Source organism: Zonotrichia leucophrys, chromosome Z, assembly GCF_028769735.1.
Source record: "Zonotrichia leucophrys gambelii isolate GWCS_2022_RI chromosome Z, RI_Zleu_2.0, whole genome shotgun sequence".
NCBI lineage: Eukaryota > Metazoa > Chordata > Aves > Passeriformes > Passerellidae > Zonotrichia > Zonotrichia leucophrys.
In genome coordinates this window covers 56,351,846-56,490,597 of record NC_088200.1, presented here as the reverse complement: position 1 = coordinate 56,490,597, position 138,752 = coordinate 56,351,846, and the positions used below count along the sequence as shown (strand labels likewise).

Sequence of the window (138,752 nt, the reverse complement as noted above, 5' to 3'; positions counted from 1 at the left end):
GAAAAAACTTCTTTTGTTACAGTAATTCACACCAGCATAACTTCCTTGCAGGAGCATCTTACCTTCAGTCCTGCTTTGGTTTCTGACTTTCCTGATTATTTTTGTTCAGGCAAATGCTGTAATTATTTTTTTATACAATCACACACTGCTAGTTATACACCATATTGTTCTACTCACTATCCCTTGTATCATTCATCTGCACCTTCCCCTTCAAAGACTCACTAATAAAAGGCCACTGGAAAAAGGACAGGAATTTCTGTAAGGAACTACAGAAGCAATCTTTCTGGTTTTGAAGGTCTAGGTTTTATTTTGGTAGCTTTCTTGTTCCCAAATGGAAGACACTGATGTAGATGGAATATGAGGCAACTGCTTCATATTTGTTCAAATGAAATGAAGACTAAGGTTTCTGATGTAACTTCAGTAACAGACTGAGTGACCTGGGCTAAAATAACTCTTTTGGATGTTTAGGTTTTTGTGGGTTTTTTTGCTTACCAGCTTTAATGCCATGTTAAAATTCCCTGACTATTCCACTGCTAAGCCTCACATTTATCTCAGCTCAGAAGAGATGTCCCAAAGTCAGAAGAAACAGATAAGGATGACATGGCAGCAGGACTTCGTTTCAGCAGCAGCAAGCCTGATTGAAATGCCATAAAATGTGTTTCTGAGAATCTTGTTTCTCTATCAATGTGTACCTTTTTAATGTATAAAAATTAATAAATAAAATTCCATCCATGAAAACTGATTATATTTAAAACTTTATGGTTTTCCTGCTTATGCAAGAGATGAACTGTTGGGAAAGATTCTTTACAGAAATAATCAAAATTCCAGTTCAAAAATTATATGCAGGTAGGCACCAAGTGTAAGGTTTGATAACAAAAGCTCAACCTATTGTTGCTTGAAATTGCTCAGATAGATCAGTCATAGCTTACAGTGGGAGCTCATTCTCAGAAAGATTGCATGAGGAGTAACTATGTTAAACATGAAGGAGGTATAAGAAAAAATGTAGGATAGTCAGCAGGAATGTTACACTTGAGAAAATCAGGATGAATTTGTCACTGCAACTCACTGCAAGTAAGATAGAAAGGCCTTAATATGATTGTAGCTTTTCTGGATTAAAAAAGTTTAAAAGAATACTTGGGTAATATTTTACTGACCTGTGGTTTTAAATACCCAGCATAATACTGGAGAGGTCAAGCAGGTCATTCAGTGAGTCCAGAAGGCTCGGCAGTGGTGGGAGCTGACCCCATTTTCATTTATTGCTGAGGCAAAAGTGGGATAAAATGCTACCAAGTTTTTAAGAATATTTGGTCTGAAAAAGGTATTCTTTTTATTTATGCAGCTTGAGAGGCCTATGGGTTTTTTTTTTTTTTAAATTGCTAAAGGTGGTAAGGTTTATCCATTTATATGTTGGCACAGTTCCTGTTGAAAAGCAGAGGAAAACAAGGTTGTGCCATCTGTTACTAGTCTGCATCCCAGTTCTGACAACCACACTGTACCTCCAGTGGGATGCTTGAGCTTCTGATTAAAATGCTCTCCTCAAGACTTCCCCTTACAGCTCTCATACAGTCTTCTTTCTTCTACAGCATCACCCAGAAAGTACCACAAATCATTCTGGCCAAAAATCTTGGGTGGGGAAGGTGGTAAGGAGGAATTTCCTCTTGTGTCATAAGGTCAAGGGAGGGCAGAACCATAAATTCAGGAATTGTTAAATGAAAAGTTCCTTTTTTCTATTACCATGTAGTAAAGATAGCACTTTAATTTTCATTCCAGTAATTGCTTTCAGCTTCTTGGGATTAAATTAATTAAACAGCAATGAATTAGCATTCTACTTTACATTTCTCTATATAACCCTTAATCAAAATATAACTAGAAAATAGCACACATAATAAGGTCTCTGTAGATCTAGATAGGGTTCATTAGGTTCAGCACAGCTGAAAATCTATTTTAGAAGAACATCTCAGAAGAAAGATTAAATACTTCTCAATGTTTGTACTTTTTATTGCAATTGCTCTTGTGATGTGGTCCAAAAGAATGAGTCATAAAACTAATCCTCACACAAAGCAAACACAAGAGGCTTGACCATTCTTAATTTAATATCTTTGATTTGCATGCAGAGAACCTCCATGTCTTCTCAGATCACAAATATACCAAAGGCACACTTAAAGCCAAGCTGGCCCTTCTGACCATTTTCTTTCCTAATTGGCTAGCCTAGGTTTGAGTGAAACTGCACCCTTTTGAAAGATTTAGGCTTAGTTCTGCCTCACACAATCCAGCAAAAATCAGCAGATTTGGGAAGTGAACAGCCAGTAGTACCTCTGTAGTTTTGTGCAGCACACATTTTTTGTTCATGTTACTTTTTGTATTTGTTGCAATACAAATGAAGTGTTGTGTTCTTCTGATGTACTTTTTTTTCTTATGCAGATTATCACCTGCTATATGTTGGGAGATTTTTATAATGTGCTCTAGCCACGTATTTCAAATAAGAGCCTGTTCATCTGATATTAAAGTAATGAAGTTAATAAAGCAGTATTTGAAACTTTTGGAAATAGAGATATTTCAATTTATCTCTATGTATGAATGCTACATTCTAATTTCACTAAATAACTGCTGTTATTGATTTGGGAACCCTTTCTTTATAGCTGAGTTTCCAGTTCAAGTTATTCTTTTCTGATAACAGGAAAATATGCCAATGATTCAAAAAAATTACTTCACTGTTTTTGTGGAGCAATAGTTTTGTCTCTAGCTTTGGAATAGACAAATTAACCAGATGTATCTTTTCTCTGTTTGCTGGCTTCAAACAAGGCATCTTTATCTTTTTGCTTTTCTTTAGGAAAATTTTATATAGGGCAAATTAGCTACCGTGTATAAATAAAATTAATTTACTGGTTATTGGAAAACTCGCTGAAATTTATGGATATGGTCTCTGGAGACTGAATGTACACTGTACCTGTTCCAGTCTGTAGTTAGGGATTTCTTCTGCAGTTGGTGCTTCTGACTTTCTTAAAACACCAAGTAATGACAAGGGAAAGAAAGATTTGGAGTCTATCCAATTCCTTGAAGAAAAGGTCTTTAACTTTGAAGCCAGAAAGGAAAGTGAAAGAAGTATTTCAGGCATGTGTTCTTACTGTCTGAAATACACTGTTGGTTTTTTGAGTGGTGTTGCTTTACTTGTTTGATTGTTTGATGATAAGCCATGATTAACAGATATCTCAATTGAACAAATAATTTATTTATTAAATTTAACATAAGATGTTTTATCAAAATGGTCTTTTTGTATGAGAACCAAAGCATCACTGTTTCACTTTGGAAGGGTGAAGTATTACGACAGTAAAATTGATACTAGCTGTAATTGAGACCGCTGTAAAATTGAGACTATAAGCCCATTTACTGAACTCTCTTTCAAAAGGTCATTATAGTCATTTTACTGTGTGGTCATTTCTGCAATCCCATGCCATTTAAACATTGTACCCCTACATTCCTAAAAGTAGAAGTTACTCTGACATTTCAGAATTACCAAGCTATGATTTCTTTGGCAATACCAATTTGAACAAATTTTAATGAAGGTTAATTATAGATTTTTATGCCAATGTGGTCATATGCAAAATAAACTAGATTATTTTCAGGCAATTATAGGGTCCAGGGTCCTGTGATGAAAAGCAAAACTTGTAATTAAATTTAAAAAAATGCAAAATTGCCCACAAAAGAATTACAGAAATTAATTTTGTGAAACTAAAAGAAAAATGTGCCTCATGTATAGGTCACAAGGACTGACTGCAGCACTCCTGTGCTAGATCAAGTTAACTCTACAGGACAGGTAAGGTGCAGATACAGATGTATGGTGACCTCACTTCAGCTCTGGTCTATCAAGGGAGCAGGAGATTGATCAGTTTTTGCAAGGGAAGAAGCTTTTAAAAACTTGCTTGAGACTAAGAATATAATCAGCTACTTGCATTTGATTAGACTTACCACTGGAGCCTTTATCTTTCTGTTAACAGGGGCAAGGTATCCATATTGCTTAGTTGTTTATTAAAATTTCCTGGTATTACAGCAGTCATAACATTCCAACATTGTGTCTTAGTTACCAATTAAATTATAAATTTGCTTGCCAGAATTGCTATTTTTGATATTCAAGCATTTTCATCCTCTCTAGTCCTTGAAGAGAAGCTAAATGATTTTGAATGCCCTCTCAGCATTTTAAGCATTCAGCCAGAAAAGTAAAATGAAAATCATGTCCTCCAAGTGTTTTTTACATTTTATTACAATTCAGAAGTGGCCAAAATAAACTTAATTAAAAATTTATGTAACCAATTTCAATTCATGGAAAATTCAAGTTTAAGAGAATGTCTATAAATGAATAAAAGATTCACAACATAGGAGTTCATAAATTTTCAATTATACAACTACAAAATTATAATGTTCAAAGCAAACAAATAACACTGCATAAGAGCTAGGTATATGTGGGTTACAATGACCAATGTTCAGAAATGGGTGTTTCTACTGCTTTGTTTAAATGTAACTGAAGCACCTTAACTAAAGCTGTCATTATGGAAGTTCTGGCTGAAATAATTACAGCAATTTGTGCTATTTCTGCTCTCCTCTCACAGGGAGCTCCTAAAGGTACCTCACCCACTTCATCCACTTCAGTACGAAGTTAATTGAGTAAGCAATAGCGGACTTCCCTGGCAGAACAGAAATGGCATCAATATCCACAACCATTTTAATGTCTGATCATGTCAAAGGCCTAAATTATTCACGTTACTCAATCAAAGCTGATTTAATTGTGAATATCTCCTAGACAGAGCTGTGTGCATTAAAACTTTAAGGAGACAGTAAGGAAAGTTAAAAATCAAATACAAGTACTTTTCACTATGTGGTTGCTCCCTTAAAAGTGGAAAGAGATAGTGTTTCTCTTCATTACTCAAGTATTTCAAAAAATGTCTAAGAGGTCCAGGTCTATCAGGTCTAGTGAAAATCAGCAAAGAGATTAGGAAGTTACTCAGGATGGAGAAGATGAACCTGTAGCCTTAGGTCTCAGGAAGCCATATTACAAAAAGACAAGAAGTTCTGTTGCCTTGAAGTTTACATTAAAAATCATATATTAGTTACAAATGAGAGAAAAATAGTGAAAAATTCTAGGGTCAAATTACAGCTCACTGGATTGTAAGTTGGTGATAAGGACAGGTACTGATCTGCTCATCGCCTCCAGTCCTTTCTTCTCTCAAAGAAAAGAGTAATTCCCATGCTACTTTAAATGTGAGGGTTGTATTTGTCTAAAAGACGTGCTATTTCAGGCCCAGAAGTATTCCAGAAATGGTGGGCTGCAAAAGGCAGTGTTAATAAGTTTGGGATCGCATGTTCTGTCTTGTTGTATGGTAGCCTCACTGAAACTTCTGATCACCAGTGAATTTTGACTTCAAGAACATTCATTTCATGGCTGACCTTGTTTTGGTTTTTAAATTTATACAGTAGCTCAATTACAATAGTTTCATTACAGTGGTCTAGAGCTTAAGAGAGCATTTAAGAAACATGGATTCCTTTTTAGTTAAGTTTTGTTGACTCCAAACTGTGACACGAAGCACCAAAGCCTTTCAGCTGTCTCACAAGTTGTTTCCACCTGAATTTCAAAGGTGCAGAGCCCAACATTTCTTTCAGCAAGAGCCAGTGTTTCTGTTGCACTTCATATAAGGCAGAGATTTGGAGCCTTACACACCCTGTAAACAGACTGGAAAGCCTAACTATGTCTAATGTTAAATTTGAATTCTGCTTCAGCAGGCTCACTACCACCTGGCTAATGAAATGCAACAGCTTACTACTAGGGTTACTGGTAGATATACATGGTGTAATTTAGGCTGGTCCTAACTTACTTAAGTTACTTAGAGCACTTTGTGACCCAATTTATCAGTTGGTTCTTGTATGTTGTACTGGGTGCATGAATGAGGGAAGAGCAAAAATTATATCAATTAGAGATTTATGATGAAGGTGACTTTCTTGAGGTTATAAGCCAGATAACTAAACTGTAACAGAGAGCATTAAAAATTATTCCATACAGCAAATACTAACATTACACAAACCTTATCATAGCTCCAAGGTATAGATCAATGCTTTTATGGACAATTTCAAGCAGTTCTTTTTCAGATTTACCTGGTGATTATGTTTTCCACACAGCCCGGTCAAATATCAGACATAGGTGATACTCCTTTAAAACAAAACAGAGACTTTCTGTCATCCTCAGCTACTGCCACTCTTCATCCTTCAGTTTCATCTAGACACAAGGATTTAATGCCTTAAAGATTGGAGACTCTGAATTCTACAAATATTTATGGCTTGGTTTTGGTTTTTTCCTTTTGTTTTGGTTTACAGAAACTGTTCTAATTGTGATTATCTTCCCCTTAGCTAATTGTGAGATTACGACATCCATTTGCCATTAACAAATAAGCTGACAATTCTTTGCAACACTAAATAATATTGTGTTAATAAACATCTAATTAGACAGCAGTTACCTCTGTTATCAAATTTTTTCTTTTGTTGTGAGAGATGCTTAACATGGAAATAACATCCATAGGACAGCTAGCTTAGTTGTCAGCCTCAGTGAAGGCTGGCAAGGTTTCAGTGTAGCACACAAATAGTAATGGGCTGAAATCAATTTTACATTTCCATTTCACACATTATTCCTTCTGTTAATCTTTAATCTGGCCTTTGAAGACTTCAAGGGACATTGGCTTTTTTGGTCTCCTGTCTTCCCATTTATCTTCTTTGCTGGTATCTGAGATCTCCATAACTTGCTGTAAAAAATATCATGTTTTTCTTATCTAGAGACAGGTTCAGGTATTTAAAGAGATACTTTGAGAATTACTGGAATAACAACATTCCCATCTATCTCAAAAATGTGATGTAGGTGTTGAAAAATTACTCTCAAAATGTGTATACAAAGGGATCAGAAGCTTGCATTCTTTCCCTCGGAAAAAAAAATTGTCAAAAATTTGATAACCAAAACTCATTTGTGCTTGGTTTATTCCCAATCTACCCTTTTATTGACTAACTGCAAACTATCAGGTGTCAAACACATGCACAACATCTGAAGCAAGAAGGCTTGTTGCTAATTGAAATATCTGGATACTACCTTGTGGATCATAATCACATGCAGTGGTTATGAGAAAGCAAAAAGATTTAAACACACCACTGCAGCAAAACATTGGCTAGATTGCTGCTGCATTTTACTTATTTAGGATATAGCAGCTACAGGATTCAGCAGCTTCAGAACAAGTATTTATAGAAACTAGTATTGCAAACTGCCTAGACAAATGTCGCTTTAATAGTCACATTCTGTTCATGTGAAAGTGTCAAAGTGTCAGTAAAATATCTCTTTCTACTTCTTTGACTTAGTTATCAAAAATTTCATGCACAAGGAAGTGCACTGGTTTTTGTCTGAGCATATAGGACTAATGGAAGTTGTTCTTGTCTTAAACTCTAAAACAGTTGAATTTTGAAGTCACACCCTGTACCAGAGGAGAATACTAGGAACAAATTAAGGTAATTGCAAGTGCACCTTAAAACAGATTAGTTACATCCAATATGACCATACTGCAAGCTGCAAGTTGAACAGCTACATCTAGGAAGTTCTCCCATGACTGTAATGTGCTGTGCAGCCAGGCTGGGATGCTGGACATGCAGGTGTGTGCAGAACAGCTAAAATGCAAGGATGATGCAAAGAACTACCTGGACCTGGGATGACAAATGAGTTGGAGAAAGAACATTACTGAGAACACAATCTTTGTTTCAGGACCATCCTGAAACATGTCTTTGGCTTCACTCATAAGGCTCCTAAAAAATTCCAGGAGCCTCATTCTATTATGAGAAAAGATTTCTGAAACTGGAGAGAGGCTGTGATGGTAATATATACTCTGAGACAGAATATGTGTTTCAGAATTTTGGTGTATTGCTTTTACAGTTGCTCTTATCTGGGTTAATACTCTTCAACAGAGACCAGCTTTGTCCAGAGATTTTGCAATCCAGCAGGCTGCATATGCTGCAGAACTATCAACTTGGAAGGGATCTTTTCCAGAGAATGCAACTCCACCATGGACTCCCAGCATCCGTCCCTATCAAGAATGAGCTTCTGGTCAGTCAGTCCAGCATCAGCCTGATGGACAAATAACTAAATTTATTCACGAGACAAACAGCTCATCCAATCCCATACTAGGTGTCCTAGGTTGACTATACGATGCTTTTATCCCCAATCGTCTCATTCTGTTTATGTTGAATAATAATAAGTTTTGCACTTTTAAGAGTGTTACAGAGAGTGAAGGGGGAGAGAGAAGAAGCAGCAGTTTGTTTTCAGACACTGCACTCACTCCTCCACATTCCTGCTCCTGACTGTGTTGTCTGCGGACAGACAGCGGGGCAGAGAGCTCTTCTTTTGCTTTTTAGTTAGTGTTAGCTAGCTGAGGCAAAGAAGTTCCCTGGACTGTTTTTTTTCCTTTTCTTTGGACCTCTTGAAACTGCTCTGGACTGAACACCCAGGGGAGCACCAGCAGCTGCACCTGTGGCCCACCGGGCCAGGCCTGGCCTGCGACAATTCCAGCACTGAGGGACTGATCAGAGACTGAGTGAGCTGCTGCTTGAACCCAGGGTTTTCTGTTTGTCATCTCTTTTAGAGTGGCAAGGGGTCTCATTGTTTGATACTGTTTTGTCTTATTGTTTAATAAACAGGTTTTTTCCACCTTTCTCCAAGGAGGTATTTTTTCCTCCCGGACCAGTTGGGGGGGGGCCGATTGGATCTGCTTTTCCCACCGGAGCTCCTTTGGGGGATTCTCCCCTAAATTTGCTCTGAACCTGGACACTAGGTTATTGAGATTTAGGATGAAGATGACTTCATCTCAATCTCAATAACAGCTTTCTTTTCTATTTGTCATGTATATGAGTCTGTTCACAATGTTCACATTCCCATGCAACTGCTTAATGAAAGAGTTCACTAGGTGGCTGGAGTACTCTTCAGAAATGTACTAAGTCATCTGTGCTGCAGTCACTTTTGAAAACTTTTAACAAGCTGCACAACTGTAAAAATGACAAAAAGAATGCTCCCTTCAAATCAGCAATGATGAAATGCTCTCTCTGGGTTATTGGTCAATGTCTACACTCAGCAACATTTTGATGAAGGCCAAGAGCTTAGAGAGACAAAAACAGATCACATACAATCTAGAAGGTGAACAAACTTCACCTAGATACGCATACTAAATGGGAAGCAGGGGCTTAATGAAACTGCAGCTCAATGTTTTCAGCACAAGAGTACTGAGAAATTCTAGCTTAGTTCACATTAATGGTTCTGTGGTGACACAAGTGATACTGCACTTCTTTCTTCTTTCTTCCTTCCTGTGCCCCTGATAATGGTCCCAAATTCTTACATAGATTTTGTCTGCCTCCTACAACTTTATGAATTGATCCAACTTACTCAACCAAGAGAAATATAATGCCTCTCTGTCAGATTAGTTAAGCTGACAACTGCATGCTGATAAATTAACTCCAGAGTGCTGAGAAATTCCATCCTGAAAGAGGATAAATGTCATTAATCCATTATTTTAAAAACTCCAAGTAAGCAACATGGGAGCAAAGCCAACATTTATTTCTCATTTAATGTGGTATCCCTTCATTATTTCAGTGTGATTAAAAGCACACCTCATAGTTTTAATCCTTTTGAACTCTTTACACAAACAGTTTTGTGTAATGTAACTTTTTACAATTTCATAGCAGTGGCTTTCTTATCTAATGCCAACACCTGGAAAGCAGAACATATGTTAAATTCTAGTGACTATTGATACTTATTATGTTAAGTATCCCTTGAAATTCATTCAGCTTTGTGAGTAATTTCAGTATAGATATCAGATTGATTGTTATTTCTGGTTTTGATTGTTATTGTGGAAGTGAAGAGACACTGCCAGACAGCCACTTTAGCACATAACTTAACAATTGGGTTTTCCTTATTTAAAATACTTTCTGGAAGCAAGGCAAAGATCCAGGAATGTGTACATGTGGCTCTCCAAGCAGATATAGCTTCAGTTTAGGTGACAACTGTCCAGTAGGAAAGCTCCAGTAGAAATAACTGAAGCTTCCTTAAAAATGCAAAGACTTTTTGGTTAATGTCATACATTTCAAGAGAGCACTTACAAGCATGTGGTGGAGTCCAAGTCTGCATAGGCTGTTGTTTATCAAAGTACCATACCTTGGGACCACCTTCTACAAACTTTTCGCTTGGAAGGACCTAGTGAGGAAAAACAAAAAGGACAATGAACACTCAGGGCCAAAATGAACACTCAGGGCCAAAAGCACCTTTCTGCAAGGTGAACCTCATAGTTATTTTCTGCAGCTAAATGTAAACAGATGAAAGGGAATGGGATGAAAAATGATGGATTGTTGTCAATGCTTAAACTCACTGTGGGAAAGTAAAAACACTACCAAAGGGTTAACTACAGGGTATGGCATGCATTGCCACAGAGAAGTAAAATAACAACACAAAAGCTACAAAATCCTTTGATTTTAGCAGCTGATGCTAATCAATCTGTTTTGCTATGTTAACATAACTTCAAAGTGTGAATTAGCAATAAATTTTGGAGAGCCATGCTAAAATGAACAACTGTAGATCATATGATAGGCTGTACCCTTTCCTCTCTTCTACATGGTTTTTATGCACATGCAAGTATAAACTGGCATTGCTCCATCCTTAGTACCCGTTTTCTTACAAACTAAAGTGGTCCCTCTATTTTCCTATTTTTCAAACATGCTTGAATAGATATATCCTATATCTAACAAATAAACATTAACAATCTAACAATTAAACATCACCAGGCCCAATATCAACCTCTGACGAACACCACTTGTCACCAGGCTGTTGACCACAACTATTTGAGTGCAACAATCCAATCAGCTCTTTAAATGCTTACTGATTAATCCATCTGTTAAACACATGTCTTCAGCTTAGAGACAAAGGTGTCTTGATGGAGAGTGTCAAATTTTTTGTACAAGTTTAAGTGGATGCCTGTTGGCTTGTTCTGTACAATCCTAACAAGAGGCAGGGTCATAATCCATGTGGTATTGCAACAACAGCAGCAATACATTAAGTGCACTTGGTGAACTTAATCCACATTAAATTACAGAAATTAGGAGTAGAACACTTTGCTGTTCTGGAAACAGCACATGCATGCTTTGCCTTTCCAGTCCTGCAGGTTTCACAGCCCAGAAAACAGAGAACTTACTGTCTTTGAAACAGCTGAAGTGCATCACTCTTACAGTAGGCTCAGTGACTAATACACTGAGTGCAGCAACACAGCTGTCAGCAGCTGGTAATTATTCAGAAAAAAACCCAAACCTGATTGTTGGTAATTTGTTAATGTTCCTTATCTCCAGGGGAAGACAAGGAAAATAGAAGTATTGTTTTGAAGAGACCTGCTCAGACAGTGATAGAGTAAACAAACATATCTACTATATCCAAACATACCTTATGAAACTCACATCACCTTGGAACACAAGAATGATCCCACCATTTTTGACAAACATAAATTCTAATATAGTAGCAGCCAGGGTAAATTATTTCTGCTGCTTCTCACCTTTACAACGTGAGTTGTAATATGCATACGGTACAAACCTGTGTTTTCCCATTTGGTCTGACCCATGTTCCATTCCATTCCAGAGCCCTTATGCTTGCAATCCATTTGTGTGCCCGGAGACTGCTAAAGACCTACATTACCTCAGTTTCGTCAGTGGCATAGCCTAACATCAAACTCTGCATTAAAAATTGGGGAACTGCATGGAAAAATGGGGAAATAAGCCACCCATTTCCATGTTCTCTTTCCATTCTGCACCTGTCTTCGTCTCATAGTATTTCAGAATCAGCCAAGCTTAGCAAGACACAGCAGTAATATCCAGAGTTAACACCTTTCACATTCAACCAGCTCAAAATTACATTTATGTGCAAAAATTACAGTCACAACAGGGGCTGGTTCCCCAGAATGGCTCTGCCTTACACATCTGTAAGATCCCACTGCAAAGACTTCATTAACATAAAGCTCATCAAGACTGCTCTGTCTTATCCCCACAAATAACATAGAAATTTTTGCCAGGCTAAAGGACCTGAAAGATCAGAAACTTACTGTCTGACCTTAATTGTAGCTCTATCCTGTTAAGGCCATTGAATATGGGAAAGCCACTTGCCTTGAAACTGGTGAAAGATGTGTTCACACTTCTGGTGATTAAGAGAGTGCACAGTGCTCAACTGCTGATCCTTGCAATTTGCACAGCAGTTTTTAAAGAAAAGCTCCATTGCAATTTTAACTCCTTGTGCTTGAACTAGATGTAAGTACCTGGAATTACCTGGTGCCCCTGCTCCAAATGTCATCATTAGTCTTGCCATGGGAGACAGCTTTCTTGATTTCTTTACACTGTTGTTCTAGGGTCACTAAAACTGTGCAAGTCTTATAGTCCAGTAAAGTTAGCTCATATATTCCTGAGAGTTCCCAAATTGCTAGAGAAGTTTTTAAGTAATATCTTGTTATCTTGGCTAAAACTTTTAAAATTCTATGCATGTAAGTTTCCTATGCTACATTTTTATTGCTAACAGAAGCAATCAGCACATTTATTTAACAGTTTCAGGGTGTGGGTAGGTTAGTGCTATTAAGCCAAACTTGAATTTTTAAAACTGATAGGATACATGTAATTCTACAAGATACCTGCCAAAGCTTGTTATGCTTATTATGCTATTGTTAGTTATGACATTGCTTATTTTGACTAGGGTTCAAATCCTTTGGTTACTAAACATGGGAGAGGAGTTTGGAAAATGTTACCAGAAACTGGTATTCAGTTTTTCTTGTACTATGTTGTAGAATTCAATTGAATTAGAGGAAAAAGTACACATCATACATGAAAAGGGAAGACTGAAGGGGAGTAGTGATGTAAGTAGTTCTGCTGCTGGAAGGAAACTCCTTCAGCATGCATATAAATAATAGATGAAGAATTCCTTTGGTGTGAACTTCCAATGTCACAGGCTTGTGCACCCCAAGCACAAGGAACGTCAGTGTTAAAGCTTTCATTGTACAAAGCTACAGATGTAACCACCTTCTGACACTTCGCCAAACATTAGCTCTTCTGCATCACAAAAGCAAGAGATCCCTGACACTTTCAAGAATAAGTCTTCTACAAACATGCCACCTTAAAATAGCTCCATCAATATCATCAGTGAGAAATACATATCAACAACAGTTGAGAGTCTTCTCCCAGGCCTAAACACACATTTCATTTTATTCTACAGAAGACCATAAAAACAATACTTTGGCCACATACAGAACAGACCCATGGATGAGCACATGTAGGATCCCATTGGGGAATCACAGAGAATCACAGAATATTCTGAGTTGGAAGTGACCCGCAAGGATCATTAAGTCCAATTCTTAAGTGAATGGCCCATCCATTAAAATACTAATTTTAATCCACAATTAGTATTATCAGCACCATGCTTCTCACTCACCTTTGGAAGAGTCATGATATGCTATCCTCTTAAGGGTCCTTCTTACAATTTGTTGATAATCTACTATAGCCTGGGATGTGATCCCTCCACAGAGCCAAATCATTCCAATTTTTGCCACACACTCTGGAGAAAATATGTCAGTAAAATCTCAGAATTTAATGTATGCTATTTTACAGAGAGATCCTGAAGATTATTCTGGGAACAAAGGATTAATCACAGGGAAAACTCAAAGTAAAGCCTCAGCACACTTATGGGTCTTTGTGCAATGACTCCTCTCTTTAGGTGATATGAACATTTAAAAGCTGCATGCATTCAGGGTCTGTCATAGCCAATTATCCTATCTTCACATTGGCCAGAAGCAGACATCTGTAAGAGCAGATCAAGTATGTAGGGCTTTTTCTCCAAATACAAGAATTTCAGCTCAGTGTTTTCCTGAAGCCAAAGGAACATAATTTATTAACAGATGGTGTTACCAGACTTTGATATATTTTTATTGCAGTAATTCACCCAGTTGTCCTTGGCAACCACAAAAACTTTTAGCTTTGTCAAGATCCTGGAGGAAGAAGCTATGCAACTTCATTAGAGATTTGTGCAGAATCATTTAATATTTTATTTTGTTGTTTGTTTCAGGAGTCCATCTGGTGTGCAAATCTTTCTGTTTTATGTAAAAATATATAGCAGACAATAACAAACAAAGATGGTACAACAATATGATCTACTAGGTCTATGTCATCATGTCACACCTGTTTCTCACATCTCTTACACAATTTTTTCCTTGACATTTTTGCAGCATTCCTCTGTTACCATCTTCAGCAGTTTTAGAAGCATAACTGCCTGAAGTACTGAAATACAAACTTCATCAAGTCTAACACATATGATAAACCCTCTCCTCACATCTTGCTTCTCACATCTGTGCACCAACATGAGATGTTTCAGATGAAAAATATTAGATCATTGTGCTCATGAAATGCAGCTAGTCCTCTGTGCTGTAACTATGGCCTTGGTGGCTTGTTCTAGAAATAAAATCACTGCATTTGGAAAGCTCTTTAGGTACATTCCCTTTCTATGTTTATTTTCTCTGGCAATCAGCTCATTCCAATTTGGCAACATGTTCATAGCTTCTATTGCAAGTGACAACACCCGTGCATAGTCCTCATGGAAAGTCACACAAAATAGCAAGCCACCTCGATCAGAATCACATTCAAATTATCTTATCCTCTGTAAACAAAGGGCTGTGCCCTAGCTACTCTGTGGAGACATGCGCTTTGGCATACATCCTTCCACACTTCACTTTTTCCCTGATTTTCTTAGATTCCTGAGTAACATCCACCCTGACAAATCTACTTGTCCGTGATATCACCTAGTGTACTTCTTACATTTCATAATTTTTAGTTTGCACTGGAGTACTATGTCTTTCCTTTATTCTGTTTATTTTTTGCAGTTTGTCCTCCTTTTCCTTCTCTTCTGAATCAGAGTGCCACAGCTGAGTTCTTTACTGGCTGTGAAAGTCTTGACTGGCAGTCAGCTATTGGAGGAATTCTGGAACAAAAAACATTATATCAACATTTATTACATGTTGTACTTCATTAATCTGTTTTTCTGTCTGTATTGTACTTACCACAGGCAACCTTGTCATCTGGATCAATTCTGAGATGAGCATCTAGAACAGCATCATTTATCTGATAAAATAACTCATCTAGAAGATAAGAATAAGACAGATATCACATTGCTTTCTTGTGATCAAAAAAAAAAAAGTTCTTAACAAAATGTAATTTCCTGTGATTTAGAGACTTCTGGTTTTTGGACATCAGCCAAGAAGCAATTTTATCAACTTACATCTTGAAAGGTAAGTCTTACCCTGTTGTCATTTCTTGCCTCAAGTCAGTTCTGACATTTTACTATCACCTGCACAGGCCAACAGCCTCCTTGGTGAGGGGACAATGAAAAATACCTGCAAAGGCATCTGAAATAATCAGGATAATTTCAAGAGAATTAAATACTCTTGCAGTAATTTTCGAAGAAGTATTTAAGCTAAGACCTTTCTTTCGCAGTTTTGCATTCTTCTCCACTTTTATTTTAAACTTTGTGTTGCATTTTTGGTGTGCATTACCTATTTTCATCTGCATCTTATAACTGTCAGATGTCTGCACTTCTGCAGGTGTTTATGCCTTCTGTACCTGCAGTGTGGACCTCTGAAATACCACGTGTCAGTTTTTGTGGATGACAAGAGGAATTGCTATCCCTACAAAAGGGTACATTATATTGAAGTCTGCTCCTGCAATTATGCAATGCTATCTAGCTCGTTCCGGTTCAGAAAAGCTTCTGCAAACTCTTTCTCAGGGTCAAGCATTGCCCCCTCATCATGTTTTAGTTACATTTCTGAAGTGCTGGTCTTTCTGTTTTGGGAAAAAAAACACTGGAGAAAAAAGGTTTAAGGTTTTACCCATACATCTTTAGCACCTATGACCTATTTTCCACATGAGACCTGAGTATATCAAATGCATTTGGTTTCTTAAAAGTTAATTAACAATTTAGGGGACAAATTTGGATTGTCTCATCAGGATGACTGAACAAGCAATCCATGTTATTACTTCAAAACTACAAGTTGAGAGAGGCAGCATATCTGCAAAACCAACATGAGGTATATGAATTAATTTTCACTCACCATTATTACAAAAAAGCCATCCAAAATATGTTCAGCCACACAGGCATACAGCTGGATCTGCAGCTGGATCTCTGTATTAGTGAGCCAGATGCCCACATAGTTGGTAACAGTCATATTATTACACATGCCAGTTGAAAATAGCATGTCTTGAGGGCCTACAGAGAAAATTAATGAAGAGGCATAACTGAGTATCCACTTTAAACTACTTATTTACTTTTACAGATAATCTGGCCCAGGAAGCACACAAACATCAGGATGAAATTATAAATCAAGAGTAGAGTTATTCTGCATTCCAAAAGATCTGTAATTCAATGCAGGGTTTAAGTATAAATAGAAGTTTAGTATGAGAACGGTAATTATCATTCATCACAATCTAAAAGCAAGGAAAAGGCAGAAATGCTAGCAGGTAGTTTTGATGAACCATTTTGCCATACATACCACCACACTCAAGTACAAAGTATAACCAGAAGCAAAGCCTGAGTGCTAAAAATAAGTGAGGTCCTTTTATTCACATAGGCTACAGTGGTCTCAATGTCCTCACGGGATTTCCTTATGGAAATGCACAGGTTGCTTCTTCACTGACATAATTTTCACAACATGAATCAGCAATTTCTGTACTTTTTACATTTTATTTCTAGCATTTTTCCCAAGAAAGTTAATGGTAAGCATGAAACTGCATTTCTTAAACATTTGCAAAGTCAGTCCAACCATTCAGATGCTTGGAAATGAGCAAAACAAAAACCCCACTATCTTGATAGCTGTAAATCCTGTATTCAGCTCTTTGTGCTGCATTATTTCCCCCTAGAGCATTATCTTCCTGGAATTTATTGCTACTCAAAGGTTAAGAATTCTGATCAGTTCCATAAGTTATATTTCACCTTCACTGATAAAAATGCTTCCCTGCTTGAAGACACAAGGACATAAGATGAAAGGCAGAAACAACATGTAGTCATAACTTCAGACCCAGAAGTCATTTGAGCAAGCAAGCATAAAATCAGGAATGCCACGTCATCTGGCCAGGTTGATACCCTGAGGTAAGCTGAGTTCTGAAGACTGAGAAGCTCATTCCCACCAAAGGGTGCAAGGCTCAAGCAGGAACAGCAAAACCTTTAACCACGGGTAAGTTTTATTGCCCATGTGCACCATTACAACATGCACTGCGCTGTTTTACAGCAAACGAGGGCTAGCTCAAGATATAGATATGGTGCCATGTGCTGCAGAGGTCTCAGAGCTGGGAGGCTGTTCATCAGGGGCAGGGCAGACCACCCAATAAAGCTGGTCTCACATGGTACCATTCCCCTCTAATGAGTAAGAATATGGATACGCAAGAAGAAGTCACCACAAACCTTTAGTGTTTGATACCTTGATACCACTCTCTGTTTATCACTAATTATCTTTTTTTTTTTTTTTATTTTGCATTTCTTCTACTATGGAAAAAGTAGGATGTTATGTTAGCTTTACTCTTAACATTAAAATGCTCAATTTGAAAGCACTACCTTTACTATAAATTTGAGTCATTACCATATGTTTTGGAGGCCCAAACTTCCTTCAGTGACTCAGTTACCACAACTTCTAGATAAATATTATTGCAAACAAAGCTGTATGACAGATAGCTGAATTTAGTGAGCAACAAGAGTTCAAGATCTGGAAAATACAATGGTTTTATACATCCTAAACTTGTTGTAAACTTGTGTTACCAAAAACATGACAAATAGACATACACAGTATTATAACAGTATCTGGAATGCAGTTCTGATGTGAATTAATGCTTAATATTCCAAACATTCCAGAGAATCAAAGATCACCTATAATATACTTGTGTATAAAATACTTTTTTATTGTGATTTTTTTATTACAGAATAAATAAAATGAACACAAGTACACATGGCAGCTCCTTTTCTACCTGTAGACTGACCCATGCTTTTCTTGAGCAAAAGTTTACAGCTACCTATGTCAGATTACATTGCATGCTAAACAAATAAGACCAATTCTAGTCAAGCAAACAAAGACACTAATCCAAAGTCTATTCAAAATAAATAATTTGTTTTTTCTTTTCGCCATTGGAGGAGATACCACTGAACTTTCATCAGACAGCATTCTTCTCTATGAGCATCAATAAAAGCAAAGATACAATCATCATTTTTACTTACCAGAGTGTCCTTCAGCAACAGTTTCTTAGGTAAAAAGAAATAGTTTTTCATTTATTTTTTTTTTGACATGTTTCAATATCTTTACCAGGCCTGCAAATGAGAAAGAATCAAAGCAACTGGACTACAAAAGAAACACAGGCAGAAGGTGAAGTGGAAAGGTTAATATCTTAATGCAAACTGCTGATGTCATTGCTCCTCCTGTTCATTCCCCAAAGGTTCAATAGGCAATACTGTTTGGTGGCTTTTTGTAAGGTGGCTTATTGTAAGGTGGCTTTTATGTGCGCTGCTACAGACACTTCTTTCCCAAGATTTTGGTGTGGGTAACCTCCGAAATTGTGCAGAAATGTATCATTATGAAAGAAATGTGAACATAGGTAATCCAAAGTTCAGTGCTCTTGCAGACTTCCCTGAGCCTCCATTCTAACTCCTTATTCTAAGTGCTAACTAAAGAGCATTTTAAGATATTAAAACAGAACACAAATTTTATTTGAATTTGTAGGAATAAATGATGTTTTCAACTAGGCATAATATCCATACTTTTTATTCAGCTGCAGCAGTGAGCTGTGCAGAAATCTATCTCTCTTTATCTGGGAACAAATGTTCAATACAGCTTCAGGTGTAAGAACTGGTCTCTTCTTCCACAATACTGTGGCTAAGTCAGGAGCTGTAGAGGAACAAAATAGCACTCTCTGCAGAAACAGGGATGAAGACGGTGGGTTCATTACAAGTTCATTACCTTGAATTCTGAAATTGAAAGCTATACCCTAGCTCAACCAATTTTTTATTTGTTAATGGTCAGGCTCTCACAATTCATTTTAAAGACTCATACTTTTTGTCTTGATGGACACACACTAGTAGGAAGCAGATAGACTCAAGTATCCAAACTAAAAAAAGAAGTGCAGTCTATTTGGAAGCACTTTTTCGCTTTGGCTTGTTTCAGAACATAGGGCAACAACACACTGGAACACCTGAACCCAGCAGTGTCGAAAAGCTGCCTAGGAATAACAACAGTTGTATCTGGTCTTAAAAAACCTTGTCCTTCTGAGCAGCCCTACACTGCTGCTGTACATCATGGTGAGCTCAGCTTCTCTAAATCATTTACCACTTCTGAAAATGATGCTCCAAAACCTAAGCATGTTAAACAGCAGCAAGAGTGGTAGTGAAACGCAGGTGCAACTTCGCTGACAACAGAAGGATTTACAACCGTCCATCATGAGTAAACTACATTCCTCACCAGGCCACCAGCAAACATCTCACAAGAGATGTGTGTTCATTCTGAAGTCTTCAATGCTAGGAAGAGGCATGACTTCACCTTAGGAGACTTCCCAGTAGTGAGGCACATGAGATAATAAAATCAGTAATGAAGGCAGAGCACTTAAATAAATGAGACAAAGCCAACCCTCAAAAAATAAAGCAAAATAATATCTCAGATGCAATGACTGGAGAAGGTACAGCCTGTGGCAATGCAAGTGATAGCTAGTGTGCTGCAACAGGCCAGTCACTAACAGGGAAAACCACTCCTCTGGAAAGTGATATGTGTAGAGGACTTAGTTGAAGGAAAAAGATCACCTTCACCTTTTTTGATTTAGTCTTGCCTTTTTTTTTCCTTTAAATCCTAGAAACAAAAGTTTTCAGCACATAACACCAAAAAATACCAGTTTTCCAGAAAACAACAGTTGCTTAAGTGTTTGTGGAGAAGTGCAATATAGAGGAAGACTTTAAACTGTGTTAATAACTATCAAAAATGCCCTGTGAAATCTACTAGCTATTTCATTGCCTTTCTTTAGTTTCAGAATTTATTATGATACAGTAGAAAATTTTACTAGCTATACAGAGATTTGTGTGCCTGGAAATATTTCAATTCTGTGTAATAAATACATGGCGAGCTCAAGTTACATCTTGACATAAAATACTTCATACAAAGCATGGGAAAACATTTAAATGAATGATTTCAGTCTCCTCCATCAGGAATTCGTGTTATGCTGCATTCTAAAATACTTGTGCTTTACATTGTTCCATGTGAAGAGGTGATGGAATGGCTCATCCTGAAGGATACCTCTATCCAAATGGATGACAAGAAGATGATCAGGACTATTTAGCAAGGATTCACTAAAGGAAAATCATGCTTGACCAGCCTGATTGCCTCCTACAATGGGACAACTACCTGGACAGAAGAGATCAGCGGATATTTCCTACCGTGACTTCAGCAAGGATTTCAATAATCTCTGATGGGCTCATCGGTAAGCTCAGGAAATGGAAGCTGGATGGATAGATGGATGGATGGATGGATCTGCAATTCCAATCTTGAATGTAAAAGGAAAAAAATACATACAAAGAAAAGTAAATTTTTCTGAGTGCTGCAGCAAGATTATAGAAATATAGCAAAAAAAAAAAAAACCCTCTGGCATTCCAGCTGGTCCTGGGAGATCAGAGGGCCTGAGTGCATCTGGGCTTCATTTCTGATTGTAAACAACCAGGCACTGTGGGTCTGGTCATGCTCAGTGAGATCCCAGGTGCAGAGATAGCGAGGGTTACACCAGAAACCCGGCCACACTAGCAGTGCCAGATTCACGAATAGTGTGGTTCATGAATTCAGTGCTGGAAGTTTGGTCGAGCTCAAAAAGAACTTTCACAAACACAGATGAACCAATAGTGTGGTTTATAGAAACAATGGTGTTCTGGTTCCAGCCCAAATCAGCAGGAGGGGGCATGGCCAGGAATCATGTTATTTGGTACCACTTTATGTCACTGCCTGCAGTGGGGAACAGGGACTTTCTCACTTCCAGGGGGAAGGGCATCTGTTTTTGGAGGAACAAAAGGTAGGGTGGTGTGGGGAACCTGTCACATATTGTTCATTCTCCCAGTTCATGGTGAGCATTTTTGCATGCAAATTATTCTCTTTTCTTTATACTTTTGTTTTTACTATTTTTGCTGTGAGTGTTCATTATCATACCTTATCTCATTGCTGTTTCCAGCAAATTAGTCTTGTCTCAACCCAATTTTCACCTTTTGTGCCTTTAATTCTCAACTCCATTCCCAGAGGGGTAAAAGGGAGGGGAAGCCAAGCAAACTGCATGTGGTTTGGAAGAGTCTGTAGGGGGAAACTGAGTTAGGGAGTACCATTTCTAGACCACAACAAACAGGTTGTAGATTCCTGTTAGATTGCTGGGGATAAAGGCAGTAGACTTGGAAAATACAAGTGCATAGGCTACGTACAAGTGTTCCAGGTGCTCCTGGATGCATGCTCTGATACAGCTAGAGGCAGATATCTCACTAAAGAGGTGTTCTTCTTGGGAAGAAGAGCCAGTTCATAGACTGGTCTGCATGGCAGAGGATTTCAAATGCCCATTTCCACTTTTGGGAGAACTGGGGGTGAGACTGCAGTCAAGTATCCTGTTGCTTTTGTCTTAAATGGTGGGGGAGGGCAAACACTTAATATATAAATCAAGGACATTAACAATTACAAAGAGAAAAACTGTGGGGTTTAAGCAAAATGGAACAGAACCAGTAGCATCACTCCTTATTCCACTGCTGATTGCAGTGATAATGGTCATCCAGCAACAAAAGTCATCCGGTCTCTGCCTTGTGACCTATCACTCCCATCAGGTGGCTATCACATCCACATAATCCCTTCACTGAATATCTCCCATCAGATCTCATGGTTTTAGGTCTCATTCCTACATTATTTGTGCCATGGCTGCAGTCACACCTTCAACTCAGGGCCTCCATCACACCTGTACGCAATCAATTTTTTGGGGTATCCCTATAGGGAAATTCCTTATCCCTCTCCTGAACACATTCCATTTCCATCCACCCAGATGTTATGTGTAGCTGATGGATCATTACACGTGATTTTACATAACTGCCTATTATTAAAGCAAAGCAGTCAATATTTAAAGAACCACAGGGGGAAACAGTCTACTAAAAATTTCCACAGCAATGAGTGACCATTTGAAAAGGGTGTCCATCACTGATACTCTCCATCCTTCTTCCAAGACACGTTGTATTTCATCTGTATTATGATGGACAGTGATCAGAGCCTTTTATCCATTTTCATGAGTCTGTTTTAACGGTTGTTGTAAATCATCATGTCATAACAACTGTAAGATGTGACAGGACCTGGATAATTAAGGACACAATTCTAACAAAAATACAAGCATGAATTCAAGTGATTAATTTTATTTCTGGCAATATTATTTACAAATACATGATCACAAAGGGTTCACACAGAAATACATTCTTTTCCCATATGTCCAAATATAGTGTCAGAAGTTATCATGGATATCCATCAGGACTTTGAGCCATTGGCCAAGCAGAAGGTAGTGGTCAATGTCTCAGAGTCCTGATGGACATTAGAGACAAGTGGTGTCCTCTGAGGTCCATACTGGGACCAGTGTTATCCAATATCTTCATCAGTGATACAGATGAAGAGATTGTGTGCACTCTCACCAAATTTTCAGATCATACCCAGGTGAGTGATGTGGTTGACACACCTGGAAGTCTTCCAGAGGGACCTGGACACACTGGAGAATTGGGCCCATAGGAATCTTGTGAGGTTTAACAATCCCAAGTGCAAGGTTCTCCACCTGGATCAGGACAATTATGGTGAATGAGAGGCTGGACATGGGCCAGCCATGGCACTCCCAGCCCAGAGAGCCAAATGTGTCCTGGGCTGCATCCAGAGCAGCGTGGGCAGCAGGGCAGGGAGGGGATTCTGCCCCTCTGCTCTGCTCTGGGGAGAGCCCACCTGGAACCTGCATCCAGCTCTGGGCTCCCAGCACAGGGAGGACATGGAGCTGTTGGAGTGAGTCCAGAGGAGGGCCACTAAGATGATGAGAGAGATGGAGCACCTCTCCTATGGGGAAAGGCTGAGAAAATTGGGATGGTTCAGCCTGGAAAAGAGAAAACGGGCTTCCAGCACCTGAAGAGAGACTACAAGAAAGATGGAGACTTTGGGCAAGACCATGTAGTGACAGGTCAGGAGTGAATGGCTCTAAGCCAAAGGAGGGGTAGGTTCAGGTTAGGTATTAGGAAGAAGTTCTTTACTATAAAGGTGGTAAGGCACTGGAACAGGTTGCCCAGAAGCTGTGGATGCCCCATGCCTGAAGTGTTCAAGGCCAGGTTGGATGTGGCTTTGAGCAATTGGTCTAGTGAAAGGCGTCCCTGCCTGTTCCCGGGGCTGGAACAGTCAATCTTTAATGTCCCTTCCAACCCCATCCATTGGGTGCAAATGCTTAGCACAAGACCATGCAGATGATGTCAGCTCTCCCGTCAATGATCACCTCTATAACCCCATTGCAGAGGGCCATTGCACTTGGCAGGCATGATTTGCCCTTAATGAAGCCACACTGGCTGTCACTAACCGCCTCCTTATTTTCCATATGCCTTAGTATAGTTTCCATGGGGATTTCACGAGGCACAGAGGTGAGACTGACTGACCTGTAGTTCCACAGGTCCTTATTTCACAAGATCACAGAATCACAAAATGGCTAAAGTTGGAAGGAATCTCGGCAGGTCATTTTGATCCAACCTCCCAGCTTAAGCAGGATTATTCTAGACCCCATGGCACAAGATTGCATCCAGATGGTTCTTGAGTATCTTCACAGAAGGAGATCCAATAATCTCTCTGGGCACACTGTTCCTCTTTGTGATCACCCACACAGTAAAGAAGCTCTTCCCATACTGAGGTGCAGCTTTTCTGCTTGCTGTATTGCTTGGCACCACACAGAAGAGCCTATGTCCATCGTCTCGGCACCAACCCTTTAGATATTTATAGACATTCCTGAGGCTCCCTTCTCAGTTGCCTCTTCTCAAGGCTGAACAGGCCCATCTCCTTCAGCTCTTCCTGGTGAGAGAGATGTTCCAGTCACCTCATCATCTTTGTTGCCCTCTGCTGTACGTGCTCCGGGAGCTCCATGTCTCTCTTGTACCGAGAGGCTCAGACTGGGACACAGCACTCCAGATGTGCCTCACCAGGCCTGAGGAAAGGGACAGGATTACCTCCCTCAATTGCTGAAATTCCCATTTTAAAAAGGGAATTTGTTTGAGGAATATAAATTGCTTCTCTGAGAGCGATGCTTTCCTTTGCCTCTTCTGTTGATGTTTCCTGACCAGTCCTGTGTAGAACACACTGTCAGCGTCACTGGATTCAGGATGTTGTTATGGAAAACGGAGAGGTGAACTGGAACGCCTTTTAAAGGCGGGGTTGCTGCTTCAGCCGCTGTGCGCCCGGCGGCGGCTCGGCCACTCAGGGACATGTACCGCATCGCTTCCGAGAGCAGCCTTCCTCCGCCCCGCAGGGGCGGCGGGCGGCTCCCGCCCCTCTGAGGGCGAGGGAAGCGCCGCCCCCGCCGCCGCCGAGCGCACGGGGCCATGTCGGCTCCGCGGGCTGCGGCGCGGGAGCGCGGCCCGGGCCCGGGGCCGGAGCCGGAGCCGGGCGGCAGCACGCAGACATCGCACCGGCTGCTGGCCTACAGCGACGCGCTGCTGTCCATCATCGCCACTGTGATGGTGAGCGCCCGGCGGCGGTAGGCGGGGAGGGAGGCAGGGAGGGGGAAGCCTGGGGCAGCCGCGGCCGGTCCCGGCTTTCCGGGTGGCGCCCGTGCCTGCCCGGCCCGCCCGGCTCCGCGCCCGCTGTCGCCATGTGTCGGGGCCGTCCCGGAGAGGTGTCGGCTGTGCCGGCCGCGGCGGGCCGGGCCATGGCCAGGGAGCGGCTGTGACTTCCAGAGCTTCTCCTGGCTACGCGATCCGCTGGCCCCTGAGGGTTGTGTGGTTTTAGGGAAGTGCTCAACAAGGAAAAGAACGTCATGTGCTAATAAACGTTTTGTTATTTCAGATTTTGCCGGTGGCTCACACAAAAATACATCCTGACCAGGTATCACGTGCCGTTTGTTGTTTCTTGTGTCCTCGCAAGTAGAAGTAACACCCTCGTTTAGCACGTAACATCCTCTCCATAGATTATAATTAATTACTTTTCTATGAGACCTGAATTGCCCATTTGGCCAAAACATCTTTCAAAAAGGATCTGGTCTTCTTGGTAATAAACCATCACTGAGAGAAACTTACATAGCACAATCTGAATGCTAGTTTTAAAGTCAGGTTCATAATAAATGTAATTTGAATAAACAAAGGTGGAGAAAGAAGACTACAGGAAAGAAATTAATTCTGAGAATACCCAGGAATTTTAGGAAACAATAATTTGAGAAATTTACCGGTTTTTTCTTTTGTTGCTATTTATTTTTCTACTCTTAAATAGACATAAATCTTAGTTTAAGAAGCTCAGATAAGATCTGTATTGCAGCAAATATACTGTATGAGTCTGTTTAAGCCACTGTAGTCGTATTTGGAAAATTTGCTGAGATTAGGCCCTCTCCTTACTGCTTTTTAACAATGGTCACATGAAACCTCTTCAATGCTTCTACTACAGAATTCAGTGCTGTGAAAGTAAAAGAGGCATATTGTGTCCAGTCCTCTGAAATGCCTTATTATAGTAATAGTGATGAGAGAATGCATAAATGAGTAACAAGGTGAATAGAGCATTGGGAAGCCCTTTTTTACAGATTGATGAGATGTGTTGATACATCAAATGCCATATTTCAGCCTATTTACAAGTTCCTAATAAACTCTTTTCTCTGCAATGTGCTAATGAGTTTGTTGAATGGGAACTGCATTTTTGGGAGGCACTTTTCAAAAATACATTATATTGTTGTACATCTCTTTTTCAGATGTTGGTAATAATTTTGTAACATAACATTTATATTTTGTTTCCTTGGGTGTCACTTTCTGTTTCAGAAATTAGGTGAAAGTGTTCAGCAACTTCTTCTAGCAAAAATTGCCGTTTACTTGATGACCTTTTTAATAGTCACAGTGGCATGGGCAGCTCATGTAAGGTAGGAACATGGTGTTTAAATCTAAAGTTAAAAGCTAGAAAGTGCAGGAAATAACCATGTCTCTGATGTATTTCTGTCTTGCTGCCAGACTTCTGAATTGTCTTTTGTTGAATAATATTAGAAAACCATTGTAAAGAAATGCTACTCTTAGCAGGGAAAAGCTACTCTTACCCCACTGCCATACTCATACAGAGTAAAACAAGCATTATATATCTTTTAGAGTTATTTTCCTTCTTACCTTGAAGGCTAGATGGAATTAGACTTCTAATTCTGCTGAAAAGAACGTGAATTTGTAACTTGCATGCTCCACAACAAAGGAACTGATATAGTGCAGCTGGCCTAAAACTCATCTCATCTGTGCTCAGCAGTAGTTGTTGCAAAGTCAGTTGTAATGTTGCAGCTTCTGTACTTCACAGAGCTGTGGACACTCCCACCTGCCGTGTCTTGGTGGTTAAAAAGAAATTAGCATGCAGGCGTCATGCTGGAACCACAGCAGTTTTTGTTTGGATTTTGAAATTTACAAATGTCGCTATGCAAGTAGATTGGCTGCATTCCAATAAAGGTGTGAAACTGTAATTCAGTATTTGAAGCTGAATCCCCACATCCATTCCTTTAGTCCAGTGCTTTTCTTTGCTTGTATAAGTAAATGCTGAGGTACAGTCTCAGGGTTTTGTGGAGGGTGATGGGTCCTGTTCATTCTAAGTGATAGTTTTGTGAATGAGGAGTCTCATTAACAAAATCTGGGGACATATGCAAGGAAAGCTTTTTCTTTGTGCGCTGTGTCTTCAGGAGAAATTATTCTAAACCTTAAAATTTTGAAAATATTCTGCCATTCAAATAGAAACCAGGTTCTTAATAATTGCTCCATTATTGAACTTCACTGTATCTCGCTTTTAAGATTTTTCCAACAAATGTTACTCTCACATTTGAGCCTCATGAGTTTTGGTGGTACCTGGAATACTTGTATTAATTCTGTAGAGAAGGAAATTGGGTTCCCCCATACTACCATAAATGTACAATTTATATGTAGTGTTGTAGAATATATTTTGTGAGTTGGCTTGTTCACTTTGCCTTGCCTTGACAGGTTGTTTCAGGTGATAGAACATATAGATGATGTCCTGGCTCTTCTAAATCTGGTGAGTGTTGTCATAGAAGCTGGATGGTTAACAAGCAGACACAGGTCACTTAAGTGTGTCTGTGAATATCCAAAAGTTTCTACATTAAATAGCATAACTTTGCCATATTTCCAGGAAAATACAAAGATCTTTAGTTTCACTGTGACTGATTGATAAATAACTTGCTTTTAACTTGCAAATGTTTTACTGTAAACCAAAGGAAGCTCTGCAGCAGGTTAGTCTGAAGTTCATCTGGGGGAACTGAGTATTTTGCAGTGTTGTTTCAAACTCTGTCCTCTGAAAGTATGCAATCACACAGTTATTCTAATTTTGTTAATAAAAGCACTGTTGGAGCTCCATGAGATAAAACTAGAGGAAATTATTTTAGAAGAACAGCCTAAGGCATCTAATTCTTACCTAATGTAGCTTTCAAAGCAATGTGTTTCTTTATGCTTTTGTTTGTTGGGTTGGGTTTTTGATTTTACTTTTTTAGATGCGAAATAGTTACGATTAGTTATTAACGTTCTTGACAAATCCGAAACAACTGTTTAGAGAGTGTGGTAAATTTAGCATTTAGAAAGAAGTCTCGTAAAAACCATAGCAAAACTTTTACCTGGGGTATTGGTAACACAGGAAACTGTAGTGTTTTCTACAACAAGCTTGTACAATTTGCCTAGAGAACATGGAAGATGTGTACAAAAGCAGCCATTTGCTGTCAAAACTTAGCAACTTCAGAAATATGGGTATTTTTCATTATGCAGCACAAGCATCTGATCTCCTTGTAAAATACAAAGCTAGCAATGCCCTCATTAAAGATGTGTCCAGAAAATACATACTGTTTCAAAATGCTTATTTTCTGTTTTAGGCTTGTATGATGATCATAACCTTCTTGCCATATACAGTAAGTAATTTTCTAAAATCTGAAATTTGTTTAATTACATTGTTTGTTTCTTCATTTATTTGGAAAGACTTTACCAAAGTATTCAGAAACGCAGGAAAGCGTTGTTATATATTCAGAAACGCAGGAAATCCATTGTCATCGTTAACTCTTGCTTCTTTAAAATTCATGAAGCTATTTTATAACCTTCAAATACTTCATGTTCTAGACCTGGCAGAAAATGGGTATTCTAGCAACAAAACTTACAGTTATGGGAAGTCATAGTATCATAGAATAGTTCAGGCTGAGAGGGGCCATTGAAGGTCCTATAGTCCAACCCCTGCAAAGATCAGGAACATCTTCAACAAGATGAAGTTTCTCAAAGCCCCATCCAACCTCACCTTGTACATCTCCAGGGATTGGGCAACTGTGCCAATGTTTTACCACCCTCATGGTAAAAAATTTCCATGATTTCTTTTAAAAAAGCAGCTGTATTGAAGAAGGTCCACGTTATCTGATAAGAATTTTGGTAAGATAAATAAAACTGTGTTTTAAACTCCACCTTATATGGCAGGACATTTTCCTTTTGTAATTTAGACCAAGTTTGTGGTATCACTTCTGATTTGCTCTGCAAGGTTGATTCTGGCAGCTGAGGGTTTATGTTTAAAATCTGCACAATTTTTGGTCATATGACCTTAAAAGAATATTTGCAAATGAATACTATATTAACCGAACAAAACAGTTGATTAAAATGCATCTTGACAGTTGTATGTGTAAGTAGGACAGGCACCTGTTTCCATGTGGGTATGTATGTCTTATATGTAGTCTGCAAAAAATGAGGCTGTGGTCACTAAGACAATGTTTATCAGCAAGAAAACGTACTTTTCATTTTGCCTTGAAGCTGGAATTTTTTTTAGAAAGCTGTCCATGTTACCTAACACTACACCCTGCTTTTCTTATTTTCCTTTTTTTAATTTTTTTTTCCTTTTTCATCCTCCTCTAAAGAAGCTGCAAAAATTAATACAACAGGGAGCCATGGAGGTAGACAAAATAAAGGATTCAAAAAGGTATCCTAATATCAAGAATTTTCACAGCTATGATGTCATGTCAACCAAAACCAGTTAAGCTTTATGCTCAGGTACAAGCCACTCTGGAGGCTCTTTATTATGGAGGCACAGTGCCAGAATGGCTAAGGTTTCGCACTGTCAATGTCAGAGCAGAACCATCTCTCCAGATGCCTTTGGTTGGGATGCCTGCATGTATTTGTGGCTAGAAATAACATTTAATGGAATTATGATGAAATGCAAATTATTATGTAGATTTATGAATATTTTCAATATTGAATGAAGAGTGCTTCTGTTTCTCTACTGTTATTCCTGCATTGCTTCTTAATTAAATATATGATCTTGTTGATTTTTTTCCAGTTTTCCTTAATGGCCTCCTTTCCAGGGGTACCTTTTGGCATCTTCCTGTTCAGTGTTTGTGCTGTTGTCATTGGCCTTATACAGGTATTGGAGCTCTCCATTAGCATTTTCACTTTTACGTAGACTTTCTTGTGTAGAACTGAAATTAAGCTTCTTAGTGAGTGGCATAAATTGCTAAATATGTTATTTGTATAGCATTCTTTTTCAAAGTTATGCCCATTATGATAATACAGTACCTGTATGTAAGACAAAAGTTCCCTGTCCTGTGAAGCTGTTTTTTGCAACTAAATCAGCTGATCTCAGTGTTCACAGAATTCCTTTCCCACTCTTTGCAAAAATGCCTTCGGGAAAGAACAGTTGAGTTTTCGATGCAGCAGTGGGTGACGGAACACAGGTTTTCAGTCTGAAGTCCAGCAGCATTCTTCCTCCTGGTGCAGAGCTTTGTTGCTTTCAGTTCCTCGTTACAGAGGTCTTCATTCCCCTTCATCAAGGATCAAAGGAGGAGACTAAAATCTTCACTTAAATCTTTGAGTGTGTTGTCAAATCTCAGAGTTTCTAGGACCAACTTTCCATATGGGAGTGAAGAATAAGCTTGGAAGTGTTTCAAAATGTGTTGATTTATAGTTCTATGTCTTACGTTTGAAATCCTTCATATATTTTTATGTAATAAGTTCAGTAATGCTCTTTTCCTTGCAGGCTGTGATAGTAGCATATGGATTCTATCACCCACACTTACTGAATCAACAGATACAGGAATCTGAAAATCAGAATTTCTATAAACGTCATATCTTAAAGATTATCCTGAGAGGACCAATTTTATGCTTTTTAGCAGCCATCTTTTCTTTTTTCTTTATTCCTTTGGTAAGTTGTCTCGGTTGACAGAAAACTTTGATGCAGCAGTTTGTATTAGCTGTCTTTAGGACTGTGTATGAAAAGAGTGATGTCTGTGTTAATTATGCACACTTTCTCCATTGCTAGTTCTAGTATAATAAAGCCTTGATCTTGGCCTTGTTATGGAGCGATGCAAGGGCCTGGGAGCCCCATCCTTCTGGGAGGCAGAGAGCCCAAATGCCCAGGCAGCTCGCAGCCGTGGCTTCCCTTAGGAATCCCGGTGATTGTCAGCTCTTTAGCAATTATCAGCTCTCTTAGGATCTCAGCTCTCTGCTTGCTGGCTAGGGTGCCCTTGGCTGAGGCTTGAAGCAGATGCGAGAGAGGAGAAGGAGAAGTCGTGGTGTTCCACAGCAATGGTTTATTGGGGAGTCTGGGAAGGGTCCAGTGACAGCTCTTCTTCTGTCTGATGGGCTAAAACAGCCCCTTTTTATAGCATAAAGGGGGATCCAAACATCTCCAATAGTGGGGGTTAGGGAAAAGTGACCCATGGGGTTACAGAGATAAGCTTTGGGGCGGAGGGTCAGAGACAGGAACTTATTTTGCTGTCTCATCATGACTCAGCGGTTCCTACTGTGAAGCCTCAGTCCTCCATGGAGCTTTCCCAACTTCTATGGAATCTGCTACATTCCAGGGTGTTGTTTTTTGCATTGAATATATTTTATCACATATATCAAGCTGTAACTTGATCCATGAGTTTGTATGGTGTAGAAAGAATATTCTGCTAAATTATTACTTGCTGTGCCTGATTTTTTGTTTGTTTTTAGCAGATCTTCCAAACTCTATGTTAGTATCTTGCGCATCAGAAGTAGTTGAGGAAATTTATGTGAAATGAACACCACATTGCACAAACTGAAGAAAAGTGAATGCAATTGCTGCACTAACTTAGAGTGTAAGAGCAAACAGAGAAGGGAGACCAGTTAGGCCACCTGCCTCTCAAGGACTGCTTTTACATAGCCTTTTTCTCTTCCATCTTTAGTTGATGTCAGTGAATTGCTCCTACTTATTAATACAGCTTTAACTCTTTTCTGGAACCCCTACTGAAATCTAGTTTTTGAATGCATGCTGAGCTTCCATTCCTCTTGTTCTTTAGAAAAGATGGATTTTGAGAAAGATTCCACAGGAATTGGCAGTATTTAAATAATCCCCAAGTTTGTGAGAAATCAGGTTGCTCTTGATGAAAGGGGCAGTTATAAGTCCAAATATGAAAAGGCCTAGTTTTGTCTGAAAATATGCTTTCCTCTTCTTCCTCACTCCGTTCAAAACTACCAAACCATAGTTTGGTTTTTGTTTTTAATATTAACAATGGTGAAATTACCCTCCAAGTTGCTCCTATGCTTAGACCTGTGCAAAACCTCTGAACCAATGTGTTTTTGTGACACAAACAGTAGAATCTTAAAGTATCATGAATTGGAAGAACCCATAAAGGATTATGTGGGATAATTCTTCAACTTCCAAAGTAGTTATTCCTGCACTTTTTGTCAGCAGAATTATTTCCCTCCTTGTTTTAGTTTGCTTCATTACTGGTACTAAATTAGCTAGGAAAAAGCAGTATTTGGTTCCACATACATTATTCAGGAAGTGAATGAGCATTTCAGCTGAGCCTTTTTCTTTTTGAAAGTCAAGATTTCTTTTTCTCAGTGTTATTAGTTCTAAGATTGAGAGTTATAGTTTCATACTAAATCTGGAAAGTAATTTATATTTTTGATAACTATATTTAAGCTGTTCATTTTCTTCTTCAACAGTCTTATGTACTTCTTGGACTTGTAATCATTTTTCCGCATCTCAGTCGATTAATTACATGGTGTAAAAACAAAATTCTTGGTAAGTAACAAAATTCCTAGACATATGTTCAGATTAGGTTGTCAACATGTTATGCAGACAGCGTAGAATGAAGTAATTTCAGTTCTGCTTTCATTTTCAGTCTGGGAACATAGTGATTTTAGGGTTTATTGATTCTTCTAAATGGTGAATACCCTAAACCCTTCTTCTAATAGTAGGGTTTATTGATTCTTCTAATAGCTTCTAAACAATGTCTCCCTTGCTCCCTAATTTCCCCTCATTCCCATGTGATGAGATTTGTGTAAGGCACAACACATTGTAAGATCATTTTTCCAGTGCAAAACCTTTCTTTTTTGTCCTGATAGTGCTAGTGCATGCGGACACACGTATGAATGACAGTGGCAGGCCATCTATCCCTTTTCCCTCCTCAAGAGGGAGCATGGAGATGGAAGAACATAAGGAAGAAAGCTCTGTGCCTTTACCACTTCCTTCCCCGCAATGCTGAATAGTCATACATTTTCAAACAGGCAAGAACTGCACCTGTAAATCAAACTTTCTCACAATAGTTAACTGTTCAGGGTATTACTAATTACTCATTAATCTAACTGCTATAATGTAAAGATGTGCCTTCACACGTCTCAAGTTAACCTAAACTCATGATTCCTTCCCTCATGTGCTTTCTGCCCTCCTTGTGTCAGGAGTAACAACTGCACAACCATGGCAACCTGAGCTGCCCTTAAACCCTGCTGAGAAAGAGGTTGGCATTGCTAAAATAAAAGGAGCAGGGGATATCATGCAACCTACTTAGCTGAAAGGTGCAGTGTCCCTCTGAGAGAGACCACAAAACCACTGAGGAGATAATGTCTTTGTTACTGACACTCCCAAGCTGGGGCAGAAGAATAACACCTTTGTACTTCTACTGTTGCTGTTCAGACTAGTACAAGTCTGTCTGTTTCCAGTGCAAGTGTGAGCATACTCTTCAGTCCCCATGTGGCAGCAATAACAGGCAGAAATGTTCTAAAAGGATGAAGCCAGACTCAGAGCCTAGAATAAACACATACAAATATTGTCCATGCTTATTGTGATGGGGCCAGTGTGGTTTGCAGTCAGGTCACATATCCACCTCACCCTATCAGATGGCTGAAATACTGCTTTACTGAATTTCTTGTGAATGCACCTGCTTTGCATTCCTGTGGAACCTTAACCTTTTATATATATACCTGAAGCAGTGTATTTTCGCTAGCTAGGCACTTCTGAGTTCCCTCTTTAGAGATGTGTTCAACATTTCCTATAAAAACTGCACCTTTTGACAAAAGGCTTGAATTATTTTAAGTGTGTTCAATATCCTTGTTCAGCCCCCATGGTTTTTTTCAAGACAGGTTTTTCCTACCATGTAGTCCAAGTTCTCCAAGCTGTTATAGTGGCCCTAGAGCCATTAGGCCTTCCTGAAGTACAGCATCTGATTTGTTCAATTACAGCTTTGAGTCATTATTAATGGCTTGCCATACAGTTTAAAGGAAAGAGCTTTTTTTTTTTTTTGTTCCTGAAGCACTTGCCTTGAAAGAAACATAAATTTCAGGGAGAGGCACATATGCCAAAAAAAGTAGAGTAACTGACATCCTTTTGTCAGTAGAGTGACTGACATCCTTTTATCTAAAGAAAAGTTTAGGCAGATAGGGAAAAGAGGTGGTCACAGTAGGTTGTTGAACGATCTTATTTTATACTTCTTTTCATGATTAAGCATCTGGATTTGTTTCCAGGTCAGAGAGGTGAAGAGGAGGAACCTCATAGCTTAGAAACCTTCACTTTTTACCTCAGTGAGCCTCTGAGTAAGGAACGAGTAGAAGCATTCAGTGATGGAGTCTATGCCATTGTAGCAACCCTGCTCATTTTGGATATATGGTAAGGCTTTGTGCTGGTTCTTACACTTTGTCTTGTAAAATATATAAACTTCTGTTCGTGTGTAACATTTGAGGAAATAAAATTAATCAAACATTGTGTTTAACTTCCAAAATCTGCAGTGGTTACTTTAAAGTATGATTTTCTGGAACGACACAGAGCACAAACCAAAGATACTTTTAACATCCACATTCCAGTAATGATGATTTGTGTGCATAATACATGTTGGGATGTAGAGTCTTGAAGAACAAAGCTTCCTTTTTTTGCTTAGTTATGTTTTCAGATGAAAGCTTTTTGTGAATAAAAGCTGTTTAGTCTCTGTATAGACTTTAATAACCCGAAGGAATGCCGACCTGCATTCAGATTTCCTTATATATATTATTTGAAACACTGTTTCTAAATTACTAGAGAAGAACGGGGTGGATTCCTGTTGTTCACTACTTTCTCAAAGTAAAGTAGCATAATTCAGTCTTCCTCCAGATGTGTTTTTATAACAGGAATATGCAAAGTAAATTAATTTTTCTCTCCACAGTGAAGACAATGTTCCTGACCCCAGAGAAGTTGAGGAGAAGTTCCATGGCAGTCTTCTTGAAGCTTTAAGTGAATATGGGCCAAACTACCTTGCTTACTTTGGCTCATTTGTTACAATTGGTCTCCTGTGGTTTGTCCATCACTCTCTTTTCCTTTATGTAACAAAAGCTACCCGGTTAATGGGACTGCTCAACATACTTTCATTGGCTTTCATTGGTGGGCTTCCGCTAGCTTACCAGCTGACCAGTGAATTTGCAGAAAAGTCTCATAATGAAATAGAAGCCATTCAGGTCAGCTGTGTGATCACTTTCTTTGCCAGCATATTTCAGTTTGCAATATGGACTACAGCCCTTCTCAATGAAGAGGAAACTTTGCATGCCTTTGCTAGATATGGTGGCAAGGAGCATGCCTTCATGTTTGCCAAGCTGGCTCTTTACCCTTGCGTAAGCTTGGGGGCCTTCTTTCTAACTTGCTTGTTAAGTGAATTTAGCACTGCAATTTTCCATCTTATGCAGATTGTAATCCCGTTTGCTTTTCTTGCCTTGCGCATTTTTGTTAGAATTTCTTTAACTGCCATAAAGTCTGTGATGTCTCTCTCCAGACGGAAGGTGGTATTGTTAGAAGAGGAGGAGGCATGTTTGTCTCCAAACGAAACACTGTCCTAAATTTCTGCACAGTGCATGTGAAGTTAAGAGATCAGCTTCAGCTCCTCTGACTCGCATTATATTCGTGTGTGGATTATATTGATGTAAACCAAAGCCTGTATTGACCACAACTGGGGCATATTTATGTTTAAGCTGGCCGTGCTCAAGACCCTGTCACCAAAATCTGCTATTGAAAATATTGGATAAAGAGGGGATGCAAAGAAAAACATGTTCCCCTTCTTTTAGTATTGCCCTATAGAAAAAAATGCTGCTTGACATGTAACTGCAGCAATGATCAATTAAGAAGTGCGCAGATACCCAGGAAAATGGCAGCCAAACACAGAAGTTGGTTGAGTTTCTATGTAAGAGAATATGAGGCATGGAAAACACAGAGACATCTGGATTTCTGGATGGTACATCAGAGGAGAACATGTGTGCATACAAGTTACTGATTTTTTTTTATTATTTTTTTCAATGTTAAAATTTTTAATGGTTTTTTTCAATGGTCTGTCCTGCGTAGTCACAAACAGGGGATAGCAGTTGGAAATCTAACTGTTTGAGTGGCTCTGTGTGAGTTTAGATGGGAGTTGCAATTGTGATAGCAGTCTTCCAAACCATCTGAACACAAGTTCTTTGGCCATATCTTTTCTTTTTTTAAAAGTGTGTAACAAATGAGGAATCATCTGGCTTTGCATCCAAGTTTCAACTAGCTTTGATATTTTCTGAGGGAAAAGAGCTCTGTGATTAGATGTAAGTTTTTTTCTGTTCTGCAGAAGCTTCTTGTCTGAAGTGTTTTAATTTCTCAGGCTTTTTGTGTCTGTTTTTTGTCTGGCAATGGAACATTCTTCTGTTACTCAGAAGGCATGGTGTCATATTCAAGGAGAGTATGAGACTGCAATGTGTGAGAGTTCCACATCAGGTAAAGGAGTTAAGCTTTCTCCTGAGTTGTGGACAAGGGGTCCCACAGATTTCTGAGTCTCAGGAAGACAGCAGAAGAAACTAACCCCTAGAAGTTCCTGTCCATGATAATGTTGAATTTTTTTTTTTTTTACACTTACATGGAGCTGGATAAGTATTGTGCTTTTCAAATCATCTAAACTCTGGCTGCCTTAGAAGCCATTACATTTCCTTCTGGCAGAGTGATTAATTTGTATCTTGAATTATCTTAGTGCCTGACAACTTTAATGCCATAATTAAAGGCATTTGGGGAATTTTGTTGTTCATCATGAAAAAAAAAAGTGGCAAAATATGCCTGAAGAAATTACAGGTAAAAAACAAATATCTCGTTTCAGTTGAGATCAGTCTTGAAAGCACTTGTGCTTTTGTTTTGAAGCACCTTGATGCCGAATATGTCATTGTGAATATTACATACTTCTCATGAAGAGTATGTTCAGCTATTCAAGGGGATTTATACCTAGTCGTGGTTAAATTACTTCCATTGTGTTGTGTATAGCAGTTTTTCTGATACTTAATATAAGCACTTTTGGTTCTGTATGGTTTTGTTTCTAATGTGCAGCAGACACATAGTAGTGAATATGTGTATTTGTAATAAATTGCAATCAGTGAAGAAACAAAACTTCAAGCCATTTATTTCTTCTCTGTAGGTGAACTTTAAGGCCAATGTCTGTAATTAAAATTAAGTTAGGTGGGTTTTTCCTACAAGGTCACCAAGGTCCCTTCCAACCTCAGCAGTTTTGTGACTTTTTTTAACAAAATACCAAAATGTTTTTAATGTGATGTAAAGAAATGTTGATTCTACTTTTCATGGTAGCTGAAGAGAATGAAACCCAAAAACTAGCCAAGGAGTTTCATTCAGTGTCTATAAGGATGCTTTGTATAAAGCCATGTATAAATATTACAAGGCACTGTACTCGCTCAATAATGCTTTTTTGTGTGTGTGTGTGTGTGTATGCATCATTTTGGTTGGTTTGGTTTTTCTGGGTTGGTTTGTTTCTGATTTTTTTGTTTACCCCACTTACAAATAAGTAATTTGTTCTGCAGTTCTGCAGAAAGAACAGTTTTATTTTTGCTTGCAGTCAAAATAGCATTATTCAACCCAAATTTGGTAATATGTCAGAACCTAAACCTAAGGACAAACATGATATGAGGCTTTATATAAAGAGAGGTCATTTAGCATCATTTCAGGTTCTTTAGAAACAAACTTCATCCATTTGAATTCTGTCATTCTCAAGTAGGAGATCATTCCCAAATATAACTGTAACTAGTTGTTCTTGATAGCATTGCTAATGACCACAGGGTTTTGTATCTCTGAAAATTAAACTGAAATGCAGTAATTACAATCCCAGAACCACAGAACCGATGTCATTGAAAGGGGCCTCTGAAGACCATCTAGTCCAACCCTCCAGTTTGAAGCAGGGTTGGCCAGATGGGTTGGTTGCAGAGGTCTTTGTCCAGTCGGACTGAGCATCTGCACAGAGACACCACAACCATTTAATGACAGAATCATTAAGGTTGTAAGAGACCTTAAGATCATCCAGTGCAGCTGTTCACCCAGCAGTGCCACTGTAACCCCGAGACCACTAGACCACATCACCTGCACCCGATCCTCATGCCTGTTGCACACCTCCAGGGATGGTGACTGCACCACCTCCCTGGCCAACCTACACCAATACCTGACTACCCTGACAATGATAAATATTTCGAGTATATGTTTTCAAAGTGCTCAACGGGTTAAAATGTACAATTACCCCTATGAGTTAAAAAAATAATTAAAAATTAAAAAAATAAAAGAATGGTTATCTTTTGTTCCATTTAAAAGGAATTTCCTGCCGTTCAGTCTGTGTGCATTTGTCATTGAAAAACATGGATGAGATCCCCTCGATCCTTCTCACAGGCCGCATCGCAGCAGCTCCCTCAGCCCCTCCTTGTAGGGGAGACGCTGCGGCCCCTCCGCCGCCGGAGCTCTTTGAGGGAGGGACCCGCGACGCTCGGGAAGCAGAGGGCGGCGCCGCATTTGGCTTCCCGGTCACGGCTGTTCCCACCCCTTCCTCCCGCCGCGCTCAGTTCCGGCCGCCGCCGCAGCCGCCGCCAGGATGATCCCGCCGGTGCAGGTGTCCCCGCTCATCAAGGTGAGAGCGCTGGGGGGATTGCCGGGGCTGTGCCGGGGGCGCGGGGAGGGCGGCCCGGGCCGGCGGGCCGGGGCGCGGGGCTGCGGGAGCCGGTCGTGCCTGTGGGCTGAGCGAAGGGCGCGTCCTTGTCTCTGTTCCCGCAGTTCACCCGGTACTCGGCGCTGCTCGTGGGGATGATCTACGGCAAGAAGCGATACGGTGAGTGCGGCGTCCCGGGCGGCCGCTGCCCGCTCCCCCGCGCCCGCCCCGCAAGGGCACCTTCAAATGTCCCGGCCGCCATTTCCCTCCCTCGGCCCGGCCGCGGCCCTGCCGGGCGGCCCTGCTGGTGTGAAGGCACAGATCCCTATGAAATGTGCTTTTCTGCCAGCAAAACTGGCTTCTGCTCCTTTTTGATCGAGCCCACAAGAGCGGAGCTTTCCGCCGGGGGTTCGGGAAGTTGTGTTTTAAAGGGCTTGTGTTGATGGCAGACTACCTGAAGCCGATTGCTGAAGAAGAGAGGAGAGTAGAGGCGGAGGAGAAAAAGAAACGTGAAGAACTGGAGCGAATTGCAAAAGAGCTTGCAGAAGGTAGTTCCTCGATTTAGTATATTCCTCCCACACTGTGTTGCAGGCGTTAGGCTGCAGGACTGGTGTTCCACCGCAGTGCTCTTAAGAGAAACTGGGGCCTGCAGCTAATCCCTGGAGGCGAGGGTTAGGGCCGTGTGAGAAGTAAATAGTACTGCTGTCTCATTATGCCTGCATTTTGAAAAGCTTGTCAGAGCAGAACGTAACACTTTTGCTAAATGGCTGAATCTCCACCAAAAAACAGACTGCGAAAAGATGCTCGTTATTCTGTGAGGAAAACTGAATCTATATATCAGCTGTGCTGGCTTGTCTCTTTTTCATCTGGATGTGCAAGCCCTTTGCTCCATGAAGTGTAGGAACCTCACAAATATGACTAAATATAAGGCATAGGCAATGGTACATAATTGCAACTTGAGACTTTTAAGTGGCATCACACGTGTATTGCTAGAGGTCAGCTTGCAGTGTTAGAGCTGCTTTTGTTGTATCTCATGCAGAGGGTGTGCTGGAGGGCATCATTTGCAGCTAATACTGCTGCTTTTGTTCTCATTCCCTTCCACCGGAGTATTCCAGCTGCAGTATTCCTGCTGCAGCATTGTTTCCCTTGTCCTTAGGATTATTTCTTCTGTTCCCTGTATGGGTCTAACAGAGGATTTCTTCCCGTCTCCCATACAGAGGAATGTACTCTCTAGCTTTGTTTCACCTAGGGTTTTTAGGTAGACTTAAAACTAAGAAGAATTTTAAGAAAATTGATTAACAACTCAGGCTGTTCTTCGTGCAGATACACGCTCTGTAACTCTTCCCGTACAAAAGAACATTTTCATTGTTCTAAACAAAATTATTGTTGAACAAAACACTATAATTAACTACACATACAGAAATTAAAATATGTTTTGTCTATGACTTACTGGAGAGAAAGCTTTTTGCCTTCTTAAATACATCATCTCTATTGGTCATGGACTAAAAGAAAAAACCGGATCTTTAAGATGTTCTCTAGTTAGATTAAACTTTCTGTATTTATGGAGGTGGAGGCTGTGCTGTAATGTTGCCAGGCCACTTAGTAAGGAAATGTTCATTATTATTATTGCTTTAGAATGTTTAATCTGTTTAAAAGTGGCACATAGGTGACAGGTCTGTTGTTCCCAACAATGGGTTTGATCTGGTTTTTTTTCAGAAAAAAAAAGTTGTTAAATTCTCTTTGTGTGCAATGCAGTTGCTCAAGATTGTTCCTTAAAATGGACATACCTGCAGTGGTAGCTTTTTCTGAGCTCATTTGACTTGTTAGTTCAGAAAACCGTCTTTCACTGCTGAGTAAACTTAAAAGTTTGCCATCATCCCAGAGCTGTTAATTACAATTCTGTTGAATAAACAGAAGTGAGAATCATAAATACTGGCCAGAAGGAAATTACATAAGGATAGGCTTTATGTTTGTTTTTTTTTAATGCTTTGCATGTTTTTGTTCTGCGAGGCTAAGAGCTTTAACCATCTTTGTGTTTTCTTCCCTTTTAGCAAGTGAAGATTCCATACTGAAGTAAACAACAGATTTCATCTGAATTTTGCACATGGAAGTACATGGCTAGGCTCTGAGCTGTCCAATGGTTTTTGAACTCTGTGTGATACTCTATCAATAAAATACTTACTACACTTCAGTTGGTATTTTTTGAGTGAATTGCCCAGAACAACAGTAAAAATAGGGATAGAATGTGACAGGAAGCAACTGTCACAATGTAGGTATTGTTGCAACTGAAATACTCCATTGTATTCCCCCGGCATTAGCCAGTTGCTACCCCCATTATCCACAGGTAATGATTGTGATCAGAAAATACATAAAATTTTATATATATGGGCAGGTGGGGGAGACTGGCAAGGCACTGACTGCCTGAATCTGTTACTTAAATGGTTTGACTGGGGAGTTTTGTAGAGTCATAGAATGTCAAGGGTTGGAAGGGACCTTCAGCATCATCTAGTCCCAGCCTCACTGCCATGGGCAGAGACACCTCTCACTACATCAAGTTGCTCAAGACCTTATCCAGCCTGGCTTTGAACAGTGCCAGCTGTGAGCACTCACAGCCCAGAAAGGCAATGGGAAAGAAAGGCAGCCCAGAAAGGCAAGCACCCACAGCTCCCTGAGCAACCTGTTCCAGTATCTTGCCACCCTCCCAGAAAATAATTTCTTCCCAATATTTGATATAAATTTCCCTTCTTTCAGTTTGTACCCATTACACCTTGTCCTTTCACTACAGTTGCTGATGAAGAGTCCCTCTCCATCTTCCCTGCAGGACCCTTCAGATACTGCAGGATTGCCAGTAGGTTCCCACACAGCCTTCTCTTTTCCAGGCTGAATAGCCCCAGCTCTCTCAGCTTGTCTGGGGGAGGTGCTCCAGCTCTCTTACCAATGTTGTGGCTTCCTCTGCACTTGATCCAACCGTTCCATGTTTATTGCTAGGGGCACCAGAGCTGTTCTCTGTACTCCAGGTGGGTCTCAGCAGAGCAGAGGGGCAGAATCCCCTCCCTGGCCCTGCTGCCCACACTGCTCTGGATGCAGCCCAGGATCCTTTTGCCTTCCTGGGCTGTGAGTGCTCATGGTGCTCCTCACCGCTTGGTTTTGGTGCCAAACATTCAGAGGGTGCCCTTGATCCCACTGTACATGCTGCTGACAAAAGTGTTGAAGAGTATTGGCCCCAGTACTGACCCCAGAGGGATATCACCTGCCACTGGTCTGCATGGACAATGAGCAGTGAATCACAATTCTGCATTTATGTCATCTTTTTTTCAGTTTTGTTATCACAGTGCTCAATTATTGCTCAATTCTTTCATGTGGCACTCAGGTTTGATTCTGGCTTGTCAAGCTATGTTGTGACCTGAGGAATTGGTGCTGAGTCATTAGTCAGATATTCTAAACAGTACAATTCCTCAAAACTAAGTTACAGACAAATTGTAATGTATCTCTTTCATAAGGAGTGACCTGCTACACATCTTAATTATGCAAGAGAGGTCTGCCACGCTTTCCACACGCTTTCCATGAACTGGCTGTGGGCAAGAAAGCTGTCCTTGTAATTCCTCTTAGATGGGGAAGAATTCTGAGGTGGGGTGGGAAAGATACTGTGTATCTCTTTACAGCCATTCCAGAGGGACTAAATTAGTTCTCTGCCACCCCATTCTGGCTAGACAATAGATGACTGTCTAGGTTCAAGCAGAAAAAAAAAAAAGGCCAAGAAAGGGAAAGAAGCAATGAAGATAAGTCTTTCCTTTCAAAGAGTTTGAGGGGGAAGACTTTTCATGTTTATTCTGTATTCTGGAAAACACTACATCCACATGTTCTGCTGGAACTACATTTGTGTGACTCCTGAGTACTCTGCTGCTTTGTGAAAGGGAATGGAATGGTTTCCTACTGAATCTAATGAATGTTTTTTCTATTCCTATAGTTTTGTAGAAGGAGTAGAGGAAGAGGTACAGAGAAAAAAGATCTTCCTCTTGCAAGTTTTATGATAGAGGATGGAAACAACTCAGCCTAGACTGAGTGAATCTAAAATCTTGGATCTAGTACTCTCTGAGCTTTCCTTGTACAGGATATGGATACGCTGGTGGGACAAAGCCCCTTTACAGAGCACCAAGACATGCAATCCATCTGCTTGAAAGGTGGAGCTGGGATCCATACCCTCCCTGTGGTGTTCAATACCATCTCTTTGTTTGAAGAACTGATTGAATGTTGGGTTGTCCCTGTTCCTCCTGCCTGGGAGAAGAGGAGCACTTCCCGGCTTAGTTCAAGTCAGGCTGTGGCCAGTTCAGAAAAGACAACAGCAGGCATTTCTCTCAGATATACAGGAGGTGGCTGAAGGCATTTTCCAATCTCCCTGTCAGTTTTTCCCTCCCTTTCCGCCAGAGCTGCGACCTTCACAGCTCTGACAGCCACAGAGGCCTTGTATGTGCCCCCACTTCTCTTTCATGGCTTATGTTGCCTTCTAATGGCACAACTGCTGTTTGGCCCTGCTCTGGCAGCTGCATAGTTCTGCCAGTTGTGTTTTATCAGAAAGAAGGTATACCCTCAGGCATATGTGTCAACACTCCCATGTTGTCCTGGGGGTGACTTTATAATGCTTGTATCCCCATTCATGTGTTTAGCCCAGAAATAAGTTTTGCACCTTTAAGATTGATTCTGAGAGTGAAGGGGGAGAGAAGAAGTGCGCAGTTTGTTACCAGAAACTGCACTTGCTCCCCCACGTCCTTCTCCTAGACTGTGCTGTCTGCAGCACAGACAGCGGGACAGAGCTCTCTTTTATTTTAGTTACTTTTAGCTAGCTGAGGCAGAGAAGTTCCCTGGCCTGTGGGTTTTTTCCCTTTTCTTTGGACCTGTTTAAACCTGCTCTGGACTGAACACCCAGGGGAGCACCGGCAGCTGCACCTGTGGCCCACCGGCCGGGCCTGGGCCGCGGCATTTCCAGCACCTGAAGGACTGATCAGAGACTGAGTGAGCTCAGCTGCAACCTGGGGAGGGACTTTCTGAGTTTGTCATCTCTTTTGGACCAGCAAGGGGTTTTATTGTTTAATATGGGATTTTTTTAAATAATTGTTTGTTTGTTTGTTTGTTTTTGTGCTGGTGAATACTTTGCCTGTTAAATAAACAGTTTTTTCCACTTTTCTCCAAGTAAATATTTTCCTGAACCAGCTGGGGGAGGGGCCACTTGAATCTGCTTTCTAGAGGAACCCCTTTAGAGGTTTGCTCCCAGATTTGCCCTGGAGGGAGAGTTTTGCATTGTTAGATACAGTTGTGCTTCACCAGAAGGAAGGAGATTGGCATGATAAAAAGTATTACCCTACCTCTGCAGGATCTGCTTCTGATGTGCCTTTTTTCCCTATCTGATGTGAAAACACTTTGTTTAAGACATCAATCCCAGGTTATCGTGGAAACTGGCTCAACCAGCCCACCCAAGAAAAGTTCAGTCCACCACACCTGAGAAAACAGTGGACATCTGTTTTCTGTGGAAAACAGAAAACAGTGGAAATCTGTTTCTTGGCCCTCACTCACTGCTCCCATGGCAAAGGTCCACCCCTAAGAAACAGCCTCCTCCACTGGCACCCTGCTCTTGAGTGTCCATGGACACCCCCTGCATGCATGCATGCATATTCCCATTTGGAAATATGTGGCAGCATGCCCACCCTGAGGCTGTGAGGACCAGCTGTGCTCCAAATGTATGCGGGCAGCCAGGGCACAGTCCCCCAGAGCTCACAGGGGGCGATGGGCTGGCACACCGTGCTCCTTGTGTGAGCAGCCCTGCTGGAGCACCCTGCAGGGCTCTGAGTGCCTCACGCTGGTTACGGGGAGCAGGAAGGTTAGCCTCCAGGTTTTATTTCCCAGAAAACATTTGAGAACATAAGGAGCTTTTCTCAGTATTTAAGTGTACGGTGTCTTGTGGTGATCATCAAAATCCCACTACTTACCACTGTGCATTACAATAACCTGTGGCATTTTTCCCGCTTAAAAAAGAAAAGAAAGAACAGAATTTATTTGATGACTTCTGTGGTATGATAAAACCTCCCACATGGTCTTCTGCTCTTGTGAGACCCCACCTGGAGTCTGAGACTATTTCCAGTGCCCTAAACATAAGCAATAAACATGGAACGGTTGGATCAAGTGCAGAGGAGGCCACAACATTGGTAAGAGGGCTGGAGCACCTCCCCCAGACAAGCTGAGAGAGCTGGGGCTATTCAGCCTGGAAAAGAGAAGGCTGTGTGGGAACCTACTGGCAATCCTGCAGTATCTGAAGGGTCCTGCAGGGAAGATGGAGAGGGACTCTTCATCAGCAACTGTAGTGAAAGGACAAGGTGTAATGGGTACAAACTGAAAGAAGGGAAGTTTACATCAAATGTCTTTACTGTGAGGGTGGTGAGACACTGGAACAGGTTGTCCAGGGGGCTGTGGGTGCCCCGACTCTGGCACTGTTCAAAGCCAGGCTGGATAAGGCCTTGAGAAATCTGGTCTAGTGAGAGTTGTTCCTGCCAATGGCAGTGAGGCTGGGACTAGATGATGCTGACATAGCCCTTGACATTCTATGATTCTTAATAAAATGAGACATACAACATGGAGTCACTACCTGTTGTGTTTTAACTTTTATGCAAGTGGACAAGTTTCTGTATTTTCCTGAAAGACACATTGCTTCTCACAGAATTGCTGCATAATGATTGAGGATTACATCTCGCTTACTACATTGAGACCAGTAAATGATCACCAGGTACCACCACAGCTCTAGTTTTCCTTTTACTTGCAGTATTTTTGTAATGCAAAACAATATACTGAAGGGTAAGAATCCTGAAGGTAACAGGAGTAATAGAAGAAGAAAATCCCCAGCAAAACTGATCTGCAAACAATTTTAAAAAAGAAAGAAGGGGGTGGGAGGAGGGAGCAGGACATGGGGTTGTGTCTATTACTACAAGAATGTAATCGAATGTTCTATTTTTGCATGAATAAACATGAAAAGTTACTTTCATCTGAAATAAGAGTTACAAGTCTGGCATGTTATCTAAAAACAAGACATCTCAGAGCAGGAGGAGGAAAGGTAGGACAGTTAGTTCTGATCCATTGTGTTAAGTAACAGCATTACGAGGCAAAACAGAACAAATTTATGAGGTCTCACAACTCAGGTTGCTTGGTTAATTGTAAGAGGAACTGTGATGGGTAATGATAACACTGTCTTCTTAAAATTATTCATGAAGGAATAAAGCTTCAGTTAGTATACAATGTGGGTCCTGCTCCTAGAGAAGGCAGCTACTGTGTGTTGCATGAATAGCTCCATGCTTTGGGATAGCAACCTATCCAGATTCTTGAAGTGAATGCAGATGTATTATCTGTCAGAGCGTTTCTTGGATTTAAGTGGAATCATAATCTTTTAGAGAGTTCAAAGGTTTACTGTGGTCAGTTTTCATGCTTTATCCTTACCCTCAGGCGTCCTTCTGATGTCCAGACAGATACAGACTTAGATATGATAACTTTATCTCTTTTTCATTTTTACCACTCTGAAGGTTATGGTTGCATTCACTGTCACTCTCAGGAGGTTGTACGGAGCAGGACTATCCCCATCAGCTTTGGGATAAGAAGTTTCTCAGTGCAGGAAAAATGCTGTTCCATAATCTTACAACCTGATTTATTGGGCCAAATGCTGTCTTGACTTGTCACATGCCATCTGACATCAGATACATTAAATGGAGGACAGGAGACAGGACAGAACTGGCTCCCTACCATCAGGAAGAGATGCAATTAAGGCAAACAAGATCTAGCCCTTCCCTGGTTGGTCACAAGCCTAATAAATTATCAGAATAGTCCAATCAGGAATGTATTTGTACACCATGATTTTTTTGTTGTTGTTGTTGTTGTTGTTGGTTGTTTTTTTTTGCTTTTGGGGGGTTTGGGGGCTTTTGGGTTTTCATTTTTGTTGTTGTTGCTGTTTAGTTTTGGTTTGTTGTTGTTGTTTTTATTGGGTGTTCTCCTTTTGTGTAGCATATATTTCAGTGAGAATAGGTCTAAAGTATGCTACAGGTTTTGGAAGCTGGAGCTGTTCCTCCATTACAGGTTATTTCACCTGTCATATAAAAAGAAACATAGAATTAGACACACATTCATAAATCTCCTTCTCAGTCATTTGCAGAAGATTTTAGAACTTTTCTCCAATGATCAACTTAGGTCATATACCTATAGCACCCTATATAGAGCTGTCTGCTGTGCAAAGTGATTGTACATACAAGGCTGCTTGGAAAGAGCATTGCAGATTTAGTGGAAATTTTCCTTGCTTGAATATCAATTACTTATTCAGTACATAATTCTTCAGAGATTTTCTAGATTGTAGTTAAAACACTTCCTTCTGCTATTTTAAGTTAACTACTGTGAATCAAACTGAGACAAAACATCTAGATAGCTCTAATAATTTCTAAATTGTGTCATTTGAGCAATGTCCACACCATAGGCTGCTAGAATTTTGGTCCAGTTTAGAACAAAAGAAGAGTTCAGACACAGTCTCTGTGGAGTGAAGGCACCCCGTTGTGGCAGGTATTTGATCAGACATTTGGAATAGGCCAGGAGAACCTTCTGCTTCTGCCCTTTTGAGAGTCAAACAAATCCTCAGGCTTTCAGAAAAACTTTCAACCAGTACCCACCACTGCTGGTGGTTTTCAGTACTGCCCAGGCTGGGCCCACAGAAGAAGAAAACCATGTTCAACCAAAATAAAATGCTACTGGGCACTGTCACTACTCTTTGCAACTAGGTAGTACCTAATCTGGGCTAGAAATGTGATGTGACAAACAATTATTTCTTAAATGTTCTTCTAGGAATATTTAGGACCTTTTTAACTTTTTTTAACTTTTCACAAAGCTTTTCTTATCTTCTGCTTTATAACCTGTGAGACAGCAGGTCAGCCAAAGGGCTGTGTACCTGCTATTTTCCAGGGACGGTACATGACATTTTGCTTTCCCCAGCTGCATGGGAATTCATGCTGAATGTGTTCTCAGTAGTTTCTCAGATAATAGTGTTTGGGATTTTAAACTGTTTGCCTTCTTGACAACCTGTCATCATGTCAAGTTTGAAGGCAAGATGCCTTCAGCCTTGCCAGTGGAGGCAATCTTACTCTGCTGTGTCAGCAAAACTTGCTGTAATCTGTGAGTGTTTCATAAGCATGTATTTGAGTTAGGAATGAAAGCTAATTACTTTTTCTGACCTCTCTTTGCAGCCATTCTCTCTTCCTCTTTTTTCTTCTCTTCCTCCAGTGCTTTAACTTTTGCATCATACTCATCAGCACGGGTCTTCCACTCATTTCTGTTGTTCAGCAGACCATCAAGCATAGGCTGAATTTCCTCATGGAAACGGGAAAACTCCTAATCAAAACACATCTTTCAGTGCAATGCAGTGCAGAGGGAATGCATGTCCATCATACCCCAAGATAGACCCTGACACTTTGCATCCAAAGCTGATGCTTTGCAGAAAGCATCAATGGCAGAAACAGGCAGCCCGTTGCAATGCCTCAGAAAAGGGCAGATTTTCACTTGTGTGCCCGTCCCTCTCCCCAAGACTGGTGCTGCAGCCCCAGGACTCAGTCAGCTGGGATTTGAACCCCTGTTGATAAGGGTGGGGTGTGTGAGGCTGCACTTTGCTTACCTTATAGACAAATGTACACACAAAGTCAATGAAACCCACTTGAAGCTTCGGAAGCTCAGCAGCTTTCCTTCGGTCCATCATCGGCTGTGGGAGGACACAAATTCATTGTGCTTTATGAGAACACTTAATTGAAAAACACAACTCTATTTTCTCCCCAAAACTGCCCTCTTGTGTCAGCCTGGCAGTTCTGTCATGCTGTCCTAAAGACCACTCATCACAGCCCTCCTCCTCAACTGCAGAGGAAGAAAGAGGGCTCATTTCCATAGTCATTTTAGCAGAAATTTTACACTGTAATTCAAATGTCCATGGATGGGGAGGAGAACAAGTTTTTCCCTTGTGGAAATTATATTTTTACAAGATCTTGTTGATTACTATATAATTTGTGATGCCACTGTGGGTAGAGGGGGTGCATGAAAGTCTACTTTAAAAATCCCCAAACCACACAGGTGGAGTACGCTTACAGGAATGACTCCTGCCTCTTTCAATGTAGAATTTATTCATTTAAAAAAATGTTAGAAATGCCCTTCCATTTATCAATAATTCTATGACTCTGTGAAGTCTGTGTTTGCAGTTTTTCTCTTTATTAGAAACTCTTCTTTCTTTTGAGACTTGTCTATTTAATTATTAATTTTTTCTGTAGGGGACCTACACAAAAATCTCCAGGGTGAATCACCCCTTGATGCTTCACAGCCACTGAACCCACCTAACTATCTGGACATCTGGACAAGAGGCACTTGTCACTGTCAGGGATGCTCTTCACTATCTCAAAACATACTTTTCTAAAGGATTTTGGCAAGCACTGTGGTTTCAGGCAGACACAGAGCACTCAGGGCAGCACTGCTTGTGCTGAGACTTGTTGTCTGAACTGAACTGCCTGGTTCTTACATGTTACTTACAATGGGCTGTTGCTGAAGGACGCTTATTTCCAAATCTCCTTGCTCCCAGAACTCAGCTGCTACCAGGAGAGCTACCTACATTGACACAGAGGGAAAAAGAAAAGTTAGCACCAACTTCATCCCCATAACTTGATGCACTTCATTTCTCCATTCTGAATCAAATCTCACTTCTTATCCTTCTGTTTCTTCTTGTCCAACCATAGCCTCATTCCTCTTCCTGGGAAGGGCAGGTGTGGCAGCAGGATTTCACCTGTCTAGTGACAGCTCAACAGTCATATTGCACTGCGTCTCATTAGGCCACTGCTCATCTATTGAGAAACATTTCCAATGTATTCCCTGTGAGAATTTGCCTACTGGTCACCTTGTGGGTATCTATTTTTCTTTTTTTCCTGTTGTCCTTTCTTCATGCTGAACAGGACGTAGGTTTTATTTCTTTTACCCTCCTTCAAAATCTAGTGTTTATTATTTAGCAATGGCTCAAGTACAGTTCAGGAATGAACTCCTAAAGGAAATCAAACAACTGAGCAAACTGCAGGTAGGTATTGCTATAATAAAGCCAATGCATGTGTTACATGTAGAAAATCTCACTGTGACCTAAAAATCTATGTAACTGACGGATTTGTTTTGTTTTTTGTTTTGTTGGGATTTTTTTTGTAAACGTGAATTTTGTACAGAATTCACAACTACAGTCTGAAAGATTGGTTAATACATCAAAACTACAGCTATTCCTTTTTTGGTAGAGGACTTTGATTTAACTTCTAGGCAGATTAGAAATTGCATTACTTTGAAGTGTAAGCTACAGAAATCCATCAGGACATCAAGCACCTTACCTTACTCTGGACTTCCCAAGGCTTTGTGATAGCTGACAAGTCACAGGCAGTCATCATCATGGCCCTAAAAACAGGAAAGAAATTAATTTATTCCCTATTTTTTCAGGCTCAGGACTCTCATACCCCAGTATGTGGGAACTCAGCACATCACTCCTGATGTCGAGAGTTGCCGAGGTAACCCTTGGAGAGCTTGGAAATCCTGGAATGTTGCCAGAAGCGCTTGGTGGTTGGATTTTGACCCTGCACAGGATGTGCCACCTATATGAGGACAAGAGGATCACGTGGGAATAAGTGGTGGAGGAATTGATTATTTACAGGGTGAAAACACAGGTTTTGGGATCTTGGTACAGGGGGTTCTTAGGAGACGAGATGGAGGAATTAGGGCGTGCCCTGTCCTTCTCCTCTTTTTCTTGTCATTCATCTTTGATGGTGATGCTGGCACTTTGGGATTGGTTCACATTAAATCTGCACTTGTTAATAGAGTAAAAGGTATTGGAAGGTAAAGGTAAATATCTTATGCATAGTTTTTAGTATAAAAATAGATGACCGCCCAGAGGGAGGTCAGTGTGCCCATGGCTGTCTTGCTGGGCAGACCTCTATCAGGCTGGCAGACAACTTTGTAGATAAGATTTAATAAGCAATGTTGAAGAGCCAAAAATCTGAAGACTGCTTTTGTCCTTTGGAGCGTGGGCTGCCTCAAGACCATCCTAAGCCTAACCAGGCAGAGACAACAGGCTGAGAATGGAGACCAGTACTGTATCAGGTAACCCATGGCCCCTTCCAAACTGATAGATGTGTTGCTGTAACAGCCTTGGTTCTGACTGGGACACTCATCAAAGGCTGCTCTCTTGATTAAAATGGAATTATGATGGAGAACTACTTGCTTCTGGAGCTAAAATGTTTGCTGCTTTAGTGATTGCTGGGCTGAACTCCTTGACTTTGGAGTAACACCTTTGGCTCCCCCACAGGTGTGTAGCAGTGCAGTCTGCAGTGAGGTGGTGAGAGCACTTCACCACCAGTGCAGGGCATCCTGCAAAGTTTCTGTCTGGTCACAGCAGCAGCATCATGCAACTCAGGCTAGTTGCCACTGGGAAGAACGGCTAATGGATTGGATACCCCTGTTTGTGGCCTACACAGTGATGTGGTAGGAGTGTATAGCCAGAAGGGATCCTGCATCTCCATGGGAGTATATGACCAACAGGACACTTACTTGGATGAAGAACCACTTTAAGCTTTTTTTCCCCTGTATTTTTCCCTGCTTCTCCAGAAGATCAAATCTGAGTAGCCAGTAATGTATCACTCGCTGACTTTGCAGCACAAAGCATATCCTGGAGCTCTTGCCTGGTGTCCACATCACTAACCTTTCCCCAGAGCTAGTTACTCACATGACAACCTCTTTCTTTGTTGTCTCCAGGGACAGATACTCAGTCCAGGCAGTCACGCTGTCGTACGTCTTAGACTCATCAACGATCTTTTGAAACATCGTTCGCTTTCTTCGGGGGGTAGGGAGGAAGGGTTAAAAAAAAAAAAAAAAAAAGAAAAGAAAAATCTATGAAAATCTATGAAACAAGGAAACAAATATGTCAAAAACAGGTGGCTGATCCTGGTATTGCTAACTCCACCAGAAGGGTTCCTATTAGTTGCTGTCCTGACTCTTATGTCCTAACAAAACCAAGCACCATCATCTGCTCCCTTAACTGTTGTAAATGCCTTTAGGATGAGTATAGTGGCGAGGTATGAGCAGGTCTTTGAAAATACAAGCTACTGCAAGTTATGTCAGCTGAGAAATGCTTACACCTTTGTTTGCAGTAAAAGAAATCTTTTTCCTTACATGTGAGGCGAACTGCAGAAGCCTAGAGCTACCTGGAGTATTTTTAAAGCTACCTGGCTTTATGTACTTAGTCAAGCATTGTTAACCTTATTTATATAATCTAAATGTATATAGGGAATTCTGAGTAATGGTTTATACACAATACACCTTTGTCTGGAGTGGCATGAGGTCAGGAGAAATCTGAGGTTTCAATATTAGCAGAGAAAAGAGTTAGGCCATACCACAAAGTGACTTGTGTGTGTGTCCTATCATCAGTAATCATGTGTCTTAGCTCAGCCAAGCCTCTGCTTGCAGCTCATGGACCAAGGAGGGCAAGGACCAGTTTGTTCCCAAGTGGTGAGGAAGAAGTGATACATACAGATGATGGTACCATACAGATATTGGATCTCCACAGTAAGTGTTCTGGGAATTCTAGCTTCCCTCAAATTCTTCTTTTTTGGACTGTTTAAATTTTGTGTAATTATACTGCAGTGCAAAACACAGAAGCAGTCTCTGGCCTTGACACTGTATTTTGAAAGCACATTTTGAAAGCTCCTTGCTAATTAGGAAGTTATATGTCATTGACTTTCAGCCTCATGTCCCAGAAAGCAAGCACTGCTCCAAGATTTTGGCTTTTTAGGCCCTTGTGTGTGGCATAGACTATGAGCTGGACATTCACCTACAATGAACTACTTGTTACTTGTGTCATTCTGCTGTCACAGAGAAGTCAGTAAGTCCTGGCCAGTCCATTTGTCATTTCTGAGTATTTTCAGATCTGAAATGCTAGGTAAGTAAACCAAACCAAATCCTGACATTTCTTCCTACAGGGGATCAAATTGCCCTGCCTTGTTGGCAATAGAGGGTTAAAAAGTAATGTATGTGATTTAATTGAGTAGAAGTTCAAAATTCTTTTGAATTATTTGAGTCTGAGGTGAGTATTAAAGGCAGCCTCCCAGAGCCAGTGCTTGTGAAGATAACTGCTGCACTGGTGGGGGCTTTCAGAGTAAAGCATCACATCTGGCCTTTGTAAAGTGCCAGCTGCTTTCTGCCTTTGACACAAGGTGTGTGTGACTGACTTACTTGAAGTAGAGTGCCAGGTCTGTGGCTATAATGGCAATTTCCATCAGGTGAATCACATGCTCATGCTGCCTGCGGTTGAGGTTCTGACATATATTCAGTGACTGAAAAGCAAAGGACAGGGCATTGAAAAATCCAAGCTCTATGTTGTTATGAGTTCTGGCCACCTTCCTTTCCCAAATATGGTCACTTTTTTTTCTTTCAGTGGTTCAGTTTGCTCCTCTGGCATCCAAGGGGTGTGAGCCCGTACACCACATTTAGTGCTGTTTCCCCTTTAATTCACTGAGCAGGGGAAGGTTGTTACACAGCGCCTACCCAAACCCCATCTCCTGACTCAAATGCAAATTCGCCTGAAATCAAAAGTTAGCTGTGGGAATATTTCAGCCTTGGCCCTATCAGAGGGGCTACAGGAGAGCAACGCTGTATTTAACCTGTTCCTATAGGGATAAAAATGTGGCCACTGAAGAAACCAAGACATGCATTTAGGAAGCCTATGTGCTTTAGTCCTGGGTGGGCTTAGAGTCCTTTGGAAATGAGGCATCCAAGGATGGAAAGGATGCAGTTTCTCGGCATCCAATCCAGAGAAAGGTCTTGTACTGACAACTCTGTTGTTAACGAAAAACTTCAGTCAAAGGAAATTATTCATGCCCTTATACTGCAGTTCATTACCAACCTCCTCAGAGAGCAAGAATTTTCCGAATTCCAGGTGATGTCTCTCTAAAATAGAGGATCCATGAAGTTTAGCTAAAGGATTTTGAGATCTGTTTGCATAAAGGAAAAATTGAAGACATTAGTGCAGCACTTGAAACGAAATGTCTAATTTTGTATTTAATTTCTGTCACAAATATAAGTTCCATTTTTTAAAAAAGGCTTGTGAGTTGAACTTTTTAATAAGTAATGACTTCAGTCTAATAAAAGACAGTTGTGACATTGCTTATAACTCTTTAGACACTGTGAAAAAATAGTATTCCAACTACAAATTTCACTCCAAATATTTTTTATGACTGCAGTGTAATTACTCAGCTTAGTAAGTTTGTTTAAATCCTGAATAACTACATATTGATATCTGGTAATAGGAACAGAAAAACCTGCAATCCTTGGACACCTTCTAAAAAGCAAGGACATCTGCAATCCTTGGACACCTTGCTGAAAAGCAAGGCCCTCTTCTATCAAAAACTTTATTTAATGTTTTTCCAAAGCTCCAGGATATATAAGATGATTTAGGCAGCAAGCATTGCAGAAGAGCTCTGATCTGTCTCCTTTAAGTGAACAACAGAGCCTTGACAGGAAAAAAAATTATGCAAAATTATTGTTTATCTGTAGCTAATAACTACCTACTGAGAGCAATATTCTCATAGGTGCTTTGTTTCTGTAGGTAGTGAGGGCAATGCCAAACATGGTGCTTTCTCCATAGATACAGTAAAAATTCATCATCTTACGTCCAGGATGGTTCTGTTGGCATCCTAAGTCTCCTGTAATGCTCAGGATACTGAGTGCCTGCTCTGCACCTGCTCCACACTGTAATGGTAATGTAGAGTTCTGCTTTAACTCAGGGAAGTTTGCTAGGAGGTAGAGAAAGCCCCAGAGCGCATGGCAAATTGTCCCCACTGGCCAAAACATAAGCCCAAACACAGCAGCAAGCTGAAAAGCAAGGCTTTTTGTCTTGTACAAGAAGGTTGTCACCCTCGTGTGTTAAACAGAGCTGCACTGGAGTTGGGTGTGATCACAGCCTGATTCCACTCCAAGCAGGAGCAACAAAAAATGGTTTGAAGTGGTAAGAAAATGCTTACTTCATTTGGTAGAGGTTGTTGGTTCCCCTGTGATCAATATCATGGCACAGAGCCGCAGTTACCATTGCAAGGGCTTCGAGGTCGGTGTAGTAACGCTTCAGTTTGCCAGTCTGAGGGAGAGAATTTATATTCCATATGTTAACATCTCTGACAGGAAAAGGTACTGAGCGATGACTGCTCTGTGCTGGGGATGTCCTGGGACAGTACAGGAGAACTGAAAATATTTGTGAACTGAAACGCAGTACACAGCTGACTTAGGCTAAAATGGGGAATCAGCTGGAAACAAAATATTTCAGACCAGGCAGGTGCATCTGTGCTGTTTATGTGTTTGATGCTTATGTGCAGGGTTGGCTACCTGCTGCTATAGAAGCCTTGGCCCCAGGATTCACCCAGGCTTTCAGAAGCGCCCCTCCCAGTCACTGGACACAAAGTACTCTGTGAAAGGGCTCTGCATCTTTCTGAACCATCCAAAAGATTGTCCACACCTGTGTTTGTTCTGGATGGAAATGGAAAGCATGAGTTTGTGTCCATCCCAACCAGCTGACTTCAGTCTGGCTCTTACTGTCAGAATCTACTGGAAGAGTGGAAGTCCTGTAGTCTCTCTCCTCTGCTCTGCAGAAGGATTTAATCTGGAATCTATTCAACACCATGCATATCTGTATCTATGAGAATTAAAGCTCTCCATTCATTGCCCAATATTGACCAAAGCTTCCTTCATGTGCAATGCAGTGACTGTCCCTTCAGGCTAATGGAGACCTCATTTAGCAGGACCTGCGCCAGGAGTGACAAAACATTTTCCTGCACCAGGGTTCGAAGGGAGCCCTGCATATTTCTCAGGCGTGACAGAAGACCTGCTGTAAATAAAGCTGTGGTGCAGAACTAAGCAGGGTGGTGCTACCTTACCATCAGGAGTGTGAACATGGTCTGTGCCACATTGAAGCCATGACGCCAGTTGTGGTAAGTTATCTTCCGGTAGCCTTTGCTGACAGAGTACACAAACCTTACCAGAACCTGCCGGTGGGGAAGAGGATGTTAGTGTGGGTAATGAAGCTGCTGCCTGCCCATCTTGCAACACGGGTCATGTACAGAAATCATGGATGAGGTTCAAACCCACTCTGCAGAGGTAGGCTCAGAAAGGGATCAGAAGGTTCATATATCATGAAGCTACCCTGGCAATGCTGATAGAGTAAAGCCTAGTAGACAGCAAAAGTGGACACTAAAATGTAGCTGGTTTCTAATATTTCTCTCTCTCTTTTTTTTCTTTTTTTTTTTTTAATTTAATCACACAGACATGCCTCTGGGGTAATTTAATCACACAGACATGCCTCAGCACCACCCGGAGGAAAAGAGATTTCATCTTACTGTTTGTGAATGTATTGATTTTATTCTGTTTATCTAGGTTATCACTTATAAGATTTGTCCCTTTTTCTTGTGATTTATTAATATTCATGTCTCTCTTCAAGAGATATGGATCCATAGATGTAGAGGAGAATTATATTTATATCACCTAAAGAACTACAAAATAGGGCATTAAATATAAAACTGTTCTTTCCACTGCAGTCTACTTCTCCGTGTGTACTGTCTCTTGTAGCTATGCAGTTTTCTCATTAAAGAGCCAATTATTTATTAATGAGTATTCATTTCTTAAAATCTCAAATATAAGAATCACTGCTATTCACACCTCTTCCAGAGGTTAGTTGTTCCAGAGTAGGTATAATTAATATTTTTGACACTGACATTCTGCGTGTAAGAAGAACAGAGGTAATTCCCATTTATTTCCCTTCCGATCGCTATCCTGCCTTTCCAGGTTGAAAACTCCTCCTGCAGTTACCCCCAGATCCCAGTAGATGGAAATCGACTTCGCACGATGAGCAGAGAAATCCCTTCGGGAGCAGCAGGGCTGCTGAAATGCCGGTTTCGCAATTCCTACAGGGTTTTGAACTGCAAAAGTCGTGAGCTGGCAAGTCAGGGTTTGTGGGGTCCTTATTCCCAGGGGGTCACACCATTCCTGTTGACAGGTTGGTGCCAGCTGCGCCAAATGAAGGCACATCCGTGTTTGCATGGGGATGAGAAACAAAGGGGCTTGCCAGAGTGTGTTTCAGCGTGTCTTGGCCGAAAGCTGCAGGTTGCATGCTCTGCCAAAGGAAAGGGGCGGACAGGAAGGCACTCCCGTGGTGTGCCCGAGAGCTGTGTTTCCACACTGCGGCTGTGTGCGGCATTGGATACACAACGTGCAAGAAGAGTTTTGCAGAGTCCGCCACTCACCCATACAGACCTCATGGCAAACCACATCTGTGGCAGGCAGTGAGGAGCAGAAGAGAGCAGAAGATATGCTCCAATGCCATGCGAGAGGCTGTTCTTGCCCTCGGCGGGGTGAGGGGCTCAGGAGGCCGATCCCTCCCTGCGGGCCCCGTGAGTCCGGGCCTGTGCTGCTCCGTGCCGGGCACCACGGGGCCCGCAGTGCCAGCCGCGGCTTGGGCGAGCACATCCGACACGGGAGATGTGCTGGCTTCTGCCAGCTCATACCTCCTGCGGGATCTGGAACTTTTTCACCACGCCAAGCTCGTAGTACATCTGAATGCCACACTTCACCAGCTCCAGCTCAGTGCAGTCAAAATCAGAGAACCTGAACTCATAGATTTCGAACTTGGTGGGCCCCGGGAGCTCTTCTTTCTGTAAGAGAGGTGGGCTGGTTTATTGCTGTGCTGCTTATGTAATTCCTAAGCTTTGCTGAATAAAAATGTATCAGTCTGACACTGTTTTTCTTTTGGAATACAGCACATAAATAGACCGAAATGAAGCTTTTCATGATAACCCCTTAGTGGAGGAAGAGGGAGGGCAGTTTTGTGCAGGAAACATTGCTTGTTTCCTGTTAAGCATTTGATTTTATATAGTTTGAAGACTCAAAATGGAGGAAGAATTACAGCCCTCCTTAATTACTCTGAAAAACCAGCCAAGGTGGCTGATGTGTTTCCAGATGGACTTTGAAGCCCTTGAGATAAAGAGGCAGAGAGCAGGGACGCCCCAGGAGCTGTGGGAGGCACGTGCTGACACATACTGATGATAATCTCAAACTCAGGCAGCAAAGGAGGGCAGGGTATGCTGTGCCTTCACCCTTTGCCAGGTAACAGCATGCCAACACTGGGAACTCTTCCCTACATTTAGGCAGGCAGAATTTGCTTGCCAGGGCTGTTCTTTCCAGCAGTGCATTGTTCTTACCAGAATGCTTGCCAGCTCCTCTTCGTCACACTCACATGGCTCCTTCCCCAGCTTTTCTCGTGTTGGCTGCAAAAAGCATGGGTGTGTTAAGGAGACAACTGAACCCCCTTGGATTTCTCACTGGGCAGCTTTGGGGCAATCTAGGGCAACTCTCATATCCAAATTGTGCTTCTTTCCTGGACCTTACTTCAATTTCTTGTCTTTCAACACATTTTTCCTGGTAGTATTCTCCCCCTCCTAGATTTTGTTTTGTGTTCCCCTCACTTGCAAATGTCCCCCTAGAGCCAATGTCACAGCTGGGTCCTCTGACTTCACATCCTCAGCACAGAGGAAGTTTTGAGGAATAAATCAGTTTCAGTTCCACTCCTACAGCCCTGCCCTGAGCAGCACCTCCAAGGCTGGCTTTGTTGAGGAAGTTAGAAAGAGCACAGTGGCACAGTGTGCCAAGGAGGAGGGCAGACCACAGAACAAAAAGACTCATTCTGTCCCTGTGCAGTTACTAGGGCCCAGATGCTGCCCCCACATCGTGGTGGCTGAAGTGTCTCTGTGAAATGGGAGACCTGTCTCTGTGCCACGGGTCATGGGCCCGGCCAGTACACTTGGGTGTGAGCTCCACATCGTGAGGCATTACCAGAATTTCCTGGATTTCATCCTTGTCACATTTCACGTGGTAGAGCACCATGTCCTGAGCAATGTCCTTACGGTTCTCCAACTTGTTCATCTTGTCATACGTGTCTGTGTTGAGTACAGACCAGCCCAGGAACTGTGTCAAGGACTTGGTAAGGGGAAGAGAAGGAAACAGAGATATAGCCATAACATCTGCTCGTCAAAGACACAGAAATACGGCACTGTGTGATAGCTTTTTAAAGAAACACAAGCTGGACTTTGTCCAAAATTCTAGCAATGAGCAACCACATCTTTGCTTCCAATTGTGACATGCTCCTCAGCAAAGCAGTTCCTCTGCTGTTGAATCTGCCCAGGCCTTGACAGCATCGATTCTGTGCAGGTTGAAGGACCCTCTGTCCAGTTCAGAGTACAGAAAATTATTTCTGTGTTTCTGCAGGTGTCTGTGGAAATGTTTCTGTCACAGTGTGATAGCAGATCAGGAGCTCTCGCATCAAAGGAGAGCGCAGGGCCCTCATCACCTTTCACATGTATTTACTCACATCCTGTGCTCGCTTTCAACTTGTTTGCTGTCCAGTGGCCAATTCAAACTGATTTTTTTCTCCATGGTCTTTTTGTTTAATAAGAAAAGTCGATTTCAGGAAATGTCCTGATCGATAACAGGTGCCAAGAGCTAAATATTTCATTGAAACTAGCATAGGAACATTTCTAAGGAGAAAGGTCTTTAATCACAGCCACTGTTGGTAGATTTAATAGCTGGCCTCTCTTTTTGTCCTAGCTGTATAGACAATTTCTGTGTCATTTTTCATGGGACTTTCCCAGCCGGTGAGAGCCAGCTGGTAGGTATGTGAATACAGGTCAGAATGGTTGCGTTGGCACACAGTAGATGCTCATGGCTAGGAGTACAATCCAAGAATGCTGAAAAAAATCACAAGAATATAGTCGGGTTTCTCATACCAAACTACCCCAGTATGTCAAACCGTTGCCTTCACAATGTTCAAGCTGATGTATAACACCTCTCTAAGCAACAAAAATATACATTTAGCTGCATAACACTCAGGATGCTTTGCAGATGTACATGGAAAAATAGTGACTTCTTCAATTATATTAATTTCTTTCAGCAAGAAACTATACCTCCATGAGGGTTTCATCCTGTTCGTCAAATGGTTTCCCATCTTTTCTGTTATAAAATGTGACAACACCAACAATTTCTTCCCTTTTATTCACAATTGGCATGGAGAGAACGTTTTTGATAGTCCATCCGGATTCATCTAGAGGACCTTCCTTGAAGCAACAACAAGCAGAGGGACATCATGAACTTAATATGTTTTACGTATTATGCTCATGTAAATACACAAGCACTCCAATTTTACATTCAGACTACAAGCAAAAGAAGTATTTATATGCCCAAAATTGACTCGCCATTACATTTTTTGCAAAAAAATAAAGTTGAATCCTTGATAGAATTGGAAGTTTTCACAATACCTGAAAGTTAAACATCTCATCTGCAGCAGCATTCATAATGTTGCAAATCTAGGGGATCACAAAGAAAAAGTATTACAGTATGGGCAATGAGAAGTTTAACTGCCAAAATAAAGCACTGAATTGCTGAGAAAGCTGCATGAGTATTATTCATGTCAGAAAGACTTGAGGAATCCCAGATTAAGTACTTACAAATCCACTTTCAGCCACATAGGTTGGCAGTCCAGTAACTAGTGCCCAGTGATCCGGGGTAGGATTTCTAATGAAAGAAAAATGTATAAGGGAAATTAAAGGTATATATTTACTGAAAAAAGATCATGGAGCTGAAGTGAGTTCCGTTGATTGTATAATCCAGGTTTAGGCCTGGAAATCCCCAGTTCATAACTTGTTTTGTTACTTTCAAAGGATCCACATGCACAAGCAAAAATTTTCCACATAAGTAAATACTTTCGCTTCAAGGATTCAAAACGAAACAACTGATAAAATATCGGTTTGCAGATATTTTATAAAAATTCATTCCTAGAAGTGAAGGCCATGCCTCAGACCTTCAACACAAAGAAGAATAAAAGGAGGTTCCTGGCTAAGGATGCCTGCCAGCCTGAACTTTGAACACTGCTGTACCCAAGAAATAGGGACCTTTTCTGCAGCACAAACCCTAGAGTAAAGTGGTGTTAACAGAGCTGGGGAAAACCTCTCTTATGTCAGATTTGCCTAAGCTGCCCAAGGCTCCTCTGAAAAATTCAGTGGCAAGAAGAGAGAGCAGTTCTTAGAAAGAGGGAGTCCCAATGTGTCAGGGTGGGAGAAAAGGCCAGAGGTAGCCTTAAGATGGGGTCAGTGATATAAGGAGTTGAGAAAAGCAAGGAAACCTCAGCACAAGAGCATCCTGGATGAATCCCAGACACAGGGAAGGCATGGAGGAGAGTGATGCCTCTACCTGGCAAGGACAGCAGAAAACTGCAGGCAATCAAGGCAGCTCATTTCTCCGCCTGAAAAGAATCACTGGTTGTAGTGAATTTTGGAGCCTAACTTCTGAGTCAGGATCCCGATCTTTATCCTGCAGAAATGTGAGTTGTGGCACCAACTTACATTCTGACTCTCAATCCTCTATCAGTCCTTTACATTTCTCCTCATGGATGTCTTTAAAACATGGGGAACCTTGTTTTCAGCTACACCCCGTGTCAGTACCTAGCATTCAGGAACTGGGCACTTACGGGATGACTTTAATGTCTTCTTTTCCATGTAATATGTAATCGATGACCTTGTAAAAGACTATTTCCTACAAGTGAGAAAAGAGTGGTGTTAAAATGAGTGGTGAGGCAATCCATCTGGAGAAGGGAGAGTAAAAGAAATCTTGTCTTCACGTACCCTGCCATCCGGGGTTCGAGGTCCTGAGTAGGGAGGTACTTCTCCCAACAGGACTGGCCATAGGTCAAAAAACTCCTGGTTTTAAAATTAAAAACGTATGTTTAGAGTAGAAAACTGCATTTTGTCTTGAGCCTCAGTGCAAGCATTGCTCTACCATGCTGGTTTTGGCATTGTGTAAACAAGGCATGAAATAATAAAACTAATTCAATACCAGGCAGCAGAATGATACCCAGATATCCAAATCTGGAAGTGTCAGGTGCATTTCTATGGCTGCATATTACCATATACTGCCTATACACAGAGTGAGCACTGGCTGTACTCAGAGCAAACAGCTTCAACAATGTTTTTTTGTTCTTAATTTTCCAAAGTGTGACTATTGCCTGACCTACTACTTGCCAGTTTGAAGAATATAAATACTTATTTTGGGGGTTTTTTCTTATGCTACATCATAATATTGATCAAAGAGCCTTTAGCTTACACAGGATCTTTTAACATACCTCTTCACAAGACAATATGCTGCAAGAGCTCTCTCAACAAGACAGCCTGGCCATGGGACAAAGAGGGTTCCTCTTCCACAGCAAGGATGCTGTGTAACCCCCACATAAAGTTTGCCAAAGGTGCAAACCATCAGACCAAATCAGAGGTAACTTCAATTCCGTCAGCTTGTTTTCATGAAGCCAAATTTCATCTGAAAACCTGGATATCATGAGCATTAATGAGTCCTTGAGGAAGGTGGCTGTTTGGTCACAAGTCACCTTGTGATATGGCCTAGCTCTTTTCTCTGCTAATATTGGAACTTCAGATTTCTCCAGATCTCATGCCACTCCAGGCAAGGGTGTGCTGTGTATAAATAGGCCCTTGTTTGCTGATGGTTCCATGGGTGTCTCACTATACTTCTGATACCCACGGACTTCGTGAGGGTTTGTTTGTGCTGCAGACTTTGACCAGGATTGCCAAAGTCAGACGCCTCTTCCCCTCCTCTGTCTTCTCAGCCTCCAACTCTCCCATTTCAGTGATAAGCTCTTCCCCTTTCCTCTGATTTCGTTAACCCATTATCTTAATCTTTGCGCAGTAAAAAAGTGCCGAGCAAAGTAGGAACAGTGGCTGAAGGTTAGCTAGCACTTTTACTGCCTCAGTAAACCTTATCTGCCTGCATCACCCCTCGGTGGATAGCAGCAAGCAGAAGGATGCACAGCACACATGTGAACACTTACCTTCTGCTTGGTCATGTCCAGGAGACCAACTGAGTATCGGTCACAGTTCAGGTATGCCCTCACCGTGTAAAAAGCCTTGTGGAACTGCCTCTCAATGTCTGTCAGCTCCTCAAAAACCTTGTTGGCTGACCACAACAGCACCTGCAGGATATAATGAAAATGTAAGCACAGCCTTTCTTGGAGAGGAGCAGGAAACCTACCCGCTTGTTCCCACTGGGAATTACTAGGGAGAAAGAGCCAGGTCACCACAGTGTTGTGTAGGAGTCAAATGTTACCAATACAGCATTAAAAAAGTAGCAGTGTCAGGCAAAGAGCTGTCCCCACTTAAATTTTATATCCATTAGTAAAATGTTGCATCCAAAACCGGTAAACACCAAAAGCCATTGCAAATTCCAGAGGCTGGTGTTTGAAATATCTGAGTTAACACTTCCCTGGAAGTATTTGAGCAGCTGTTTCATGTGTGCAACTGCCTATGATGCTTTTCCCCATCTTCTGGTACATTCTACAGAATGTGTCAACCTCAAGAAAGCTGTTGCTATTAGGCTTTTTCATTTGTAAAAGCAGAGGTTACACAAATACTGCTCTGAAATGGTAAGGACGTAATTTACACTCTTGCTTAACTTAGTTAATGCATGTGTGCCTGTATCCCAGGTGTGTGTCTGGCTCTCTGATCCCAGGACATATGAGGAGCCATGCTTCTGAAGCACTGAAGCTGCAACTTGAAGCAGACTGGGCTTTGAACAAGAAATACTGTTACATGGCCACAACTGGAAAAAGTGCATCTCACCTCACCTCTTCACTGGGCACTAGTAGATTTTTTTTAACAATTCTGAGCTGCACTGGTCCATAAACTGGGACAACTCTGCCACTTGTAAGAAGTCTGAGATCAGTGTCAGTATCCCTCAAACAGGAGAGTCGTGTTGTCATGCCAACCATTGGATAAACATGAGCAGCAGTTTCGCCTTTTGGCACTTTACAGCATGCAATAAGTACTGAAAGCCACAAGCCCCATAAGAAGAACTGAGAGAAACAGCTGAAATATATCTGACTGATATAAAGAAGTTGGTCAAAAATTATTATATGGTGTTCTAATAGGACTTTTGCACAGTATCTGAGCACAAGCAGACTGACCTGTCTTTGCACAAGCCATTTTACCCAAGTATCACCCAGTCTTTGCTGTTGGGATTTGCAATATTAAAATCCTAGATCACTTTTGAGAATGTAATTTGCTCACTCTGTACTTCAGTGCTTTAAAATCTAGCACAATGAACTATAATAACTTTCACACAGCCCTGAAGACCTGTATTAGTCAGAGGCTGGACAATTGAGCTATTGGCAAAACTAGAGCAGTGTGTCCTGCATCTCCTTCTTGCTTTCCTCCCTTTGTCCCTCAGACAGCAGTAATATATGAACACAGGACTCCTGGGTCCAGTCCCAGACCAGAAGCACTAGGCTTTCACCTTATGGGCCTCCACTTTCTCTTCTAGCCCATTTCTTACCCTGACTCGTCCTACTGCTAAGCTCTCCACAGAAAAAACCTTTGTTAGGTCTACCTTAGTTAACGGTTCTTCATTGCTGGTATTACTGGGCCATCATTCTTGTTTTTGATAAATGAAAAAATTAGGTAAAGCATAATAAATTAATTAGAAAGTATAAGTGCCATCAAAAGCTCCAAAATCAACTTTCATTCTGTATCCATTTTGCTGAGATAGGCATTTATTCTCTCTCCAGGGCAATCTCATTGGAGAATAGAGCGTGGCTGCCATGAAGCACAGATGCAATTCCACGTCCTCCTGAGTGACATCTACTGCCTGCTGCAGAAAGTGATTGCAAGGATTCACATCCATGCCAATAAATCCGACAGTCCTACTGTAACCCAACTAATAGGAAAGTATGGTGCCAGAATTTCAATCCAGAATGTCCTAAACCCCTAATATATGTTCTTTTCTACTGATGGAGGCCAATACAACATGGATATGACAATAATTTTACTGGTTCTAAGAGGAAATTCAGTGGCACTTTTAATGAGCAGATAGGGGGGGGAGGGGAAATACCACATTCTTAAGTGTTTCAGAAAGTCCCTTGATGCTGCTCTCTGCAATGATCCAAGAGTGCTTCACAGGCTCAAATAAACAAAATACCTTGAGGTCAGTCCTGCTGAAGCTGGTGCCCCTGCCTGAGGTCCTGCAGTTTTGCCAATAGCAGAAGAGAGAGAGAGTAATGCAGGACTCTGGGAAAGAAGCAGTATCTGAAAGCAGTTGAGGGCATCTCTTTATTTCTACTCTTCAGGGACAAATCTCTGAAGAAAATCAGATTCACCCTTTAAATCAGAAGAATTAAATAATTTGATTTTGAGATAGCCAAACTGCATTTTCACTCTTACCTGGCCTCTTCGAGTCTCACAGTTGTGAAGATAACTCAAGTGATAAATTTTCAAGTTCAAGGATGCAAAATTCAGATACTTCAGAAAAAGCTGAAAAGGCAAATTGTGAGATTGAATTGAATGCAGTAGCATTCATGTGTACTGTATGTCATAGCACTGCTTTACAAGCATCAGGGTAATTTCCCAGGATAAATGCTTTGCTTTGCACTGCCATGACATGAGACTTATCCCACTGTACATTCCCTGAACGATCTGAGATAAACATTCTCAATATAAGCCTCTTCTATGAGTGTGTGAGTGCCCTTAAGGGAAACTCACACCAGTGGAGCTTCACTAAAGCAGGCATCACTAGGGTAAAAGGATTTCTATCACACGACAAAAGTAAAGCTTTTTGATAGGAATTCAGCTACTGACCACTTACTGTTTCATCAGAGCTGGTGAAGTGTGGGCCATTCAGCTTATTTATAGCCACAATGACAGCAACCAAGTCTTTGCCATTCAAGATGGGTGTTGCAAGGATGTTTTTTGTGGTGTAGTCGGTGAGCTCATCAACAAATGGGCTGAACTGGGCACACTGTTTAATAGAGAATTTATAAATAAGCATTTTTCACAATGCGTCTTGAAACCAAGTCCAAGCGCAGCCCCTTAAAGTAAGTTGCCTAAAGAAAGTTTTGCTTAAAAATTACTGAGGAAAAGAAATGAGTTAGCAGAAAACCACATACAGATCACAAAGCTAATATCAAGAGCAGAGGATGTGGCTTTTAACTGCAACACATGCACTTTTAACTTTCTGCGAAGATCTTGCCAATCATAAGCTTTAACATGTCAAACTCTCTCAGAACAAGAGGGCTCTCCACTGGTTATTCTCAGATCAATGGCATTCTTCATGGTGCCTCCTCCATCCTTTCCTCTGGCTTCTTGCTGGCACTGCGGAGTGGGTAGGGCCAGGTAGCACTACATAGCAACAGGGTATAAACCAGTGCACTCAATGGCAAGGTCACACACTCTCATTTTTCTTCTACTTTTACCATGAAGCTTGTTGTCAGCCTGCAGCATCTACCCATAGTTTCTCTTAAAAAGTGGAGAAAGAGTAGTCCAGGGCAAGCAGATGGCCAATCACTTTGCCTACACAGGGCCTCATTGGTACCATCATCACCTGCCATGGGGTAGCGCAGGGATGGCCTTGCTACCAAAGATATTCTCCCAGCTCAGGTGAATAAATTGTCATCTATAAGTCATTCTGTTTGGGTTAGAAAAAGACACACTCTGATCATATTCAGAAGGTTGCACCAGAAAAAATTATCACTCCCTAATGAATCTTCTCCCCATACATTCCCCATTGTTGGCCTTTTCTGCCAAATGGGCTAGACCAAGCATTTAGTGTCTGGATCTTCTTCCAAGGAATTGTATTATCTAAAAGCACCAGAATTGGAGCACAGCATTTGGCTCACAGATCTGAAATCCTCCCCTGTATTTGGAGAAATGCCAGAAATTAAAAAACTTTAAGATTTAAGTCACATTCTGATGCTTCCCCCAACATCAACAGTATGCCCAGCAAAAAGGAACCCAGGCTGCAGAACGAAAACAGTGTCTCAGTGTGTTCTGTGGAAGACAAGGAAAGATTTGCTGAAGGGCTGAGATATGCCTGCACTGAGCAACATGTGAATGAATAAACAGATGGTCTCTTTGTAACTAGCAAACAATAGATGGAGTAATCCCAAATGCCATATTTGGGTCACATGGATTTTAGTTTTATACCTATGATTAGAGCAAGCAGATTGTTATTCCTGCCATCCAGGTTTACATGATTGAACCAGAAGTATGGGGAATATATACTGTCATGAAAGCATAAACACAAAATCCCTCAGGTCCTTCTTGATAATGCAGATTGCAATTTTTGCTGGAAGAGTTTTTTTAGTCTAAGATTGTCTCTTGCTGCTTCTGATGAAATCACCCGTACACAGCTTGCAGTTAACTGCTCTGGGGTCCACTCCCTCTGTTTGATAGTGATGCCTCTAAATGCCCTCAGCTGAACCTTCATCACAGCAAATATCTTCCAAGTTCTTTTGTCGTGGAAAACCCTCTTTGGATTCACTGTAAAGAATTTCTGTCTCTGCCACTTACTCATAGAATATAAAATTGCATGGAAAATTCTGTGTGCATTCATTTCACTCTCCTACTCTCCTCTGCTGGACTAGATGTGATTTTTTTTTTTTTTTTTAGTTAGGCAAGGTTCAGCAGTGCACTGTTTGCAAGCATTAAGACCTAGTGTAATCAGTGTTCTTAGTTTCACCTCAACCCATAAATGAAATTGGAAGGAACTTTCAGACTTGTTGCTCGTTTCCAGTTACACCACAAGGGCTTTCATCAAGCACCGTGGTGTGCTGCTGCCTCTTGACCCCTGTGAGCCTCTCTTCTCCCCAGATAACAAATAAATCAAACATACCTCACGGACATCCTTGATGTTCATGGTTTTCTTGGTCTGAGCAACATGGCCCACAATGCCTATGTCCAGTGGATAGACAATCTCGCAGTCTGGGGCCACCAGGCATTCCTCCAGAGTACTTCCCTCCTGGATGTTGAAAAGCCTTGTTGCCAGTTCAGGAGTGCCATTTCTCTGCCTGTACATGAAGAGACTACAGCGGTCAGCGTGAATAAGGGACCTGATTCTTCTCAGGGTCTTGAAAACCACTTTCTCCATGTTGATGCTTTCTTGCATGTCTTGGATCAACTCAAAAAGTATTTCACTCTCATTGTTATCCCAGGACTCCGTTTTTAGTTTCTTCTCAAAATACTGCTTGGCAAAAGCAGGGTTGCCATCAAGAAACTTCTCCACGTCGTCTTCACTAATGCTCATTGTGAATGCCCTAGACCTTGTGGGTAGGTGGAAGTCAAAAGATGTGCAAGCAGCACTCTAATTTCTCATGTGTCTCTTAAAATTTTGTAACTGAAGATGCTGCTTCTGGATTAACCAAGTTTGAGGTATCCCTGCAAAGAGAGCTTGTCATCAGGAAGATGTATTCCTTTATAATGCTGAAGGTGAGTCTGTGGGAGGACAGATCTTCTCAACCAAAGAGATTAGATGAGCTCTTCAAGAGCTTTGGGTCAACTTTCCGCTTCTTAATCTAACTGCAAACAAAAAGTGAGTGCTCACAATGTCTGAAAACACTCTCCTGTCTCTTGATAAACAGAAGACTTACTGAAACAATTCCGTTGAGGCAGCAGCAACAGGGAAGGAGTGCATCTCCTAACATTGAAATAAGCTCTTTAAAGTCTAATTAAATATATACTGCTTGGGCCTAATCCTTGGCTAACAAGGTGACCATCTTATTATTTCTGCTCTCCCAGCTCCCAGCAATAGTAGGAAGTGCATTCTTCACAAAAGTCAGTGGCCAGAATAAAAATAGTAAATTAACACTGCTTTTTTAAGACTCTCTCTACTATTGCCTAGCTCTATAGCAGCTCCTGTAAGGTTGTTCTCTAAGGGAAGCACCAATCCTGAATGCTTTAGTCCAGCGTTTGTACTGAACTGGCAAGGTCTATGGTCTTTGCTTCTTTCTAGTGAGAGCCACGACAGGGAACATGCATGGCATCCATGTGGGAAGGAACCTGGAGGGCTTCTGTTTGGGGTTGCTGAATTGAAGCAACTCTGAGGAAATGTGGGCAGCCATGCAGACAAAATGAAAACCAAACACCAAACAAAACCTAAGCAATCTGGGAAGGTAGAAAATTTTCCCTCATTACTATCTGTGGAGAAAGGGGGAGAATTATGATTGTGAGGAGAAGGAGTTGTTTCACATCAATGAAGCCACAACACTGCAAACAGCAGGTTTGGGTCAGTGTGATGCTGGGAATTTAGAAGAATTCAGCAACACACAGGAGGTTTCATTACTGGAGAACAGGGGTGAATCCCATCTACTACATTGCTGGAAAATATGCAACCCTCACCTGCTCAAGGAGTGAGGGTCTTAGGGCTCAGGCTGCCTGTGTCTGTGAATGTTGTCGCTTCTCCCAGGAGTGGCCCAATCCAGCCTGGGGGAAGGTGGCTTGTTGTGGTAATTCTCAGCCAGGATATTAGAACAGAATTCTTGCTCAAGAGGGCTCGGAGGAGGTGATGTGGCCACACTGCCTTCCCCAGCAATGTTCCAGCAGAGGAACAAGGGCCTGCTCAGGCCTGGCGTGGTGGGGCCTGCTCCAGGCCTCCAGCATGGGGGGCATGGAGCCTTTCTGGGACAGGCAGCACTGTCCCAAGCACAGGGCTTGGTGGCAACGGGGAATTTCAGCAGGGACAGCAGCACTTCAGGTTGCAGGTAGCTCAGTAAGGTTTCACATGTGGCAGCAGTTTTCTGTGTACTAAGAGTGGCAGAAAGAGCAAGAGGCAATTTTCTTTGATTTTGACTGGAGATAACAGCAAGAACTAGCAGAGAAATGAAGGTGGAAGACAGCTCAGGTGAATGAGACCATGAAATGAAAGTTTCAAACTGGAAAAAACAGGCCATTTTGTAAATTATGTCTTCCTGTTAATCTTAAACAAGAGAAAAACAGGCAGAAAATGTGTAAGTGTGGTGAAATTATCGAAGATGTGTACAAAAATACCATGAACAAGTAAAAATAAAAAGTCAGAAAACTCAAGATCAGACACGAGGTTAAATTTAGAAACACAAAAAGCAATGGATATTTTCTGTTTTATCATATAAGGAAGAGCAAGACTATCAAGAAAAGTACTGAAGAAATGGAGTTTTTAGAGGATTGTGTTAAGTAACCTCTAAACTCTTGATGACGTTTTCTGACAACTGGAGGATCTTCTGAGGTTTTGGAAGTCCGGGGAAAAGTAGATGCAATGATGCTTTCAGCAAAATAGGAAAAAATAAAGAACTGGAGAATTCTACAATAGATAATTTTGAAAGTTTGGTTTCTAAGAAAATACAAAAGCAAACCTGTTTATCTACATAACTAGAGGAGACAAATAACAGCCGGTGTGATTTTGTTAAGAGCAAACTGTGTCATACAGCATAGTTTCTTCTGTGGCAGAGTCAGGAGTATCTGGACAGAAGGAAAGTAATGGCTGTCACAACTCTTGACTGATGTGGAAATAACATAATAGATATTTTGTGTCTTACAGTGAGGGCTTAGACAAGACAGTGAGAAAGAGGTGGCAAATGAATCTGAAAGACAAATTGTTTGTTTTAGAAGCTCACTAATGAAATGTATAATTTCTTGGGGAGGATTCTCTGTGGAGGCTTTAACAGATGTAGAACACATCAGTATTTCCATTGATAGGTGTAAAAATATTAAGCCAGTGAGTAAGCCATGGTCAGGTGTCTGTAAATGTGTTCGAGCGCCATCTCAAAACTAAAGACATTTGTATTCAGGATGAGAGGACTAGAATTCAGCAAGGAGGCATGGAAAGTCCTGCTTACATGGAGAGCAGACACCTGGTGAATTCCTGGGGATGAGCCACTACCTCAGCTTAACAAAGGCTGCACAATGTGTCGAGACTTCCATGCAGAAGGAGGTGTACATCCATTAGGATGAGCCCTCTCTTGCATAACAGATTATGCCATGGTGTTCTAACAGAGGTCTCACCTGAAATACACCGGGAAAATGTGACCTTTGAGGAAAGACAGGTTTCTCATGTCTATTTTTGAGTAATCTCTTTTCTAACAAAACAGTCCCCAGCTATATAAAAGGCTACGGCTAAGAAAAAAGGAACAGTCTGTTCTCCACAATCTTATAGGACAGTAGGTTTTAGACCTGCAGAGAACAGCCTTCCAAAACAGTTGGAAGAGATTGTTCTCACCTTGTGCAAGATACCCTTAGAAATAGGAGTATCATCCCTTTTCTCAGGAAGCATTTCTAGTCAGAAGAGATGCAGGCCAGCCAGCTGGAACTGATGTAGACAAACAACAACTTAGAGCTGGAGGGAAACATATTTTTCTGTGGGTCCAGCCTTCCTGCCCATGGCCTGTCAGGCCAGTTATATGTAAGGAAACCATTGCTTGTACAACAGCAAAAACTCATTTGCAGTGGTGCAAACCTCCCATTTGGGAGCAATTTTATTTATGACTAACAAAGGAAAGCTGGAGGCTGCCTTCTGCCTTTCAATGTCTCTCCTCCAGTAGCAATCTGGGCCCTTCCAATACTTGGTAAAATACAAGACTTGTTTCATCCCACGGTGTCAGGGAGGAAAAAGGTTGAAGTAAAACCAATTTAATATCTTTCAAGGGAACTAACATATTTTGGATCCCAAAGAAATGAAGTTTCCTCTCACCAGGTCTTTGACGGAAGTCTGGAGTGAAGTTTAGCTCTTCTTAAAGTCCAGCATACTGTTGCCTGACAGTTTTTATGATCTGTTGGATCCTCCTTGTGCCAGGTCAAATTTGTCAAAGGAGAGAAAGTCTCCTGGGAGCTTATAGTCTCCTTTCTCAGAAATTATTAGAAGTCCAGGAACCATAGGAATGATCAAATGTCCAAGGATGATATGAAGTGGATATCACCAGACAGAGCTATGCAGTAAGAGGATGTACTCAGGATGACCTGTGTCTGAACAGAAGGTCCTTTGTGCTTGGTAATATGTAATGCTTTCCTGACAAAAAAAAAATGGGTTTTGTGGATGCACTAAGGGTTATGAAAATTGTTGTATGTGCTTTTTGGCTGTGATTTGGGAGCTGAAAAATTGCAAAAGCATGAACTATTTATATTGAATCAAAATTGGCGCTCTTTTGGATCCAAACCTTCCAGATATTCATACTTCATTTGGTATGAAAGTTTATGTTCAGTTCAAGATAAGTGCTTTTTTTTCAAAACATTCATAAGAAAAACAGTGTCCAACAGTGATACTCTGGGCTCCAAATATGAAAGATCCAAGATCATTTCCTGCTTCTGCACCCAGGGTTTGAAATTTAGCAAGAAAATTCTTCTTAACAAGGAGGAAGAATGAAGATCCTAACATACTGATATTCATAGCTGCAGAGTTGGAGAAACTGAGGCAGGACTTCTTGAGGCAAGCCAGGGCCATGTAATTGCTGTGCAATTGAAACCATGGAGGAATGGCAGGTGGAAATCTAAATGAACTTTGCAAATGGAGCCAGCAGGGCCAGGGCAACCCTGTGGTGGGCTCATGTACTCAGAATTAAAAGCATGACTCAAACAGGTATAAGTGTTCTCTAGGCTTTTAGGGATATTCAAGGAACACCATGACAGCCATTGCTGGCACAACAATGATAACTGAAGTAGATACAGTCTAAGCTTGCAATAGGATAATGTTCTTTGAATAGCCTTAGGCAGACAATGGAGGATTTTGGAGGAGGATGAGGCTGCTATTTTAGGAAACCTACATTAGACTGTCACACAGCATAACAACATCTGAACACGTGTGGTTGCACAGACTTTTTTCCAATAGCTTTAAACACAAATTGCAAAATTGGCATAAAACCCCTGCTATGTCACATGTTGGTAGATGTCATTGAAACAGTGTTCCAAATAGAAATATCAAGTGTTTAAGCTGTCCCAAAGGCTTGCCTGATAGCTCAGAAAACAAGGTGGAGTTTCTGGGACTAAAATTCCTCCCCTCCCAACAACTCATATGACAGTCTCTCCCTAGCATGAAAACTACTTAAAATTCGTGGAGTAAAATCATCTGGCTGATGTGCTGCAAAACATACTGCCCAGGAAAAGCAGCAAGGTTAGGGCCATTTATGGGACTGTGTCCAAAGCAGTGGGGGCAAACACTGCCTGGAAAGCAAAAAGAGGCATGGGACATTCTGAGGGTGCTCAGGCTGCTGAGATGCTTTGTGTTGCTTCTACATGGGAACAGTGTTTTTCCCCCTAAACAAAGAGCTGTGGGGATGGGAGCCGCAACTGTCTAATCTAATTTGATTAAACATTATCCTTACAGGATGCTCTATTGACAGCTATACTCAAACCTTCCTGACTCACTCATCTGTTGGCATAACGAGATTGCAGCTTATCTGATTTACCACATAATATTCTCAAGCCACCTGTTTCTGTACAGGAATAAGCTTTCCTGCCTGCAGCCATGGGAGCCCAGTGAGGATCAGAGCCATTTCCCTTGCCCCTCCTGGGCCAGGGTCTTCTTCTGCCCCGCAGAGTCTGACCCCCTCCTTCAGCTGCACATGGATTGTCACCCGTAACATGGAAGACTGGCATGCAAAACCTTATGGCTCTTGCTCATCATCCTCCCCCTGTCCTTCTCCCCTGTGGCTCTCCAGGGACCTTTAGATGCCACAACAGCCCAACCTTGCCATCTGGGATCTCACCCTGGACTCTGCCAGGCCCCACTCCTGGTCTGTGGCCCCAGCAGTGCCGCCATCAGTGGGTGGGTTACTGCCTCAGCTTCCCTGCCCACACACATGGCCAAGCTGGCTGGGCCCAGACCGGGACAGAGTGCACCTGGGCCGTGGGGGTAGCACCAGGCTGGGCACGGCACCAGGCTGCGGGTGCAGAGACTGGGGCCACTCTTCATCACAGGAACCTCCTCCAGCCTGGGCAGGCACCCGCTGTGCTGCCCCCGGAGACGCTTGGAGCCTGCCAGAGGTGCAGGTTGGCAGCCATGGGAACAAGTGTCAGCTGGGGCACATGCATGAGCACAGCTTGAGGTGTACTTGTTGTAGTGCAATCTGGCTATCACACAGAAACACAGCAACCTGACTCACACACAGGAGCACAGCAGCAGACCCTAGCTCTGCAGAAAATGCAGTTCAGCAGTAGCTGGTTTTGCTAGAGCTGTATTTCCTTGCTTGCAGGACAGTGGACAGTTGAGTTGTAGCCAGAGCATGAAATGTTCGCAATAATATTGACTCCACCTTGTCATGACAAAAGAATATCAGCCCTCAATTTATTAATTCCTTTCGAGAATTCTCTTAAAAGTGGCATACAACTTTTTGTATTACATTGGTGGATTGCAGGAATTAGGGATTTCCATCTGGAGGTTCTTGTAGAAGGGACGGGAGAGCACACAGGTCAGTTTGGTGTTTGTCAAGTCTGATTGTTACTATTGTGAGAGATATTTATGAGGAAATGTATCTCTGCCAGAAGACTGGAAATGTTACTGAGCCTGTAAGTCACCACAGCCTGCATGTCCCTTCATGCCTTCCTCCTCCTTCTACATGCTGTAAATATGCACATATTATCTTATTCTTAATTTGATGGAGAGGTGGCTCTGTTAAAAAATATAACAATACCGTAGCAGTGGCAATTTCTGCCCTAAGTGTACATGAGTTTATTGTGTTTCTATTGACAGATTGTATCCAAAGCTCTTAGCACAAATCGCTGGACCTTGAATAAGAAGATTACTTCATTCATCAAATGTACTATGAAGATGAAGGACTAAAATCATCTTTAAACCCTTGTCAAACTAAGCCATGTGCACAAAATACTTCCTTCTTAAGTTTCTTCCCCAAATGATCTGGGCATGGAATTAAGGAAAGCACAGTGGTGTAGGACATATGAAAACTCTTATGAGGAACACAAATGACACAAAATATGTGCTCAGATGTACCCAGAAGTAAGTTTGCTTATGCAGTCTCATGAGGAAGCAATGAAAAAAGGAGAAGACACTTTAAGGAAAGATTTGCAGAAGTTTGCAGAACAAGAAGACAGCATGACAGATGAGAGAAATTATTTGTGGGAAACAAGGCCACAATTGGGGGGAAAAGACAGACAGCAGGATGGTCTGGAGAAAAGGAAGGAAGTGCAGAAAATTACTCTAACTTCAAGAGTAATGGAAGAGCAAGTAATGAGGAATTAAAAAAGGCTACTGAGTCTATAAAAAGCTGTGAAACCAGAAGGGTGGGAACAAGCATAGCCACCATGGGTAAGAAGAATTGAAACCAAAAAATCACAAGAAGAAGCTGGAAGAGTCTGTGTAATATCCGTACACCTGTCAGAACAGTATAAAGAGGTTTTCAGCACTGGCAGACTCAAGGCTGCAGCAGAGAGGAAGCAAGTGCTCACATTCCAGTGACCAGCAGCAGGAATGGTCCTACAGGAGCTTCGCTGGCCCTCACAGGAGCAGCCATGGCTCCCCATGCTAAGCTGCCAGGCACAGGATTGCAGGGAGACCTGCAGAGATTTTGGTGATGTTGGGCCACACTGTGGCCTGCGCCCTCTTCCTTCTCTTCTTGTGGGCAGAGGGATGCTTAGTGTCCAGTCACTATGGCAGAAGCAGCTGCTGTGGTGGTATTTTTAATGGGCCTCTCTCTTTGAGGCAGCCCTGAAATTTTCAGTGTTTCCAGTTTGTTGCTCTGTCTTGTCACAGACATGCTTTATGAAAAATCCTTTCCTTAGGATTTTTTCTCCTGAGAAGCTGAGAGGCCTCAGAAGCAAAATGTAAACAATGATTATCTGCTGCTGTGGAATGCAACAGGTGCATCTGTGATTGGTCTCATGTGGTTGTTTCTAATTAATGGCCAATCGCAGTCCAGCTGTCCAGACTGTCTCAGTCATTCACAAGCCTTTGTTATCATTCCTTTTCTATTCTTAGCTAGCCTTCTGATGAAATCCTTCCTTCTATTCTTTTAGTATAGTTTTAATATAAAATATATCATAAAATAATAAATCAAGACTTCTGAAATAACTAAGTCAACATTCTCATCTCTTCCCTCTTCCTGGGAGCCCTGTGAACACCACCACCCTGTCTAAAGCAGATGTAAGCTTGGTCTTCAGGCTGAGTACTCCAGTTGTAAATTTACAGAGGTGGTAACACCGTGGGACTCTGAGATTTGACTGGAACTTCTGGGCTTGTCTGTAAAATAAATATTTTTTGTGTGAATGTGATGAGAAGTGTGCCATGGTGAAAACATGTCCATGGAAGGCTTAGGCTCTCTGAGGTCTTTCAGCTTTAAAGATCAGCTGCTGAAAACATAAAGCAAACAAATCCTCCATGAAAAAAGTCATTCTATCATTTTTGACAGTTTAGAGAACTCCTCTCTTTCCCCTTGCTCCATATTTCCATCCATTTCTCCTACAGTAAGAAGCAGATGTAGAAATCTGAAGTGCAGTTGTATGTGAAAGCCTTTGCTTATTCTCTTTGCTCTGTGCCTCACTAATCAGCCTTGTGTTCACAGCTGCCCTCCCTTTGGAGTGCAGAAAGATGCTCTGACCTAAACCTTCCCTCCTTGCACCTTCTGTGGCACAAGGAAACTGTGTCCTCTAACACCCACTAAGGCCAGGTGCCCGGCCAATGGCTTTTGACTGCATGCCCATACAGATTTCCTTGGCTTTTGTAATTTGTGCTTCTGGTTTTAGCTTTTAAATCCATCATCAGGGCTGGCATGGACATCCTGGCTTACCCATAACTACTCAAGCTCTGTGCCAGGAGTATCACTTTTGTAACCCACCTTGAGATGCGTGCTGTGAAAGAGCTGTGTATATCCCATCGGAGTAATCTGATGCAATAATCTGAAGGCAGAATTTACCATCTGAAACATGTGGACATGTGGTCTCTTGTTACATCATGCTTTGCAACCAGTTAGAGCCTACAGATTTATTCCTCCATTTTTTGTGTTAAACTGTTTCTGTTGCAGGAACAGAAAAGGAAAGAAAATACTACACACATGGTTTATACCTTCAGGGATATTCACATGACCTCTGTTCCTTCTTCTTTTTGGAAGGCATCCTGGGAATAACACCAGGAATTAAATTAACTCAGGTCTGTTAGCTCATTTTGAAATGTGGGAGAGGCTAGTCCTGTCTGAAGGAAACAATCTCCTTCCTCTCGCCTTCCCCTTGCCTTCCCCCAAGAGAAGAATAGGATCAGGCCATAGAGGTATATCAGAGATGTTTTCAAGTGTAAAGACCTTATCTCCAGAGAACTGAGCTCCTTTCCTCTTTGCAGATGCCTCCCTGTGATGACCACACCTGCCTCCTTGTCCACGATGAAATGGCAAGCTCTCCAGTCCTCTTGGGCTGAAAAAGCTGGTCTTTGCCCTCCAGGGCCTGGCAGCCGCGCATGAAAAAGGCAAACATTGTATCTTTAAACAAATGCTGCAATTAAAGAGAAGAAACCTGCCAATGTCTGGAAATGGATCAGTTCAGCAGTAGTAAGTATTAGATAGATATAGAGATATGTCAGTATGCCTCATAGTAAGTACTAGAAAATTACAAACAAAAAGTTCCTATTTTTATCTGAGGGCCCCAAATAGACTCTTTTTCATGAGGTTGCCTTAGGCCTGAGCTGTCTTTTGGTAGAGATTAGCAGCAGGCCATTTGGGGAACTGCCACGGCTTGGGAGGAAATCCAGCAGCTCACTGATCAAACTGCAACCACCATCTGCACAGTTGTGCGGAAACCAGCAGATGGCACAAAACCTTAAATTGCTTCTTTGGCCAGCAGATCACTACGTGGTGAAATCCCACTGAAGGAGAGATTTTAGCCAGCTCTGCCTTCACCCTGTTCTACCAAGGCAGCAAGATATGGAAGGGTTTGGAAGAGAGGCTGGAACTTAATTTTTCTTGCAGGCTCTTGTCATGGCTCTAAGAAAACCATTCCCTCCGAGCTGACTGCCCATCATGGCAGAGAAGCTGAGGCTTCTTGACTTCTCTTGTTTTGAGCAGCCCCCCTGTTTCACTTAAAAACAGAGTGAAAAAGTATGTGCCTTTTTCTGAGATGTGTTGTGTGCACAGGTGCATGTGAGGCCCTGCTCTGCCAATTGTCAGTCAATACATTCAGCAAGAATTACACTATCATTTTTCAGAAGGGAAACGTGTATCTCAGTTCCTGTCATTTAAAACTGTGAGGTATTTGAATATTGACTTGAAAGTCCTAATGCAGTGATTTATGATGCCTTTTTAACCTAATTATATAACACACCCACAAATCTTACCCTTGAACCATAGAAGAACAAACTTCAAACAATTTCCTCTTCACCTTTATTGCACCACTCACTTCCTTGGAAAAGGTCCACATTTCTGAGCAGAAGTCACAGAAACAGAAAACCTCTGTGTCCGCAGCCTTGACATGGTGTCCCACTGCGGGGAAGCCTTATTTCTCCTGTGTCCTGCCCCAGCGAAGGAGTGGAGCAGACTACCACTGCCCTCCCAGCCCCTGGCAAACCTGGGACTGGGATGTGCGTTCTCAGCAATGCAGGCACTGCCATGCGACACCCCTGAAAAAAAGCCCGGCATCAGCAGCATGAATTAAATGGAAAACGGGAGGATGAAGTTCCCACAGGTCATGGGGCAATAACCACTGCAGAAGCTGTCAGGGGCAACTCAGAATGCACCTGCTGTTCTCCAGTGCCTTGGCAAACAAACCCACCATTTGATCACCTGCTGGACAGCAGGGAACTTAGTGCCTGATGCAGGAGCGTGTTCAGAGCTCTCATCCTGTGGCATCGGCTGCTGAGCTAGCAGCACAAATTACTAAATCTGAGATTGCAGTGCAATTGCAGCAATTCCCAGAGCAGTTTATCCAATGCTTATTCCAATAATAAGGCAAAAGGAGGATCTGCTAGGTGCAGGAAATCTGAAACTGCTGGTGATGTATTTCACAGGATAGGGAAGAAGATAAGATTAATCATCTCATTTGCATACCTATTTTGCTACATGTCATTAAAACTACCATTAAAAGCTATCCTTATGCTGAGTTCAGTACACTGAACAGTCAGGCCATCTCTTCTACTGAAAACCAGCCGGTTTTGGTGAGCAAGTCTGTAATAGGCTCTTGGGTATCTTCTTTGACAGCCAAACACATCTTTGTTTTATAAAATCTGTTTCATGTTACATCAAATTCAACAAACCCAGGAATATGTTTCAATGCTTTGATTCCTCCATTTTTTTTCCCCCTATGCCCAGTACAAATGGCCATAATACTGCAGAAATGAAGGTAAATTTCATTTTGTTTTCTTCTTGCTCTAAACAGCAAGTAATGTAGTGACAGATGTTATGCTCACCAACCAAAATCTTGTGCTGTGATTAGCTATTATTAGCATGTGTCTAATCCCCAGGGGATTAAGTGGTTCATCTAAGCATGGCTTCAAGTGTCACCTATGTCTCACATGGACATAAACTAATCTCTTTTGTTGGAAACAGATGAACTGATAAGTGTTTGAAAGCCTCCTAATTTACAGAAAACACTGCAGTTTGTTCTCTGTCAAATCCCTGTGTCAGGGTGAAAGAGTGTATTTTATATTCAGTGTCAGTCCCTTTAAAACCTACCGGGCATCTAGCCCTGAGGTGCAGTTTAAGAAGTTACTTTTTATGTGACTCTTTAGGTGGCCAAGCAGTCCCAGTCGCCATGAGCTCGTTCCTGTGTGGGCTTTCCCAGGCTGCCTCTGAGGACAGTGAACAGGATAGGTTCAGTCACTGCTCTACATGCAAAGTACCACTGCCTCCCTCTGAAGTGTAAATGGAAGCTGCACAGAGGCCAAATCAAAGTTGCCCCTGGCAGCAAGCAAGGACAGCTTTTTCCAGGCAAGGGGCAGCCCTAGACAAGCTGCCTGGAAAGCAACAGAGTTCACATAAGCTACAGGGCAAAGTTGTGCACTTCTGCTCAAGAAGTCCTGGGCAAGAGGCAGTAAGTGGTCACTGGAGCAAGCCCAAAACATCCAGCAGGCTTTGGTCTCACTCTACAAGTCCAGGCTGTTGGATCAGAATCAAAAGCTTCAGGACTTCCTGGGCTGACTCCATAGGAATTATAGGGTTGTCCCTAGTGGTTATGCCCAAGGCTCCCCAGGACTTAGCACCCAGTGTGAGGAATAGCTGCTAGTACCATCAACTCCTCCTTGAATGTCTGAAGTCTTAGACGTCCCAGGTGAGCCTGGGAGAAAGAGTTCAGGAGCAACCTTTGCAGTTAAAGAAGTTATGTGGGCACTTGAGAATGGTAGGCATGGTTTGCTACCAGAAGTACTCTTCTAGTGATCTCTGCCTTCTTGTCTTTTTCTGATGTATCGTATTCCCATGAGAGGCTACTAGAAGGAACATTTTGGGAAGGAGAGAGCTGTAGTATTTCTGTAACTGGAAATGCTGACAAAATTAGCTAGGAAGAATTCACAAAAAAATGTTTCACTGCACAGGAGAACTGAGGAGTCTCAAGATTCTGATATGAACATGAAGGCTAAACTGTATTTTTGCACTTTTTTGTCCCCTTCCCCATGTAGGTAATGCATAATGTCTTCCTACTCTTGAAAGGATCACCAATTTGATGATGCAGGTATGAGAAAAGCTAATTATGTACCTGCTCCATGCAAGTTGTTAAAACACGTGCCTATGCAGATACATGTGTGTAGGCCAAGTGTTTCTCTAATTAATGCTCTGTTCTTATTCTCCTCACATGTGTTAGAGGCAGAAAGACTTCAATGAGACAAAGCAGTGGCACAATCAAATCATCAGATTTATTAGCTTTCTGGGCAGCTTTTCCCATTATGTAAAAGCTGTGTTTGTATTAGTATAGCAGTCAGACCCACCAGTGTGAGGATTACAGTTGGTTTTTACATAATGGATTATCCAAGATTAAGTGTTTTATTCAGGCACACGAGCAAAAATAACCAATTAGTGACTTTGTAGATTCCTTATTTAAAGGGAGCTGGAGGGCAATTGACACAAAACCCTCCTGCTACCTGCAGTCCAAAGACTGAAGCAGAGTAGTCTCAAGGATCTCCAACATCTCCACTCAGCAGGTAGGTCTCTCTTCAGCAGAGGTGGATGAGACTGGCATATCTTGCAGCAGGGAAATGCAGCTTGCATGGCAGCAGCTAGGAACAGCCTAGTGTTGCTGCATGGATGTTTGGGCTCTGGGTTGGGAGCTCAGCTTGAATGGTGCTGACAAGTGTTAGATAACTGTTTTATCTTGGCATTAGGACAGGTATTCAGTGTCAAATACTCTGCAAGAATGTGTAATGAAGGTTCTTTCTTCCTGAAGTCTGAGAAACAAATATGCTGGCATATGGATGAGGTGGGATACCCCAGGAGAAAAACAGCCATGATCACCTAGTGGTTGTGGTGCAATGACAGATTAAGCCTCTAGAAAATTAATATTATTTGTCATGTTTGTTGAAGGAATGGTCAGAGGGCAGCCAATACCAAGGTGTGTTATGCCATTAGAGTAGGCACCCAGGAGAGGCCTGTTTTGGTGAGCAGAACTGGAGATAAAGAACATGGCTTTGCTGGCTTGAAAGCAAAGTGGACACTCACTGTGAAATAATTAGAAACAACATCTTTACAATGTACAGTGCTTTACCAGAGCTCATCAGAACATTTTTCTTGCTGCAAAAACAAAATTCAAAACATTTCAATTTTTTACCAAATCTTACTGACCTTATCCATAGTCTGGCTTGATTTATAATGCAAAAATACAATGAATTGCATTACTATTTCTGGCAAGCAAAATACTTCTCCAAAGTAATTGCCATCGATGTTCGGTTTTGGCTGAATTTAGGCACCACAATTACTTGGTATCAATGGAGGAGCTGGTTGTCAGTATCAATGGATAGTAGTATGGGAAAAAACTAGTCTTAAATGGTGGAAAAGCATCTGTAGCACTATCTACCTCCATCTACTGCATGAAATAAACCCCTATGTTTGCTTTTGTCTTGCAGAATGAAATACGCACAGTATGTTTTCCTGGCCTCGGTCTTCTACACTGTTGAATATAGCCTAGCTCAGACCTGTGCAGTGGATTCTTTCTCTGTGAAAGACAATTTTGATCCAAAAAGGGTAATTATGGTTACTTCATAGTACATGTGAAGAAGCTTTACATATACACTGCTTTTCCAGATTATGAGCTTTGTTCATCTAAAGGGGTTCTTAACCAAAAAGCTAACTTCTTTCATATTCCGTGTTGCTGATGCTGTTCCTGTAGTTATCTCAGTACTGTTTAACTTTCTGAACACTACAGTAAAACTGGCCTTGAAAGCCAGGGATGTTACTAGAGCTTATATTCTGTTAGCTTGGCACAATTTTGAGCTTCAGGCAGTTCCACGAAAGGAACAATTTAGATCTACATCAGAGAGGAAGCTCAAGCACAAGCCCTAGGGTACTTGCACCCATCACTAGTCATTCTTGGGAGTCACAGCAAATGGAAATCTTACCTAGTCTGCTATGCTGAGCACCGACTCCTGTTTAAACACATCATTTGTGCTTCTGAGGAGAAAATGAGGGCTAATCTGTTGTTGGAAAAGTTCAGACATGTGTCAGTACCTATGTTAACTAATGGTCAGCAAACACCACAGCTGTAGGGGCATCTGGGATGTGGCAAGCCCTTTGTCTATACAAGATTGGCTTTGCTTTGGTAACAAATCAAGTCCAGGGAGAGCTTTGGGAATATCCCAGTTTAAAAAGTCAAAGTTTTTGCTCGGGCTCCTGTATTGGGAATCATGGCCTTTCTGGCTTAAGCACATAACTTGCCTAACAGATGTCATTAGCTTCGCTGCAGAATCAATTTTAACACCTAGCCAGCTCCTGCTCTTCTCAGGATTTCTACTGATAATGTTAACTTTTAAGGGTCTCTCTCTCTGTCAGTCACCTGTTAAGATCTTGTTTTCTTTTAACTAGATACTTCTTATACATTTTCAGGACCAATTTTTTGCATGAACATATTCTTTCTCTTAATCTCAATCCATTTGTCTCTGCCATTACTCTCCCCAAAACACCCTCTCCATGTTCTGAGCATATAGTCATCATTTTCTGCTTTGCTGGGTAGGCCCTTTTCCCCATCAGAGATCGACTGTGGCCCGTGGCAGCCACAAAGACTGTCTCTTGCCAGCTTGCTACAGTCCTTGTACCTGCAATTTGGTATTGTTGAACTTGGTATGGTATTCCATGGAAGAGAAGGGGCTTGAACAGGGAAGAACCAGTCCGACTCTCAGAAGATGTGTTCGGATGAGAGATGCTTTTGGTGTGGGGTCAGTGTGACAGGAATGTCTCACTTCACAAGGACTACACACACAGAGCAGTGCAGAGCTGCCAGACCCACTTCTTCTGGCACAGAGGCAAGGGTTCATCAGGCAGCACGGCAGCATCTGTGTGCTACATTCCCTCCTGACTCAGACTGGCTTTTATCATGCAGTGGGGAGTTAGAAAGGCACTTTGATTCACAAAATTGTTTTTGTGCTAATCTTGCCATGGTGGCTATTGCAGATATTAATGCACTTTCATGACAGTATGCAGGGAAATGGTATGCCCTGGCCAAGAAGGATCCAGAAGGCCTTTTCCTTCAGGACAACATCTCTGCTGAATACACTGTGGAGGAAGACGGCACAATGACAGCATCCTCCAAAGGCCGAGTGAAGCTTTTTGGGTGAGCTCTCAACTTTCAACTCTAGCTGCTGACATGAGGCACTGGATGAGGGGGACATGGATGATGATCAACCCTGAGCACACAACATGGCTGAGTTTTCATCATCAAAAAGGGAAATTTAGCCAAAGTATCAGATTAGAAGCTAGAGGTTAGACACTTTTGAGATTGTTCACAGCCTGGCTCAGGTTTGGGTCTGTCACAAAACTACTGCATAAAGTTAATTATTAAGTCAAATCTTGATTGATGGAATGGTTAGATAAATTAATTGCAATCAAGTAAAGGAGCTAATGAAGGCTGTCAAGATGCAAGATTTCTGATAAAAACTTGTGGTTAACTCTTAGATGTAATTGCAATGCCTGAATGGACAGATGGCAGGAAGCTTAGAGTTTTGCCTGTTGGTCATGATTACTACAAGGAATTATGGCATGTAAAGAGATTAAATAGCTTTCTGAGTGCAAAAGAGAAAATCTGTGGCTTCCAATACGCTAGCACTAGCAGGTGGCTATGAACCTTGTACATCTTAACAGTGCAGCGCTCCAAGATATTTTGGGAATGGGCAAATGAGGTTTTGCAGGCATGCCATACTGTGCAAGGGAGAAGATGCATGAAAGGACTCTTGAAAAAACAAATGGGGTCTCAAGGCTCCTGCAAATTTTATTTCTGTAAAGGTAGGATAAGGGGAAGCCCAGCCTGAGCAAGGAAGGGAATGAAGACTCTTCCACTGTTTCACTAATCCAGGTAATGCTTGACAAAGAGTGTTGAAATGCGGATGGCATTCAAAGCAAAGAGATACCAAACAGAGAAGGGCATTGTAACAATGGACACCCACAGGGTTCTCAAAGGCTCTGTGACAGCTTTTCACCAGCTTGGCAGAGGAGCTGTAACTATTACTGTACTTGTAACAGACATTCCTGTGCCCACACTGCCAGGAAGGGATAGACAGGGGAGAGCCAAGTCCCTGCCTCTTCCTGGGGCACATCTACTGAGCCCAAAAGATTCCAAATGCAGGTGAGCTCACCCTGCAGACTGCTAGCAGGAAGCCAAGAAACAACGTTCATTATTGTGCTTGGTGTGTGTCTGCTTGTACAGAAATGGGTGGCAAAAATCTTACTGAACTGAAGGCCCCAGCCACAGCATAGCCTTACAGCAGCTGGGGACCAGAGGGCAGCAGCAATCACTGGCTGTGATTGATGTGTGTTTGGGGAGTGTCACAGATTTGCATCACTTAATGACATTAATTAGTGACTTTGCATTTAGAAAGGCCATGCCCCATGCCTGAGGGACTTGTACCCAAGCCCTGAGAGGACACCCTTTTGAAGTTCTCATGCTGCCAGGTTTTACCTTGAATGTTATGGATCTCGTTGCAGTTTCTGGGTGATCTGTGCTGACATGGCTGCTCAGTACACGGTACCTGACCCAACCACTCCAGCAAAAATGTATATGACCTACCAGGGACTGGCCAGCTACCTCTCCAGCGGTGGTGAGTTAAATTCTCCAGCCCCCTGACACTTTTCAATTGCTGAGGATTTTGTCAATTACAACTGTCCAGATGTGCATTTCCACATATAAGCAGGAAAAACAGTTCAGCTGGGATTGCTCCAAGCTCCCCTGAAACATCCTTTCAGGGAGAGCATGCTTTATCCAAGTTGTGCATTTTATCTCCACAGAATGGGCAGCATCCAGAGGCTCCCCACACATCCTTCTCATACACTATATATTTTAACAAGGAGGCTTACAGGCTTTGGGCCACACAAAATGGGTTCTGTACAGCCAATTGTGGTGTTCAGCCTAGGGAAGCCATTCTTCCTGGGGCCCACTGTGGGCATTATGGAAGTGCTGAGGTCAGTTGCCCCTGTACTCCCCATAGCTAAACATAGGAGACACATAGACCCACAGCTGCACCCCAGCAACAGGACTCATTTCAGAGAGACACAGCTGGACTCAAAGAAATGGAACTGTTAACTCAAGTGTACCTTTAGAAACTGCTCATGCTGAACTTTACGTGCGCTTCAAAGCCCATCCTTCATGCCCAAGCCTCCCACAGCTGCAGTTCCTCAGCTGTGGAAGTTGGGGAGGACTTCTAAGGTGTAAGAAAGAAGTACATTCCCTTAGTACTGGCAGATAAGCCACACCAAAAAGAACTAAGTAGAGAAAGGCTAGGAAACAGGAGGAATGTTTTACTGAGGCCTCCTGTATAGGAAATGTATGTCCTTCCTTCCACCATGCTTGATCAAGCAACATAAAGAGGTATTTTTTCATTGAAAACCTAGAAAATCCTAGTCCTGCTAATACCTCTAATCTAAGAAACAAAAGGTGAAAATGCACTGAGCATCGTGGGGAAAATCATGGTCTCAAGATACCCTGTGCTTGTCCCAGTTCTTTCCCTCATGGTGTGGAGATAAGCTGGATGTGTGATGTGATTATAGATCCTTCGGAAAGCAATCCCTAACACGAGTTTGCCACCTCACTGCTGAAGGATCCACCTCTGCTCTGTTGTGCCCACTGTGACAAAGCTGTGTGTTGTTGTTTCAGGGGACAACTACTGGGTGATTGACACTGACTATGATAACTATGCCATCACCTATGCCTGCCGCAGCCTGAAGGAGGACGGCTCCTGTGATGATGGCTACTCCCTGATCTTCTCGCGCAACCCCCGTGGCCTCCCCCCAGCCATCCAGCGCATTGTGCGCCAAAAGCAGGAGGAAATCTGCATGTCTGGCCAGTTCCAGCCTGTGCTCCAGTCAGGTACTTCAGCCTAATTAGCAAACTCACTGAGTTGCACAGTAGGTGATTGCATTTGCTGTTAATGTGACAGAACTACAGCAAACACAGCTGTTCTTTTTTAGTAACCTTTTCCTCATGTTAGATCTAGTAGGAAAAGAGCTGCAAAGGGAAATCCATAAAAGAACAAGAGCCTGCTACAGGCTAGTTCTGCAGCCTTAAGATTGCAACTTACCGGAATCCTGTGTGTTGAACCTGGTACACCACCAGATGAAGATCAGCCTTGTTACTGTAGTAGACAGTACAGGGATGGATGCACAAGCCGGGGTTTCTGCACCTGGAAATCCTTGTCCTGGCCACTTGCATAATAGCGTCTTACCATGGGTCCATGCAGTGTCCCTCAGGAAAAGATGAAAAGGTGCCTCCAGGAAGGACCATTCTCACCCTCAGTTCCATCATGACTTGTGTCCTGTGTGGTCTGAGTAGCAGGGATGAGGGGCTCTGAGCAGCATTTCTGACTGTGTCAGCTGGCAGTGGGAGTCAGCAGCTGCTCCACATACATGTAAACAAACCATGTTTAAAGCCCATTTTGGGAACATTTTTCTGGAGGTACAGGAATTGATCTTCTAGTTCAAATGCTGACCATGAAATAGACGGACACATTTTTAGGGCTCTGCAGAAGGCAGAAATTCTTCTTTGCTGGCAGTTGAGGACTCACACTCTTCACAACCTCACCTACTTGGTCAGAAGTTGACCCCTTACCAAGCCACACAGCACATGTGCTCTGCACTGTGGCACAAGGAATGGCAGCTAAAACCTCCTGAACAGCACATTGTTGTGTCAGCCAGTCCTCCACTACAGAGCAGGTACTGGCATCACCCAAGGCCATGGCCTGGGCTTCCCTGCCCCACAGCGCTCTGTACCGCTCCCTGTAGCAGAGGGAAGGCAGCTGGTTTGCAGGGTCATGGATTGGTCCTCAGGAAAGCCAAAAGCCCATGGCTAGCTAGGAAAGGCTGCCTGTGTCTGTGCCAATAGACAGAGAGAAATGCAAACTTTTGCACCCTGCCCCCTAGTCTTGTACTGTGATTCAGAAGTACCCCAGGAGGGTTGTAATTACAGCTTCAGTGGAGATTTAATGGCTATTAAAGCCCTTTGCAAATTTACTTACACAGACTAAAGTTTACTTTTCTTTCTTTCCAGGGGCCTGCTAAAAGTATGCTTCTGATCCTATCCTTAAGCACAGAAACCAGACCTCTTGGTCTTGAAGTTGCCACTCAACTAATAATTTTAAAAAATCATAGTATGGAATAGTGTGTTTTTTCTGAAAAACACATGAAAATATTGGGGGATCTTTAAACAGTGTGCAATATAATAGTGATATTTGAATTTTCAAGGGAATACCTAATGTGGCATTTGTCAATAAATGTTTTGGAAAAAAAGGCATGTCTGAAACTGGTTTTTATTGCCTGTTGTCCTGTCTGTTGGAGAAGCACTGAGGATGCTCACTGAGGAGCAGTGAGACAGCAGCAAGGGTGTTCCCAGCACAGGTGGAGCAGTGTCACTCCCCAGCTCTGAACAGGGCAGGCAGGGCAAGGATGGTGAGAGGGGCACCTGACAGCCCTGACAGGGCTGATTGTCGGACACCAGCATGGTGACAGGGTAAACTCTAGGATTCACACAGAAAGTCCAGCCAGTAAGGGCAGCAAGGCACAGGGCACTATGCAGGCACATCACTGAGACAGCTCCATCCAAAAACAGGACTAAAGAGCACATCTGAGGCAGAGCTACCTGCAGCAAAGTTCCCAACGGGAGAACCACAAATGCAATAAAACAGATGCTACTTTCAATGACAGTGGACAATGCTTTAAATGAGCAGGTGCTTGCATTTCTAATGGCATTAACAGTAATTTGCTCCTCTCTGCCTTGATTATCCAGTTTTCAGTATCTGAAAGGTATAGAACTGAAAAATATAGCATGGACTGGGTTTATGGCAAAGAATTTCACAGACAGAGAAAGCCAAAGAAGAGTACCTGGAAATCTGCACGTAGAAAAAGGGTAACCTGAGTCAGTGTTATTGACATGCATTTTCCACTGCTTTTAGTAAAACCACATTCACCTTGTGTTTCCTAATAATAAAAATCCAGTCTAGAACACCCCAGTATCTTGCTGAACCCTGCAGTTTATCAACTACACAAAGTTTTACAAGTCATAATTACCAAGCACTGAGGTAAGACCAAGCTGAACAGCCCCTGCCCCTGAGGCTTCAAAAAGGTGTGTGGAACAAGGCTGATATTGACTGAAGACCCTCAGAACACTACAGTGTTAAACAGCTGCAAGATGCTTGCTCAATCTTATCCACAGTAACCAGAAAGAGTATGGAAAGCAGAGACACTCTCCAGGACCACAGACATTATCCCAGGGATGCAGTGAAGTCTCTCAAACTTGTATTTCCCAGGATTTCCTGGCAATACTGGTAAGGCTCTCAACCCGCTTGAACAAACATGTCCTTGTTCCTCAGGTCTAGGGAAAGTTACCCTGACAGAGAACAAGACTGGGAGCTACCACCTAAAGATAAGGACAGAAACAGAGGAGCACTAGCAGGCAATGCTAACAAAACCCCATACAGACAGAGAACTACTCAGTGTTGAAAAAATATCAGCCTTTTCTGCTGGACTAAGTGCAAGGTCAGTGCATTGATTGAATGTTCTCCACTTCCACCTTTCTCCCAGCAGGAAGTATTGGGGTGGAATCTGTGACCTTAGGACTTGTATAACAACTGATTAGACAGCACTAACCCTTAGCTGAAGAAGCATGGCCTTTGGCCAAAACTGTCAGACCAACACTACAAGAAGTGGGATTTTTTAATGTCTGTGGTTATACTAATTGTATGACCAGAGCAGATGAGAGTTGTAGCAACAAGATACAAACAATATGCAGGACCCAGTGCATCTGCTTGGTGTAGTCTGTCCAGACAAGATAGGTAGTGCAATTCCTCTTTAGCCACACGAGGCAAAGCCTGCAGGATCATAGAAATATAGAGGTGATTCTGGTTGAATACACCATGGTTGAGTTCACGTGCCCCAGTAATTGTACTTGGGGGGGAGTATGTCTCCATCAGGACCACAAGCAAGTCCTCAATGTATGATGTGGTAAGTTAATGAACAGATGGGAGCTATATTATATCCATTTGTCTCTAATGACTGCAGGAAATGTGAAAGACAAGGTAGGATAGGCAGGCAGTCATGAGTGTATGCTGATGAGACTTACACTACTCTTGAAATTCTCTTGAGTTCAACATGAAACACCTCAGGTACATCTACAGGCAGACATCTGTCTGCTGTTTGAGCTGGTTGATGAAAAGCAGTCTATTATTCCTGGGTTTTAAGAGCGTGTATAGGTCCCAAGTCATAATCTCTATCCTGCACAAACTTTCCACTAACAAGACAAAATAAAAAAATTGTTTATACATTAAAAGGACTGTTGTTTTGTCCTCAGAAGGTCCTTTAGTGCTGGCAGAAAGACTATGACTGTGCAACAGCAGGAGGGACTCTGCAAGGATATTGTCCTTCAAACACCAGTGAACCTCCCCCAGCAAGGACACTGTGAATCCTGAGATCAGAGACTATGATACCATCTTGAGTTAGACCAGTTTTCCCTGGGCTGTGGTGACTGAGACAATCTATGCATTTAGGTTTCTACTTCAGCCTCGACATTTTTTATGTTTCAGTTACATGTAATGTTGGAATTTCCCCAAGTCGAGCTATTTTACCCCTTGTGGTGGTAGTCACAGTGAGCAGCTGCATGGTACCTGGTCGCTTGCTGGAGTTCAAATATAACAGTCCTTGAGAACAGTCTTTACTTTAAAGATTAAGTTGAAAGTAGAGCTGTAAGCAGTTTCTACAACACAATGATCAGATCTTGTTTTTACATGGTTCATGTGAATGATTAATAACCAGTTTTATTTGCTCTCACAAAAGATGGTAACAAATGTAGCATATACACAATTAGACAATGTAAAATACTCAGCTGAAAGGTTCTTTCAGTTGCAAAATGGTTATACAGCCTCACAAGCTTTTGTTTCAAGCACAGGCAAAAAATTCCATGTTGCAGTTACATATTGTTATTTGGATTAATGAACAGCAAAAGACATATATGAGTGCTCTGCAGCCTTGCTTTGGTTATGATACTACAGAACTACTAAGCACCTGCTATTCACACTTGGTGCTATGGATACTTGGCACTTCTGAAAACTCAAAGAGTAATGGGGGGCTGATCACTACATGTAACAGAGGAGATTAGTTAAACATGCAATTTTGGAAACACTACCAGAGTTAGCAACAGATGGTTACAGAAATCTTAAGTTTCAAGTACTAAACAGCGCTTTTCTGTAGACATTAAATGATGAAAAAAGAAAACGCCATTTCAAAAACTTTTATAATTTGTTAGAAATAAACTCATACCTGGAAATACCAACTTCTCTTCTCTCTCTAATTGCTAATACATGCTCATTTCTTAAAGGAATGAGTTTATATCATAGCAGCAAAGAAGATTTTCAGAAGAAATCTTCTATTTTTCATGGTTTGCACATCTATATATTTTTATCCCTGCACAACAAAATCAATACTATTCACTACAGCTATGTTTCTTCTTTTTTTTTTTTTCTTTTTTTTCCTTTTTTTTTTTTTTTAATACACCTGTAACTAGTACATAGTCCTTGGTTTGATAAAGACTGCTATATTCTGATTGCCAGAGTGGGAAAATTTTAAAGCAGAAGGGCTACTCAGGTAGGACATCTTAACACACTAAACTGTCCACTCAAGCTCCTACATCTTCCCCTGCTCCAGACACACTAAAATCTCTCAAGACCCTATACTTAGTATTTCTCTAAATAATTTTATTTGTTGTTCCACATCATGCTAGCAAAACAACATGTGTTAACCGCTAGATTTTACTTAACTCTGTACAATGGTTCTTCACTCAGGGGCAATTATCACAAGTTTAAAATGTATTTTTACTATCTCTATGCAAGTAGAATGTCTCAATAACTTTTCTTAAATTTAGAGGATGCAATTCAGTTTCCTGTTCTGCCTGTACGGACAAGGAATTGGAGGACTAGGATGCGATAAGTGCCCCTTATTAAAACTCAAATGAGGCAAGAAATATTTCATCTGAATTCTGTGACAGAGTAAGTCTTTTAAAGCTAATTTTCAATAAAAGCACTTGAACAAATAATCAGCAAGTAAGGAGATACAAGGCCACTTTCACATGCACTGACTTTTTGCATGTTTCTTTTCTGTGCTGTAAGAGTTGAGGGTATTTGAGGTAGTTCAGCTCTCTCCTACTGTGCAAACTTGGGCACTTCTCTTTTTCTGAGACCTGAATGTTTCATCAAATATGCAGTTTTTGTTGTTATGTTGGTGAGGTGGCTGATGTCAGCAAAGAGAGCAGTAGGGGATTTGTTTGTGTGACAAAGGCACTCCTCTTATGGAAAACACTCCAGCTGTTTTCACTGGCATTATCCTTCTCTCTGCAAGCCTGTTAAAGGCACAGCTCAAACTGTGCCAGTTGTGAAAAGAGAAGAATAAAGCAGCACCCCTGCAATTTCAGGGAAATTTGCTGTTTACATAAAGTGTTTGGCACCTGCAAGCACAGCCAGTGGTGATCTGCAGCCCGTGATCTTGGGCTGTCACATGCTCATGCACAAGCTTTGCAAAGCACAGGAGCTCAAACTGTTCTTTGTTAATTTCCTAAGTGTCCTAAGTAGTAGCCCTGCTACATTCAAGAGTGTGCTGTCCTGTCATACAAAGACACAAAGGCTCTAACTAGTGTTTCAGCTTGCTCCTGGCTATGCAGAGCTGAGTGACCACTTACAGTCTGTGAGGGGAGGTGTTAGCTGTAAGGGCTGAAGGACACCAGGCTAGGCAACAGCAATAGAGAGACAGAGGGACTTTCAGGCTTAGAGCCTCTGCCACAAACGGGCATCAGCTGGTGGCCAAAGTGCAAACAGGTGACTTGGACAAAAGCACAAAGGAGAAAAGGCAGGAGGCTAGGGCTTTCTGTACCTTCTCCCCTCTGAGAATGAGCTGACACCCCTGCCTCTGCCTACAGAAAACAGCTCTGGCACCCATGAAATGGCCACAAATACAGAGAGAGCTGGGTGGAAACACCTTTGTGAGAGAGTGAAAAACCTCATACACCTGAAGAGGTGGCAAGCATTCTGAAATAACCCACTGTGACTAACCAGCCAAAGGAACTAAGGGATCCTTTACTTCATGCTCTGAATGTGTCTTGTCACTGTGCACTTTTCCATTAAGTCAAGACTGGCTAGCAGCTCAGGCAGTCACTCTCAGGTCCTCCATGTGCCTTTGCTACCATCCTCACCCACACAGTGAAGCCAGGGTTCTGTTCCTGCTACAGTTTGTGACCTCTAAAAATCTTAGCTTGCCCTGACTGTTAGCTCAGTGAAAAAGGGGGAATAATAAATATGTATTCCCATAATTCCTAGTTATCCAGGCTGAATCCCTGTCCTACTGTAGCCTCTTACCAGTTGCAGTTGCAGTTGTTTGATAATGCTGTCTTTTGTGCTGTGAAGAGTTAACAGGGGCAATTGCTTCTAACTTGTGTTCCTAACTTCATCAGGTCATTACCATACACCCTCCTCAGCCTGGGAGGAGTTTATTTTTCTGGGAAGTTGTCATTAGCAAGGAACATACACCACTCTGACACCAAGCCAGGCACCACTCTTCAGCGTCACTTGAAAGCTTCAATGTACCCCACGGGAAGAGAGGGCAGGCCTGCCTTCCCCCAGTAGTCAACGGCACGCACTCTGTAAAAGCCGGAGACTGAGCTTCCTGCAAATGAAAAGGTTAGAAATGGTCACTGGGAAACGCTGGCACCTGTGGGACTGGGAGGATGTGAAGCAGGCACAACTCCTGTAAAATGTAGGTTCATGGAACAGGCTGGGGAAATCAGTTCTGCATCCTACAAAAGTGTGTCTGTGTCTGTCTGATTAAAAATGATAACAAATTCCTTGTGGCCAAGTACTGACTTTTTTATCTTGCTTCACCAAGGATGTCCTCTCTACTTACTAGGATTAGCAAGTACAGCTACAGGACTGCTATCCCAGCAGCTCCTTTGGAAGGAGGCTGTGACATCTGCAGCACACAATTACTAATTTTCTTTTTTTCCAACTTACTTTTCTGCCTGAATTTTGCCTTTGGAACAGGTTATGTGGGGACAGTTTCAAAAAAGAAGAAGAACAAGAAGCACACTGGCTGACTGAAAACCCTCTGCTCTACTCAGGAAGCAGCACCACTTACTTTAAAGGTATGTGAACTGATCTTCTGTTTTGCGGCTTTTTATCCTCGATCCAGTTCAAAGAATACAGCTTTCCCCAGCAGAATCTTTGAACACACAAGTAATATAAATTTGGGGGTATTTTATCTAATTAATTGATTTTTATATATGTTTTAGTGTTTTTATTTTAGGAAAAAAAGAATGCCAGAAATAATGGGTGAGGAGGAAGTTCCTAGCAATAAGGACTACTGACACATGATATTTTTTCAAGTAGTCTTTTCTGTTGCTGTTTGTTTTGAAACAAACTATTAAAACTGGTATATAATATTATAGTATAATAATGAATAATAACTTCAGAGATTTGTCATAGCCAAGATTTAAAGTCTTTGCTTGCCTAAGATTGCATAAATAGCTCTGAACTTTTATTATGCCATCACTGCTGATGTTAAGGCTTTCTCAGGGTAAGATAAGCCCTTGTTTCTGGTAAAAACATCTCTCAACTGCTTTTAAATAGTATCACTATAAGGCAAGGTTTGTCTGTGGTTCACTCAGCTCTTATCAGTGCTTATCATCAATATTTGTTGGATGGTCATGTTGCAGACTAGACAGCATTTGCTTAAAAAATTAAAAAACAAAACAAAAAACCAACAACCACCACCCTCCACCTTCAGATAAACAAAAAAATACCCAAATAAAACATCAGTATCTTCCTTCACTTGGATGTTTCATCTGAGTAAACTTCTATTGCAAGGTCTGGTCATGGTTTTTTGTGGGATGTTTTGTTATCATTTTGCGTATTTTTACACCAGCTACAAATTGTTACTTAACTTTTCAGGGACCTTGCCAGGCCTGCGGCTCAGTGACTGGCTTTTGTGACAAGGAATTATCCATGACATACCACTAATAATGTCCTCACGACTACTTGTTGATCTCTGTTTGTCCTTGAAAATAAGTCTCTTACTGAGAATACAATCCTAAAGGAGGGGATGCGCTCTTATCTGTGAGGGACTGTGTGTTACTTGCAAGTTACCTACCTTCAGTAGTTACTAAACAATGGTTCACAAACTCATGAGTGGCAATATCATATGACAGATTACTTAATGTGAGTATTCTTGCCATACCTGGACTGTAGACCCAGAGAGTGAATATTGTGTCTTTGGCATTAATCCGCTGGTACACTTTTCCATCTGATGAGAATTCCACTTCAAATGTCTTTATACACCTAGAAAAGAGAACCAGAGAGGTTTGTAATTACAACTGACAATACATGAATTCTCAAATACTATGAAAAATCAGGGCTATTTCAACAAGAAGGACAAAAATAAGAAATGTTCAGTTGATTCATTCCTACCAAATGTAGGATGGAATGAATTGGCACTATTAGGAAGAACCAGGGCTCCAACAGCCTCAGAAAAACACCTAGACTGACTTGCTGCTTTGGGTATATGCAGCATCACAAAATGTCACGCATCTTTCACTCAGACACCAGGGTTATCAAGAATGAAGAATCTAGGGAGACTGGCTTGAAAAGGACCTAAGTCCTTTTATCTTCTTGAGGTAATCTATTTGTACACTGGATCACCTTTCACAGCTCACATATAGAAGGTTTCCAGTTGAATTGAGTCTGCTGAAGAAAGCAACTGGAGGTTTTCTCTTCCAGTTCACATCCCTTACAGAGATGTCTAAGATCCCACTTAGGCATCTGCTGATAATGTAACCTCTACCATGAATCTTCCTGTCTGCTATGCTGAATAGAATCCCCTCAGAAAAGCCACTGAATGCTGGTGACCAACAGGCAGATTCCTTTGATCAGGCCACAGATTAGGCAGGGTTGCTTTTCACAGTTTGTGCACACAGGTCCTACAGTTCACTTTTCAGACAAATGCACTGTATCATCTATCAAGGAGCAACAATTCATTAATTTTTGACCTTGTTTTACTCTGTAGAGCTTGTGGAAAGTTAGGGACTAGTATGTTGGTAACTCATTTGTATCAATTTTATTTGAAAGCCACTTACTTTGACTTAACACAGTCGTCATCCCACAGCACAATGACCTGCCCCTTTGTGAGAGGGATCAAATGAACACCAGTCACCTGTCCAAAGACACAAGACCATGTAAAAAAACTGTACAAACCAATCAGCCAGGTCAAATTTCTGTGTTCATCCTTCCATACTAATTATTTGCTTTGATTTTTTTCCATTGAGATCAGGTGTAAAAACAAAATTCTTTGCTCTGTAGCTTTTTGCAGTCCATGTCTCCCACTCGTCAACCCTGCAGAGGACCATCAGAGGCTCTGGGTACCACTATGAACATGGGTGAGACTGAATGAGCAGAAACATGTCTAATATGGAGGCCATGATTCCATTTTAGCTTTAGCTCTCAATTAACTTGTCAATCCTTGTAGCATACTATGTGATTTTTAAAGAGATACTGCACTTTTCAGTACTGTTTTAATAATTTCTCACCATGGGAATTTTCATTCATCTTAGTGATGGCTCCTATCACTTGCTATGTAGTACTTTATCTTGAATTACATCTTTGAGAGCCTTCTCATCAAAAGAGAGAAGAATTGTTTATTTACTAATTCTTACACTTTTAACAATAAAGTAATTCGATGGTCTTCTTCTAAGATTTAAGGCAGGAAGCAGTTTCAGTTTTGATGTGTCTAATGGTAGAATACAACACATACTTGATCAGGAGCTGATCTGGGTCTTGCACAGATGTGGATAAGAAAGACTGAGGGAACGGGAAAGTCTTGCTTCAGTGTCAGGATGCCAGCTTCAGGAAATGGAAATGGACCTGTTACCAGTGGGTCCTGCGGAGCCAAAGAGTAGTGTTGTGAAAAGTCTTTCATTACAGCACCTAAAGACCAACTGTTAAACCAGTGTAAAGTGCTTGTGTATTAACTTTAGGACTCTAAATTTCCAATAGAGTTGGTACTGCTAATGCTTACAGGCATCAAAGTTCTCCACACTCAGAGAACTTGTTTTCCAGCTCCTCAGGAAACAGAGGGTTTGCCCAGCTCACAAGTTGGGTTGACCACAAATGCCCTTAGGCACATTCTGTCACTTTTGTAACCTCCCATGGACGCCTTTCAGGCTAGAGGTCTTTACAAGCCATGGCCCCATCTCTTCCCAGTGTGCAGAACAAGCTACTGCTAGCTACAACAGCTACATGGCTGGTCTCTGGGGATGAGGCTGTACCAGACAGCCAAGAGTATGTACAATCTTGCTGCTGCCCTTTTTAAGGAAGAGCTGATATCTCCTACAATGTCCCACAGGCCTTAGCAATAGTCAGTTGTGGTGACTGGGAAGAGAAGACACAGTACTCTGTACTGAAGTCAGAAAGTGAGTACTGTCTGTGGGCCCTGAAGGGGATGAAGATGACCTCTGTTTTTAACCTGGGAATCTGAATGCATTGGGGAAACTATGGGAGGGGGAGCTGAAGCGACAGGCTGCTCTCATATGCTCACATACAGTAAGTAATCTCTGCATGGCTTTCATCCATAGGGAGGAGAGGACTTCTCAGAGAAGACTGACTCAATTATCTCTATGGTGCATTCAGCACTAGTGAGGATGAGGGAAAACTGTCAATCTCCATGTGAGCCCCTCAGTTTTCTGAAGTTGCACTGGGCAGTTTTCCCCCCAGGGAGGTGTTTGTTTTCTACTATTTATGGGGTTCATTTCAACCTTCTAATGCAGCAATTTGGCCATTCTGTCATATACACAGGGCCATGTGACTTACCTGAGCAGATGGAACAGAAAGAGCCTCAAAGCCCGCTGAATATTCAGAGAGAAGGCAGAACTTCCCCAGGAGCAACTGTGCCTCCTTATTTTATGGTTAGGCCCAGAGTGAAGAGGTTGTATAACACAAACACCAAGGCGTGAGCTACACTTTTCTGCAGGACTGCAAGTGAATTTTTGTGTGTATATAAAAAGTGAATGACTGTGGGCTAAGGAAATTTTTGTTAGAGGCCTGATTTGTTGTATTTTTCACAAGCACTTTACTCGTACAACACTTCAAGCAAACACATAATCATACCTCAGCATCCCTTATTTGCTGGAACTGCTCTGGAGAAGGAAAGTCAGGGCTTCCTAGGTTCTTCCACTTCAGATAGGGATTGGTTTCGTTGTTATCCATGTAATATGTCACATATACCATCTCTGTAGGAGATGAGACAAACCAAAGAAGTAAACTCTTTACTTGGATTTAAAGATTAACAAGAATGTATTTAGCAGGTGTGTAAGTCTACCTTTTCAAAACTGATTTCAGCACTTTGGAGCCTAACTTCCACTGGGAAGTCCCACAGCTAGGACTCTCATGAGGCTGTACAATTTACATTTGCCAAGTTTACCTTTCAAACTATTACTTCCACAACCAGAACCAAAATTCTCTTTTTGCATGCATTTGTTGGGTAACTCAATCAGCTGTGCAATTGTGTGTTCGTGTTGGCTGTCTTGGAGTCATCTCATAAAGGGAATTGTTACTTGGCAATATCCAGCCAAGTACACTGAGATCGGTAGTTTTCCAGAAAGGCAGCACTTGGCAGCTGCTATTAAAGATGGGATCAAAGTGTAGGCATTAGGAATGAACCTTTCAAAGAAGGGCACCATTATATCTCAGAAAATCTAGGAGTGCACAAAAGATGACAGAGGAAGCTAGAAAATTAAATTCACTCTTCCAATGAAAAGCAGTTCAGTAGAAGTTTTCCAGCTGATATTCCCTGTTAAAGATCACTCAATATGAGCTGTCTACATGGTATTTGTTTACCTCTATGTTTGGGGAAGTGGGTGGCATTCACTGTGACCGTGCTGATGTTAGATGAAGTCCTGTTATCCTCACTTGAATACATCAGTACTGTAGCTTGCCAGCTATCTGAGGGCTGTGTCTCACTTGGGGTGTGCACAGATGCCAGCACTCCAACTGTGCTATTTTGAGCGCTTTCATCTCCACTGATCTTCACTTCAGCAAAAATCTGCTCTTCTCCTTTAAAAAACGTGACAACTGTTAGCATCACTGTTAGTCAGTCCTGTGTCAGAAACTGCAGGGTCAAAGAAGGTTCATGCAAATAGACTGAGCATAAGTGAGCTATGTTCTGCCTTATTTTACCAGTTACAGTCTTCAGTCAGATTTATTTCACAACAGTAGAGTGTTGTGAAATACATATTACAGCAGTTCTTATGCTTAGCATTTTAGCTAACAACATGTAAACAGGTGACAGTGAATGAAGTTCTCCCTGTAACATGCTGCAAGAATCTTCCAGCTACAGGGATTTCTTAAAGACAGTTGCAGCCTGATGGTGTGTACCCCTTGCATCACAAGCGGGAAGTACCAATCAACAAAAAGTGAGTGGTTGGCACACAGAGGATATAAACAAAGCAGTAAGTTAAATCAAACAGGTAACAGACTCTCAGAAATATTTTCTGAGCTATCAATCTGTCTGAGGAAATGAAGTTTCATTTTCTTAACAAAGCTAGTAAACAGTGAAGGGAGCTCTTGCTTTTATGAATAGCAAGACGGCTGGAACTATCTTTCTTGGGCTGGAGACTTCTAGGTGGGAGGGGTTATTGACATGCTCTTTACTATACCTAGCAGTGCCAGCAAGCCCATGGCAGTCAGCACTGGTTTCCGCACCATCTGGACATGAGGTGGCTTTGTGTTGTTCATCTGAAAACGTGCTGTCAGAGTCCGCTGGGTGAAGTAATGAGGGTAGTAGCTCAAGAAGGCATTGTCATTACTCAGCAACGAGTAGTTGATGGTGTTGTTGGCTTTGGAAATGAGCAGGTTTTGGTGCTGGATGATTACCTGCAAAGTCATAGAGAAAGCGAACCTTCACCTTGGAGAAAAACTAATAAACATGCAGTAGTCCTTGTATTTTTTTAAAAATCTTTACAGAACTCTGCAAAGAACTGTCCCTCTGCCTTTTAGAAAAGACTGAAGAAAATAACTGTTTATCATAAGTCTTGGAAAACCTGCACTTTAGGTACTATATTAATCACTGTAAAATATGAAGCACCTGCGTAGTTTTGCAAGTAGTAAGTCTCTGAAATAATTAATAATAGAACTCTTCACAGATAATGAACACATCTCCTTGTCTATTGCACTACAAATTATGCCCCTCTGTCTTGAATACTTAATTAGCAATCAGGATTTACCACCTGAATTAAATCTAAATAGTTCTCCAAATCTGAAATTACTTTGTACCCACTACATCAGTGTCTGTGAGCTGGTCCTGGATTCTGTTTCTCAATTAGTCACTTTTCCCACTTGGTGCTAACTTGGAATTAATTCTCCTGGTATTTCACTGGTTGCTGTGCTGCTCTCCCAAAAAACATCCAAGTTCCCAAGTTCTCAGCATATTAGATTGTGCCTGAATATAAGAATTAAGCGGAACTTAAGAATTAAGTCAGAAGGCTGGCAACTGGATAGTCTCACAACTGTGCCTCTGAAGAAACACAGTGCTTCCATCTTCTATACAACCAAGTGTTAATTTTCCACTGGATGTGTCTTTCTTTTGCCCTTCATATCACCACATCATTATAAACACTGCTACTTTGTCCTGCAAATTGCCTGCGATGCAGTCAATGACTTGTTGCCTTAGCAAAGACAGCTTGTATATGCAGTCTCAGGGAACTGGGAGCCTTTGTCTCCTCAGGAGCAGCTAATAAGATGCATCTTTTTTTCTGGGTGACATACATACTCTCGCATTTGGAAATTATTCCTTTGCACAGGAGCACTTGGACTCTATGTGCTGTTTAAGGTAGTGGCTCACAAAGCACTAGGTCTGCAGTAGAAATTATTGCTTTGCAGGTGAAGGGCTGAGCTTGCTCTGGGGCCAAGGTGCAATTACTGCAGAGCTGGGAATGTTGATCAATCTCTTCTTCTGCTTTTCTGGCCAACATCAGTAATTACTAGCAGTAATTAATAAGATCATGTGTACAGCCAGTATCCCAAACCAAAGAATGGACTATGCTGAGACCTCAAGGCACTTCTTTATTATACCTGATGTCTCTTGATGAGATAAAATTCTGAAGGAGCTGGGAAATAATTCTTACATATAGAGGTGACAGCCAGCAGTATAGACACCACAGCAGCAGTATTACATGGAGAGGGCATGTGTGAGAGTGATCTTATCAGATGGATCTAACTGGGAGACTGTATACATTCTCAGTTCTCTAGCACTTCTCTGTGAAGTTCTCAGTTTGGTTCTGGGTTGGGCTTTTTTTTTTTAAAGAAAGATGAAGAAAACTAAAGTTAAATTAAATTTACAAATTAAATCAAGCTACTAAAACTAGACTACTCAGGGAAACCCCAACTGTACCAGTAGGGAGGTCTCCTTTTTTAGGATCTATTAGTCTGAGTAACTGCTTAAAAATTAACTGTTAAGTCTACTTTTTCAACGGCAAAAACACATCAGGGGACACTACTGTGCCAAAACTACCAATGAATTGTTACCTTTACAACCATCGCTGCATACGTCACATCAGCTCGCCAGAGCTGTGGAATGGACCATCCAACCATTGGATCTGCTTCATCATTATATATTGCAACAGAAGAAAAACCTGGAAACAGCTTCTGAATTTGTTGAACTGCTTCTACTTCTTGTTGCAAGATGTAGAGAGAATTCCCACCTCCCTGCAACAATATTTCATATGTACTTAGTGGTAATGAGAAAAAGGTAGTAAACATACAGACATAACCTAAAGTCATAAACATAAAACATACTTCTTGGTCACCAAGCTGCTGTGGACCAACAAAACTAGTACTTTTCCTTCATCTACTACAGCACATGCTACATGCATGAGCTCCTCCTAGAATATAAAATGGAAAAGAAGTAGAGGAATTGTTTCCCTTTGGGAATTGGGCAAAGACAAATTTGCTTTGAGTTAAAGTCTTGTAACTGAACACCTTCAAAATTTTGCAAGAATAGGTAGCCGTGCTTCCTGCTATAGGCTGGACACTCATCATCGTCATCAACTTTGTAAATCAGAATAAAACATAACTTTGATTAAACTGATTGAAAAAAATGGCTTTAAACTGAAATCTTGGACTAACCTTCTTATGGAGAGAGATGTAATCCAGCCTTACACCAGTCTCCCCTGTGAAGAAGTTGGTCCCATTGTAGCAATGACACAGAAGACTCCAGCACATGGGTGACTTCGGTAAGGGATGGAAGGAATCCCCAGGCCCTCCAAATTTTAGAAAAGGACTGGCTGCTCTTAATCCTTCTGAACAAGCATCATAATAGTTGAGAAACCCTGAAATCCAAGCAGATGAATATATCAAAGATGATAACTCAAAACAGAAACTGGATCTAAAACTACAAGGAGATGTTATAACCTTGTTATTTTATTTATTTGTAAGGCTTCACAAATTGGGACTACCATTTCCTATGCACTGACAACACAAGAAGACATCAAAACTTCACCTGCCTCTGCAACGTTCTTCTGAAGGTCTTGTAGGAGCATGTTCCCAAAGCACACAGCTTCAGTGAGGAGTTTTCCTCTTATTCCACCCTTTTCCCCCTTAGTGCTACTAACTGTACTTTATATACAACTAATGAACTGCTTCTTCTTAATGTAACTCCTGTTTTGTTTTTTCTGTGTCACAACCCTTGATACCCAAGTAGGGAATAAAGTGTGACCAGTAATATGACCTTAGCAAAACAGATTTGATGTATCTGTCACATTCCTTATCACTGCTGTCTACCTTACTTCTTTGTCAGTACACCTTACATTTCACTGTCACCCCTCTGCTCACCCCATACACCTGTCTCACTTCACCACACTCAGAAATGCTCCAAAACATGCTCACCTTTTACTGTCATAGACACATTGTCAAAGTCATGGTGGTCTGGTTCATTCCAGGTCTCAAAATTCCATTTAGCAACATGCTCCAATCCATACCTATCTGTAGGAGAGGCCTCATTTATCAGTGAGCTGCATATCCAGACAATACTATCAATAAATGACTTACAAAGACAATACTATTAGTTCAGGCTGCAGGTGAGGCTCAGGACCCAGACCTATCAGTAGATCATTTCCCTCATTATTTTTAATAATGAGGTAAATGTAATTTGTGAGTTTCAAAATAATCTCTCATTTTTGATGAAATGCAGCAATATTTGAAAAAGATGCAAGGTGAGAGGGAGACTTACAGCTTTGTGATTAGGGCACCCACCTACTCTTAATTCAGGTTGAGCCTTCTGCCTTGTTAGAAATATTTGAAGCTGGCATATGAGAAGTGTTCAGGTTATCATGCTCCAGTGAAAGCTGGTATTTTACAATCACAACAATATAACAAGGTTAAAGATCAGTCCTTTGAGGCAGGCCAAATGCGCTACCCAGAACACTCTATTCATTCCGGATGTTGGCCAAGGATCAGTAAAAAGAGAGACTATTATTCCATGGTCTCCATGGTCTGTTTTGGCATTTTGTTTTCTGGTTTTGTGTTGAAATCCTGGGTCTTGAAATTGATTACAACACAGAACTTTCTGAAGTAGCTAGAAAGGACTACAACAGAACAAATAACAACACTTTTCTTTCTTTAACTTACCTATGTATCTCCTTGCCAGAACAGTAATTAAGTTTCTCCACTGTACCACATGTTCTTTATCTTCAAAATCTAAAAAATATCCTGATGGATTTCCCATCAATTCAAATCCTAAAAGAGACAGAAGAAATAGGTCTCCTTTTTTTGTGAATGTTATCTCATTTTTATTAATGAAGGGTTAGCACATCATCTGAAACAAACTTGTTAATGAAGAAGCATCATTAAATGGTTTCTCTTTTGTTTCCACATATTCCCACCAGAAATATTTCAGATTTGAGGTTGTTTACTTGTAACTTGTCAGTGACTATAGTCAAAGCTATTAGCTGTCAACATAAATGCAGGGCTCAGAGGAAACTTAAAACAGTGGATGTTTGCATAAATTTATGGGAAGTTATACCCAGAGTATCTGCTTCTCTGGCCCTTTTAGGTATATGTCAATGGGTACAATATTCTCTTCATGAGATCTCATTTACAAGTACAACCATCTGAAACTGCCTTCAAAGGCAATGTAAAACCAATTTTGTTGTTTTAATGCTATAATATCATTTTGCTCACACTGGGACATGATGTAAAAGCAAATAGGTAAACAATGAAATCTTTTATCAAAACTAGCTTTGGAAAAGCTTTCTAAGAATACTCTAATGATTGTTCAATGTGAATGAACAGATATACCAAGCTGTGCAGGCAGGGAACTGCCCTTACCTGGAATCAACTTATTTTCCCACAGCCGGTCCATAAGTTTATCCAAGGCAGTAAAATTGTAGTTAAGTTTGCCATTTACCACTCTGAAGAAAAAAGGCAATAAAAAACACAAGTGTAAATATTATAGCAAAGATAGGACTTAGATAAGTAGATAATAAGTCAGATGGCTTTCTTCTCAAAATCTGCGTAAGACTGGGGTTCTTGGAATTGTACACAAACTTCCTTCCTCTAAAGTGATCACAGGTGTTCACCATAAGCATGTCTCTTGACTAATCCATGCCCTTTACCTATTTCAGCAGCAATAGAAACAATATAATATACGGGTCTGCTTGCTGAATTATGTTTTTTCAAAGAATATTAGATTTTTAACTCTCTGCTGAAGCATATTTTACATCAGTTTCCATTGGATTACCCACTGCTAGGCCAGCTCTTTTCACACAGCCTCATATGCAGTCTGTCTTAAGGTACTCCTAATCTGCAGTATATAATATAGATTACTTAGTAGCACTCCTTATGGATTTAGGTCCAGATGAAAAATAACTTTGCATCTTTGAAAGAATGCTGAATTTATGCACAAGATGTCTGTAATTTTTACCTCATTGTAAGCATTTGCTTAATATTTCTCCTGTACTCCCAGGATCTTGGGCTGCAAATCTTTCATCCAGGTTTGAATAAATGCATTCAAAGACTCAGCACACTATGATGCATTCCTTTGTGTCAAGGAATCTTGCAGGAACACAGGTACCAAAATGTGGACATGCACATGGACGGGAACACTGGACCAGGGGATGAAAAATGGCATTTGCAATTTATATGTGATAAACTAGAAGATTTGCTTTAAATTCCTGAAGGGCTTTTCTTGCCTGGCGTCCAGTAGAAACAAATACAAGGTACTATGCAGGTCAATTTTCCACAATTTCTGAACTTATGGCCTGATTTAACTGAAATCTGAAAGGGATGGAGAATTTTTGCCAGTATGAAGTGCCAAATAAGAATTAACAATGAACTTCTGTTGAGAACTTTCTGTTAGAGTGACTTACTGCTGTTTGGCCTAAGAAACAGCCTTGGCCTGGTGGCCAAATTCTGGCCTCAGTACAACCTGAGCAAAAGGCTTTTTAAGCACCCTTGACATAAATCCAGCCCTGGTCACACAGCAGCACTGAGTGAAGCCTTGGCAACCCCTCTCAAAGCTGATTTCTCCAACCATGCCAAGGCACTACAACTAATTTCTGTGGTACAGTGCAGCCTAACCACCTCTCCTGAAGTCTTTCCAGCGCTTTCCTAGGCACTTTGCCTTTGCTTGGGTGGAAAGCTATACAAGTGAACTATAGATGCAATGCTGCTGGTATGATGGAAGGGGGCGAGACAATCACATTTCTTGCAAGTGATCAGTGCTAGCATAGCATGATAAGTAAATGGGATTACACATGAGAAGAAGGCCATCAGCAGAGCTCTTAAATCAGTGCTGGGCTCTGTGCTCAGTGACAACTTGCTTCTTTCTGTACTTCTCAATGCTTTCTGTACTTCTCCTGAGCCTCTTTGATGGAGGCTCTTTCTCTGTGCTTTCTTGTCAAGGAAAGGTTTTAGTGAATATGTAAATGCAGTTCCAAATTCTCAGAGAATTAAGAAGGGCTGACAGAATTGCCTAGTGGATAATTAAGGGAACTGCGCAATATGAAGACAAATCTCTTACCAGGATCTAGAAGAGGAAGACAAAGCAGAGAAAGTAAGTGTAACATAGACCATATCCACTAAGCCAGCTCCACATGTTATGTAACATGGCACAAAATCCTAGCCCCAGCCTGGTCACACTTTTTACCAAAGATCTGAAGTAGAGTTTTTCTTTTAAAACTATGTCCCACCCCCATGACAAAAACTGCCATGTAGGCAGTCACTGATGGGCTTAGGGTTCCTGCCCAAGTCAAATGGCACAGCTGTAAAAGAAGCAAATAGTAGAAAGAAATTTATTTGCTTTAGCATTCTTTGAAGTATTTTAAAAGTCACTGTTGAACTAAAGAACGGCCATTTGGAACCTGGGTTTTTTTTTGCTTAGACAGAAGTTTTTAAAAAAAGTCCTCTTCCAAAGTTCAAAGACTTTTTTTTTTGCTAAAACTAGCTCTGCTCCCTCAGACCCATTAACTATTTCCAGCTGTACCCTGTGTTCTATTGAATAATTTGCTTACATGCACACTTACAGTCAGTATGCATAAGAATTATTAACTACACTGTCTTGTTAAAAGTTAATAATGCCATACAGATAAAAGCAAACAAAATAGGGTCTTCCTGGCTTCAGTTTAAGGTCTACACAGTACTATTTGAAAATAGAATCATAAATAAGCATATAAAATATAACCATAAATAAAACCTTCTATTTGATGCCTGTACACTTAAGATCCCAGGACATTTACAGTTTTCCAATTGCACCATTTAAAACAGAATGCCATTGCCAAACATGACTGAGAGATGGTACACAAGATCTTTTGTTATGCATGTAGGTGTAGAGGCACCTCTTAGGTTCTTTGGCTGATCTGCCACTTTATAAGGATCTCTTCTTCCTACCAAGTGAACCAGACAATATGATCCCATTAATAAAATGATTACTTGACTGACAGGATTGACACTTGCTCAGATTTTGACCTTACCCTTACTTGTACTACATTCCTGATGTGAGATCGATGCATTTTTTTACAGCACACACAGTACTACTAGAATCTGGCTTGCAGGGTTGCCTGCATGTAGTGACTGGAAGCCATGCTGACTGTTGCACTTGGAAGCACAGGAACTGGTACTATTTACAAATGTTCTGCATGGACAAGATTGGCTCAGCTGCCAGGCCCTTGCCAGGAGTGCTCTGAAGACAATTTTAGGACACTGAAGAACAGATCAAAACTGTTACATGCACATGACAAGGTAAATCTGTGGTCGAGAATTAATCCGTGGCGGAGGATAAATCCATGGCCAAAGCTGTTCAAAGCATCTTTCTACATCTAAACTGTTGGTGTAGCATCATGTACCTATGATTGGGCTCTTGGTTGCAAGCTCACAGAATTTCACGATCTATTTCTTGCCTTCTCTTCCAATCTTTCTGTCATGGCTTCTAGACACAACTGCCTTCATTTATCATTTACAAGCACTCAGAAGGTCATGTACTCATCATCTCTTCTGAGTGCTTGCAAGACTGTGATTGGTCATTGTCTGCTGTCAGGTATTTTCAATGTCAAGCAGCAATCACTGTCCTGTCTGTGCCTGGCTTTCAACTGTTTCTCAGCTGGGATTTTTCCAGGAAGCTTGCCAGATAGACCTTCCTCATCTTCAGTCATCATAAACAACTACACTAAAGCACATTTACTGGCATCCTGGTACCAACGCCCATAGAAGCACCAGGCCTGAGGCTTCTATATTCCAGAGACTGGAATGTAGTGTCCTGCTGGTGAGGAACCTTTCCAGTCTGTATCATGGTCTCCATTCCAGACCCACATGCTGTCTCTTGGGAGCAACAATCACTCTGTAAATATGAAGAGCAGTGATGAGTGCAGAGGGGTGTCTGCTGGCTGTCACAAAATCTGGTTGCTCCCTTCCTTGGAAAGGTCTGCTTCATGGGCAATTCTTTGCTGAATGAAAGGCTGCAGGCCTATCTTAACGTCTTTCCACTACATCTTATTACTGAAATGTTTTTTCAAGTATGGAGGGGAATTCTTTTCTGATGCATAGGTAGCACTGGACAGCTTGCAAGTGTTTTAAGATACTCACATTGCGCTTCTTATCTATGCCACTTTTAGCCTACTCTCATTCACAAACTTAATCTCTTGGGAAGGCAGAGGTAAGACAGCTCTAGCTGTCAACTCCTTGCATTAAAGTCAGATCTGCTACAGCTAGCACAGCTTCAGATACAACTCGTTAGCCTACAGCTATTGCTTCCCTTCCGTGTCCAGCATCTGTTGCTTCTCTTCTGGCCTGCATTGATCCTGTCCAGGAATGTAGTTGCATGCCCTGGAAAATATGTGCACACACAGATATTGGACCAAATATCTTATCTACAGAAAAGAGAGAACAAAAACCACAGGCAGGGAGCGTTTCCATTCCAGGTGATCTTCAGTCAAGTACTGAATCTCTGATGACACGTCAAGCTAACTTTATCAGACTTTATTTTAATGTACTGAATTAAATCTCCTGGGATAGGAAACCTTGTGGCTGACTCCTGTCAGAAGGTCACAGCCCATTTAGGAATAAAAATGTACCATGTAGGGTAAACATCAACAGAGATACTCTGTTAAAGAGAGCCTGGGATTAAGGATGGCTGGGAAATACCAGTATACTAGAATAGCACTCATCCTCGCCCTGACATTCTCATTCAGCTAAGTGTGGTCTCCCTTTTGTGTTTCTGGCAAACACAGCTACCAAACACACACCAAAAGCTGACATAATCTGGCTTACTTTCATAAGCATCTGAGAACAGCCTCCCTTTGGGCAGATTGGCCATAGTGGCTGGCTAACACCACTCCAACAGCAGCATGGCCTGCTGACATCCTCAATGGGGGCTTCTACTTGGAAAGACTGCTCAGTTGCAAATGTAGTCAACAAGCAGAAAATTGGCACAAGATGTTAGCAGAGGAAAGATGCAACTCACACCTGTAAAATTTCTCAGCAGACTATTGGCCAACCTCACACCTGGAAAGTGGACTCCATGAAGGAGTCACCTAAAAAACCCCTTTCTCCACTGAAGGTATTCTGTGTTACAATCTTAGAAAAGCAACAGTGCAGTCTAAGAAACCGCCCTGCTATGGCAGTATCTAGTACCTCTGATGAGAGAATGATCATATTACATACCACATATTCATCTGATAAAGATCCTTAGCTGTGTGCCAGACCATCTTTGCCCACCCTTGTAAGGGAGTTCCTGCAATCATACGCTCTTGTCCGCCCAGGTCCAGGATGTGGACCAATGGTAACACCATCACCGTTGTTCTTGATGAGTGTAAATATGCATGATAATTAAATTCCCCCTCTCAAGACTAAATGAAGTGAAAACAACTCTTGAAGTAAGTGACTACTATAAGGTGTGTCTGTAGATAGTGTCCCAAGCAATTGCTTACCACTTTTCTAAAATCCATGATGCCATTCTAGGGATCCTAAAACTCCAGAACACACACAAGAGTCCATCTACCCTGGAAAGGACATTAGTGTCCAAAGTCAAGCTGTTCACTGCAAGCAAACAATAAACTTCTAAGGGTTTCCACAACAGTAACTGTTGGGGGAACGAACAACAGTAATCTATGCCATTTCAAATTCTTGCTGCTACAAGGTATTCCAGAAGGAATGGTCTTCAGAAGTACCTGTCTTGCTTTTAGCCAGAACAGGCTGTTAAATGGTCAAGAAAACATGTAAGCTGAAGGGGAGAGCATCTACAAGATGAAGGTCAAAAGCTCTGGACAGAAAATGTCAGCAAGTTTATTTTTTTTTGGAGGGGAAACTTGTTGCCCTCCAAAAGGCCTCTTACAACACAAAAGGATCCTGCCTCCTTAGTTTTGCTAATTACTTTTGTAGCTATGAGGAATGAAATGAAGCCAATTTAAAGGTCAGGTTTCTATAAAGACTTTGTTTGCTCCAAACCCACCAACAGTCATCATCAGCTTCTTGTTCTGCTGAGTACTTAAGAAACCTCTGGACCTTAAAAGCAGATCCTAAGGGAATGTGAGCACTACTGAAATGTTACCTCAGACTATACAAAGGGCTGAATAGCCCTCATTAACATTCACCTTTCCAGGGGCTGAATTCACAGCAGTTTTCCTCAGGTCTAGTCAGTGTCAACCAAAAACCCTACTAGTCTGTTATTTCAGGTTTAAGTACAAGATCGTTAATAACTAAGAAATCAGTACACTCCTGGGTTATTAAAAACACTTCCCACTCCTGAATTGAGTGGAAGCTAACAATATAGTACTCATTCACACTAGAACTGGTTCTACCCTGCTCTTGCTCAACTTACTCTCGCGTCCTATCATCATTACAGGTAAAGTAAATTGGCTCCTGTTCACAAAATCTCCATAATCCAAAATAACCATGATAACTTGATAGTATTCAGGCTGATGAACACTGATTCTCCCTCCCTGGTGGTCCTCAAGCAAAACACAGACTGTTCTTTTCACACACCTTGCTGACTAAAAACCTAAATCAGAGGCTTCTTCAAAGTTCAAAGACTACCACACCCACACTAAATATAACCCATATATTTTACCACTTCTGTGTCTATTTATAAGTATTAATATTTTTCTGCATTTGCTTCTCAGCTCTATGATTAGTGTAAGCATGGTTGGAAAATCTGCCTGCTTTACAATTAAGGCACAGCCCCTGCACAGAAGCACAATGCCCAACACTTCAGTCGGTGCTGGCCCACACTTGGCAAACCTTCCTATAACGGGAATGAGTCAGCCCAGCAGGAACGGGAGGATGCATTACAAAATCACAGAGCCAGGCAGCATCCAGCCTTTGCTGATGTCACAGCTTGTCACAGTTAATCCATCCACACAACCAACCAGCGTTGGTACATGCGCAAAAAGAAGGATGGGTATGAATCCCTGTAGCTTAGGAACAAATCCCTTCAAAAATGGAGAATTCATCAGCTGTTATTTACTGGAAATCACTGCCTCTTCTACAAGCCAGCCACGAAGCTGTGCATTCAGCTGAATCTTTCTATTTTTTTAAAAACATAAAAATAGAATTGACTTTGATATATACAGCATCTTAATAAGCATCTCTGCTCTTTGAAATCAGCAGTGTTTGAGCTTCACCTTGCAAAGCAACTCAAAAAATCCTTGCTGTGATCTGGCTGAAATTCACAGGCACAGGATTGCAAGCAAACAATGGATGTTTTCAAGCTGATGCTAATCACAGCCTATGATTTTCCATTTCTTACTCAGCCTGCTTTTGTGAGCATAGTCTCAGCCTTCTTTCAGCAGTCAGCGTGCTGTGTGTGGGGGGAAGAGAGAGGCAGACAAAGCACCAAGAGCTTCCTGTGCCGAGGTGAGTTAGCCTCGGAAAATATTGTTAAGACTGTTGTGTCTCTTCTCCCCCCCCACACCCCTCTTCCCCTTTAAAACAAATTCCAGATGTAAAAGGGAAAACAGGCCGTAGAAACAATTTAGGCACAGGTATTTGCTGTTTTAGTATCTGACCTCTCTACACGTGTGAACACAGCCTATCAGATCACCTAGGCATGGACAATTCGGTGTCGTGAGACCTTGTGATGCCTTGTTCAGGTTTGCTATATTCACTTTCATTTGCAAAGGGAGCTATTAAATAATAAGGTGAAATAGCAGAAAATGCTTTTCAGCTGATTTTTCACTACAAATTAAAAATTAAAAAGGTTTGCAAGTGACTGAAAGGTTCAGAGGTTCAGTCACTGTATGTGAGCTGACTTCTAGAGGATACGTTTCTGATTGAGTATGATGTATGAAACTGATTAATCAGTAAAATGTTCACTATGGTTTGATGCTACCCTTGATGATCAAACTCCAAATAAAGTCACCTGTAAGCAAAAGTTTTGAAATGAGGTGACAGGGAGACTAAATAAATATTGAAACCTAAAGATGCACGAGGAGGAGAAAACATGATCAAATGCTAAAACTAGCTTACTTTAAGCAAATAACTCCTTTTGCCACTGCTTGGGAAAGCTGTCACTGAACTTTTCTTCCCAAGCAGTAACAGAATAGTTCTCTGTATGCATCCAGCATTCTAATTCAAGTACATACAATACTGCACCTTCTGAAATAAGCCTCCAGGGCACATATTTGATTTCCTGTTTTCCTTTCACAGCTCTGCTATTATCATCTCTTCATCATCACATCTTTATTTGCTGTTTATGCTCCATCTATTATTTTGCCTGCTAGCTGTACAAGAAAATACAGTCCAAAAGTATGTGACTTCCACTATATCATGGAAAATAGCTTATTTACTGTTGTGTAAATCATAACATTGAGAGGGAATTATTGCCCTCCCTGCTGCCAAATATGCAACAAGAACCAAATTCAGTAGTGTTTTACTTAGTGTGCTTTTGCAAGCACTTTGCTTGGTCATGTACATACTGTAACTGGACCTGAAATTTTGCATTAATGCAAAATGTACTACTTTTACCCAATATTTTAACATTTTCCATTCTGAAAACTTTTTTCCACTTGTCAAGATGTGTACCAAGGAGCACATAAATGAACAAACAAACAGTCTAAGAAAAGACAAACATGGAGGTAAATTCTGAAGGTGTGAAGGTTTGCAGCTAGATTTCTCAGCTGATGTACTTATTTTACAATCTAAAATACAGACAGCACATAGTGTCTGATGAAGTCCCACAGCTGCTGGATCTATTTTGCTTATCAGATGTAGTTTCAGGCGTGTCTTTCTCTATCAATCCTTGATTTCCCATGGGCCACTTAATATCTAACTAGAATACATCACTTGTTTGCAAAGTGATACCAAGTTTATTTTTTAACTTACTAGTGTTTAATAACTTCTGATGGTGAAAAGGCACAATGAATATGCCTTCCATGTCTCATTCTTAATCCTGAAGAATTTTTGTGATGAGTGGTTTCTGAGCACTTCAGAACTGACAAACGACCACTGTAAGACAATCTGGAGAGTGCAGCTTTTTAAATGGCATGCCAGTGGCTGTTCCTCATTCCTCAATATATTAAACCTCTTACAATTAAGGAGGTAAAACTAGCTAGTTGCATTTATAGATAGTTTTATATGAGATACAAACTTAAAAGTCTCTAACTCTACAGATCTGACAACACTATTTTGAACCTGGGTTTGGCATTACCATTTAGATTAGGGATGTATTATTAAATACAGTATGGACTGGTCTTACATTCTATGATCTTCACATTAATGTATTACCCTTTTTCCTCCATTCCTCCCCATCCTGAAAAACTTCCACTAATACAAAAAATATCTCTCCTTTCAATATAAAGATGCATTACATTCTGTGTTTATGAAACATGAAAATTTACTTCACAATGAAGTAAGAAATCATGTTTTCTTTGCACCCAGAAATTGGTTTTCAATATCCAGTTAAGATTACACACAATTTCAAGGAATGGGTGAACAAGCTTCAAAAGTCCAGACAAACCTTGCTACATTAAATCTGGCTCTATGATATACAAATATCAGTAGTAACATTCATCTTCATCAACAGGCAGGCTCTAGTGCTACAGTTCTGGCAATCTGGGGATGAAACAACAGGAGTTTTTCTTAGAAGGCAGGAAAGCCCAGACATTTTACACTCAATTCAGCTGATGCATGTAAATTCTTCCTATATATAGACAAGATTTATCAGCTAGACCCCCTTCATGATTTATTTCAATAAAAATGCTTTTTTAAAGGACAAATCTCGATTAGTGACCATTGACAACTAAGCACCAAGTGTTAGGACAGTTCCACATACTTCATAATCTCATTTAACACATTAAAAATATTTTTTTGTCCAACTGAAGTTCGTATATAAAACTCCTGAAAACCCCAGTTAAAAAGACTGTAAAAAGCTTTATCAGGACTGCAATTCTATTTGAACTCCACACAGTGTAACCAGCTGTATTACAACAGAATAGCAGAGATGAGTAAGAAGTCAGAGGTTACTAGCTTCTGTAATGTAATGACCTAAAGTTTATCTTTTATCTGTGATTACACTCTACAGGACAAAGATTTTTCAAGTGCTAGTGTTTATTTATATTATCTCACTGCAAGCACTATGACAGCAATACCCAATTGGAAAGGCCTGCACTATATCATCATACAATTTCTAATCTATTCTTACAGAAAGTTGTGATCCTGAAGTACGGTGCTACTGGGTGATGATAAGAACGGTTGTGGAACTACTGTAGCTACTTTATGCCTTTGGTAAGTGCTAATCCATTTGCTGTGTGTTTGTAGTGGGAAATAGAAAGGGGCCTGCATACTGAATGATAGGCTTCCTCAATTTTGAATATACAAACCTGCATTGAATCTTGCAGATCTCAGTTTCTCCTGGAAACTGTACAACAGGAACTACAGATTTTTTCATTACAAAAAAATCAATAGCACAACTCTCCGCATATATACACCATTCTCAGCAGCACCAGGCACTTACCCCAGCTAGAGAAGGAATGTAGAGTGCAGTGCATAGTGGATTGGAAGGGATTGGATGCTTACTTTCAGTGTGCCCATCTTTCCTATTAAAAGGCAACCAAACGCGTGGTTTTTAGGCACATCACTGGCTTGCTATGATATAAAGGTAAATTACAGAGTACTTGAGGCTTGAGAGCATTTTAAACAATGCAGGCATTAGGCTTAATAGCTTTTTTAATTCACTGAATTTCTGAACTTCCAACACTTGCACAGAAGGAAAACATAGCTATTACATTTGGACTATGTACTTTTGAAGATTTTATATTATTGACCGTGACCCAGTAAACAAACACTTTTAACTATGATTCTGAGATTAACTGTCCATATGTGACTCATTTAGCATTAATTTTTTTAACTGTTAGGTTACTAGATATGAATTGTACGTAGCAATGCCAAGAATTTTTCTGAGATCATCTGATAATCCTCAAGTAAATGTATCCAAAATGTCAAATATATTTTGTATTTCCATCCATTTATTTCATAAATACTTTTGTTCAATTCTGCTTTTAACCCTTTACCGTTTTTAAACCAGTTGAACTGTGCATCTGTTCATAATGATAAATAGTAAGTCATACAAACAAAAATCATCTCAAAATTAATGCTCAGTGATCATCATTCTTTTCTACTGTAGTCTCTATACTTAGAGATACGTGTCTTGCTGTAGTACCTCTTTTGGCTGTTTTGCCACTGTTACCACAGTTACCACTGTTTCACTACTCAGCAGCTCACAAGGAAAGACAGCACTTTTAGAACTGAGTGTTAGTGTCAGTGGAATTCAACCAGGATGCCAGGAGCAGCTCACTCAGAATTATTCCTGGACTGAAACCCTGATAATTGACTTCATGTAATGGAGTATGAACTCTCATCTGCATAATCCATTAATGAACATTCTGCTGTCAGTACTTTTGTATGGTAGGCAAAATTGTTCATTATAAAACACTGTTCTGTCAAAACTATAACAAAATTTCTACAGACAGAATGAGAGATTGCTTCATTTTGTCATTTTTTTCTTATGTGGAACTGTCCTGTCCAAATACATTTAGCCTCACTGGCACTGTGCTATACCAAAAAAAAGTTCAGAATTATTATTTGAAGTTTCTTTCTTTTAGATTTCAAAAAGAGCTATTTTTAGGCTAGCTTGAGGCAAAACAAAGTCATAGCCAACTTTATATGGAAGGGGCCAAGTGATAATGATAGAATAATATCCTCTTTTCTCTTAGGAGCCTGATATTGGGAAAAGTGCTGTTGGAGAGAAATGCAGACGGGTCTCTGTCAAAAAAATTGTGAAATGGGCAAACCCCAATTATTCTGCAAATTCCAAGATTGCAAATACCAGAAGTAGCAGAGATTCTAAATATTGGACAGGAGTTGAAAAGGAGAAAAAGTTTACTTAGGTACTGAAGCAGATGGCACACGTGTTTTAGGAGGTCACTAGACAAGATAACTCTTGGTTCTAAGAATTAGATAATGAAATGGATGAAAGGATGAATATGAGAGACTTTAGTTTAAGTCACTTTATTTTTAATGAAGAAATACCTCAAGGCTAAAATTGAATTAATAGAAGCAGTGAAATCCTCTATTCTGTAGAGCACAAAACCAAGAACCACACTATCTTTGTGACCAGTATGAAAATTTGTTATGCAGATAAGGTGTACTACTGCATCCCCTTTTTTCTAGGAAGTACTTCAGCAAAGGGGAAAGTGATAGGAGTGGTTGACCTTCTATAGCAAGACCTTCCATAACAAAGAAGCAAGCAACAAGATTTTGCTAAGAGTGAAATTACCTTCTTAAAATTTTGGATTTAGAACACCACAACTACTATCACCAAGTCTAAGCTCCTGGTAGTAGCCAGTATTTTAAGAATCCATGACCAGTTTAACATCACAGAAGTTCTATTTCTACTCCTCCCTTGCCAAAGTTTTGACTTTTCATTTACATAATTTTTATGTTTCCTTCTTACTTCTAAAGAGCAGCAAGCAACTTTTTGCACAGGGATAAAAGACAATGTTGAAACTCAGCCCTCTCTAGTCATGATTGGGTGCCAACAACACAGTCTTTTTGTGACCTTTCAACTTCTATCTCAGATACTTACTGCATGCCAGCTCATGTTCTTCCTTGGCTGAGAAATAGACACATCTGCTCTTCCCTCAGCTTGTAAGCCAGCTGAATACAGTCCCTACAGGTCATGGCCTTGTGCCCAACCTGTTAATCTGCACTGCTAGTAACCATTAAACATTACCTATCACCTTTGTCAAGGGGGGGGAGATGGATGTTTATTTATCACTTGGATAGGCCTGCACTTATACAAAGATTTAAGATAACTGACAGGGAACTTGGTCATTTATATACCTCACAAGAATGAAGTCTATCTTTGTCCTTCTGATCTGCTTACATTATGAAGTCTTTGGTTTACACAGAAGCAAAAAGTATTGTGATCTGAATGTGCTGACATGTAAAAAAAGAACTCTGACATCCAGTTCTTCCATCCTATGCATTCAGCAGAACAGGATCTACTCCAGCCTGCAAAGGACACAAATCTCAATCAAGACAGAAGTTCTATTCATATACCTTGAACATGTAAAATCAAAAGCTAATGCTACATGAGGATGCATAAACCAGATTAAATCTCAGAAGGGAAGCAGCTTCAAAGGTCAGAGATGTGCTAGCTTGAACTCAGCACAATTTTTGGATCAGTGCTAGTTAATTAATAATCTTATGCATTATTTAAACTCAAATCCTCAGCTAGCGATACATATATATCCAGCTTTACAAAGTTATACAAGTGACAACACACTACCAAACACCAAGCTCAAGATTCCATAAATACCCATTCCTACCCTGAGGAATATTTAGCTAATAATTATCCTTTATGCAAATAGAGTGATATCTGGCTGAAGACTTCCATTCATTCCAACGCTCAAAACCAGAGCTGGTACATTCCCGTCAAAAAGTTATCCAGGTAAGAGATTTGTCTCCCTTCCAGTGCCTCTGAATTCAGGTTAATTTGTTCTTTGCCTGTTTTCAAAGATGAAAAACTGCCTCTTTTCATTTAGTTTGCTTGTGCTGTTGGATTTTCTTTTGTTTATTATTAATATTGCTTATAAGGCACAGCAATTATCTTTCCTGCAACCCTCATCCAAGAGTTCAACCATTTGGTTAGTTTTTATTTCTATTTAAGAAAATGTTATATACTAGGCTTATCTTTGTTTCTCAAAGTAGTACATTGATATTGAAACTGAGACCATTTTCTTAGTGCTTCAGTACAATAAGTGTTTCCAAAATAACATCCTTATTGCCTGTAGTAAACACAAGATGCCACCAAAAACAACAGGAAAAACCATGAGAATGGACTGTCAATTTGGTTTTCTCTGTGACAGCTTAGTACGGCTAAACAATATCCAGCAAAACCACAGGGCAGAACACAGAGCTTAGTATTTAACTTCATGAATGATGACCAAGGTCTTGAAAAGCTATCTTGAAAGACTTATTTTATTTTAAATAACAGACTTTGACTTTGAAACAGCTACTTTCCCAAAAGTAAGAAATCTGATTTTTAGGAATGTTTTTTGAATCCACAGGAAATGCCTTTTTAGTGGGCATTCCAGAAGAAAAATGCTGTCTTGCCGTCAAGAGCATGTCAATAGTTAGATCAGCATTTTCTGGAATCCTTGCACAAAAACTGTCTCTGCAGAACAAGTGAAACTACTTGACCATGTATCTGCATGAATGATTACTCCCAGAGATGATCTTGATGGGCCAGCCATTCCACTTAGCCTTCTCATGAGCTCTGGGATTGTTACCTGTCAGCAGCTGTCACCTTACTCACTGGGATATGGAACTGAGAATTCTTGGGAAAATAAGACTTGAATCACAGCTGCTGGTCAATGCAGACACTTAACAAAGAGCCTAACTTGCCTGGAAAGTCCTAAATCAATTTACAGTTGAAAACAGAAATTGTGAATTGGAGATTTTAATTAGAAATACACAAATCTGAAAGACTCTCAGAACCTCCCTTAGTATAGCAGTTTAATTTGTAGAGGACATGATCTGGCTTTCCTGACTTGTAGAGACCACTAAACTGGAATGCTATTTCCTCTTTCATGTTTAAATTAGTGTAACATTGAAACTCAAGACAAAAATGCTTTGAAGCAGTAACATTTTTCCCCTATATAGTGAAAAAATTAACTAAACCTAACAAGTTTCATATGATTTTCCTACAAGGCATTGCCATGTTCTGTGCCTGCAGTCTGACAGCTTGCTGGGTCAGAGTATAAATAAATGGTTTTCACTGCTGGCACCTTAAGTTTGCTTAAGTCTGCTTCCAAGTACATCTTAGTTCTAAAGATGAAAATATAATAGCTAATGTAAGACAGAGAGAAACATTCCTCTCACTTGTTCTGTTTAGTACCTGATGACTTCTAAAACTTTAAGGTTATGTTGACCTATCTAAGCAACCCTGTAGAACAAAACATTAATAAATCAAAGCAATAGGTGCTAAAGCAGTATTGTCTTCCATTATATGCAGCTAAGGGGACTTTATTTCAGACTAGTCAGTTCTCACAAACTAAATGTATTCCTCACATCTGTTCAAGTATGTCCAAAGCACCAATTGTTGGCTTAGGTTTTTATGCCACCATAAAGTGTCAAAGTGCACTGGGGCATAGTTTCTAGGTGCCGTCCTCTGAAAAAAAAATCCAGTTTGCAAGAATAACACATCCCTGTACATTAAATCTATGCACCATAAATGAGCCCAACCAAGGAGCTTTTTCAATATCGTGTCATTGCTCAAAATCAGAACAGTAATGCAATCATAGCCACTAGAGTCAAGAAAGGTTTCTATGAGACAGAAAAGATTTCTGATATGAAAGATGAACATTAACAACTTAACACCCGTGTTTCCAATCAAATGTTTAACTAGACTGATGTCTCTCATGTTTTTCAATAAGTTATGCAACAAATAAATTAAAAACCCACCCTAACCACATTAGTTTTTAGTGGATTTTTCATAGTTCAAACATGGAGAAAAAACAAACATCACTTGGCTTAAACTCTTTAAATGGCTCTATCCTAAGTTACACTTGAAATCACTATTTCAGTAAGTGAGCAATTATAATATAGAGCTGTGATACCATCTGACTTCTGTTCCAAATAAAGCATTTAAAGTATCTCAGCACAGGGAGACAGGCTCACCGTTGCTACTCCTTCCTAGCTTTATAGAGATACAGCTTCAGATTTTTTGGTAGGCAATCCAAGATGGGGAGGCAAAAGGATGCAAAATAATTAAGTTTTTAGGGGTTGTGCTGTTTCACAAAGAACAACTTATCCATTTAGAATGGTTATACATGTAGCAGGAGAAACTGCCTCCCAAAGAAGCTGCAAATAGAAATCCCACATGAACATACTGTGACGATTGTTTCTTCCCCTGCAGAGAGATTTTGTCAGGTCACAGGTATGATGAAAAGACAGGAATAAAGGTGGGACTAAGGCCAGTTGGAAAGTTAGCAGTTTGTTTGGCTTAAATGGTTCTTTCTCTTGTTTTTATTTTTCACAAAATAAATTGAGTCAATGCATTGAGTCAGGTTAAAACCTGAAAGAATGAGTGGGTCAGAAAAGGCTCTGTTCAATTGCTTTTCGCTCATGGTCAAGGGAAACTTGAAAAAACCTCACTGTGAAGATTCCAAACATAAAGTACAATTAAAAATAACCAAGACTGCTTTCTGTTGTAATTATATGAATGTTGCACATATACATGAATATGCACACAAATCAGCTTCCACTTGTTTAAACAATTGTTCCAACACCGAAGTCAAGCGCAAGGAACTAACATGTTTCATGCTACGTGCTGCTTCATCTGTGCAGCCCTGTTAAGAATGGCTCTTCCAGCAAATCATGACTTGAATAAAATGCAAACATTATGTTCTGTGGAGCTCTGGAGGTCTGGAGGAAGGAAGGGAGGAATACCGGGTTTCCATTTCTTAGTGTGGACTAAGATGAAAATGGGTCATTTGGTGAACCAGTAAAGGAATCCACTCACTGCCCCCCTAGGGCTCCTGCACACTGCTCAAGTATTACCACTTTGGAAGAATGGTGTTGGATCTCAGTGCCGGAATCAGAAGGCTGGAGTCTGCTCATGTGCACGACAGCAGACAGATGTCCTCTTCTCCATTCTGTCTTTGGGGAGGGCCAGAACATTGGAAGCTGCAAGCTCCGCTAGGCTGCATAAATGTACAGGGTATAGCACCTATCTGTGGTGGAATCACACTTCCTTCAGGTGAAGCAATGAGTTATACGTATCATAGCCCGACAATTACTGGATTACACAGCTGAAAAATGGGTTGCTGATAACAATGCCCCTGACCTTATTTGGTGTGGCTTTACTGCATTCTAAAAGCAACAAGGAAACTTTAAACATTAACCGTTTCTGGATACCAATCTAGGTTGAGAGCTGACTGCGTAACAGCTACTGCATTCATTTGAGACGGAATCTGAAAGCATATACAACAGAATAAACAGCTACTTACAGGAAGGATGCCTTTATTTTCAGAAAAAAGAAATTGAAGAAAATAACTTACTGTCAGCTTGAAAACAGAAGAGACATAGTTTACTGTCCTACCTTTTTTTTTTTTTTTACAGGTGGGGGAGGCTTGGTTGTTTTTTACAAAAAGCTATTATTCTGATTATCCAGTACAGCAGGATAGTTAATATATATAATAATAAACTATCATTAAAACACAAGATCTCTTAATAGATTTCCAAAGAAATTGTGTTGAAATCATCTTATGTAATAAAAATCACTATTATCCCTCAGGAAGCTGCTCAAACAATACACACCTCTGAATTGTAATGGGGTTTTTTTGTAAATATCACATTATTTCCAGGTAAACTGTATGAGATTAGAGAAAGGCAGACAGCAACTATGTAATTAAATATATGAGCCAAGTGTACAGAAGCTGATGCAATCTTTTTTATGTAGCCTATAAAAAGCACTCATTGGATATTGAACTGCCCACTAGCTTTTAAGTATGTCAAGCAAGGGCACAATACTTATTTCCTGGCTGGCTGAATTCACTTGGCTGTAAGAAGTGAGTGGCATTTAAATAAGGACTTGCTGTCCTGATGCACAAGCGTGTCATTCTCCAAACTAATTTAGGTAAGACTGGAAGGAAGTATTGGGATTTTGCCTTTTAAAAATCAGCGTCTTTATTACAACTGCTAGCATTCTGTATTTGGTAAACTTTATTCATATGCTCTTAAGTACTTCACCTGGTGCTGCAACTTCATTTATCTTTTCTGTCACCTTTGCATTCTAACAAAGACTAGATCCAACCTATTTTCCTGTCAAAGCAGATCTTGGCTAGCATAACTGTGCAGTACATTAGGGTCTAAAGTAAATTTAGCATTGATAAAGAATGAACATGGATCTTTATAAATAATTATATTAAATTGTAAATAGTGTTCCCTTATGATGGAAATAAACTTACAAAGAAATGTATACAATGGGAGCTAAAATGGGTTTATGTAATTGGGATGGATAAAACTCTACTAATTTTTAAACATACGTTTAGACTGCTATGCAGGTTCTTTTCAACTTGGACAATCAGTCCACACATTTCTAGCAAGAATCTCTACTCTGCCTTTTACCAAGTTATAAATTATCTATAATACCTGAAGATCCTGCTTTGAATTGTGGTTAAACTTTGCATAGCCTTGGAAATCATGCTGCATCATTTATCTCTATGCTGTATCATAATACCTGGGAACTTGTTTAAAATTTCTGCTCTAGTTACAGATATATAATCACCTTATTATTTTCAATCTGATGGCAAAACATAATTATTAAAATCTTGAAAACTATTTCTAAGCAGGATAGACAAAAGACTTTCTAATAAGCCAGTCTCAGTTTGGACTGCTCCAGACAAAGGCTTACAGGCAATTGCTAATCTGTTCTTTTGCTTTTCTATTATGTTTCCAGTTGGACTCATTAATGCTTTTTCTAAATTCAGAATTCTACACCTTAGGCTATTACCTAACATCAACAAATCATAATGTTCTTGTTAACAGCAAAAAATCCCATTAAATTTACTGAGAATTCTGTCAGTAGCATCTAAACTGTGTATTAATTGTTTAAACCACTAAAATTTACCAACAGAATACTGTGCCAGTAAGTTTACTTCAAGTTTTATAAAACTGATGGGTACAGAGTCTGTCTCTAAACAGTAAAAGAGGAAAGAAACAGCTTTCACTTTTAAGTGAAGACAAGCTTTGACACTATGGTAATGTCACTTCTGGCACCAAATAGCTCTGATGCAGAGATCCTGGCTGTTAATAACACTGGGAGAGGCTGAGCCTAGAGGTCTGCTTTCCTCAAAGTTCTGCATACTGTTGTATTGGGACATACTATCTTCATCTAGATCAGTACGAGGCACTCTTTATTTCCCACTACTCTTACATGGGCATCCTCACATGGAAGTCTCTTCTTTCTCTCTACTGCTAACCAGAAAAGATTTGCCACTTGGCATAGCCTGTTTAACATTTTCCATCTGTGTGTTCCTAGTTCATTTTTCTACCTATGTAAGTTAGGACACTTGCATGTTTTGCCTCTTAGCCATGTTCCCACCTGCCCCAAAATTACTTATCAATGCACTAAGCTAATTTCAATTTAATTTGACAATTGAGTAAAAATGCAGAAGTCAAGATTGGTGAAAACAGTTGTGTCCATTGAGGCAAGAGACAACAAAACCCCCCATCAGGGGAATACAAATCATCCCAGCCATCACATATTACTAGAAAACAATCAGGAGAACCATAGGTAGCACTGCTGTGTTTATTCTGCTGTACACGTAATTATTTGTTGTATCTCATACTGGCATAGTTACCAAAGTTGGGTAACTATGGGTTTAAACCTGAAAATAATGACATGTAGCACTCTTCCAATGTGGTAATGTCATGGTGCTTGGTCCGTATGTTACCAATGTGGCGGTATTTGTGAGGAGGCATTTATTACCAGAAGCTGCACATCGGAAAAAATCTACATGCAACAAGTTAATGTTATGTAGCAGCTACAAAGAGTCTGTCAATTCTTTATGTACATATCTTTGGTGTTAGACTAAACTGCTGCTCTGCTCTCCAGAAAACTTTGTTTTACAGGTCCTACCAGGAATGTTTTTCTCTTCTGCACCAACAACAACTGCAGTGACAGATCATACCCCATGAGAGTTACTAATCAATGATTACAAGATGTACTCACTGTAGAGAAACACTATGACCCACCTCACTAGCACACGTTTATTTCACACCATCAAGTCCTACTTCTGGTCACAAAGACCTTTATGATAGAACATTTAGAACAGATGATAGAAATCTTTGTCATAACAAAAAATGGCTAATTTAACCCCATTTTTCTTTATTAGAACAAACTGGATTCAATTCAAAATACTCCTTCATGTGTGGAAGAAAGGACATATTTATTTCTTAGCCTTATGTGGCACTGGAGCCCTGTGAGAGTGTTTTTGTTGGGATGATGCCTCCTTAAAAGCAAAATCAACAAACTTTTAGTGTTAAGTGACTGTGTTAAAAAAACCTTCACGAATTGCAACCTGACAGAGGTTTTCTTCACTTTGCAGGAACACATTAGATGAAGTAAGCACTGGGAAAATGGAAAGACAACCTGAGGCTACCAGAATGGAAAACAACACCTCAGCCTGCTTTCTCATGGAAAGAAAGACTCGTGTCAAGATTAACAGGAAAGAAGTCATGGTAGCTAAGCTGAGAAAGAGCTGCTCCTGCACACCACAGAAGCTGAAGAACTTTCTTATGGACTTCTTTCCTGTTTTGCGATGGCTTCCCAAGTACCGATGCAAAGAGTACATTTGGGGGGATATTATGTCTGGGTTAGTGATTGGGATAATTTTGGTGCCTCAAGCAATTGCATACTCACTGCTGGCAGGTCTGAAGCCCATTTATAGCCTTTACACATCTTTCTTTGCCAACATCATCTATTTCTTAATGGGCACATCCCGTCACGTCTCAGTTGGCATTTTCAGCTTGATAAGCTTAATGGTGGGACAAGTTGTGGACCGAGAACTTCTCTTGGCTGGATTTGACTTGAATGATGATGCCCCACCAGCATCAGGTGACGGCTCTCTGCAGAATGATAATCTGTCCAACACAACTGCCTTCAACCTTACCATTGCGGGGATAAATGCCGAGTGTGGGAAAGAGTGCTACGCTATTGGCATTGCTACAGCCTTGACATTCATGGCTGGAGTGTATCAGGTAAGTGGTTGCTGACACCCAGAGGCAAGGTATGAACTTCCTAAAGTTTTTTTCATGACCTAAGCTTTGGCTTGACTGTCTTTCAATGAGATACATCATCAGTTCATTCAAATGTACCTTGGGCTGTTTTCTCCAGGAAGCCTAATGGTAGGCAATTCAGAGACAGCATGAGGGAGGCAGTTTTCTTAGTTGCTAGTAAACACAGGTAAAACAAGAGTCTTCTGGAAGACCATCAACATTATTTTGATACTCTTCTGCTTCTTGGCCCTGTTGCTTTCATGGGATAGTGAGGCCCAGTACAGATACGGGAAATTCCCAGAGAGCTGTGTACTTAAAAATGAAGAAATCACTTTTTCCCTAGATATTTTAATAGAGGTGTATACCTACTCAACTACTTCTGCAGGTTCAGAATGAGCAGCTCAGTTTTTTGGTAGGGCGTGCTGTGTTCCACCAAACTGGCACCGAAAAGATAATTCAAAGAAAGAACAAGAGGAGAAATACACTGACTAACCCACTTTTCAGACAATGGCTGTGCTGAACTCCTTGACACTTGTCAACAAGGATATCAAGAGAGCACAGAACAAGCATCATGAACATACTCCACAATTAACTCTGTGTGTGTATGTATGTATCGGTATATATATATGATTGCAGAAAGAACCAGCAATCTTCTGGTTGTAGTAAGAAATTTCAGGTCACATATATGAACAAAAAAATGCCCTTGTGAAGTTGTACTTTCCAAAACCATCTAAGAAGAATCAACTAGTTAAGGACAGAATCGTGGAGTTGGTGATCTGTTCTGACACTTTGATCTTAGGCATGCAACAAGGGCCATCTGCACTCCATGTTCCCTTCTGTCCACAGAGCTAAAATTAAAAGCTGTTTAATGAAAAAGCTAAAGTGGGGATCTGATTTGTTGTCAATCAAGTTTTTTTTACAAGGAAAAGGCCATACATGTTAACTTTATTTGCTTTAAGACAGAAAAAAGGAAAATTGACTTTGGTATAACAGAAGTATTTTGGACCCGCTGTTCTTTTGCATGGGGAATAAAAATCAGGCAAGCCACTTCAGTGGAGTCATTTCAGACAAATGCTTGATTGACCAGCCTGTCTCAAACTCCTCATTCACCTCTTGCGTTTGCAGCATTCCACAACAGTAAAAGGAATCACATTTTAAAAGCAGACTGGAAACAAAAAAGGGTAATTCCTGTTTCAAGAATGAAATAGCCAAATACTATTGGCCTCCAGCTAGCTCTCCCCCATCTGTACTTAATTATTTGCAGCAATGGTTACAGCTCATGGTTTGTTTTTTCTTCTTATTCTGTTTCCTCAGGTTCTAATGGGGATCTTTCGTCTAGGTTTTGTATCTATGTACCTATCTGAATCCGTACTAGATGGCTTTGCAACTGGTGCTTCCTTAACCATTTTAACAGCTCAAGTGAAGTATCTTATTGGAATAAAAATTCCACGCAGCCAAGGGCACGGGATGCTGGTTATTACCTGGATTAACATTTTCCGGAACATTTCTCAGGCCAACATTTGTGATGTCATCACAAGTGCCATCTGTATTGTGGTGCTGGTCACTGCTAAGGAACTTGGAGATCGGTATAAACATAAACTGAAATTTCCTCTTCCCACAGAGCTGGTAGTTATTGTTGTGGCAACACTGGTGTCACACTATGGTAAGTTAAATGAAGTGTATGCATCCAGTGTTTCTGGAGCTATTCCAACAGGATTTATCCCTCCAACGGTACCAGAGTTCAACTTAATGCTCAGAGTTGCTCTAGATGCTTTGCCTCTTGCCATAGTCAGCTTTGTCTTCACTGTATCCCTTTCCGAAATGTTTGCAAAGAAATATGCTTACACCATCCGAGCCAATCAGGAAATGTTTGCTGTGGGGTTCTGCAACATCATTCCTTCCTTCTTCCACTCTTTTGCAACCAGTGCAGCTTTGGCAAAAACACTCGTCAAAACATCTACAGGCTGCCAAACTCAAATCTCTGGAGTAATTAGTGCAATGGTGGTTTTGCTGGTGCTGCTCTTCCTGGCACCTCTCTTCTACTCCTTGCAGAAGTGTGTCCTGGCTTGTATTATCATTGTGAGCCTTCGGGGAGCCCTGAGGAAGTTCCGGGATGTGCCAGCAAGATACTGTGTGAATAAGGTGGACACACTTGTTTGGGTAGTTACCATGTCTGCCTCTGCCTTGATCAGCACAGAAATAGGGCTGTTGGTTGGCATTGTTTTCTCCATGTTATGCATCATTGTTCGGACCCAGCGGCCACGGACAGCCCTGCTTGGTCAGATTCAAGACACAAGCTTTTATGAGGATGACTTAGAATATGAAAATCTCTCTCCTGTTCCAAAGGTCAAAATATTTCGCTTTGAGGCCCCACTTTACTATGCAAATAGAAACTACTTCCTAAAGTCTCTGTACAGATTGACCAATTTAGATCCTAACCTAGAAGCTGCTCGAAGGAAGAAATATGAGAAGAAGGAAAAGCAGCATCTGAAAAAGGGAAATCACAAAACTGCTAATGGACTGGGCATTGGAGAAACCACTTTGCAACTAGTTCCTAAGCAAATTGATTTCCAAGCCCTCATTGTTGATTGCTCCTCCATCTCATTTTTGGACACCACCGGAGTTAATACTTTGAAGGAAATCCTGAAAGACTACAAGAATTTAAACATTTCTGTTCTTCTGGCTTGCTGCAATCCCTCAGTGATAGACTCTCTGAAAAGAGGGGGTTACTTCGGAAAGGATTTTGGATGCATGCAGGAAATGCTGTTCTACAGTATACATAATGCTGTGCTGTTTGCAAAAGACCAAAAGCTTCCAGCAGACTGCCCAGTTTAACCCTGTGTCCTCCTTGATGATTCGCCACAAAGTGACAGACAGAGAGGGGTAGTTTGCAACTATCAGACACATAGTTGGCTGCGTAAAGCCATTCCCCCCAAAGAGTTCCACTTTATGTCATATGCTACAAAGGGCAGCCACTGGGGACGCAGTCCAGGACAAGCATGGAAAGGTTAGACCACCACCTTCACTTTAAAATCCAGGCAATGGCTGTTTGAGATGGACTTGCATCTTACCATGATCCTTTGTGACTCAACATGGATGTCAGGGGACTATTGTGGTGGAAGGCCTACTCAGTGCTGTTCTTCAAGTGATTAAATGGCCGGTTTGTGTTAAGAAGGCAAAGCCACTTTCATCAAAAAGCGATCAATACAGCATTCTGGATACATCATTGTTTAAATGGTGACTTGCAAGGCCCTACTCCTTCCAGTCACTCCAGGTGTACTCCTAGACAAGTCCCCACTGTTTGCATAAAAATAAAATGCATAAAATATTGTGGAATGTAGAATATCTCTCCTCCTTGATCACACACACTTAACAGCATAATCTGCCACAGGAGAAGAAACTATGATCCATCACAGGTTCCTTTCAAAATGACCATTTTCGAAAACTGCTGGCTTTGGAGTTACAGAAGTCATCTGTTCTACTGGATTAAATCTGTCATAATTAGTTACTGAAGGCTGTGATACCCCTAATCATGCTGGAAGAAATATGACTCCGATGTGCAAATTTGTAACTAGTAAAAGGATAAACAGAGTTAAGAAAAATGAATGGCTATAACTGGCAGCTACCCAGCTAGTTGTACCATCCTGTAAAATAAGTTGCCTCTGGTGGGCAGACGCAACTATAATTCAGGGACACAAAAGGACCATCAAACATAAAACCTCAGAGCTGTGATGCAGCACATCCCTATCTTCCTACAAATGCCTGCCTGGGTTCAAAGAAAAAGAGGAGACAATAAGGGTAGGGTGGGAAGGTAAATCTGTGAGTTTTCTTAAAGGGGATTGATGGATCAGTCAGAACTGCCTGGCTGGTCTTCTCTGAAGCAATGCTAATGAAGTATTACAAGTAACATACATGGGTCAAGTAAACGGAGCAATGCTTTGTAACTTGTGTATCCCTTTATGTTGAAAAACTTTCACCATTGTTTGTACATACTACAGATATTGTGGGGGTTTTGTTTGCTTGGTGTTTTTTTCCTATATTATTAATCTTTGATTTGAGGTCTACCAGATCATGTTTTCTGAGGCTGGTTACTTTCTATAATAATTTGCATTAACTGTTGTTCGTTATACTTTAGTCATCAGTTGTATTGTTGTATATGTATGCTCTCTCTTCAAAAATAAGAATAGTTTTGGATTTTGATTGTAAGACAGTATGCAGTGTTCTGGCTCATGGCACGGGCAGAATATTCTGTTTCATACTCAAGTTTATAATTACCTGCACAAGAGGTAAGACAGCTGGGCTCACTCTCTCTCCTTTTTCATGTCAGGTTCACACACCACCAAGCATGGAAGGAAATTCTATCACAGCTGTGCCTCTCAAAACTAACAGACTCTAGAAATAGGTTCCATATATAGAGAAGCCATTTCTTTGCCATCCCATTTAAAAAAAAAGTCAAGTCAAGACATCATATGACTTATTTCAGTTGTTTAGGTCACTTAATGAAAGAACAGTCAAACTGAGGTTCTCTAGGTGCTCCAGAGCCTGGCTCTCAGAAACAAGTATTTTCTTAGAGGAAAAGCAGTGCACTTCCAAAAGACCAAAAATATCTTCACAGGGACTATGACTAGCACAGTATCAAGTTATTCAATGCTGGCTTTTTCACACACTCATTGTGTAGGAAGCCTATCAGCTGCACACTGTTAGTACTGCTAAAGCTGCAAAACCTGACAGAAACATCTGACGTGAGATTAAAGACTGATCATTAGCAATATTTTCCTGTCACAAAACAATCCACATTATTATTTAAATGGCTGACTTGGTATGATTAGCTTCTTTCTGTTCTAAAAGGAAGTGAGCAGGGCTCAAGGACAAAAAACTGCTTAGTACCTGCTCTTGTTTGTAACCATTCTTTGATCGGGTAATACCTCTTTTAACGTCCTGTTTGGACCTTAAAGGGCAAATGGGTTGATAAGAATTACTACCAGACAGTATCAATATAGACACTCATAGGACACTGCGTTAAAACAAGCTGTCATTGGAATTCAAATAAAACATCCTACCAACCTACACTTTTTCTAGCTCTCTGGATCCAGCTACCAACATAGAACACAAAAAAAAATTGCAAATATACCCTTAACTCTAGATTAACCTCATTTTAAAAGATGAAAAAAAAAAAGAAAAAGAAATTCCAGTGGAAGGCGTAACCTTGCAAGAGTCTCTGGAGAATAATGAAGAGGGTAAGAAAGTAAGAGTGGGAAGTCTCTTTTTCACATTTAAGTTGGTACCAAAGGATACATAAGTAAAGAAACTTCACTACACATAAGAGGAAAGGTAAACTTTAGAATTTATATATGAAGAAAGAAACTATTGGTCAGAAGAAACTGTAAGAACAATTTCCTGTTTTGGTTTTACTGGCAGAGCTGGCTCACAATCAACTGTGTTGGACAAACAAAACATGGAAACAGCTTCAGTGCTATGTTGTAGGGATTCTGGCAGACTGTGAATTATTTCTAAGGAGTATGTAAAAGGTAACTAAAAAAAGCAAGCCTTTTTCTGGTACATCTATGTTTGCTATACTGAGTTATACTAAAATTAAACATATGAAGATTGAAAATTAACAAAAACTACTGATTCTCTTCTCTCCTAATTTACCAGAAATTAGCTGTCATGTCTTGGAGAGGAGCTGGGGATAGGCTGGTAATTCCAAGTAGGTTAATACTAATATTGAAATAAAAACCGTTATATGCCTTTTAAGAAATGTTATATGCTTCATGTAGGTTGACTGTATTTTTGTTCACTGTGATGCCTTGTGATTTACTACATATCATGTATCCAACAGACTGTAGTACTGCTACATAAAAATGGGAAAGGATTCTTATTGTGGACTGTGTGTGTGTCCCTTGGAACTGAGCAAAGAGACGGAGTCTTCAGCTCGAAGTGTCCTGTCTTGTTGACTAGTGAAGCATGGTCAGAATGTGTCAAAATAGCTCTATTTACTGGCACTGGTAACCAACAACCTGGGAACTGTCCAGTCCATCAAAGACATCCTGAATTTCCCCACAATCATGAATATTCCTGTGTCACAAGACCAAGACCAAGAGACAAATGTGTGCTACTGGCTGGAAAATAAAACTAGGAGTTATTTGAAAACAGTTTGCCTTGTGGTACTCTTTCACAAGGGACAAAATAATGGGCTGACTCCCAATAAAGACAAATACGAAGAGGGAGGGCTTGCTGTACTAGAAAAAATTAAAATAAAGGGATGCACTTGGTATTGGGGGAGTAAAAAACATAATGAGAAAGACCATTACAGAAGTGAGAAGGGGAAGGTGGCAGTCCTTTATTTAAGTACATCTATTCCTTGGCAGAAACATTTATGGCACCTTTTTTACAGATGGTGGCAGCTGTGAAGAAAAGCAAAGTCTCTATCTGCTAGAGTTCCACAGAGGTCCTCTGTTTTTCCTAAGGGCTCTTCTTCAGTCAAGTGCCCATCTACATTCCAAGGAGTGTTCTCTACTCATCAACCCCATGACATAAGACAATTCTGCACTCAGATGGTTGCACTTAAAGCCTCTTTCCATCCTTCTGGAAATCACTGGCTCAGAAAAAGATTTACACATGCACAAAATTAGGCATCAGCACTGAACTTCTCTGCTCAGAATTGCATTTCTGCTCCTGCTGGTTTTTTGAGTACCTATGTTTGTCACAGGCTCTATGCCCCTTTCCCCTCCAAAAGTACTGACATTTAGTCCACTGGTTGTCGTCCCACAACTTACATGTCTTCTTGTCCTTGACAAATGAACATTTTTCTGTAAAATGAGACATTTTAGCTTGGCTCTAAACAGTAGCAGTTTCTAGATTCTACATGTCAAAGGTGGGCTAAAGATTGATGCTGGTAGGGCAGAATCCTACCTTTGAAACACTAAAGCCTTTTTGGGGACTTCTTGATTGATTGCTATGTTTCCACAGTCCTAGAATTTCAATTGTGTCAAGGATTGTATCCTACTTTTTTTAAAAGGCTCAGTGGTTCAGTCCCCACAAAGGCTGAGCAGAATCCATGACAGATGCATTCCTCTCCCTCAGTCATGTGGAACACCCAATTCAACACAATGGCATAGCTAAGAGAGCCTGCCAGAAGGGATTCTGAGCTCCAAGTGCAGATGTGGCTACTTTCTTTCCAAAGGTACTCATTGATTTTCTTTTCTTGAATTAGTTACAGAAACCTGAAAGACTCAATCCACCTCCCAGAAGAAATCTCTAAGACAGGGACTCCTTAAGCAGTGAGCAGGGATGGTTGTCCTTTACATTGGCTCACTCCAAGAGTACATATTGTACATATTCCACAGTCCAGTGAGAGAGGGAGACACACACAGGAAAAGGTGTTTAGTGGAAACTTCAAGAGGGAAAGAAGAGAGCAAGGAGCACCGTTACCCGCTATGTTCACTGATGAATTAAAAAACAGAGGCCACTCTGGGGTACTGATCCAATGCTTACCTGTGTGCAGGACTTATGACCACCTTAATAAAAAGCAGACATACACAAGCACACTCTAATATTGAGAAAGAAAAATTCTGCTCCTAATGCACACTTTGAAACTCCCTACTCCTCTGCTCACATGCCATTTTCAGCATCTGAGCTCTCCTTCCCTGTTGCTTCCCCAAAACAGTAAATTCCCATTCTTCTGTGTCTGGGACAGTAGATGCAACAATAATGTGGACTGTAAATGTGCTCAGCTCAGCAAGAGTCTGGGCCAGGCAGAACTTTTAAGAGCTATTACAATTTTTCATGGGGTTTTTATGGTTTGTCTTTCTTCATAGACCAATTGCTCCTGCTCTAGGCATCTGGCTATTTAGCTGTTCTCACCAGGCATCTTGATATGAATTTGCTCAAGCTGAGTTAAAAGGGACTTGAAATGAATTCCAAGTGTTCTCCTAAAGTCTGACATATACTTCCCTAAAACTAAAAATGCCATTTTGTATATAAAACCTTTTGGACAGGGTATTAACTGGTATTACCCAAATCCAGCCTGTTTTAATTCTCACTACTTGTCAATTAATGCAGTGCACACACGGCTTCAGGAGGCAAAAAGTAACTTCTAAAATAGGCAGAAGGGTTAGTGGCAGCTTTCATTTGGACCTCTCAGTAAGTTAGGCTTGTATCAACCTTTGCTGGACTTTTTAACTGTATCACACTTCCTATATTAAAGGACTAAAAAGTAAGCCATCTTTCTAATCCCTCAATTTCTCAAGTTTTCTACAAACTGTGTCTTTCTTAATTTCTTAAAATTCCAGAATTATTCCCATCTGTTGGAACTTAGCTGACTTCCACAGAAGCAAAGATATGCCCAGCTTGCAATTTGGCTAAGATAAACATCAAAGTGAGTGCCTGTTGGACCCTTTAATGTGTCACATTTTCCTAGACTTCGACTTGAGGTGTATACTTACCTAAGAGCAACTAATTCCAGTAACCAGTGGATCCGAACTTGTTCAATGCCACCATGTGGAACAGAAGAAATGTAGGCAAGGTTCAGCTCTTGGTCGTTGCTCAGGTCAAACAGGTCAGCACGGCTATGAGGTAAAGGAGGGCTTCAGAAAAAGAAAAGAAGCGCATTGAAATATTAAATAGCAGCTCCATTGGGCATGCAAAGATTCCTATGCTACATCCCTACACCACCTCCATGTTCCTACATGGCATGAGGAGCACTGCCTAACATGAGACGAAAGCAAAACGGAGTTGCAGGTCATTTGGGGCCAACTGGCTATACACATTGTTTGGCAAAGAATACAACCTGGGTGCATCTCAGCGCCATGCTGAAAAGAAAACCACCAGCAGTCACGGCTGCACAGACAGTGATCTCAGGCAACATGGCCAGAGGAAACCATACAGTAACAGTTGCCTTGTCTCTGAGGAACCAACCATAAAGGAGCTCACTGTCTTTAGGGCTTTACAGTGGAAGTCAGACAGGCTGATGTCTGATGCAAGAAAAATATGGGCTTGACCTTCTTGATGAAGCCCATGCAATGACATCAATTCCTTCTCTGCTGTGGATGCTACTACACTTCTTTGAAGCAGAATTAGACGCTCAGAGCCTTCATATTCTTCAGCCATGTTCAGCTAACCCTTAAGCACTAGAAAGCACAGGAGTGTGCAGCTTGAGGCTTCTATGTTTCATTCTGCAAGCAGTTTAACAGGCTCAGGGCTATACAGCAACAATCATATCAACTTGACTTTGATATCTACTTATTCCACTGAAATTAACATTACACTGTGGCAAATATCTGTTATTCCAATCTCCACAGATAAATACTGCAAGATGGAGATCTCAGCCCCACCCTTCACAAATCAGCAACTCAGAATGCTGCATGGTTCACTAGGTCTGGGCATCCTTAGGGACTTTCATCAAGCCTACTCATACTGTGCACATTCTGAATGATAAAGCATTTTTATGACAAGAAGGATAAAACAACACTTTCCCTCAGGCTTGTTAAAATACATCCATGTATCTTCACACTGCAGCAAGAGATGACCTGTGCTGTAACTACACACTATATAGGAACTGTTTAAGTCAAAAACTGTTGTAGTCTACACCTTGCCTGTTGTAGTCTGTCTCCCATGATATTTACCAGACTTGTGCTGACTGTAACTCTGCTGGGAAGAGTTATTTAAGTAATCCCTGCCTACTCTGATCCATACAATCATCCCGCCACCAAGGGCACTGATGAATGAATCTCCTACTGCCTAACTGTTTGTGTACAAAGGAAGAAACACCTGACCCCACCTGGACAAGAACTTGACACAACAGAGATATTGCCGATCTATTACCCCATCTCCTGCAAACTTACCTGAAAGTTCAACTCTTTACACAAACCACATCCATTTATAATGCTTATTACAAATCAGCCAGTATACGTGAGCCCCTCTCTGCAGTCTCACCAGCATAAAAGGCACTTAAAAACCTTCTCCATAAGATAGTTTGAAGTCACACAAGTGATACTGAGAAATTACCAGTTCCATTCTTACTAAAAATGTATCAGCCATTTGGATCTTTTTAATTGTTCCAGTAAGCACAGACAACATTAACTATCAGATTCTGATGGAGTGCTTTACTACTACTCGGAAATTCAAACTGGCTTCCAATCAATAGTGGCAAAGACAATTATTTTTGCTTAGTCTGTGTTGAATAAACATTCTGAAATTCACACCCCGTAAGAGAGAAATTTTGCAGAAACTGTGATGGAATACAAAAGAAAGCTGGCAGAACAGTGAGTTCTGTTAGTGGTGCTTTCAGCATCTGTCCTTTCCTGTTCTGAGTGCAAAGTGCCCATTTAAAAGAACTTCGAGCCTTGCTCCCAGGTTTTCTCAGCTGTTGATCCACAGCTGGGCACTCGCCCAGAAAAGAAGCTTTAGCAGCTGGAACTCACTTGTGCCACTGCATGAGCTTTCAAGGGATTTGCAGAAATACTAGCATTGGCCAGATATTATAAAAGAGTAACTGCTGACCCATGGATAGCCTCTGCCTCTGCTACTGCTACTCTGTCTTTCCTTCACATGTCTTTCATGTTTGCAGCTTTCCAAAGTTTTTCACACAATTAAAACCATGAGTGTTTTAACAGGCTGCAGTTTAAATGGGCTAAACATGCTATTTTAAAGGCAGATTCTCATTAATGTTTCCTAATACTGCAAGAAAAATTTAAAACAAAACAAAACAAAAACAAAAAAAAAAAAGAAACAAGAAAAGAAACAATGAAAGAAGAAAAAATCCTGAAAGCCCAAACGTTTCTCTTTATCAGAATGTATTTTAGGTCCACTTCTGTTCCCCTCCCCATTGGAAACCTAAAGAAAAATCTTTTAAGTTTTTTTTTAGTAAACCTTTATGCATTATACAAAAAAAGTGCACAAAGTCCTTTTTCCAAAGCACATACTCATTCCATCTCCATTGCAACTCTTTTCCACATAAGCGTTATTTAACCCACTGCATGCCTAAATGAAGTAGATCATAATCACTTTAGAGTAAAATACAAGCACGGCAGTGGAATATACTATCTCTTACTTTCACGCCTGCTAGAAGCTTTTGGTACTCTCACTAAACTTAAAGGCTGTTCCAATCCTAGTTAGCTGAGCAAGATCAGACTTTCTCCGAGAAGTTAAGCACGACCAGAATACAGGAATTTCTGCACGGTCACCGCCTTCCCCCTAACTTGGGTCAACTTGACCCACTGGCTGCATCTGGGGGTGCATCTGGAAAACGTCTGTCAAGAAGAACCAACTCCTAGAACTATCAGTCTTTTGTTTGGTAGTACTACAACTCTCCGAAGTTTTTCCTGGGGCCCTTTAGGGGCCCTTGGCAATGGAAACACTGAAAAGTAAAGGGAAATGAGCTCTGAGTATCAACACATGTACTGTGCTGGGGAAGGAGATGGACTTTACATGCTCGAGGGGACAAGTAAGCAAGTCAGAGAAGGGGAGACAAGGCCTATTTTTTGGCCAGTTCACACTAACTGCCACATCCCACATCCCGCCCTACACTCTGGACCTGGTCCAGCACCAGGATAAGCGATAAGGGGCAGCAAGGGCCCTCTGATCCCACAGCAGCAAGCCCGGGAGAGCCTCGTTTCCTCCTGGAAGGCAGCGTCCGCACGCCCTGGGGACCGAGAGGGCGGGATGCGGCCGGGCCGAGGGGCCTCTGCCCAGCGGCTCGGGGCTGGGGCCCGAAGCCGGGCGGCGCGCTCTTACCAGAAGCCAGTGCTCCTCCAAAAGTGCTGCAGGGGCCGCTCGGCTCGCCGGGCATCCACGTACACCTCGTACGCCGTGGAGCCCGCGCCCAGCGGCACCAGCAGCAGCCACAGCAGCGGCCCCATGGCGCCGCGAGGGCCGCGGGGCCGGGGAGCGGGGCCCCGCCGCCGCCCGCCGCCGACGCGCCAGGGCACGCCCAGGGGCCCCGCGGCCCCCGCCCTCCGAGCCCCGCGGCCGGGGGGCTCCTGCCGGCCGCGCCGCTCCCGAGCCGCAGCACTGTGGCCGCAGTCGCGGCGCCGCCGGTTCCCGGGGCTCTCCCGCGGGCAGCGCCGCGGGGCGGCTGCGGCTCACCCGCGCCCCACACGGGGGCGGTGCGCACCGCCACGCCCGCGCTCCCTGTGCCAGGCCCGGGAAGGCCGCGGTGACGGGAGCGGAACCGCCCTCCTTCCCCGGAAAAGCGTAGGGGCAGGGTGGGAGCTGTGTCCGCTGGCTACGTGTAAACCGATTTATTGATCTCGGTATTTCGAAGAGCATCTTGCGCTCTCAGCCCAGAAAGCTAGCTGCATCTGGGCTGAATCCAAAGCAGCGTGGGCAGCAGAGCGAGAGGGGGGATTCTGCCCCTTTGCTCCCCTCTGGTGAGACCCCCACCTGGAACCCTGCATCCGGCTCTGGCATGCACTACAGGAAGGACGTGGAGTTGTTGGAGCAAGTCCAGAAAAGGGCCGTGAAGTTTTCAAGGAGACTGAAGAACTTCCCGTACACAGACAGGCTGCGAAAGTCGTGGCTGTTCAGTCGTAGAGAATATCAGATACAAACTGAAAGACGAGAAGTGTAGCTCAGTTATTAGGAAGAAATTCTTCACTGTGGAGGTGGTGAGATGCTGGAACAGGTTGCCCAGGGGGGTTGTGGATGCCCCCTGGCACTGTTCAAAGCCAGGCTGGACAAGGTCTTGAGCAAACCAGTCTAGTGGGATGTGTCCCTGCCCATGGCAGGGGGATGTTTGGACTAGATGATCCTGAAGGTCACTTCCAACCCTTAACATTCTATGATTCCATGATTCTATGAAGAGCTTTAAGTGTGATTTGTCATGCACAGCCTGCAGCTTGATTCTCTAAATGCTCGTTTGCTACCATGTATATCTGAGGAGTTTTCCATGCGGTGGTACTCTTGTCTTTAGGATCATTCTCGTTTACCTATTGTGCCTTCAGGAATCTTACCAAGCCTTCCAGGCAAGGAATCCAGCTCTATGCTGCTAGCTGCACCGTGAGCTGGGACAACAGCTGCCTTTGGGTGAGTGCTGCTGTCTGGGCTTCAGTGAGGGCTGGTGGCATTTTGCCTGCCAGAGAGGGTGATCCATGAGAGGAGGGCCTTGCACACACCCAAGCTGGCCCTGTTGTTAGCCTTCCCTTCAGAGGAATAGATTGGAGGAAATTAACACCTGACAACCAAACACCATACAGTGATTTTTTGCTTATTAACACCAACCCTGCCCCTTTCTCTCTGAAAGTGGGGAAGGTTCATTGTGGGGCCAGCACAAGATGCCAGCAGTTTGAGCATCTAGTTGTGATGGACATGGCGAGGAACCAACAGCTCCATCCCCAGTCAAAGACTTGGACAAAAATTTTAGCAAAAAGTCATTTTCAAGGGAGAAATGCCCTGAAGCCCATAGGTTCTACCACAGACCATTCCTTTTGACATAAGGAAGGCTTGACCCTTGGAGACCAAGCTGACTTTTCCTCAGAGACTGCTGAAACAGAACTGTTGCATTCAGTTTGGCTGATTTCAAAGTCCAATCTGGAAGACAAGGTGTCAAACCAATGCTATGCTCTTTTTGGCCAGGAAACTTTGGCTGTCCTCAGGCATGTTATATCAAGTCCTGAAACACCACAAAGCCATGGTGTAAAATAGTGCTGTGTTGACCTTTTAGAGAAGTCTCTCTCACAGCTCCAGGAAACTCTGTTCCCTGGGAGTCTGACAAGAACATGACCTCCAGAGCATTTCCAGGAAGGTCCTTCTCAGAGATTGGGGTAGGGGCTAAAGAGAATGTCCCCCTTGTTTTCTACAACTTATCCCAAGGCATGGGCAAGTGTTACCTGTAGCACACTGGCCACACCAGACCTGAATTTGGGTGACAGAAGCGAAGTAAAACCCCTGCTAAAGGCTCCATCACCCACAAGTTTCTCTTCCATGTCCAGCAAAGCAGCTAATAAGATTTTGTAAGGTACTTTTGAAGAACTGCAGTTGCCCACAGGAAATCTTTTCTGCTCACCACAGCTGCTCTGGTGCCTCCTGCCAGGGAAAGAAAATCCGTCAGAATTATCTGCACCCTGCGAAGGAGCCCAATACACCTCTGTTCCTAAAACATCTGAGGGCTGCTACAGGGAGAGCAGCTGGGAGCATATGGCTTGTGTTTTCCCAATCACAGTAGTCGACTGAATCAACATGTTCTGGCAGCATTTGCAGGTCAGATGCCAGGCTACACTGTGAAACTCCCTTGCCTGTTCTGCAATCCTTCCAGTCCTCTTCCAGGGGCAGCACAAATGCCAAGATTACCTCAGATTACCTCCAATACACAGTTTGCCAGGTTTAAAAATCTGATTCATAGCTAAACCCATATGCTTAGGTTTCTGTGAGCATGGTTCTAGAGACGATCAGGCAGAGTCATGATAAAAACCTTGGTCAAGGTGACCAAGTGAAAAAGGTTCCCCTTTTTGCTTTGACTTTCTGCTCCTCCAAGGGCTGGGAAGTACCCAGCAGCAGTTTTCTATGTAGCGTTTTACCAGTGAGATTCCCCACAGCTGTCACTCCCATCCAAAGTACATTTGTGGGGATTTTACCACAGCCTTCTCCCATCTCCCTGCAAAGACCAAGTGAGAGCTCTTCCAGTGCTGAGGCATTCCTGAGGAGGCACAAAGGCATGAGGAATGGAGAGCAGCACTGTTCACTGGCCTTTTCCAGTATATTGAGGCTGACCCTTCCCAGCTGTCTGGCCAGCTTAAAATCCTCCAGTGTCTCAGACTGGGGAGATGACAGATGTACAACCTCTTACTCCTGAATCATTCTTCTGAGAAAGAGTAGTTAAGGCATTTAGCCCCAACAGCTTTCCCGGCAGCATCTCTGCAGATGTTCTGAGAACATAGACATTCTGGGCTTCTTCAGACAAATGAAGGAGCTGGTAACTTCCTGCTGCGTTT

The 138,752-nt window shown here is 41.4% G+C and overlaps 6 protein-coding genes across 6 annotated transcripts; 4 read left to right on the top strand and 2 right to left on the bottom strand.

Moving 5' to 3' along the window:
- Positions 1-24,530: 24,530 nt before the first annotated feature.
- Positions 24,531-38,177, top strand: TMEM175 (transmembrane protein 175). The gene is made up of 10 exons (XM_064735578.1): positions 24,531-24,835; positions 25,161-25,199; positions 26,117-26,214; positions 27,299-27,350; positions 28,195-28,230; positions 29,631-29,714; positions 30,327-30,491; positions 32,264-32,342; positions 34,061-34,202; positions 34,732-38,177. The coding sequence occupies exons 1-10, from the start codon at positions 24,698-24,700 to the stop codon at positions 35,393-35,395; spliced, it is 1,497 nt and encodes a 498-aa protein (XP_064591648.1). The 5' UTR covers positions 24,531-24,697; the 3' UTR covers positions 35,396-38,177.
- Positions 38,178-38,310: 133 nt separating this feature from the next.
- ATP5ME (ATP synthase membrane subunit e) lies at positions 38,311-40,672 on the top strand. Its single transcript, XM_064735579.1, has 4 exons — positions 38,311-38,463; positions 38,607-38,661; positions 38,931-39,029; positions 40,533-40,672. The coding sequence occupies exons 1-4, from the start codon at positions 38,428-38,430 to the stop codon at positions 40,556-40,558; spliced, it is 216 nt and encodes a 71-aa protein (XP_064591649.1). The 5' UTR covers positions 38,311-38,427; the 3' UTR covers positions 40,559-40,672.
- A 4,785-nt stretch (positions 40,673-45,457) lies between these two features.
- Positions 45,458-67,829, bottom strand: PDE6B (phosphodiesterase 6B). The gene is made up of 22 exons (XM_064735797.1): positions 67,300-67,829; positions 65,275-65,427; positions 64,854-64,943; positions 62,471-62,611; positions 61,257-61,331; positions 61,103-61,167; positions 60,084-60,150; positions 59,895-59,942; positions 59,544-59,693; positions 58,417-58,560; positions 57,786-57,851; positions 57,093-57,239; positions 55,470-55,577; positions 54,567-54,676; positions 53,450-53,537; positions 52,780-52,880; positions 51,275-51,382; positions 49,890-49,953; positions 49,060-49,134; positions 48,164-48,247; positions 47,727-47,883; positions 45,458-46,597 (listed from the first exon to the last, which is right to left on the bottom strand). The coding sequence occupies exons 1-22, from the start codon at positions 67,708-67,710 to the stop codon at positions 46,539-46,541; spliced, it is 2,511 nt and encodes an 836-aa protein (XP_064591867.1). The 5' UTR covers positions 67,711-67,829; the 3' UTR covers positions 45,458-46,538.
- A 13,580-nt stretch (positions 67,830-81,409) lies between these two features.
- LOC135459990 (purpurin) lies at positions 81,410-87,101 on the top strand. The gene is made up of 5 exons (XM_064736524.1): positions 81,410-81,526; positions 82,972-83,108; positions 84,476-84,588; positions 85,641-85,853; positions 87,030-87,101. Exons 1-5 carry the CDS (start codon positions 81,410-81,412, stop codon positions 87,038-87,040), a joined length of 591 nt encoding a protein of 196 aa, XP_064592594.1. The 3' UTR covers positions 87,041-87,101.
- A 2,660-nt stretch (positions 87,102-89,761) lies between these two features.
- On the bottom strand, positions 89,762-135,763 carry IDUA (alpha-L-iduronidase). Its single transcript, XM_064736523.1, has 14 exons — positions 135,559-135,763; positions 132,270-132,410; positions 103,381-103,463; positions 102,682-102,789; positions 101,941-102,036; positions 101,182-101,384; positions 100,582-100,761; positions 98,715-98,931; positions 97,897-98,112; positions 97,168-97,289; positions 95,816-95,941; positions 95,142-95,218; positions 94,247-94,347; positions 89,762-92,680 (listed from the first exon to the last, which is right to left on the bottom strand). Exons 1-14 carry the CDS (start codon positions 135,681-135,683, stop codon positions 92,580-92,582), a joined length of 1,896 nt encoding a protein of 631 aa, XP_064592593.1. The 5' UTR covers positions 135,684-135,763; the 3' UTR covers positions 89,762-92,579.
- Positions 92,572-129,965, top strand: SLC26A1 (solute carrier family 26 member 1). Its single transcript, XM_064736522.1, is given in 7 exon segments — positions 92,572-92,694; positions 93,055-93,155; positions 113,185-113,233; positions 113,235-113,265; positions 116,412-116,491; positions 123,156-123,807; positions 125,140-129,965. Coding segments are annotated over 7 exon segments (2,442 nt in total). The 5' UTR covers positions 92,572-92,686; the 3' UTR covers positions 126,661-129,965.
- Positions 135,764-138,752: the final 2,989 nt, after the last annotated feature.

Coding starts and splice junctions, on each gene's coding strand:
- TMEM175 (XM_064735578.1), top strand. CDS start 24,698: ATGTCGGCTCCGCGGGCTGCGGCGCGGGAGCGCGGCCCGGGCCCGGGG. Junction 29,715..30,326: donor TTGTCATTGGCCTTATACAG/GTATTGGAGCTC, acceptor TTTTCCTTGCAG/GCTGTGATAGTAGCATATGG. Junction 32,343..34,060: donor GTGTAAAAACAAAATTCTTG/GTAAGTAACAAA, acceptor ATTTGTTTCCAG/GTCAGAGAGGTGAAGAGGAG.
- ATP5ME (XM_064735579.1), top strand. CDS start 38,428: ATGATCCCGCCGGTGCAGGTGTCCCCGCTCATCAAG. Junction 38,464..38,606: donor AGGTGTCCCCGCTCATCAAG/GTGAGAGCGCTG, acceptor CTGTTCCCGCAG/TTCACCCGGTACTCGGCGCT. Junction 39,030..40,532: donor TGCAAAAGAGCTTGCAGAAG/GTAGTTCCTCGA, acceptor CTTCCCTTTTAG/CAAGTGAAGATTCCATACTG.
- PDE6B (XM_064735797.1), bottom strand. CDS start 67,710: ATGAGCATTAGTGAAGACGACGTGGAGAAGTTTCTTGATGGCAACCCT. Junction 57,240..57,785: donor AGGAGCTGGCAAGCATTCTG/GTAAGAACAATG, acceptor CCTCTCTTACAG/AAAGAAGAGCTCCCGGGGCC. Junction 47,884..48,163: donor TGTGTACATTTGTCTATAAG/GTAAGCAAAGTG, acceptor TGTTTTGATTAG/GAGTTTTCCCGTTTCCATGA.
- LOC135459990 (XM_064736524.1), top strand. CDS start 81,410: ATGAAATACGCACAGTATGTTTTCCTGGCCTCGGTCTTCTACACTGTT. Junction 81,527..82,971: donor ACAATTTTGATCCAAAAAGG/GTAATTATGGTT, acceptor CTTTCATGACAG/TATGCAGGGAAATGGTATGC. Junction 84,589..85,640: donor CAGCTACCTCTCCAGCGGTG/GTGAGTTAAATT, acceptor TTGTTGTTTCAG/GGGACAACTACTGGGTGATT.
- IDUA (XM_064736523.1), bottom strand. CDS start 135,683: ATGGGGCCGCTGCTGTGGCTGCTGCTGGTGCCGCTGGGCGCGGGCTCC. Junction 132,411..135,558: donor TGGAGGAGCACTGGCTTCTG/GTAAGAGCGCGC, acceptor CTTTTTCTGAAG/CCCTCCTTTACCTCATAGCC. Junction 102,790..103,380: donor GGAAAATAAGTTGATTCCAG/GTAAGGGCAGTT, acceptor TGTCTCTTTTAG/GATTTGAATTGATGGGAAAT.